A 144,179-nucleotide genomic window follows, 5' to 3' on the forward strand; every position below is an offset into this window, starting at 1 on the left:
ATAAATTTGATAAGTACTTATTAAATATAAAAATAAAATTTTGTTGAAGCACACTTCTTAATGCTATGGTTAAGACTATTTTTTCAATCAGTTTATGTTTCTAAGAATAAACATTCTATTCTGATTTTTTTTATGTTTATAGATGTAAATGCTGAGAAAACTTGTTTACACAAAAAAGCAGACAGAAATGAAAAAAAAAATAATAGCAATATACCCAATTCCTTGAATGTATTTCAGTTACATGCCCCAAGTCACATAATGATCTATCATCAATTTCTTTTAACTTAACTTGTATCAGCTAATAACTTGATTGGGCTTTCCTTCAATTTTTGTTGAAAGGACAGACTTGGAAACCACCTGAATTTTGAAAAGCATTTTTATCCAATCACTTGAAATCATTTACTTTCTCAGTTTCCAAAAGACCTTTACCCAGATACATTGAATTACTATTACTTATATCAGTTACTCTTATTTCAAGCCACTTTTGCCAATGCAATTTTTTTAAAAAGTAAAACTTCTACTGCTTGCTTTACATGTTTCCCCACACCTTGGAGAGCTGCAGGTTGTACTCACTCAGTTCATGGAAACAGCCCTGTCGGGAAATCCAGGCCTCAGCTGTTAATCAGCCAAATCAGAATGAACCCGGTTGGAAAAGTCTGGGGAGCTGTTTATAAACTACTTAGGAATAAAGAGTGCATCTCTAAGCTTGCGGCCGTGGGCCCACTCTGACCACCAGGGTAAAGGAACAGAGGTCCCCCTGGGCTAACCCCAGGCCTGTCCTCCACCTGGAGTCAGAACCTGGAGGAAGACTGTCCCCAGGAGTCCAGCATGAGACAACCCCTGGTGTCCTGAGGCTTTGGTGTTGCTGTGGGGACCCAGCTGTGGTGCAGGTGCCCTGGGCCTCCCTGGGCCCCCTGCCCTGTTCAAGCCAGTCACCACAGAAAGCCGCACCCCATCTCCCAGCCGCAGTCCCCACGAGGCCCTGTGCTAGCCCTTCCCCCACCCACCCCAATGTCCAAAATCCTTCCTCTGTGTCCTGAAACCCCAGTCCCTTGCCAGCAGAACGCTGTCCCCTCCTGCCCAGCTGCCCTCTGCAAGGATGTGGCCTCTCAGCTGTCTTCCCTCAGGCTGGAAATCGCTCAGGCTGGAAAAGTCCAGAGCAGATTCTGGACTAAGTGGCAGCCCAGGGAGGTGGAGGGTGGTCCTGCCTTCTTGGTACAGCATGGCCCATGGTCCAATGGCAAAATGACCTGAGCCACATCCTCAGCTGTGACCCCAGTCACCCCACTAGCAAAAGTGAAAACAAGCAGGTGAAGTGCCTCATGAAACCCATTAGATCAAAAATACTGTGATGTCAACAACATGAAAGCAGAGCCTTTTGGCGGGGGGAGGGAGGCATTCCTCCTGGTCTGTCAGGAAGCTTGTGGCAGTGAGGCCGGAGGGGTCCACTGGAGGCCTGGGGAGTGCGGCCATGTCCCCCGGAGGTCGGCACAGCCCCTACCCACCTCTCACCTGGCGCAGCCCCTCTGCCTCCCCTGCTTTCGGGGCAGCTCCGGCTCCCCTGCCACACACAGAGTCAGGCCCCCCTCTTCACTCTGAAGCCAGTGACCCCATCCTAGGCATCCACTCCCACCTCGGAACCCACAGCTCCCTGCACACTCAAGCCCGCCCCAGGCTCCGGGTGCCAAACGTGCGGCCCTTCTTCCCTCTTTCCATCTCCCCTCCCCACGCACACTCCCGGGGGGCTCTGTCTCCTGGGCGGAAGGCAGTAAACAAGGAGGTTCTGAAGCCACACACCAAAGGGGGCAGGTCAGGGCCAACCTGGAGGTGCGTGCAGAAACACGCCCTTCTTTCTGTGGTTTTATACTGTCCTGTCTGTCAGTAAAGTTTGAGCTTGGGAAACGTAGATGTGGATGTATTTGAACAAAATGAAAGAAAAAGCAGAGGTAACTGGAAACTTGAGGCCCACCTTTGCCCTACCCTGGGGACTTGGTCTCAGACTGAGGGACCCGAGGGAAACACCAGGGAAAGGGGAAAGGTGAAGATGGCCCCCCTCTGCAGGCACCACCGCTCCTAGCTGAACCTTCCATAAAGGATTTTGCACGCCCAGATGCCCTGATGACCTTGGGAAGATGATGAAAAAGGGGAGGTGTCCACCTTCGTCTTCCTCCCGGCTCCGGGCACAGGGCAGCTCCTCCCAGGGAGACCACCACAGAGCTGGGTGGGGGTCTCTCGCGTGGGTAACTCAGAGGAGATGGAGATAGATGACCCAGAGCAAAGCCTGCTCAGCCCCACTGCAAGGTGGAATTTAGTGAGCTGCTTATGAGAACACAAACCTATACCTGTGCAGATCAATCAAGGCAGGAGGCTGGGGGACGCAGTGGGCACTGGTGTTTTTAACTAGTGTCAGGGTCCCCAGGTGTTCCAGGGAGACTGATACTCGATCAGAATTCCGGCATGACACAGGCATTGGATGTGGTCCCGAATTCCCAGACGTGCCTCTCGCAGTACTGGATATTGCCTCTGCCTGACAGGAGTGGCGCCTGGCCTCAGGTCCACCACAATGAGTGCATGGGTTTTGGCTAAACCTGGGAGCCCCTTTTCTGCCCAGACAGCAGGCAGTTCTTCTAGCAGGATAGTTGGATTCGTTTGTTCTCTTTCTGGAGAATAAATATGCCATTCATCTTCCCTGGGCACGGTCACAGACATTATTAGAGCTGGATTGCTCCCCAGGGTGAGGCTTGCGGGCTTCCCAGGGACAAAGATGATCTGTGCCCCAAGCTTTGTCAGCAAGTCTCTGCCCAGCAAAGGAATGGGGTGCTCTGGAAAGCCCAGGAATTCATGAGTCACTAGTGGCCTGCCAGCTGACATGAGCGGGCCTTGCAGAATGAATGGGCAGTCCCGTCCCCTGTGGCCCCAGTGATAGTTGCTGTTCGACCTATGAGGGGAGCCACAGGTGTGGTCACCACAGAGTGTTCAGCTCCAGTATCCACCATAAAAGTCATTGATTGGCCCCCTACTTTCCTTGTGACCATAGGCTCCCGGGGGACCAGGATCAGTGTCCTCCCTATCCTGATGTTACTTCAGCCAGGCCAATAAGGTCTTGGACGGCTAGCTCAGATGGGCACCTTCCTCTGCTGGCTTGACTGAACTTCTTTGACCCTTCAGCTGTCTCTTTATGATGGGGACCTTCATTCTTCCAGTGGCTGGTTTCTTTGCAATAGGCGCGCTGGTCACGATGTAGTGGCAGTCTCCTCTTGGCTTCCCCTTTCCGAGGGGGAGCAGTCTGCTTTACCAAACCTGGGTTCCCCAGTGTGGCAGCCAGCAGGGACACCTTCTGCTTCATGCGCCTTTCGCCTACCTTTTGGTCTTCCTGGTCGTGGTTGACAAACACCTTGTTTGCGACTTCCGGCAGCTGAGTGGCATTCATTCTAGCAAAGACTTCAGGATTCTGAAGCTTACACTGGATGTCAGCATGAGACTAGGCCACAAACGCCACATTGACCATGCTTTGGTTTTCCTGTGTTTCAGGGTCAAAAAGGGTATCCACCAGGAATGCCTCACACAGTCTCTCATAGAACTCCATGGGTGGTTCATCTGGCTTTTGGTGCACTTCTGTTGTCTTGGACATATTGGTTGGTTTTCTGGCTCCTGCACTCAGTCCTTTCAGCAGGGCTTGTCCGTATTTATGAAGAGAGCCCTTCCCAGCTGGGGCATTGAAGTCCCAGTTGGGTTGATCGTCCGGTGCAGCCCTCAGGGCCCAGGCTGCAGGATCTACTGTACCAGCTGGTGCCTGCCCTAGGAGCCATTCCCATGCCTCTGACAGGATGTGGCAGCATTCCTCGGTGTTGAAGAGAGTCAGGAGGAGATGGTGGCAGTCGTCTCAGGTAGGTTGGTGGGTGTAAAAAATGGACTCAAGAAGGTCAGTCATTGCTGTGGCTTTTCTGAATAGGACTGGGTGTGCTGTTTCCAGTTGAGAAGGTCGGTGGTGCTGAAGGGCTGATAATAAAGGACTGGGTGTCCTGGCTAGACAGAGCCATCCTCATTGACCTGGGGTGGGCCGCAGGCCTCTCACAAGGTCATCTGCAGGGCTGTGGGCTTTTGAGCTGATTGGTTGGCCGAGCAAAGTTGCCGTGGGCTTGGAGGGCACTCTGGATTTGGAGGCAGTGGAGACACAGATGGCGGAGGGCTGTCTGGTAAAGGGTGAGGAGGCTGAATGGGAACTGGTGGAGCAGCTGTTAGATAGGGTGGAGGCACAGGGGGCTCTTCTTAGGGGTCTGCTTGGTGAATAAACTTTGCCAGCTTTTCTTTGCTTGTCCTCAGAGCTGGTTGGGCCACACAGATCCTACACTGTCCCTGCCTATTTGCACAGAACCGAACCCAAGGAGGCAGCTGATCAGTGATTTGCAACCAGTAATCTATGAATGGAAACTGGTCTGGGTGCCCAGGGGTCTCTGTCACCACTCGGTATACAGCTCTAACCATAGGAAGGTTTAGAGTACCCTCCACGGGCCATCCCACCCCAAAGGTGGGCCATTCTAACTCGCACAGGGTGTGGAGCTTTCCCGAAGTCATCTTAACCCCATAGCCTCCAGATAAACCTTTCTTAAAGTGTTTCATCATACAATCCAAGTCAGGTAGTGCTGATGTTGCTACTCCTGGAAAGCCTCCCCTGGAAGGGCTATCGCGAGGATTAAAGATGCGGCGAATCCACAGCCTGGCCCGCCGCAGCATGCTTTCATGGTCATCCCTCATCCCTGCCCGCATCCTTTCAGGGAAAACACTTTCCAAGAGTGGCCTTGGCATGTCTAAGCTGAGCACTCCGAGGCTCTCCTCCCTGGCAGCCACGTGTCAGGCGCAATGGCAGGCAGGCTGGCAGAGGTCAAAGCTGCAGAGACAACCAGCACCGTGCACAGAGACTCGCAGAGGGCCAGAGAACAAGGAGCTCTTCGCCACACTCTGTCTCCTGTATGGCCAGCAGGTGTAAACCACATCCATGGGAAATCTGTCAATACAACCCAACCAAACACACCGCCCTCAGACCCACAGTCACATGGAAAGCATCAAAAAATCACTATAAAACTCACTGCCAGTACCCCTGGCAGCTTCTCCCTCTTCAAGGCAGTATTTGCAAGTGTATTTGTGGAAGGGGACTAAAGCTGGCCAATGTCACGCAAAAGCCCATCCCTGCAGGCAGTGGCTAGGCTGCAGAGAGATTTGGCAGGCATGGGTGGCACCTGCTGTAAGTGCTTTGCCTCTGCTGTTGCTGCTGGGTGGAAAATTTTCACATGAAAGCTGGCAAGGAGCAGGTAAGAAAAAGGAGAGACCTCAATATAATCTAGCAGGTGTTTATGGCCTGAGTGGTGCCCCTGCCCAAGGTCACAGATTGTTAGGGCAACAAAGGGCCTCAGAGATGAACTGGTTCAAGCCTTTTCCCTTTACAGATGAGAAAGGAAGGCTCCTGGAGGTTACGGGGTTTGCCCGAGGTCGCACTGCCAATTATGTGGCTGAGCCAGCACCCAGCCTGTGTTCTTTCCCTCACAGGCCCTGGAGGAGGGAAGACATGGTCATGACCCTGACCTCTGTCATCTGTGAATTTCTACTTATGTTTTAGGGATACCTTCAATCTTCTTCTATGTCTACGGTGCCAATGAGTTCTGAGAATACCCCAATAGAAGTAAAAGAACCATAATTTTAAAATGAGCCAGAGTGGTTGAAAAAATGCACAAGACAATGAGGAGGTCAACGATTTAGGGAAGTTGCAAAATGGAGAGATAACAAGTCTGTAAAACGACATAAGTCACAGGGTCTTAAGTATAATCATTTCACACAGAAAGAATTTTTATTTAGCAAATAGCAAGCAAATTATGCTTAAACTGCCCCCCACCCCCCAACACACATGACTGTCCCCAAACTGGGGGAGTATAAATGAGCATAAATATAGTGGCTTTATTTTGTTTTGTTTTGTTTTTATAAAGCACTAAATGCTCAATAGATAGCCTTGAGGTAGGGACATGCATGGCAGGTTTGAGGAAGAGCGGGAAGGCCAACGTGGCTGGAGCAGAGGCAGGAGGAAAGGAGAGTGCGGTGGTCTAGAGGCCAAGTGATGAAAGTTGTTACAGGAAGAGGGAAGGATCATTTGTGTTAAGTGTTAAGGTGATAAGTCAAGGGAAAATGAGGACTGAGAACAGTCCATTGCATTTGGTATCATGAAGGTTTTGATGGCCTCGACAAAAACCGTTTGAGAGGAGGGATGATATGAAAGCTTGATGACAATGGTCTCAAGAGATAATTAGAGCAAATATAGGCAACTCTTTTAAAGAGTCTGAATGTACAAGAGAGAGGGAAAATGCAGTGGTGAATGAAGGGGCAAGCAGAATCAAGAGAAAGCTTTTATGATGGCAGAAATAACAGTATGTTTATGGGCTGATAGGAAAAGTCCAGTATGGAAAGAAGGGAGGGAGGGAGAAAGGGAGGAAGGATTCGAAGGACTTAGGGATTTGCAAGTGGGGATGGGATCTGGAACATACGTGGAAAGACTGGCCTTTGCTAGGGGAACAGTCAGGTGATTTACCCCTCATAACTGGACAGAAGTCAGAGTCCATGAACTAGATGCAGGTGGAAGATGTGGAAATTTTCTTCTCATCACTTCTATTGTCTCAAATAGGAATCTGTGAGTAGAAACATGGAAGAAATTGTGGGAGGTCTGATCAGAGAAAAGAAAGAAAATATTCATCTGAGGGAGTGAGAGAGTGGATGGACTTGGGAAGTGCAGTGTGACTGCTGAGCAACCCAAGGGCCCAGCAGAGGACAGTGGTCTTGAATTGAACGCAGTCACATTCACCTGCATGGGCGGGATTAACCTGAGTTAAGGTTTAGCCAAGAGAGTGCACTGAAGACAGAGAAGAAAGAAATCAAGGGTGTGGTTAAAATGACTGGCCAAGGCATTGCAGCTGGCCAGGGAGGGGAGTAGGGTGAGTGAGGTACAGGCAGGAGGTGGTGGGAATTAGGGCTTGTCGGCCCCAGTAGATTTGAAGAATGATGGAGCTGGGAATTCTAGAGGAAGCAAACTGTGAAAAATAGGAATGAAATTGAGAGAGTAAAATACCCAACACTGAGATTATGGGGGAATTACATTATTGTAAACACAAGCCTTCTAACCTATACAGGCTCCATAAACCTGGCCTGGACACCACACCTAGCTTGTCATTAGTTTCAGTGGCGACAGTGATAACGCCTTGTCCAGAGTCCCAAACAGAACGTGAAGCTCGCTATCAATGACACAGACCGCCAAGACCAAAGTCAGTCTCACTGCCGTGAAGGCCATTTTCACTGCGAATAATTTGATATTCTAACAACAAAAGAATAAAGAACAAGAGGATATTAAAACAGAAGTGACTTGAAGCAAACAGCCCCCCCCAAATGAAACAGAAGCAAATATCCTTGAAGTTAAGTGCTTCTAGTGAAGATGCAATGACTGTCCACAATAATATGCAGAAACTGTACACGGGTGTGGTGGGCTTGATAATGGCTCCCCAAGATAAGTCCCTGTCATGCTCCATGACTGGAGAAAGGGCCTCTGCAGATGGGATTAAATTAAGGATTTTGAGATGAGGAGATTATCCTGGATTATCCAGCTGAGCCTGGACTCCATCACGAGAGAGAGACAGAAAGGGGTTTGGACATACAGAGAGAAGGTGACAGGAGGACAGAGCAGAGACTGGAATGCTGCAGCCACAGCTAAGGACGACCAAGGGGTTGCTGGGAGCCCCCAGTGGCGAGAAGAGGCAAGGAACGGATTCTCCCCACAGTCTCTGAGGGGAGCATGGCCCTGCTGACACCTGTATGTTGGATTTCTGGTCTCTGTAACCATGAGAATACACTTCTCTCATTTTAAGCCATCTAGTTTGTGGCAGTTTATTACAGCAGTCAAAGGAGATGCCTGCAGTTTAATCTAAGGAGTGTCTACTAGGCATGGTGCTGGGCGGGGCACTTTGGGAGGACCCAAGATGTACAAGGCTTAGTCCTTTTCCTTAAAAGTTTTAACTATCTAGTTTAATTGCTCTGAAAGAAGGGATCAATCAAATCCAGAAAATAAGAAATCAAACTACTTGAAGAAATGTGGGGAAAAGATCATGTCACACTACAAGAGGAGTTCTCCAGATAGCAGATTCCTAAATAAATTCCAAAGAGCTTGCCCTTTACTCACATTTGCTTCAAAAAAAAAAAAAAAAAAAAAAAAAAGAATAAGCTGTTGTAATAACCTTATTCCTTAGATCACTGTATTCAAAATGAAAACATTTTCTGGGATAGCCCATACAAAAGGGAATATATTTATCCCCACCCAACATACAGAAAAGACATAAAATGAATGAAATAAATTTAGTGGAAGGGCTTCCTGTCATCTGTTCCAAAGTCTCAGCTTCAAAAATCACCCAAGAAATGAATGACTCTAAAGGAGGAGCCTTTACAATTCAGAGAACTCTCTACAGTACCTTCAACCCAAACTGCGTTCACCCCTCCAGCAGACTTCTATTTGAAACAAAAGCAACCAGGACACAAAAAGTGTAAGAGGTTGAAACTCACTGGCAAGTCACTCAATGTCAAATTCAATCATTTCCCAAGTTCCTTCAAAAAAAGCCTCAAAGAACCACACACCCAGCAATCAGCTTTATCTGTTCCACACCCTTGGACCCTCTTTGGAGCAATTGATGGAGAGGTAGCAGACTGCCCTGGAAGTGCCAACCCCGGCTCTCGGCAGATGCCGCTTTTGACTCATTACCAGTAGCAGCTAAACACATAATCGAGCACAGCTGCAAGGAAGAATGGCTTGAGCTCATGGTTGGCTGACTGGTTCCCGAATTCCCACTCAGTAAGCATCCCTCTGAACAGCCTTTTTCTACTTGGGGAAGACCTAGAATAAAATCCAACCGAAAACGGTATGTTGCCAAGTAGAGGGACACCTAAAGCTCTTCATAGGCAGATTCCAATTAAATGTGAGTCAAATACTCCTATTGCTGCAGGAATTCTGCAGAGCCATTTCCACCCAGGTCCTACTGGGGTGCCTTGCTCCAAATAAGACTCCCCTTTCTTTTTTGGTAATATGTTCTTTCATAATAGCAGGAGATGATGATTACCCCCCAACTTATTGTAAATCAGCACCACTGTGCAGTTCTGCTGAGCTGCAGATCCTGGGATTTGGGAGGTCCCCTGTCCAGCACTGGTCTTGGCTGGAACTTGAGCACAAACCTCTTTTCACATCCTACCAAAGCACTGAGAAGGATGCGAGCATGACCTCACCAACCTGCTTGTGGAGTTAAGTTCACAGCTGTCACAACTTTCTGATCACATCAGTCAAACTGTCTCAGCTTCATCAGGAGCATAGAAAGCAGCACAACACTGACCTGAAACTGCATCTTATGCAAAAGGACAAACCAAAGAGCTGAAAGGCACACGGGGTGGAAAATGTTGACATTTGTTGAAAAACATTCAATTGGCCAATCAACTTATTTGTAATTTTAGAATCTAAAATGTACAACTTTTTTCTATTTAGAGGTGAGAGGTGGTATCCAAATGCTGTTTTTTTTCTCCCAGATTTTCTAAAAGGACCACTAGGTTATAGAGTTAGATGGGTGGTAGGGGGGAAAGAAAAGGGCAAGTCTCAAAAGCTGGTCAATAACAATGAAACAGAAGTAACACAGCCACCCACCTAACCCGCCGAGCTCTGAATCCTCTTGTTCTTTCTTAAGGACAGGAGTTGAGAGAGGCTCACAAATGGCATAAAAGAAACACCCAGGTTCATATTTCTGCTCCCATCCCGCGGCATAGGGAAGAATGGCAAACCAGAAGGATGGACAGGTAAGTCCTGGCCCAGATAAAAGCACGGTAGCATGATTTCATAGATCAATTACAATTGCCTCATGATATTATGAACCAGACATGCTATAAGTCTTTTTTTTTTTTCCTTTTAACAAACAGACCCTATTTGATTAATAGCTCCATGGGAGGGAGAACTAGTTTTTATTTGTAGTGCCTCAAAAGAATAGGACCGATCAGGTGATCTGGGAACTGAAAACAGTTCTTTGGTTAAAAAAAGGCTCCATTTTATTAATGACAATGCTGCCAGCAGCCCAACCAGAACCCCACCTGGGCTTACATTCAGCTGACAAGATGCCAGTGTGCACTCTCACGAACACAGCTACATTAGAAGAGCCTGGGAAGGTGAGTTCTTGTGCAGTGATAAATTGTTTTGCACAGTTAGGTGTACATAGCGCCTCTCTAACCTTGAGCCCATTTCCCACGAACTTCAGTCCACCTTGCCTCTCCTTACAATTTTCAAAATGATGAAGCAGACAAAACCCTCTCCTAAAATAAAACTCACATACACCTGTTTTGATTCCCATTTTCTGCATCTTAGACTTGGCAAGGGCCCCTAAGTTCCGGAAAGGGATCTGTAAGTCCACATACATTCAGATATCAACTACACACTTGCACATATATGTGCAACTTTTCAAGTGTATTATGGAAGAGACCAGCACATGTCCTGAGTTCACAGCCATCTCCCCAGCCTCCCCAGCTAGGAGGTGCAGCCATGTGACCAGGTTCTTGTGGTGGGAGAATAGGCATTGGGACCCTACTGGAGATCTGCATCTGGTCAGGAACGCAAAATATGGATGTAGGCAGAGGTGATGCATTCCACTCCCAAGATGACCCCAAGAAAACCTTCCATGCGATTCTCAACATTCTCCCCCTAAGCCTACCCTGCCAGCCAGACACAGGCACCAGGTGCAAAATAACATATTAAGAATGATGTGGTATTACCTACTAACCATTCAAAACTACTTCCTCATTCATTTCACCTCATCAATCACACCTTAGAGAATAAATTGTAATACTACATAGGATATTTTAAGGCCAGATCTTTACATCATATTAACTCCAAGTTCTCCCATAAATCTGTTTCCAAATATGAACATCAAAATTTATAAAACAATAAACGATGTCTGTGCTGTATCTCTGAGCAAATAGGTTAGATTCTATTTATTTAAGCAAGGAATGGAATATACACCGTTATTGAAAGACTGAAAACTAAATTATAAAAACAAGGATGGAGAGAGTACCTATTATTATGTTTGGCAACTATCAGGCAGTCAGCATGGATTCCCTTCCCTGAAAAAAGTCCAACTCTCTAGCTGCAGAGACTGTCGGTAAATTAAGAACTAGAACCTAGGTCTTAGGACCTCACATCTAGTGTCTGTTTTGTAATAACGGATCAAAGTTTTACTTACATTGAGAAACAAAAATGTATGAGTCTCTGAAAAGTGTGCAAAATAACCAGAATGAGCTTTAATGGGATTTGGAAAAGGATCAAGACAGGAAAACAGAAATAATGAAAGAATAAACAGTGCTAACTTCCAGCTAAACATGGCAGGTTGAACACCACTTTTTTCCATTCTCTCCCAAATGTCCGCTAAAATAACAGTAAATAAATAACAATAACAAGAGAACTGGAAAGGAGACAAGAGCAGACAAAAGTTGCCAAGTGTTTGGAATATGGAAGCCAGTGGAGGAAGTGTACCTGACTCAACAGACTCGTGCTGATGAGGAAATTGAAACTTCCATACTTGTAATTGCTTACTCTCCTCTATCTTGCAAAGGCCTGCTCGCCACTCTCAGGTAAACAGTAAAATGAATGACTAAGAGTGATCAGATAAGGGAAGACTGTCTCGCTCTCAGGCACCCACCCCAAGCCTTTGTTTGAGACCCTTTGCACATAGACTTGTTAAGTGACCATTAACTTCAACCTGCAACCAATATGAGAATGCAAATTGTGACCTTAGTCCTGATAGGAATGGAATGTCCTGCTCCTACAGGTTCCTATTAGGACCCCCTACTATGTGTGTAACCCATGGCAACTCCCGAGCTCTGTAACTGCCTGTGACCTATAGTAATTTGTAGCCAATCAGTTTGTACCAATTATAGCTGTATGTTTTAACCTATATAAGGAGAAGACTCCCCTGAAATGAGGCCCCAGAATTTTGGAGCGTTAGCTCGTCTGGGTCCGCCTGCTCAATAAACCTGAGCTCTCCAACTCTCCGAGTGTTGTGCTTGGTTTCTCGTGGGATCAGTTTTTTTCCTGCAACAGTGCCTGCAACAGGATAGATCGGGAGCAAGACCATTTGACCTGTAGAAGCTCAGAGAGGTTTCAGACGTGGAGGCACCTGGTGCTGCAAAAGCTGGCAGTGGAGTTTTGTCTACAACTAGGAATAGTCATTGAAAATTATCAAAAGAAGACTCTGTTGAAAAGTAAAATTGAGAAAATCTTTCAGAAACTATACCAAAAAGGTAACAATAATGACAAAAGATTGTACGAGATAGACGGTCGATCCACGAGGCTTAATAACGGACTGAGAGGAGTTTCCAAAAAAACCAAACACACACAATGCTGGCAAGGAAACTATCAGAGACATATGAACATAAATATTCACCAAACTGAAGGATGCAGATCTATTGAAGGTCCATGAATCACGTAGCACACTGAATTTAAATAATCCACATCGAGAGACAGCATCATGAAACTGGTGCAGATGTTGGCAAATGTCAGCGTGTGGTCCAAATATGGCCCACCACTCATTTTTGTAAATAGTTTATTGGAACACAGCCAGGTTCATTCATTTCTATACTGTCTATCACTGCTTTCCTGCTATAGCGGCAGAGTTCAGTAGTTGAGACAGAGATCAGCATAGCCTACAAAGCCTAAAATATTTTTCCAAGAGAAATGAAATGTGTGTCCACACGAAAACTTCCACATGAATGCTTATAGCAGCATTACTCATAATAGCCAAAAGGTGGAAACAACCCAAATGTCCACCCACAGACAAATGGATAAACTAAATATCATATATACATTGGAAAAAAACAGAATGATAATACACTGCTTGACACGCTGTAGCCATTACAATAGATTAATACTGACCATTGGGTCTTTAAAATGTGATAAAACATCATTAAAAATGATGAAAGGAAGATGAGAAAGAGAATTAGGAAATCATATCATAATGACAATTTAATAAAATATAATAAATCATATTAAAGTTATACTGTAATAACTACAGAAGTACTATCATATAAAAAAATCACAAAAAATTAAAAATGGTTCTCCAGTATTAATATAGTCAAAGGCAAAGTTGGTTTTAGAGCATAGACTATTACCAGGTTAGATAAGATCATTTAATAATGATGAAGGAGTCAACTTACCAAAGACATGACAATTCTAAATATGTATACACCCAATAACAGAACTTCAAAACAAATAAAGAAAAACACTGATAGAACTTCAAGGAGAAGCAGGCAATTCCACAGTGGTAGATGGAGACTCATACATCTCTCAGCAATTGACAGAGTAAGTATGTCAGTAAAGGCATAGAATATTTCAATACTCTCAGGCAACTTGACCTAATTGATGTTTATAGAATATTCCACCCAACAACAGCTAGATTAAGCAGGAAAATTTAGAAGACACAGATTTGTGGGAAACCAGAGAGGACGCAGAGGACAGTAACTTGGAAACACCTGCGGAGGGCACAGGACAACTGAGTGACTGTAAACATGTTCTGAAAACAGAACCAGTCTCAAAGGAAAACCGACTGAGATAAGGCAGTCACGAAGCCCGATGGTGCCAGCTCCGGGTTGAAGCTCAGCTATACTCCCTAGTAGTGATAATATACACAAGGCGTTCTGTTTTGGCTCTTCTGAATTCTCGTGCCTTGTGTTTTTCATGATTTTGTTTTATAATTTGGTCTCTGCTAGAATGCTTTTGATCTTTCTCAATAAATATGCCATGGGAATCAGAGCTTGGGGCTCTTGACTGGCTTGGTCTTGAGTCCCCTGACCGCCTGCTTTCCTATACTCTCATGTGAATTGTCTTAATTCCACCGGGCCACTCACATTCAGGTTCGTTCGTGTGGACGTTACCTCCACAACGGGCGCCTGAACAGGGATCTGAGGTGAAAGGAGTTGCCTGAGCGACTGGTTAAAGATAAAAGACCGGTGGAACCTAAAAAGCAGAGGGACTTGCCAGAAGAAAGAGAGGTAAGTTCTCTTTTTGGGGATTTTCTTCAGGGTTACCTTATGGGTCAGCAATCTTCTACTCATGTTGATGATGACTATGTGCAGTTATTACGGACTCTGTTACAAGGCTCCGGAATAAAAGTGAAAAGGAGGAGCTTTGAAGAGCTATTTTCTTAGAGGACTGGAGCGGGGAGGGAGGGGGGAACTCGCGGGGGGGGGGGGGTGAGTCAAGGAAGGGAGGGAATACGGGGATATGTGTATAAAAACAGATGATTGAACTTGGTGTACCCCCCCAAAAAAATAATAAAAAAAAAAAAAAAAAGAAAGAAGAAGATGACAAAAAAAAAAAAGAGCTATTTTCTCTAGTTAGACAGCACTGTTATTGGTTTCCAGCGGATGGTACTTTACAAATGAAACAATGGAAACAGGTAGCACAGGAACTTAAGAGAGCTTATAGGAGTGGAGAGCATATTCCTCTTTCCATTTGGTCTCTCTGCAATCTTATTTCTTTAGTCTTGCAACCATTACAATCTCCATCTGGCTCAGATTCAGAGGAGGAAGAAGAAGATAGGGCCAGAGAAGTTAATCTTCTCACCTCTGACCCTGTCATAGAAGGTGAAGAACAAATCATTTATGAAAATGAAAAGGATGAAAGAGAAGAGAGTCCTTTATTGGCAATGCCAGCTTTAAATTATGGAACACAAATTAAGATGAAAAGGACCAAGAAAGGAAACGGTAATTTAGAGGGTGCTACAGCCCCCTTCTGGAACAATGGTCTATTTTTGGATTTGAATGACCCCCCTAAAAGGTCTATTGTCTCACCACTTAAGGGTTCAGGAATACAGAAAGGAATTGTCAAGCCCAATTAGAGGGAGATTTAGAGGCTTACTTACACCCCTGTGCTTTTCCGGGGACTGTTTCTCAAAGTACCTTCTAATCAGGAATTCCCTCAAGGGGCTTATCGATTTGATCATGCCCCTATTCCTTCTAAGACATTAAAAGAATTAAAACAGGCACGTATGGCTTATGGGACTCGCTCCCCTTACACTATGGGGCTAGTGCGAGGTTTATCTCAAGCAGAAAGACTCATACCGTGGGACTGGGACCAACTAGCCCGTCCTTGTTTAACATCAGCAGAATTTCTCCAGTTTAAAACTTGGTGGCTAGATGAAGTGTCTCAGCAAGGAGCAATGGCCGCTTACTGTAGAAAAACTGGACGCCCTTCAACAATTAGTTCAAGAACAACTTCAGGCCAGTCATGTTGAACCTTCCACCAGCCCTGGGAATTCTCCAGTTTTTGTAATAAAGAAAAAATCAGGAAAATGGAGAATGTTAATGGATTTGAGAAAAATTAATGCTGTCACTCAGCCAATGGGATCACTACCACCAGGGCTTCCTTCTCCTGCTATGATTCCTAAGGACTGGTCTCTGATTATTATTGATTTGAAGGATCGCTTTTTCACTGTCCCTTTACAGCCACAGGACTGTATTAAATTTGCCTTTCCTATTCCTTCAATTAAAAACCACAAACCTGCAGAATGATATCAGTGGAAAGTATTGCCCCAAGGAATGTTCAACAGTCCTGCTCTTTGCCAACGTTTTCTTAATCAGCCACTGCAGCTGCTAAGGCGGCAGTTTCCTAATGCTTATATAATTCATTATATGGGTGATTTATTATTTGCAACTCCCACCAAGGAGGAATTGACTCTTCTTTTTGCAGCAGCTCAGCAAGAACTATTAAAATATGGTTTGGAAATAGCCAAAGACAAAATTCAGACTGAATCTCCATTTCATTATTTGGGAGCTGTTATAAATCGTACGTAATATCATAACTCCACAAAAAGTTCAAACTCGTGTTGATTCTCTCAATATTTTAAATGATTTTCAGAAATTGTTAGGAGATGTTAATCGGCTACATTCAACATTGGGAAGTCTGACTTATGCTCTTTCTAATCTTTTTGATATTCTGAGAGGTGATCCTGCATTACACAGTCCCAGAAAACTCACTCCCACTGTGAAAAGGGAATTGGAATGGATACAACAGCGCATTCATCAAGCTCAGCTTGAACGCGTTGATTTAAATAAACCTATTCAACTTTTGATTTTTCCTTCTTTACGTTCTCCAACAGGTATATTAATTCAGGAAGAGGCCATTACTGAGTGGATCTTCCTCCTTAACAAGGTTAATAAAGAGCTACAGCTTTATCTGGACAAAATGGGACAATTAATTCATAAAGGAAGAATTCGTCTCCAGCAGTTAGCAGGCCGAGACCCGCGTGTTATTGTAGTTCCTTTAACAAACGCTCAAATTAACAAAACTTTGCAAACTAATATTGAATGGCATATTGGGCTCTCGGATTATGTAAATATTCTTGATAATCATTTTCCCCATAGCAAATTATTTCAGTTTTTGAAAGTCACTAATTGGATTTTACCTCATATTGTTGCCAAAAATCCTATTATAGAAGCCCCTACTTTTTTTTACTGATGGAAGCAATAATGGCAAAGCAGGATATTCAGGACCTTTCACTAAAGTATGGGACACTTTTCAAACATCTGCACAAAAGGCTGAATTAATGGCAGTAATATCATTATCGACAGATTTTGCTGACTCTCTTAATATAGTTTCTGATTCACAATATGTTGTTTATACAGTACAAACCATTGAAACTGCTGAATTTAATTCCTCTTCTTCTATCTTTCAATTATTAACTCAATTACAGGAGACTCTTCAACAATGAACTTTCCCATTGTTCATTTCTCATACGTGAGCTCATTCAGATTTGCCTGGACCATTATCCAAAGGTAATCATAATATTGATCAGTTACTTATTGCTAATGTTCAACTTAAAGAAGCAACAGAATTTCATCGATTGACTCATGTTAATGCCAAAGGTCTTAAAGAACGCTTTGGAATTTCCCATCGCCAGAGTCAAATGATTAGAAAACATTGCCTGTCCTGTCAAATCATCAGTGTTCCCTCTTGGCCTAGTGGTGCTAACCCCAGAGGGCAAGCCCCAAACCAATTATGGCAAATGGATGTTACTCGTATCCCTTCCTTTGGTCGTTTGGGATATGTGCATGTTACTATTGATACCTATTCTCATTTTATTATGGCCTCTGCTTTCCCTGGTGAAAAAACATCTCATGTTTGTTCTCATTTACTAGCCTGTTTTATGGTTATGGACCTTCCACACAAATAAAAACAGATAATGGTCCTGCTTATACCTCTAATTTATTCAAAAAATTTTGTAATGAATGGCATATATCACATTCTACTGGCATTCCATATAATCCAACAGGCCAGGCAATTGTTGAAAGAGCTCACTTAACATTAAAACAAATGCTGGATAAACAAAAAGGGGGAGATGGGTTTCCTATAACACCTAAAGATTGTTTGAATAAAGCTTTGCTTACACTTAATCACTTAAATTTGGGGGCTGAAGAGAATAAATCAGCAATAGAAAAACATTGGGAAAATGAAATACCTGAATCTCCTCCCATGCAGCCAATTTGGTGGCGTGATATAAGTACAGACATATGGAAAAGGGGTTAGGTTAAATCATGGGGTAGAGGTTTTGCTTGTGTCTCCACAGAAAGCAGAGAAATATTGTGGCTCCCTGCAAAATGACTGAAACCCAGAAATGAACCAGAAGAGGGTGAGATTCAACATAGATCCACCACTAGAGGAAAGAATGGCAAAGTTGAATATATGACCTTCAATAACTGTCACCAACACAACTCAGAAAACCCTTCCCATGATGTGGGGAGCGATAAAGAAGACCACGCATGGAGCTGACAAGATACTGGAGGGATTGTGCATGCCAAAGACGCCGGCTAACACGTTTCTAGCTATGCTTGCTCTCATTAACACTACGGTGGGAATAGTACATTGTGGAGCTGATTTCTCTTACTGGGCTTATGTTCCACATCCTCCACTAAACAAACTAATTACTTGGTATGATGGAGAGCCTTTTGTTTATATTAATGATTCAAATTGGCTTCCGGGGCCATATGATCCTCAGGGATCTCTGGTGCCAAATGAGGAGGGCTATACTATTTCTAATTATACTGTAGGAGCAGATAATCTTCCAATTTGTTTTGGACATGAGGATCACTGTCTTAAAGTGGAATATCAAGGCTGGCTATCTACCATTAAGACTAACAGTACTAATCCTATTCAGTTATTTTTATTGGCAAGTTTTAGCTTTAAAGACACTGGGATCATTAGCAACACCATGCCTCCAGACATACCCATTTGTCAGCAAAAAATGCTATCATCTATTTCAAATTGGATCAGTTGGGAGAGATGTAGGGGAAATGAAGGTCAAGTGCTTCTTAATATTTCCCAAGGAAATGTCATTTATCGGAGCCCTGAGGGTTCAGCTTGATGCCGCGTTCCCCGTATAATTTAAGACGGAAAAAATATAAGGATGGTACTGTTATCTCAACTGAGGTGTCTGGAGATATTATATACTGACATGGATCACTGATGACTCCTCCAAGTCCATATTTTACTCATGGCCCAGTTCATAATCAAATTTGGAAATGAATGGCCTCCCTTCGTAAAATACGTGCTTCAAAAGGAAATCATACTAGAAATTTGGTTAGTAATGATACTGCACTCTCCTTTACTATTAATGAAACACATTACATACAAGCTTGTATAAAATTCCCTTACCTACTAATGAAAGGACATACTAACTTTGATACTTATGAATTATTGCTAAATTGTGTTAACTGTACTTTTTTTTTTAATTTTAACTGTACTTTTTATACTTGCTTAAATTCTAGCATATTATTTAACCATAGTGCTGAATCAATTTATATACTTAAAGCTCACCCAGGAATTTGGCTGCCAGTTCAAATGAAAAGGCCTTGGCAAGAATCTCCTAATCTCTACTTCTTGCAGGAAATAATTAAAAAAATACTAAAGAGAACCAAACATTTCCTCGGAACTTTAATTACTATCATAATAGGTTTAATTGCAGTAACTGCTATGGCAGCAACTGCAGGTATAGCTCTACATCAGACTATTCAAACTACGGAGTTTGTGCAGCAATGGCATGTTGACTCTGAGCTGCTTTGGTCTGCTCAGAATCAAACTGACAATAAACTAGCTTCTGAAGTGGCTGATTTACAACAAGCCACAGTTATGATAGGAGATGAAGTTTCCAGTCTTCGGAAACAGTTACGTCTTCATTATGATTGGAATAGTAATCAATTTTGTGTTACTCCCTATCCTTATAATTCTTCAAAATTTAATTGGAACAAAGTACGTCAACGTTTATTAAATCAAGGAAATATGACTTATGAATTAACATTATTGCATAAAGAAACCCTTGACACTTTTGACAAAAAATTGGAATTACTAGCAGGATCAAATTATCTGGACAATATTGCTAATAAATTGGATAAATTGAACTTTATGCCCCATTGGCACATATTTGGGGGCTCTGCTTTGGCGATAATTGGGATAGTAATCTTAATGATTTTCTGTTTTGGCCTAGTCTGGCAACGTCTCCTCTGACAAAGTCGAAAGCAACAACGACTAGCTCCGTGTGCTGTGAAGCTCAGATACGTGGCCAAAAAACAAAAAGGGGGAGATGTGGGAAACCAGGGAGAACTCAGAGGACAGTAACTTGGAAACACCTGTGGAGGGCACATGACGGCTGAGTGACTGTAAACATGTTCTGAAAACAGAACCAATCTCAAAGGAAAACCCACTGAGATAAGGCAGTCACAAAGCCCGATGGTGCCAGCTCCAGGTTGAAGCTTAGCTACACTCCCTAGTAGTGATAATATACACAAGGTGTTCTGTTTTGGCTCTTCTGAATTCTCGTGCCTTGTGTTTTTCATGATTTTGTTTATAATTTGGTCTCTGCTAGAAAGCTTTTGATCTTTCTCAATAAATATGTCATGGGAATCAGAGCTTGGGGCTCTTGACTGGCTTGGTCTTGAGTCCCCTGACCCCATGCTTTCCTACACTCTTGTGTGAATTTTCTTAATTCTGCCATGCCACTCACATTCATGTTCGTTTGTGTGGAGGTTACCTCCACAACAGTTCACTGGGTAACAGTTCACAGCAAGGGCTGCCTGCAAAGGGCTGCACTCAGCTGGCTCTGGTACAATTACCCCCTTTTCTTTGATACTCTTCAATTCTGAGGAGAACATGTGGGTATGATTTGGATAGAGTGGTTAATCATAAACTCAGCAGAGGAACTCAGTTTTAGGGGACTTGCTTTCAACCTCCATTCCTGGTTCATCTTTTCCCAAGTCTTGCAGGGAATGGGGTGACGACCACTCTAGCTAAGTCCTGCTGGAGAAAAGCATAGTCCTACAATGCATTCCGAGTTAGAAACAATGCCATGTTCCAATTCCTTGATCCAACTCTTATATAAACTTGTATAAGGAATTCAGGAGAAGAAGCCTGAAAAGCAGTGTGAGTGTGGCACTCTGGGGGAGACATTTTGGCAAGTAAACCAGACACACAGAAGTAGAATTTAACAAATTGTTGTAAGTAGTTAGGATGTTGATGGGAAGGGCTTCCCTTTTCTGGAGAACACAGATCAAAATCAGTATTATTCCAAACCAAATCCATCAACTTTATAACCATATGCACCCGTTTACTCAGTTCGTCAAAAAATCATTGGTATGAACATTCTTGAAGATTAAGCAATTTAGCCACGCCTCAGCTTAACTCTCTGTTAGAGACTTAAACAGGCAAAGTTAAAGATGGGATCACAAGGTGTTGAGAAGGAAGCTTAATCAAGTTGCTCTCATGTAACCATCATTATGGCTGATACCTGCAACCCAAACATACCTGCATTTCAGAAACTTTGTATACTTTCCAGATGATCTATAGGTGTATCTTTTATCCATACTGTGTAATTTTAGAAGCTTATCCTCCCTTTGATAATGTTTTCTCTGTATTTCAACATACCAGATATACGACTTAAATATTCCACCTTGAGTTGCCTTAAGGGACCCCTAAAAAATCCCAAAGTTAACAAAAAGTTTCAAAACACTTGGTCCAATAAGATCATCAGTCACTCTAAGAGAAGACTTATTTCTTTTCCAAAGGGAGAAGAGATCCTAAAAGCAAATAGAGATCCTTTAAAGACAAGACAGTGGACATACCATGTTATTGAAAGCAGCATTCTAAGTAAATGTGTTCTCTTAGTAGTGGGGAACCAAATCCAGCCTTGAAAAAAACTTATTTTTAATAACAGTATCCATTTCCCTAAGTTTAGTTTAGTTTCATCCCAACCATGCATAAAATTTCATTTTTTTGCTCAACACATTTATCCCACCTTCCTACTCTATCTTGAAATGGTTTACTTTTAATGATTTTATTAGCTTTAATTACATATTTTGATTCCAATCCTCAACTGTTTAACACCGTCATTTTAATGAAAACCAAGAAGCAAGCAGTTGTGAGTTGGATGTTATACCAGCATTTCTGATTGGAAACGCATGCTTTCGTTACCTTCTCCTAACTAGGCAAAGGTAGGGAAACTTAGATGTGCCCAGCATGCAATGTTCCAATCCTCTATCCTCTTTGAAATGACCCAGATAGTCAACGAATTCTTGCCATTTAACTTGGTTAAGTTTCAAGGTACCAAAATCTAGAGAGGCAATTTAGAAAGACTTAAAGTGTCATCATTTGAACTTATGGTCCTTGCTGTCAAATTTGCAACAGATATAACGTCTTTTTTGATCTCTAATAAACCTAGGTACAGGAGAAGGTTTATACTTCAGAATCCAACAAGCTTAAGGCAGCTTCCATACCAGATATCAATTCAGTACTAGCTATTTGCCAGATCATGAGAACCTGAAATACATTTAGGCCAAATTTCTCAAGAGGAGGAAGTATTGAATTGGTAAGTGCTTCCTTTTCAGTTAAATAGAGCTCATTTACACATCAACTCATCACTTTATATCAATTTCCTTATACCTGAAAATGGTCCACATCTTGAGAATGCACCTGAAAGGGGTGCATTGGGGAAAGACATTTGAGTTTCCCATAGCCGGATCAATTTCACACAAAACAAATGGCCTCTTTTGAGGCCAATACTGGCCAGCAAAATATCAATGACCAGGACTGAGTGGGGACTAAATTTAAAAAGCTAAAACAGCAAAAGCAATTAAAATTTGGGAATGCCTCCCTAGAAAAACAGTGAGTGTAGGGATTTGTGCTTCATTTATACCAAAGTTGGAAAAGTAAGATTTAAGCCCAGGCCAGTTTTTACTTTATGGATATTAAGCAAACAAGTATATAGGTTCCTTAGTGGATTTAAGCACTTTGCTGGTGGAAAGAAGCCTGGTGTTAGAGTTTTCATAGACTTTCAAAAGCTGTTCACATTTGTAAAAATGCACTGCTCATCCTCTGAGTCAAAATTAAAATTTCAGTATATTCGACAAAACCTAGTACACAGAGCTACAGAATTTTTTGCACATCTAATTCCTCTAATTTATTCAGAAGCTTCTTAGAACCTTGAAATAGATCCCCTGCCTGAGGGCCAGTCCTCTCCTGTTTTTCAAATGACGACCTTTTGTGATCACCTTGACCTCTTCCCTCATTTAACATGTCTTCCCAGAAAGTACATCGATTATTCTGCTTTGGTCATTGTGCCTAATTTGGGTTGTTCCTGTTCCTTTGTTTGTTTGTTTGTTTTGTTGAGTGTTAAAATGATGCAGAATGTATCAAAGTTGTGGGATGATGTGGTCGAAGTGATTTAATTCTTCCTTTTAAAACAATTTTTCATTTTGTCAACATACCAAACCAAAAGAGAATAACCAATTTACTTAAAAAAGAAAAATAGACAGTTAAGACAAAGGATACTAAGCCAAGGAGAGGCAAAAGAAGTAATGCATTTAGAGGTGTAGCTCCAGACCAACTCTCAGAGCTGCCTCTGTTTTCAGTCTCTGTTCTCATCCCTGCTCTCCCTCTCCCTTCCCTCAAAGATTAAGCCCACCTGCTTCCCTGAAGTCTTACATCAACCACTCTTCCCCCGACCCAGGGCAGAGAAACCCATCTACTTTACGGTCACCCTCTATTTCCATCCCATATGCTATTTTCTCCTCATTTTTATTTTTATTAGGCAAACAATCCATACTCATGAAAATAATTATAAAATGAAAAGTTGTGGGTGGTTGAGCAACTTCTTCACAGCCAGCTCTGTGATTTTCGTGAGGATTTAAGGCCCAGTTTCGTCTCACATGTACAGCTTTTGGGCTGTCCCTTTCACAGTTCAATTTCAAGCAGTGTCTCCTGTCATAGATTAGGGGGGAAAGATTTAGAAGGAACTAACATGTGACCTCTCAGTGAATCCGTTGACAAGACTTAGGAAGTCTTTTAAATTTACATTATTAACCTCACATTTTGAAGGTGTCTAAATTGGCGGAAAATAAGTTTTCTTGGTGCCTTATTGGTTTATCCTTGCAAGCGTCTGTCGTGTTTTCTCGTGGTCATTTCCAGGGATGGGCCTGTGTGTGTGTGTGGTGTGTCATTGTGCGCATGTACAAGCTGAAATAATGTGCCGACAACACTGTTTCCAAGTTGGTCTTCATGAGGCCGTTTCCTCCTGGGCTAGGGCTGCGCTAATCCTGACACTGGCTGCCAGGAGAAAACCTCGTGGATTCCACACGGAACCGTGATACCAGCATCCGTGACCTGCCGTCTCAAGCACAGAATGGGAACCCCAGAGCTAGGAAGTGTCGTGGTATATTTTAATGAACTGCTACCCCTGCTAAAGAGGCTTCTTTCACTTTTGTGCTCTACAGAAAGACCAAGCAGGTAGGAGGGACAAAGCTTTGACTAACTGCTTTCTAACACCGAAGGTGGCCAACAGGACAGAGACCGTCACAGATCTAGGCAGGTGTGAGGGACAGTGGCTGAGAACTGCCCGCTCCCCCCGTGGGTCCTTTCTTGCCTCCAAAGGCCAATCAAGGGATCCTGGGAAAGAAATACGCCTGGGCTGAGGAGGCTGTTTCTAAAAGAAAAAGCTACGAAGACGCTAAAGCAGGGTGAAGGGTAGGCAGGATGAAAGTAACTAAGGAACCTGACTCAGAACCTTCCAAAGCTTCTAGCAGCTTGATGACCATTACAGGATTTATTTCAGCCAGGATAATATCTGTGGTACATCATTTGAAGACAATACTACTTCATGTTGCTACAAATTGTATGTATAGTGTGTATGTGTTGTGGGTGTGTCTATAAATAATATATGATATATATGAGAGATTTAGTGACTTTTGATACAGGTTTGGTGCAGGTGAATGTATTGCTGAGCCAAATGAGGCACATATCGAGTGAGTCGTTTGAGTCCAGGGCATTCAATACTCTTGCTGATTTCTGTATACGTATAGTGCCTGTCCCACGTGGTCTTGTCGGTGTCATGTCAAATCCAGAACTCACAAAGCAGAGCCAGCGATGTTTTATTTGTAGACAATCAACTTAAACCTATAAATTATTACTGGCAGACGATTATAATTCTGAATCCCTAACACTAACAAAAGGAAACCCAGAGCATCTTGAGAAGAAGTTTTTTGTTTTTGTTTTGTTCCTGGAAGTCAATCGAACAACAGTTGTCTGGTTACATTAGTTTCAAGATACTTAATTTGGTGACCTTATTATTTCAGAAAAAAATTTGTATGTATTATATTTGTGGGAAGCTAAAATAATGGTTTGAGATTTTTATCAAATATGGAGAGTAGCTATTTGTGAAACACCAAGAAATGTCTATATTTGTTCCTTTGTTCCCAATTAATGTAGATAAATGTTAACGTACATTAGAGCAATGGTAAAGCAAATAGAAAGATGCTGTACAAGTATTTTTCTCCTCATGCTTTTATGGAGAGACACACTGCTTTCTCAAGAGTATCTAAAGGAGATACGTGGATTCTAACTTCATGATCAGACTCCTCAGGTTTACTTAAAATATAAGCAGCAATGTTTTTATTGATAATAAAGTCAAGCAGATTTCAATCGCCAGAAGCAGAACTCATGAAAACATATTTTACTTGACTATACTTCATAGGTCCTCCTGCTGATCCTGTGATTGATTCACTTGAAGAAATGAAGGGAAATACACATAAGAACAGATGTTGCCTGAGATGGTGGTCTAGTTTATCAACCCTCCATCTATACTCTATACTGAAGCAACTTGGATAGAATTATGCTGTTCTGGGTGTCTGGCTGGCAGTCAGGAACTCCCCAGACTTTATCATTCAGCAGTTAGATCCACAACATGGTATGAAGGTCTAAATACAAATCAGGGAGCCTAGGTAAGAGGATATATAGCTCTCCCTCTATATTTGTGGGGAATTGGTTCCAGGAGTCTCCCTCTCCCCACCCCCCACCCAATACCAAAATCCATGGATGCTCAAGTCCCTTATATAAAATGGTATCTAAGAGCACTATGTGCATATAACCTATGCACAATCCTCCCATCTTCCCCCGCATCCTCCCGTATACTTTAAATCATGTCTAGATCACTTATAACACCTAACACAAATCCTAAGTAAGTAGGTGTAAATATAATGCAAATGGTTGGTGGTGTGTAGCAAATTCAAGGTTTGCTTTTTGGAACTTTCTAACATGTTTTTCCCTAAATATTTTCAATCCACAGTTGGTTGAATCTACTGACACAGAACCTGAGAATACACAGGACCTAATCAACAGGAAGTTGATTTAGAGTTGGCACTTCCCTGACAAGCTGGTGGACAGATGCTTAGTAAACCAGAAATAATTACTTTAGTGTCAAAGTGAGTACTATGAGCATTATTAGATTCGTACCTATTAGAGCATTTGGGAGAATGGAAAACACAGCAGTTGAGCTGCATCCTGGGGGAAGATCCACAGTGCCTTATCTGAACAGGTCTCTGTAGTTGGCACATCTTCCCAATGCTTTCTCATTGCTCGTTTCCTCCCAGTGGAATAGGGGGGGCACCGTTGGACTTAGGAGGTTGGAGAAATAGATAATGCTTCTTTTAGTGATTTAGTTACAGAGCTCTTTCATTTGTCATGCCCAACAGAATGAGAGGCAGTAGAATGGTTCTGTGCATAGAATTGAGAGCTATACTGACTAGGGATTCAAATCCCAGCTCCATCATTTATGGGCTGTGTGATCCTCGACAAATTACTTAACTTCTTAGTACTTCATTTGTGTACTTCATCTTAAGACTGTCTCATCTGTGAAAGGGGGATAATGATAGGACTTATATTTTAGGGTTGAGAGGACCTAAAAGATTCAATCAGGCTAAGGTAAGTAAAACAAGGAGGAAGCAGCCATTCAGGAATAGAATGGAAAGAGAACTGAGAGACTAGTTTTCAAATTTGTATCTGCATAAGAATCATTTGGGGTTCCTATTCGAAAGCTAGCTTTCCAGCCTTCAGCTCCAGAAATTCATTCCAAGAAGTGGGCCTTTTTGTTTGCTTGTTTCAGTACATTTTTAGAATTATTTTAGGTTTACAGAAAAGTTGCAAAGATAGATCCATTTTATCCTAATATTAACATGTTATCATAGCACATTTGTTAAACTAAGAAGTCAACATTAATACCTTACTGTTAACTCCGGACTTCATTTGGATTTCACCAGATTTTCCACTAATGTTCTTTATCTGTTCCAGGATTCCACACTGCATTTAGAGAAGCTTCATTTCTTACAGGCACTTTCAGCCCATGAGAGGCAGGTGGTCTGGGGGCCACATCTTGCGAAACACTAGGACATGTAAAGGACTGAGGAAGGTCAAATTGCCCCATCCTCATGTTGGGAAGATGAATGCAGTTTTGAAGCAGAAGGGAATAAACTGGGGGTGGGGGGTTGGATGTAGAAGTTTGATTTTAAGAGTTGGGATGGAATCTCCTCCATTAGATGAGAGGGGTTACCTTAAGAAGTGAGGCATTGGACTTCCCTGGTGGTCCATTGGTTTCCATGCTTCCACTACAGGGGACACGGGTTCGATCCCTGCTCAGGGAACTAAGGATCCCACATGCTGCATGGCACGGCCAAAAGAAAAAAGAAAACGAAGGTGTCTGTTCCTAATGCTTGGAAGGTGGGGCTGCTGCCTAGCCTGAGACACATCTAGGGTTGTGGGCAGGTCAGGGGAGTGCAGCAAATTGGGAACTATTGATACTTTGGGGGAACACAGGAGGGCCCAAGTCATTGATTAAAGGCGATTCTTATTATATTTCCTGGAACCTGGGGATAATGTTTTGGAACTGGGTCATAGTAGTAACTGACATCAAGCATTGCCACACTGGACACTAGCAGAAAGGCAAAAGGTGAAGGTGATGTGACCTTGTTGAGAGAGGGCAGTGGGAGGTGGACAAAACATGGAAGCTCTGCCTTTGGACGCGTCAGTTCTCACAGTGAGGAGATACAGGGCCACCATCTGGGGAGCTAGAAGTAAAGGTTAGTAGAATTGAGAATGGTAAGATGAAGGAATAGATGTTTTAAGAAAAAGCTAGCAGAATAATTGGAGGTCTTGAAGTAGATAATCTACACATTCTGGAGGACCTTAGGTTCTGAGGCTGTCACTGAATTTGTCTAATCACATTCAACTTACTTAGCTCCCTTCACAGCAGTTACAACAATCACCTAACTTGTTCCTCTTTTTAAAGAACAGGAACCGCTTTTCCTTTAACTCTGGATTCCTCTTAATTTCTGTAGTTTCACTTTTCCTAGTTCTTTCTGCACCCTAGAGATCCTAAACCATAAACTGGTATACTGAAAATCTGTTTCACATTAAGCACATGTAATCTGTCAAATCCATTTAAAATAGACTAGTGGAAATTGCCTCAGAAACCAAACAGACTGCACCTGCGTACAAAGGACCAGGCTTCGCTGAAGCACTCCTTGTATTCTTGCTGGCACAGAGTCAGGCTGGCCAGGTTGGTAAGTGGCAAACAGCTAAGATTTTAGGTGGTCTACTCTTTAACTTGAGAGTTGCTGGGTATAATCTACAGATTCTGCATAGAAACCAGCCCTTACCTGGGAGAGCCTCTGCCAGCTGTCGAGTGCTTTACCAAGTAGCTCTCTACTCAGGAATGTGGCTTCTGGGTGAGGGAACAGTGTAGTCATTTTACATGTGCTTAGAGAGGAGGCCTGGGTGATGAAAGATTTTAGCTAACCTACATGCTGTAGGGAAACACTTCCAAAAACACCACATAACCTGAATACAGAGTGAATTGTTTTCCAGTAAATACTGGCTTCAGCATGTTTTCCCCCAAATCAAGGAATGGTACATTTTATAGAATGGGAAAACGAAACTGAGAAATGAAACTTGAACTGTTCTAAAACTAGGAATTAGAGCTGTTGGATTTCAATAATGAGCATACAGGGTACACGAAGAGTAAATGTGAAAGAACTGTGCCATGATGGAATCTGATACAGGAGGGAAAACATTCCTTAGCCATAAACACCGGGCCCTAGTAAGCAGCTGTCTTAGGGTGAACCATGTGAATTTAACGTACAAAAATGGCAATTTCATTTGGTTCAAACATACATTTCAAACCTTTGTCTTTTCCTTGTAAAGAACAAAGTTCAGTTCACAGTATACCAGAGTTAAAGTTGCACTGATGTCAATATTCCAACAGAAAAAAACAAAACAGAACAAAATCTGAGTTGAGGTAGTCAGATATTCTTTTATTATAGTCTTACTACTTTAGGGAACAAACCCTTCCTAGGTATAAAATCATGAAAAAACTGCCGTAGTTGCCACCCAACTAGTAACTAGTTTCCATGCCCCATCATAATTTTCAGAGAACCTACTTTCAGCGATGTTTAAATTTCTACCTTAAGTTGACTCAATTTCCCATTTATCAAAATGGCTGTATTGCCTCAGAATTAAAGCTGAAAGAGAAGAGCAATTTCTTAGTGATTCTCCTTATTCTAGCAACTTATTCTTGAAGCTACCCTTGTGTCCAATGTTCCTACCCATTTTTTTTTCACCTTCCACCACTCAAGATATGTCAGCATTTCTGCTTAGTAACTGGCGTATTACATGATGCGAACTATCAGTGACTTGTGATAGATTTTTTTTCCCTTCTGTACTAAATCAGACCATTTCTCCCAATCAACAACTGACCCACAGGGCAAGGATAAGGATGCAGACGCAGAGAATGGACTGGAGGACACGGGGTTGGGGGGGTGGGGGGGCGAAAGGGAAGCTGGGACGAAGTGAGAGAGTAGCAGAGACATATATGCACTACCAACTGGAAAAGAGGTAAATAGTGGGAAGTTGCTGTATAACAAAGGGAGATCAACTCGATGATGGGTGATGCCTTAGAGGGCCAGGACAGGGAGAGCAGGAGGGAGTTGCAGGAGGGAGGGGATATATGTATAAATACAGCTTATTCACTTTGGTGTACCTCAAAAGCTGGTACAAGAGTGTAAAGCAATTATATTCCAATAAAGAGCTTAAAGAAAAAAAAACTTATCAAGAACAAAGGTAAAGATCTGACCGTAGGTAGTGAATTCAGGTGGATGAAAACACAGCAGTACTATCAGGACTAATGGAATACTGCTCAAGCGCAGGGGCTAGAGCCTTAAAGAACCTTAAAGAGAGTTGGTATATTTCTAATGGAAAGGTAAGTGGAGATAGCATTTAAAAGTAATATTATGTGGCTTATTTAAAAGTCACCCTCTTTACAGCAACCACAATTCTAGTACTTCCTGTTCTTCCATTTTCTTTTGTTCCATTGCTTGAAATCCTCAAATAACTCATGTTCTGATTCTACAGTATTCCTGTAATTCCTTTTTCTCTGTATTCTGCCTACTTTTCCTTCTACCTGCTTTTCCCTCTTGGCACAAAAACAATTGCAAATGCCATCTAGTGCACTCTGCCACTGAGCACTGTAGCCAGTGATTTTCGGTGTTCTAAATTATCTTCAGATTGAAAACAGCATAAGCCAAAGAAATAAATGACTACACCTGAACTAAAGGCAAGGGTCAAAACAACTTATGAATGGTTAGTCTGAAAGTGCTTTAAAGTCAACTATCAGAGCTGACTGAAGACATCTGAGTTAGGCAGAGTCGTAATGTTATGTGAATAGTGAGAAGTGTTACAAACACAGTAGCCAATATATTTTAATTAAAATAGAGCTTATTAGCTTTTCTTTTAATATAAACATGAGGAAGAAAAACCACATAAGTTGTAGCATTCTTTTCAAAATAAAACTGCAATCAATACTTGAGTTTCCAAGCTCCAAACTGCATAAGCAATATTTTTTGAGGTGGTAGATTGTAATATTTTATATACCATTATTTATCATTTAGGTCTCTGTCCTTTAAAAACGATGGAACCTGCAGCACTCAATATAATGTGAAGCCTTGCTGTAAAAAGAGAAGGTATTTCTGGCCCAGAAATGCTTTGTTTACAGGCAAAATTCCTAGGACTGTATTTGAGAAGATAGGCGGAAAAAGATTTCACATAGTTGAGAACACTAATCTTTCTTTCTTTCTTTCTTTCTTTTTTGTTTTTTAATATTTCAAGTTTAGGTGACATCATTACCAATCTCCTAAAAGAGAGATACTAAGCTCTTAATTTTAATTTTTTGTTTCGGCCCATTGTTTGCTATCTTCAAGAGGGGCTGAAACAAAAAATTAAAATTAAAAGCTTAATGTTTAAAATTTACAAAACTAAATAAGTTCAGAAGACATCCAAGTAGACTTTCAAATGATGTTCTGCCAGTCTGTAGCATTTATACTTCTGCAACAGTGTCCTGCAGTGTCAAGCACACTTATATTAAAGCTTAAAATTGCACTAAGACTTTTGGGACACCTTCTACTTTATTACCTGCTTGCTAATTACTGGACCGCCATGTTGGCTGGAATTAGGAAAATAGCCTTTCACACAAGTATTTAACAAAGAGGAAAATCATCAGAAAATGAGAAGCACCATTAGAGTCAAAAAGAAATGCAGCACGGACTCAACAGAAGCAGATGATAACATACTTTCTCTGCTTTTGATCCCAAACACGCTAATAATGCTAAGAAGTAGTGCTTGCAAAGAATTTGAATGACAAGTGTTATTCAGCAGCTTTTTGGTTTAAATCGATTGCCAATAATGACAAGCAGCTTCAATGATGTAGTAGGGAGGAAGAAGCCTTCAAACTGAACAATGCTACAACAGTCTGTTCCTAAGTGGCTTTATGAGTTGTTAGGAGGCCCATGTTTTAATGGTAATACTGCATTGATTCTAAAGGAATATGCAGCAACATGGGGGAGTGGGGCAAGAAAAGCAGGGAAAACGTAAATGTTCTATAGTTAGTGTCTTTAAAGTCTAAAAACTTAAACTGCTAATTGAAAAACCTCACATCGTTCAGAGCTATTGGCCTACAGAGTAAGCAAACAACTGTGTGTGGGTTGGGAGCTTTTAGCTTTGGAGTGGTTTTTGTAACTCTGTTTACATTAAAAAGGACAGAAGAGTGTGTTGCATTGACAAGGTTCCGTTCTTTCCTATGAGCATATATAATCCTCGCTGTCCATGAGTCTCTTGAATTCAATGTCTTTCTTTTAGGTGAAAATACTAACTTTGCTGGTTTCTGAACAGGAGAGGTGATATTTCTCCAGTCCTCGTTGCGAGGGGTTTCTGATGTTACAAACCCTCACTTCTTCCTTAAGAGAGGATGGCACTGGAGTGCTGAATACCGATGAAATGATCAGCACTGAAGGACCTTCTTACAGCACTTCTGCACAAGTCTTTGTATTTGTCGTCACACAATCTGGAAATGGCCTAGGAAAGTCACACAGAACACAGGTACGATTAGGGGAAAAAAAAGTTCCAACCTTTAAAAAAAAAAGGCATCATTGATAAGCCACACATCGACATTCTTTTAGATAGTTCATAGTTACTGCTACTTCGGAGAGCTGATATCTACACTAACGGCCAATTCCCTAAGGTTATATCCTTTAAGGGCTATGATTAGATTGCTGGGGTAAAGGGGAACTGAAGAGTTATTGAAAAATTGGGTTCCCAAAGATAGGCTCCTAATAGCAGTATCATCTGTTATCTATACACTTGATCCTTAAACATAATGAACATACACTTGGGCTGAATCAGTGTTTACTCAGTTATTCAACTTCTATTCAATCTTCATCAGTAATTACATACTCTGAGAAAATTTTAATGAGGTAGGTGTGTGCTGAAGGCAGGAGAGGTCTCATGATTGAAGCACTGAAAGGTGCTATTTCACTTGCATGTAAATTACGGTAGAAAAACATCTTACTCTAAAGTACCACCGAGGTACCACAGAGAGTGTCAATTTTAAATGTGTTCATTTCAGCTGTGAATTTTGCTGTATGCCCACCAAAAATCATAAACCATAAATTACTTTGTCCCATGTACATTACCATTTCCATTAAAAACTTAAGTACTTTCTACATCCATATCTGAACCCACATTATACCTTCCAAGTATAGGTCTCTCAGGTTAGCCACTGATGCTTTGTCTAATAAACTCATGGGACTGAACAGTGATACACACACACACACACAAACTGCAAGCTGAGTAAAAGACAGTTAAGAGTGCTAAGTAGATTATGTATATACCTATGATGAGGGATAAAACTGTAAGAAATTATTCACGTATGGTTATATGTAAGTGTAGAGGTTCAGATGGAAAACCACTAAGAACAGATTAAATCTAATTGAAAATATTCTGAATTATGGTTAAAGAAGAGAGAATATCTACTTTTTTTTTTTTTTAATAATGTGAGATCCCTGTATAAACCATAGGAAATATGATGCCAGGGTTAATAAGCTCTTCAAACTGTTAATTTAACAGCTTTCCATTTTCCGAATCACTGCTCAAGACAATTTGGCCACAGACGCTGGCTCTGGTGGCTGACAGAAAACCCCAGTGAGCGCTCCTCACCTCTAGGTTCTGCGCCTGCTCTTTGCTGAGAGGAGCGAACAGAAAGCTCAGGTTGTTGTCATCTGCTAAGGAGCGGAGGTCAAAGTAGTATTTGACATAAACACTGGCAGGAACATTAATATTAAACTGAAGCAGCTCCAGAAAGTGCCTTTCCAGCTCAGTCCTGGGGGAGGAGAAGACAAAACCAACACAGGACAATTTTAGTCAACTGGGCTATTTTCAAAAATATCATTCTGAGCTATGAGGATGGCTCTAAATACTGTTTTGAAACAAATAATGGCTACCCAGCTGGATTAATACACTAACGTTCAAACAAGGCACAGCTATCTGTGGTCCCTTCTGCATCCCAGCACTTTGAGTTTGGGACAAGGGGGAAGAGGTTACGGCCCTCTTATGCTCTCGTGCTGCTGACTAGGGGGCTTATTCTTCGGAGTTCCATTAGTGCAGCTGTATGATTCATGCTCCACGCTCACTCACAAGGCCCCGCTACAGTGATCAGATGAAAGGAAGGAGGTATGCTGTTTATTAGCTCTGAAGAACTTGCAGACATTTTCACCGGGCCGCTAACAGGAAGGGGCTTACTGAAGTAGATACGCGCCAACAAAAGGAATGGGCACGTCACCACGGCAATAAATGGATCCATCGAGAGCCACCGCTATTATCTCTGAGGGGGGGAAACTCTTGAAGCAACAAGGATTCATCGCAAATAAATCAATAAATAAGCTACATTCCATGAGAAAGGGAATCCCTTCCCCCTGCTCCAGTGCATGGGGCTGTGTCAAAGGGCCTAATGCAAGTTTCTGTTCACCTTAACCTTCCTAGGGTGAGAAGCTGTCACTATGACAGGACAGGATGTACTTTCTAAGCTTTAGAAGGCAGTAAGCTTAAAGATAGCTGTCTTGGCTGGACTAAACCCACTTTATGATATGACCTCTGACAGGGCAGACCCGGATGCTCAGCCCCGCAGCCCCCTGCCTGGACAGAACGCGCACATGCACGCGGAGAGCAAATTCAGTGAAGTGGGAAAGTAGAGTGCTGGCAGCAAGCCTTTGCTACATAACCATATATAGCCATTTGCTTGCCAAATGTTTAAGTAAATAAACATAAAACTAGAGTAAATCTTACCATTTTCACAGCAATCACTAAAATTAGAGAGTTAATTATATAAGAATGGTAAATACAAACATGAGAGTGGCTTATTTTACAATATATTTGGTCTCTGGGTTTTAAACTGTTAATATTTTATCTATTGGATAAGTCAGTAAATGCTTGATGTTCTCCTGTATGGAGAGCAGAATGTGAGCAGAAATGAGGCTTCTCATTTGCTGAACTTTAAACCTAACTGAACTTACTTCCAAAATTAATCTCCTGTTCTTATGGCCATAAGTCTATAGAAATGTAAATCAGATAATGTTTTGATAATCAGCTAATCAGGACTTCATTTTCTACAGGAATAAATGCACTTCACTATCCCTTCTATATTTTCTCCACAAATACATTTTAATTGTCTGGAAATACAGTACTTCATAGGCTTAACATGTCTATTAATAGAGCCTTAATCACTGAAGAAAAGCATTATGCCTACAGAATATGCACCTTCTGTGTTTTTTGTTGTTTTTTAAATGGCTAGATGGCTGAAGAGCAGACCATTTAGAGGCACAGCAAATTTTTCTGAACAGCAGCTGCTCACTTTAACGTAGTCTTTTGAAGGGAAATATATTTTAATAAGACATAAATGTTAGAAAGTTTTAAAGAAAAGCTGTTAGACACCAATTTTTCAATTTAGACTCAAAGTGAGACCATTACAAATAGTAGTCAACAGCAGAGGGATGAAACAAATGTGTATTCAACACTTTGTGGTAATGCTTTCCAATTTCCAAAGATCATCAACAAAAGCAGCCTATTATACACATAACTCCGGGTGATTCTCCATTCTACACAGAAAAGCGCTGCTTCAAATGTTTCTTCCTGCAGCTAGACACTGCCACCAAGGCTGCTGGGCTCACATCTATGAACACCCACACATTGCCCTGCATGTTCTCTGATGTTATAACTGGAACCTGAGCGCCGGTCAGCTTAGTGGCAGGCTCTCAGAAAATTCCCGCTGCCATCATGCCAGGGTTGGTGTTTACGATTACAAATTTTCCTTCCTTCAAGGGACCAGTTTAAAGACTGATGATACTGATGGTCAAAGTCACTTTAGTTTTTGCAACTTCCAAAATTACCTCTATTCATTTCAAAGCCATTATCCGCCATCACACTGTTTACTACAATGGCTACCAACAATATCCCCATGACTACTTAGTTTCCATTATCACCAGAGTGGACATTTTCACCAAAAGCCACTTTGACAGCTACCATCCCAACAAGCACTGGTCCCTTCACTTCGTCACAAGTTTCCTCGCTTCAGTTTTAAATATGCACTTCGGCAATTCTGAATTATCTAGAGTAAGGTGCAAAGGAACAAAAGCAAACTCTGGCCACTGCCTGCCATGATCTTGATCGGCCTCTTCTGTTCAATATAATGCAGACGTGTCCTTTCACACTTTCCTAAATGCCACCCACAAAGACATTTTCACTGTCAAGTGAGCACTTCAAGAGTCTGCTAGAAATACCTCTCTGGCTCATCCTGCATCCCACCCTTGGGGCCCTTCACCGCAGCCAGATTGGAAGCCTGGTGTTTCATGCCCATGTCAGCATGCCATCAGTGAGGAGCACCTGCCTAGTTAACTCAAGGTCCCACAAAGTGCTGCTGGGGTTGCTGAGTGCCCTGGGTGAGGCCCGGGTGATGCTTCCCAGTCTGAGAGATCAGAGTTTCCTAACTCAGCAGACCTATTTCTAAACATGGGGAATACTCCTAAATAGGGGAGGAGATAGGAACACAAGGATCTGAAACCTTTATATGTGGCTATCTGTACATCACGGTTTCTATAACAACAAAACCTCAGATAAAAAGGAGGAAAAAGACCAGCAAAAGCAAATATACAATGTGTGACTCAGGCTGAAGTTATAACCTCGCAGTAGTCTAGAGCCCTGAGACCTTAACGGTGGCCGCTTACTTCAGAGGCCAGACGTGTGCCCCTTAAAAATGGTCTGAACCTGGTAGACAACTTTAAGAAAGCCGTGAAGTTATTCACTATACCGTGTTATTCTATAGTGAGCTTGTAAAATGTCTGGCAAAAACCACTGGAAAAATCATGTCAATTTATCAAGCAGAATATTACAGCAATAACACATCAAGACCTACCAATTAATGATGGGAAATACGAATTGTTATACTACAGCCAGAAAGGAAGAAGTCTGTAGTTTTATGCCTATTTCAGCTCTTTGCACAATATAACCTTTCTTAAAATGTAATATTTCTTAAAATGTAAACTGTATGGGAACAAATGAGGTATTGGAAAACAGAAAGTTCACCAGAACCTTACAAACTCACATGTCCTCAACTATAATGTCCTTGAGGATCAGGCAGTAGTCCACATTCCATAGAGGCTGATGGTCCCCAACCTTGGAGGCAAGAAGAATGGCTCCCAAAACAATTCTTCTCCAGTTAGTGGGGCAAAGATCGATCTCAGCGTAAGTTAAAAGCCTTTCTAAGTAAACCTGCAAAAAGTAGAGCACTGATCGTTGATTTTAGTTCAGTTGAAGTGCTGTGATAAGAACTGTTAGGAATGACAGATTTCATCTGTTTCTGATGTGCCTTTTATTCTGAGGTTCTACAGACTTTGCTTGGCCAGCCAAGGCCAGAAGCCAAGTCACAGTTGTAAGTCAGGTATTTCTGTTGCTCTGATATTTCTACTCTGCCCATGTGAATTTCCAACCCAATTCTGGTCACAGGAATGAAAGGACAAAGGGCATTCGAAAGACAGGCCTTGTGTTATTACCTTCCCACCTGTAAAGGGCAGCACATACAGCCCAGCATGGATTTCAACTGCTCAGTAAATGCCTGAGCGCCTGCACGTGCAATGTACCTACCATACCTGGTGGTGGTTACATGGCAATTTTACATAACGCTTGAGTATGTAAAACTCTGGTAAGACTGAGCACATCTTTATCTCCTCTTCAGAGTAACTAGTCCTTTTATGGCATGAACTTGAAGATAAAAACTGGTGGTCAAGAGAGCCTCCCAGTGGCTGCTGTGTGGCACAGCAGGACAGGCAGTACAGAGGGGCTTTCTAACTGTCGAGCATTCCCATCTTTAATACCTTTCTAAGGAACGCACATGCATACAGAGGATAGTCTTTTTCATATCCCCTATTTTTCACATCTCCATTATCATTTAATAATTCACTTCTGTCTTACATAATCTGCAGCTTATTCAATTCGTTGGTTTTAAGGCGGAAAGAGCTGCCCGTGTTTGTATCCCTGAGGCCCCTCTAAACCTGCCAGGCAGTTTGCGAGTGAATGTCACGATTTCTTTTCCATGTATCAAATGTCTATTCTACAAAGAAATGGACAAAGTTAACAGTTGAGTAAAGATGAAAGAGGTAAGCTGTGATTTGTGGTTACCTCTGCAGAAGAGTGCATATGCCATCTGACAAAAAGGAAAAATCCAATTTTAAAGCGTATGTTTAACTAACTGAAGGTTATCAGATTGACAGCTCAGACTTGCCAGTGCTCTCCAAACTCAACTGTGTTTTCAAACATGGATATTGAGATTCTATGTGTATGTTCTGAGTGAATTTCTGCTCCCATTCCCCAGAGAACTCAGCACTCTCCAGTGCCCTAAGAATGAATCTCCCTAACAAGGTTCAATTCTCTACGGGACTAATTAGAGGCACTTAAAAGGACATTGGCAATCTCTCAATCTCCTCTCACCTGTACTGGCAAACCTGGTATGTGCCCACACTCATTTATACCACTTGCCCTCCTGTCTCAGTGGGAGTGAGTTTCTTTCTTTTCACTAAAGCCAACTCTTCTATGAATGAAGTGGATCCCATCTCACTTCTGCAGAATACTGTTCCCACGATTAACCTCTTTTTGAACACTTTCTTCCTCTCTGTCAGAGATTTCCTCCACTGTGAACACTTACCTGTTCCCAGCCTATGGCCCACGACCCCTACCATCTGTCCTCAGGAAACGCCCTGACACTGGCTCCTCATCGCCTCCTCTCCTTAGCCCACTGTCGTCTATCCCCTGCCGCCGTGGCTCTACTGAAACTACTCTTGCCACGGTCACTGGTGTCTTCACAGGACTCTTCATCCCAACGCTTCCCAGCCCAGGCCTTCCCTCACAACTGAAAGACACTGCCACACGCCTAGTTGCTGGGACCAAAAACCTCCATTTGAGTTCTCTTGCTCCAATCTGTTGGAGATTCTTGTTGTCTCTACCTTCCCTGGTAACCAGACCACTTTTCTCTTCTCCTGGGTTGGCCAAGAAGTTCATTTGGGTTTTTCCCTAAGATGTTATGGAAAAACCCAAATCAACTTTTTGGCCAACCCAACATCTGTCACTTCTGACTCATGTTACTGCCACTGCCTCCGGACCTCTCTGCCTCCACTCTGACTCGCAACAGACTACAGTCTCTTCTCCCCAAAGCAGGCAGGAGAGCCTCTTAAATTAAGTGTACTTCATGTGCCTGCTCAAGATCTGCCAGAGTTTTCCCATCAAACAGATAACTTCTTGGCACGGCCTCTAAGTTACAAGGCCCTGTGCGGTATGGCATTGTCCTGCGACCTCATCACCTATGCTCTTTCCCTCATTCCCCACTCTGATCACAACGGCCACCTTGCTCTTCCTTGAACACACAGGACATATTCCTGTCTCAGAGCCTTGCACTTGTCCCCTCTGCCTGTAATGCCGGCGCTCCTGCTCTTCCTCGGTTCGGCCAGGTCCCAGGTTCAAATGTTACCTCTTTAAAGAGGCTCTTCCTGATCGTTCCAGTAAGTCCCTCTAATCACTTTATTCCTTTACCTTGCTTTCTCTTCCTGATTTTTACAACTACTTGAAATATTCCTTTTTAAAAATACTCATTACAAAAGATACTTATACTTTGCTGTATACCTGAAACGAACACTACATTGTAAATCAACTATACTCCAATAAAAATTAAAACAACAACAACAACCAAACTCAAAAAACCTGAGCAGGACTTCCCTGGTGACGTAGTGGTCAAGAATCCACCTGCCAATGCAGGAGACATGGGTTTGATCCCTGGTCTGGGAGGATCCCACATGCTGCAGGGCAACTAAGCCCGTGAGCCACAACTACTAAGCCTGAGCTCTAGAGCCCACAAGCCACAACTACTGAGCCCACATGCTGCAACCACTGAAGCCTGTGCACCTAGAGCCCCTGCTCCTGCAACAAGAGAAGCCACTGCAATGAGAAGCCTGCGCACCACAACAAAGAGGAGCCCCGTGGCTCGCCACAATGAGAGAAAGCCCACGCACAGCAACAAAGACCCAACGCAGCCAAAAAAATAAATAAAATGTAAAAAGTAAAAACAAACACAGAAACTTACGTCTTCCACACTTGCTCCATAAAGGCAAGAATTTTATTCAACCTGTTCTCTCCTCCATCCCCAGCACTTAGAATAGGGACAGAGTAGGTATTAGGGGGGATTTATGGCATGAGCAGCTCCTTGGCAGCAACCAGCACTTGGACCACACTCTCCTTCCTGAACCTCTCCTGGCACCTCTTAGGATTCCCTCCTGGGTTTCCTACCACTCTAGCCACCCCTCTGGGGACTCGCCCTTAAGTGCTAACAGTCCCTATACATCTTCTACCCACTTTCTATTTTACATTCTTTCTCTGCATTTGAACAGCTATACGTAATGCCCTCCCTCTAGCTCAGATTCATGATCCTGTCCCATACACTCGAATGATTACTAGACATCGCCACTCTGCCGTCTCACAGGTACGTCACACTCAACATGTCTACAAAGAAATGCCCCTCTTCCAGCCCCAGATGCTCTCCTCCCTGCATTTCCTGGTTCTCCACATGCAAGCGCCACTGCTGCCTCTCTCAAGCATGTGCTAAGCACTCCAAGTGGCCTGGAGCTCCAAGGAAAGGCCTGTGTCTGATCCAGTGTCCACAGAGGGGTCTCTTTTCAAAAGGACAAGCCTCCTCCGCTAGATTCTGCCTGGACAGAAGCGGGCAGCGGCCTAACTATTCCCTCCCTCCGGACCACGCAGCTGACTTTCCCATACAGGTGTGCTATAGGGAGGAGTAAGTAAAACGATCCCAACTACCTCTCACTTGAATATGATTTATTATTCAAATGATCAGCTCTTACCGTAGGAATTCAGTATGGATGACACAAAGGTCCTCACGCAACTGCAGTTTAGCAGGCTAACTAGAGTAAAGCCTTTCCAAGTACTGCTGGCACCCTAATCCTGGGCAACTCCACATGCAGGCACAAGAGGATAGCGGGGATGGTTAACACCATCATCCAAGAACAGAGAACTGAGGGCAGCAGTTCTCAGTCAGTTATACATCAGAACTGTCTGGGTAATACAGCCTGGGACTCAGCTTAGAACTACATGGAGTCCGTTTCTGCCTGTGGACCAGATGAGTCATCGCCCCCATCCTACCACCACTGCACACCTTGTCTGTGTGTACGTGTGTACACTGTATGTGCATGTGTGCCCTGAGGTGTGCAAGGAGAAACCAGAACTCTCTCCTGCTGCCTTGAATAGCAACTGTTTTCTGATAAGAAGAGCAATGGCAACATTTTAAATCATAATGACTATTAAGCTCAAATGTGTATATTTTACTTTCTTTTCATAGGTTTCTCTTAGTAAAGTTCTGACGATCCTTTCAGGAACCTACTTTCATTTTAAAAACAGGACCGCACCTTGTGTACAAGACAGAAATTTCTACAGGTGCTTTATGAAAGAAAACGTAGCTTACCAAAGTTACTATGGCACACTCAGCAGGTAGTTGTGCAGCACTAAACAGAACGCAAACAAATCTGTAAATGAATTTATGTTCAGGATCACGCTTAAAGTATTCCTCTGGAAGCTTTTCTTGCTAAAAGAAGAAAGAAGGCAATATAAGCATCCACTGAAGAAAACTACTTAAAAGTACCCTCAAGGCAGCAGTCTTCACATTTGGGCCCACGTGCCCCTTAAAGTAATTTTGGTTGGGTGACATGTCTTGGAGTCTTTTAAATATAAACAATGGGATCCTAAAACACTACAGTGATTTAATACTCACCACCACCCACTAAAGAAAAACACAGATGCAACCTCAGAAAATGTACATATTTCCACCTTTCTCCCCACAGAATTCTAACCAAATGTCAACTCTTTTTAGGTTCAAAAGTCTTGCTGATCACCATGTGTCATCATACTTTTCTGCCATCAACTTTGAAAAAAACACTTCCAGGGTCCTGTCACCATAAGGCTCTAAGAATGCTCTGTCCTATACAGTAGTCACCAGCCACATGTGGCCACAGAGCACCTGAAGACGTGAATCTTAAAACTTTGTCATTTTAATTGGTTTAAAATTTAAGCAGCTTTCTAATTTTCTTCTTAGAGGTCTTACCACATTTGTTAGGTTTATTTACAAATATTTACATTCTTTGATGTTATGGAAAATCATCCTTCAAAAAGATACACCTTCTGTTACTTGGGTATGTGTACTTACCTGCTCACTAATCATACAAAGCACAACTCAGTTCTTATCCATCACACCCCTTATACAACATGCCTTTGGTAAAATGACTAGACACAACATGGGGTGGGGAAGAAGACTTCAGAGGAAGATGATTTAGACCTTGAGCTGGAGGGAGTAATTTTCTTCTAGTAACTAATTTCAAAGCAAATCAGCATGAAATAAACAACTATAAGAGAAAAATACTTCAGTAAAACTGACACTTACTGTGAGTGAATGTGATCTCTCATCAAAAATATCCAGGGATCTATTTGCATCTCTATAAAATAAGAATATGCATGTAGAAAGTTAATTCAGGAGTTACTATCTTAGTAACATCTGCTAGGAGTAGAGAGAGGAGCAGAGGAAGCTTAACCTTTGACAAAGCAAACAGTTTTTTACAAATTCTTGTCCTGGATTCTGCCCTTAGAGAGGTTTCCTGACCTATTTTTATTCAGCACATCAAACTCTGAAATCTTTTCTACAACAACCAGCCAGAGTTGCCTTCACAAGCACTAACCCTCCCTAACAGGCAATGCTAGCAAACCAATATATTTCCATTCCTCTAACCTCACACGGAAATATATCAATACAAGAACGTTTTATAAAGCAGTGGTGGTGGGCAATGAAGTCTTCTCACTTCAATGAATGTGAATGAGAGATTCAGTTTTTTCCCCTGTTTCTTTCTCTTTATTTCTTTACATTATAGTCTTACCGTGTATTTCTTCTTGTCTCTCTTAAACAGTTTGAGTTAAAAATGTAATTGTCTTTTTATTTTAAAAGAGACCAGGCTTTTTATTTAAAATTTCACCACACTAATACACGGTGCTCATAATTTACACAGCAGTTCTCCAAATGTGGTCTGCAGGGCTCTGGGATCCTCCCCTATCCCCTCTTCAGGAGGCCCAAGATGTCAAAACTGTTTGTATAAGAATACTAAGACATTACCTGCCTTTACATTGTTTGACATTTGCTGTGTCTGCATAAGAGCAAAAGTGGGTAAAACTGCTGGTTTCTGAGCAGTGGTACCAAACTCAATTAGAAGTCATTCAATTATTCACAGCTACTTGCAGTTTAAAACAAATCTGCTTTACTTAAGAACATCCCTGATAAAATCATAACAATTAATACTGTTCTTAACCCTTGATCCTTCTTTTTAATATTCTGAGTAAGTGGAAAGTATGCATTAAGCACTTGTACATACTGAAATACGGTTGGGTTAAGGACAAGAATTTCTGACTTAGTGCTAAGTCACTTTTCTCATAGAACACCATCTTGATTTGAACCATTTTTTTCATAGAACACCACCTTTATTTGAATGTACAAGTGACAGTCATTCTTCCAAAAATGAACAAAGTGAGCCTGTTACTTCAAGGAAAATAACTGTAACGTATCTGTTGCTAATGATAAAATTCAAGCCATCAAGCTAAAAATATCAGGATTTTTGGAAAACTTGTAAGTCCTATTGTGAGCTTGATCTACTGTGAGCTTGACAACTTCTCAATATTTAAAGACTTTTCTGGTAAGACTGGTGGTGATACTAACAAAAGTGAGTTTTTGACACTGTCTAAAGAAATGTGAACCAATACTTTCCAAATGACCGACGTATAGTAATGTAAAATCAGGTACAGGTAAAAAGATCCACTTCAGTATGCATGACAGTTCAATGGGTATTAATTAACACAGTATTTACTACAAGTTCATGGATATGATTTAGAATTCCATTTTAAATAATTTAAGAAACTAGCACATGTGGACTTTTAGTACAGTATCAAAGAATATACCAAATTATCTGAAGGCTTTAAAAATACACCTTTTTCCAACTATATATCTGCATGAGGCTGGATCGTCTTCATATTGTTTCTTCAAAACAGATGACTGAAGACAGAGCAGATATAAGAATCAGCTGTCTTCGATGAACAATGAGATACTCTTCTCTCAACTTTTTTGTTGTGGAAAACAGTTTAAAAAATGACCTATGTTAAACACTGGGGTTCCCAAGCAGGAGTGATTTCATCCCCCAGGGGACTTCTGCCCATGGCTGCAGAGTTCTGGTTGTCGTCATGTGGAGGAAAGAAGAAGGCGCTCCTGGCATCTAGTGAGCAGAGGCCAGGTGTGCTGCTAAATACCCTACAATGCACAGGACGACCCCCCACCCCCCCAACAAAGCATTATCTAGCTCAAAATTTCCATAGTGCTAAGGAAAACGCTGTTTTCACATACAATGGATTTAAGGTTTTAATTCTCAATTTCAATTTCTAATATAGTAAATATCAATATAACCCACATGAACAAATACTCTGAGAGACCCAGTAACTGAAGAATTAAGTCTTGAGATAAAAATAAAAGACTCATTTCAATATTATAATAAAAGCATTCTAATAAAAGCTTACTCCAATAATGTCTATAGTTATCACCTAACACTAAACATGATACCTTGTAAATTAATTAGCTGGAATAACAAGATAGGTTTTAAAAGAGCTCACCTGTTCTTTATGTGGTAATAGATTGCTAAGGTCACACTGTGGAGGGAAAAAAATATATTGTAATAATTGATTTTTATCATGTTAGACCTGAAGACATTTTGGAAAGGGGTTGGCGGGGAGGGAAGACCTTCCAGATGTCCAGTGGCCCTGACATCCTCTAATTCAGAACAGTACTCCATGGGTGCGTTCCCTCTGGTTTAAGGTTCTTCGGCTTTTAGCAAAATTAGGAGACCCAAACTGCCAGATATGCTGTGAGAAGACGTGTTTTGGTTATTATAATATATAAATTATTACATATTTCCCCAGTCATTTGTCCTTCTACCTACAGAAACTTTCGTCCTGTACAAGCTATATTTATCTATACACATGCTTAGATTCAAGCCATACAGTAGGTGGTGTGTGCGTGTGTGGCTTTTTTGTTAGGCCCTGCATCTCAGTTGATTGAGTTCACTATCCACCTACCCATCCATTTTCCATTATTTCCCTAAAAGTAAATAATAAAAATGCTCTATACCAAATAAAATGATTTAAAATCACTTTTACCTAAGTATTAGAAATTTTAATAGCAAAATTTTACAGCCACAAAATTGAGGATAGGTCTGGCTACCCTGGAATAAGCAGTGCTAATAATGCAGCATACTACAACACAGTATACGACCACTGACAGGTATTTCCAAATTACTTAAAATAAAGTATTAATGAACAGACAGATACAAGTCCTCAGATACTCTTTAAGTTCCTATATTTCTAAGTTATTCACAGATGTTGTGTATGAGGCAACAAAGGGTTTTCTGGTTAAGTTATATGTTTCTCTTTGTTCTCAGTGTCTAAAATGAAACTCAAAATAAGTGAGGGAAGGCAAATCTGAATTTTATAAGTAGGTCTATAGAATCTTAGCACTTGTATAAAGGCCTGTAACACTGTCAGCATCAAAGATGGAAACTTCTCTAGTGCTTCAAAGTTTCATCTTCCAATTGATTTTAAAAATCACAGAATTAGAAGTTATATGATGAAAGGACCACTGAACCTTAGATGACAACTCATTAAAACAACTCATTTTACAGATAAGGGAACCATGGCTTAAAACTGGCTTACCCAAGGTCCCACCAATTATCAGAAGCAGTTCTCTTTCTCCTACCCTCAAACCAGACAGTGGCTCCCAAGCTCGGCTGCACACTGGGATCACCTGAGAAGCTTTAAAAACTGCCTGGCTTCTGCTTCAAAATGTTCTGATTTCACTGGCATTGGGTATGACTTGTGTATCAGGATTGTTTTTAAAGATCCCCAGGTGACTGCAATGTGCAGCACAGTTTAGCATGAATGAGGTAGGGTTAAGATCAGAATCACTCGGGATGCTTTTGTCCATAGAATCATGCCTCGCAACATTCCCCCGCTTGGCAAAAAGTGCGTGTGAGAGAGAGGGACAGACACACAGACACTGTGTCTTGGGGGCCGGGGGGAGGTGGAATTCATGTGTTTAGAGACATATATCTTGAAAAAGTTTCATAAGTGATTCTAATAAGGCTCACCTACCCCACTGAGAACAACTACCCCATTGAAAACTAATCTCATGATAAAACACTTTTCAAAATCATTCCTAAAAGCCAATTGGCCCTACTAATTAGCTCAGTAAACCGTTATTTCACCAATAATGAATGTGCGGAATGATCATTTCTAAAACTTAATGAGAGCTAATTAAAATTTATTGTACTTCCAAAAATTACATTAGATTGGGGAAAAAAAGCATGAAACCTACTTGTCTGAGCAAGGTTAATCCTTAAAACTACGTTTGAAGTATAGACTAGAACATCAGGCTCTTTTGAATTCAAAAGAAGCTGTGACTCTAGCCAAAGCAGTGATTTTTTTACCCACAGATTTAGTGTCTTGGCTAAATAAAAACATTCAGTGCCAAAACTCAGGGCTTTAGAGACAGACAGGGCTCCGCGTTTGCTGAAACATGATTTGACCACAACTATTATCACAAGTAAGACGGGAAAGTTGCATTACTATGATTGGGAACTTGCTGTTTTTAACGAGAAGTTATTGATAATTTACATAGCTAAAAAAAGGCTGGCACATTAGCAACAAATTACTTATCTTTTTAAGACGGAAAATAAAATGAAGGAGATTAATATTTTCAAAAAGCATTTCCCAAACTGTGCTCTGCAAAGTCAACATTCATATCCTAAGGAGACATTAATGTTCCGGGAACAACACCAAGGGAGTCAGAAAGCTCTGCATCCTGTTTGGTTTTACCTTCTCTCTCTTAAATAAACTCGAAAGGTTCATCATTAGGGGGTTTTGAAAGTGCATCTCCAATTGTGGACCATGAGGTGCTCCCAGAAGCTAATGAACAGTTTTCATCCTCATGACACTGTTCACGTCTTAAGTATAAACCTAACCACAGCCATGTTTCCAAAATTTCACCTCTTTTATTGTTCTTCTGCCGTGATTGATACGGTGTGTTGGAGATGTATTTATAGATATATGAACAAAAATTAAATGTATCTCAAATTAAAACTTCAGTCAAACAAACTGCATCTACAAAGAAATTAAGCTTGAGAGTGTGTTCCTTAAGACTGCTTTGATGTATTTTCCCCCTCTTTCGGGTTCAGGAAGGAGAAGTGAAATTTCACCCAGAAATAGTGCAGGAAAAAAAAATGCACAGTGGGATAAATCTGACAAAATCCAATGAAATTTAAATGCAGATTCACTATGGTGCCAGTAGGGGACAAGCTGTTCCTTCTTCTAAGAGTAGCTTCCAAAGTAGTATACATTGTTTTAGGACTACAACTCATAAAGAAATCATTTTGTCTAGAACTATCCAATACAAAGGCCCGCTCCTTCTCATTATGTTCATCAAGGTCTTAACAACAAAAATGGGGGGGGGGGGGGCGGGGGGGCGGAGTCAAGATGGTGGCATGGGAAGACGTGGAGATTGTGTCCCCCCACAAATAGAAGAGCTACCAGAGGCCAGCGGGGGACCTGAGGCCCAAGCAGACCTCAGGAACCCCGCAGCAACCGGGTAGGACCTGGGGGAAGTCAGGGGGGCGGGGAAGGGAAAGCCTGACCGGACCAGCACCCCTGGGGGGTGGCTGCGGGAGGGGAGACGTTCCTGCCTGGAGGGACTGCTGGGGGCTGGGGAGATCGGGGAAACCGCGATTGGGTTTCTCCCACCCAGGAGGCCGGGGGGCCTGCTGGCCTCCTCAGTGGGGTCCTCCACCCTCCAAGGCCCCCTCCAGGCTGCCTGGGTCCTGGGGGGTGTGGAAGGAGGGAGGAGGGGCGAGGAGGTGGAGAGGCAGACAGGAGGGGGTGGGAGCTTTGAGACTGGGGGACAGGGGAGGCTGGAGGGCATTTCGCCTGCTCTCTTGGCCAGGGAGGCCAACTGCGCTCCCCGACCTGGTCCTTCATTCTCCAGGCCCCCTCCAGCTGCTTAGAACCTAGGAGAGTGGGGGGCGGGGGAGAGGAAGAGAGGCAGACAGGGACCCTACCAGACTGGGAAACCTGGGGAAGTGCGGCAGGCATTACCCAAGCCCCGTTGGCCCTGGGAAGCCTGTTGGGCATCAGAGTGTGGTCTCCCGCCTTTCAGTGCCCCCTGCAGCTGTAAGGGTTCTAGGGGAATAGGAGAGAGGGGGTGGGAAATAAGAGAAGCCAAGGGGGAGGGGCCCTCCAAGACTGGAGGACTAGGGGAGGGACTAGGGGAGGTGCTTGCATCTCTCCCACCAACTTGGGCCCAGGGAGCCTGCTGGGTACCTTGACCTGGTCCTCTGCTCCCAGGACCAGAGGCATTTCCAGGCCCCTCTACCTCACTGGACCTATGCCCCATTCCCCACCACCCCCAGGGCCTTCTCTAAGCGTAGGCTCGGCCCATTGCCTAACATCCGCCCCCACCACTGCCCTTGTCTAAGCCCCGTCCCCACAGCCAAGGCCTTTTCTGGCTTTTTTTTTTCTTTCTTTTCTCTTGCCACCCCCTCACCTAGGATATTGCAGTTGTTTTACGATCCAGTTGTTGCTCCATCATTTTTTTAAAAATTTTTTCTAACACATCTGTTAGTTTCCTACTATTGTAGTTTTTAGCTTGCTATTGTCCTCCTGTTCTCCTACCTTTTTTTTTTCTTCGTTTTCCCTGCTTCACACAGCTTGTGGGATCTTGATACACAAGCCCAGTGTCAGGCCTGCGCTCCTGAGGTGGGAGCTCTGAGTCCAAAACATTGGACTGACAGGGAAACCCACTTCCCAGGAACCTCCCAGAGGTTCTCAACTTAACACCAAGACCCAGCAGGAACACAATTCCACCCATCCAAAGTGGGGGGGAAATGAGACGACAAAAAAATATGCCACAGATGAAGGAACAAGGTAAAAATACACAAGAACAAATAAATGAAGAGGAAATAGGAAAATTGCCTGCAAAAGAATTCAGAGTTATGATAGTAAAGATGATCCAAAATCTCAATCACAAAATAGAGAAAATACAAGAAACAGTTAAAAAGGAATCAGAAGAATTAAAGAGCAAACAAACACAGTACTAGATAACAACTGAAATTAAAAATACTCTAGATGGTATAAACAGCAGAATAACTGAGGCAGAAGAACGAATAAGGGGATTAGAAGATAGAATGGGGGAAATAACTGCCACAGAGCACGAAAAAGAAAAAAGAATAAAAAGAAAGGAAGACAGTCTCAGAGACCTTGGTGACAACATTAAGCGCACCAACATTCGAATCATAGGCATCCCAGAAGAAGAAGAAAAAAAGAAAGGGTCTGAGAAAATATTTGAAGAGGTTAGAGTGGAAAACTTCCCCAGCATGGGAAAGGAAATAATTAATCAAGTCCAAGAAGCGCAGAGAGTCCCATACAGAATAAACCCAAGGAGAAATACACCAAGACACATATTAATCAAACTAACAAAAATTAAACACAAAGAAAAAACATTAAAAGCAGCGAATAACATATCAGGGGAAACCCATAAGGATAACAGCTGATCCTTCTACAGAAACTCTGCAGGCCAGGAGGGAGTGGCAGAATATATTGAAAGTCCTGAGAGAGAAAAACCTACAGTCAAGAATACTCTGCCCAGCAAGAATCTCATTCAGATTCGAGGGAGAAATCAAAAGCTTTCCAGACAAGCAAAAGTTAAGAGAATTCAGCACCACCAAACCAGCCTTACAACAAGTGCTAAAGGAACTTTTCTAAACAGGAAACAAAAGAGAATGAAATGACCTACAAAAACAAACCCAAAACAATTAAGAAAATGGTCATTGGAACACACATGTCAATAATCACCTTAAATGTAAATGGATTCAATGCTCCAACCAAAAGACACAGACTGGTTGAATGGATACAAAAACAAGACCCTTCTATATGCTGCCTACAAGAAACCCACTTCAGACCAAGGGACACATACAGACTGAAAGTAAGGGGATGGAAAAAGATACTCCATGCAAATGGAAGCGAAAAGAAAGCTGGAGGAGCAATACTCATATCAGACAAATTAGACTTTAGAGTAAAGGCTATTACAAGAGACAAGGAAGGACACTACATAATGATCAGGGGATCCAACCAAGAAGAACATATCACAATGGTAAATATCTATGCAACCAACATAGGAGCAACTCAATACAGAAGGCAAATGCTAACAGCCATAATAGGGGAAATTGACAGTAACACAATAATAGTAGGAGACTTGAACACCCCACTTACATCAATGGACAGATCATCCAAACAGAAAATCAATAAGGACACACAAGCTTTAAATGACACATTAGATCATCTCAACATAATTGATATTTATAGGACATTCCATCCAAAAACAACAGAATACACTTTCTTCTCAAGTGCACATGGAACATTCTCTAGGATAGATCACATCTTGGGTCACAAATCAAGCCTTGGTAAATTCAAAAAAATTGAAATCGTATCAAGCATACTCTCTGACCACAATGCCATGAGACTAGATATCAATTACAGGAAACAAACTGCAAAAAATACAACCACATGGAGATGAAACAATACGCTATTAAACAACCGAGAAATCACTAAAGAAATCAAAGAGGAAATAAAAAAATACCTAGAAACAAATGACAATGAAGACACAACGACCCAAAACTTATGGGATGCAGCAAAAACAGTTCTGAGAGGGAAGTTTATAGCAATACAGTCCTCCCTCAAGAAACAAGAAAATGATCGAATAAACAACCTAACCTTACACCTAAAACAACTAGAGAAAGAAGAACAAAAAAACCCCAAAGTGAGCAGAAGGAAAGAAATCATAAAGATCAGAGCAGAAATAAATGAAAAAGAAATGAAGGAAGCAATAGCAAAGATCAATAAAACTAAAAGCTGGTTCTTTGCGAAGGTAAACAAAATTGATAAACCATTAGCCAAACTTATCAGGAAAAACAGGGAGAAGATGCAAATCAACAGAATTAGAAATGAAAAAGGAGAAGTAACAGCGGACACCTCAGAAATACAAAACATCATGAGAGACTACTACAAGCAACTATATGCCAATCAATTGGATAACCTGGAAGAAATGGATACATTCTTAGAAAAGTACAATCTTCCAAAACTGAACCAGGAAGAAATAGAAACAATGAACAGACCAATCGTAAGTACGGAAATTGAGACTGTGATTGAAAATCTCCCAACAAACAAAAGCCCAGGGCCAGATGGATTCACAGGCGAGTTCTATCAAACATTTAGAGAAGACCTAACACCCATCCTTCTCAAACTCTTCCAAATTATAGCAGGAGGAGGAACACTCCCAAACTCATTCTACGAGGCCACCATCACCCTGATACCAAAACCAGGCAAAGAGGTCACAAAAAAAGAACATTACAGGCCAATATCACAGATGAATATAGATGCAAAAATCCTCAACAAAATACTAGCTAACAGACTCCAACGGCACATTGAAAAGATCATACATCATGATCAAGTGGGGTTTATCCCTGGAATGCAAGGATTCTTCAACATATGCAAATCAATCAATGTGATACACCATATTAACAAATTGAAGGATCAAAACCATATGATCATCTCAATAGACGCAGAAAAAGCTTTTGACAAAATCCAACATCCATTTATGATAAAAACTCTCCAGAAAATGGGCATAGAAGGACATTACCTCAACATAATAAAAGCCATATATGACAAACCAAGAGCCAACATCGTCCTAAATGGCGATAAAGTGAAAGTATACCCTCTAAGGACAGGAACAAGACAGGGATGTCCACACTCACCATTAGTATTCAACATAGTTTTGGAAGTGTTAGCCACAGCAATCAGGGAAGAAAATGAAATAAAAGGAATCCAAATTGGAAAAGAAGTAAAATTGTCACTCTTCACAGATGACATGATACTATACACAGAAAACCCTAAAGACTCTACCACAAAACTGCTAGCACTAATCGATGAATTTAGTAAAGTAGCAGGATACAACATTAATGTGCAGAAATCTCTTGCATTCCTATACACTAACAATGAAAGAACAGAAAGAGAAATTAAGGAAACTCTTCCATTTACCACTGCAACAAAAAGAATAAAATACCTAGGAATAAACCTGCTTAAGGAGGCAAAAGACCTGTATGCAGAAAACTAGAAGACACTGATGAAAGAAATCAGAGACGACACAAACAGATGGAGGGACATACCATGTTCCTAGATTGGAAGAATCAACACTGTGAAAATGACTATCTTACCCAAAGCAATTTATAGATTCAACGCAATGCCTATCAAATTACCAATGGCATTTTTCACAGAACTACAACAACAAATCTTGCGCTTTGTATGGAAACGCAAAAGACCCCAAAGAGCCTAAGCAATCTTGAGAAGGAAAGACGGAGTTGGTGGAATTAGGTTTCCTGACTTCAAACCCTACTATAAGGCCATAGTGATCAAGACAGTACGGTACTGGCACAAAAATAGAAAGGAAGATCAATGGAAAAGAATAGAGAACTCGGAGATAAACCCAAGCACATATGGGCAGCTTATCTTTGACAAAGGAGGTAAGAAAATACAATGGAAAAAAGACAGCCTCCTCAGTAAGTGCTGCTGGGAAATTTGGACAGCGACATGTAAAAGAATGACATTAGAACACTTCCTAACACCATACACAAAAAGAAACTCCAAATGGATTAAAGACCTACATGTAAGGCCAGACAGCATAAAACTCTTAGAGGAAAACATAGGCAGAACACTCTATGACATCCATCAAAGCAAGATCTTTTTTGACCCCCCTCCTAGAATCAATCATGGAAATAAAATCAAGAATCAACAAATGGGACCTCATGAAACTTAAAAGCTTTTGCACAGCAAAAGAAACCATAAACAAGACAAGAAGACAACCCTCAGAATGCGAGAAAATACTTGCCAACCAAGCAATGGACAAAGGATTAATCTCCAAAATATACAAGCAGCTCATGCAGCTGAATACCAAAAAAGCAAATAACCCAATCCACAAATGGGCGGAAGACCTAAATAGACATTTCACCAAAGAAGACATACAGAAGGCCAACAAACACATGAAAAGATGCTCAACATCACTAATCATTCGAGAAATGCAGGTGAAAGCCACAATGAGGTATCACCTCACACCGGTCAGAATGGCCATCATCACAAAATCTAGAGACAATAAATGTTGGAGAGGGTGTGGAAAAAACGGAACTCTCCTGCACTGTTGGTGGGAATGTAAGCTGGTACAGCCACTCTGGAAAACAGTTTGGAAGTTCCTTAAAAAACTAAAAATAGAACTACTATATGGCCCAGTAATCCCACTCCTGGGCATATACCCCAGAGAAAACCATGATCCATAAAGAAACATGTCCCATAATGTTCATTGCAGCACTATTTACAATAGCCAGGACATGGAAACAACCTAAATGCCCATCAACAGATGAATGGATAAAGAAGTGTGGCACATATATACAATGGAATATTACTCAGCCATAAAAAGGAATGAAATGGAACTATATGTCATGAGGTGGATAGACCTAGAGTCTGTCATACAGAGTGAAGTAAGCCAGAAAGAGAAAAACAAATACTGTATGCGAACACATATATATGGAATCTGAAGAAATGGTACTGATGAACCCAGTGACAGGCAAGAGTGGACATACAGAAGTAGAGAATGGACTTGAGGACACGGGGGTGGGGTAAGGGGTGAAGGGGAAGCTGGGACGAGGTGAGAGAGTAGCATAGATATATTTACACTACCAGCTGTAAAATAGATAGCTAGTGGGAAGTTGCTGTATAACAAAAGGAGATCAACTTGATGGGAGATGCCTTGGAAGGCCGGGATGGGGAGGGTGGGGGGGAGTTGCGGGAGGGAGGGGATGTGGGGATATATGTGTAGATGCAGCTGATTCACTTTGGTGTACCTCAAAGACGGGTACAAGAGTGTAAAGCAAATATATTCCAATAAAGAGTCTGAAAAAAAAAACCAAAACAACAGAAATGCATCAAATAAAGATTTATACTTTTCCTGGGATTTCGTATTTGCTCTCTGGCTTTTCCTTCTATCATGCACTCTAAGATTAAAATGGAAACTGAAAATCCATAGTTAGGTCCCTGAAATCAATATATAGTTGACACCAGTTTCTTAACCTGATCACTGAAAAGGACAATTCAAATGAATGAAATTGCGTATGGCTCCGGTGCTTTTAGCAATGAGGGGGTCTCTGTCACTCAGCCCTTGGCAACCTAGTTGTACTCACCATTTTATTGTGGTTGTAAGATTAGGCTGGCTGACTGTGCTGTCATCTAGAAATATTGTTGAGCATGAGCTATACTTTTTAGTAAGCTGCCCTGGAGATACCTGAAGGGGAAGGGAAGTAGAAGAAAATGTCACAGTAAGTTAAACCTATAAAAGGGTGTTTTTTCCTCGCTTAAAATGTCAAACGATAAAGCATTAAGATTTTTCTTACACTCCATGAACTGTGTGAGTGTGATATCCTGTGAAGCTCTATGGGAAACCTCTACACTCTAACTTCCACAGATGAGATTGGAGAAATGGTTTATAAAATGCTGCCCTTGGTATAGTACCTACAATCCAACCTGGCAAGCACCTATTATAAATTACCTTTATAATAATGTAAAAAGTTTAGAATAAGATTTCAGTGTTTTTTCCTTAAGCAAAGAAATGCAGCTGAGATTTTCTATTTCTACTCCTTTACTACAATAAAATGTAATGCTTTATGTAGTATCAATGCAAGAGCATTTCACGGCAGTAAATGAATGCCAATAATGAGACAGTGACGAAACAAACGTTTGTGAATCAGAGGCTGGGCATGCCAGGGGTGCTCTATCTCTAACAAGCTCAGGGCGGGAAGTCTCTCTGGGCCTCAATTTCCTTATCTGGAGGACAAAAAGGTACTGCTTGAAGATTCTCTCACATCCAAAAAACAGATAAAACAACTCTGAGAGTTTAACTTCTCACTTCATGTTTAAGTAAGACTGCCACCACATTACTCAATTGAGAACCTCAGAGAATACTTTCCATTCATTTCAAAATTTCATCAATTCTTTTCTACATATTTGACACTCCTCATGACACTTTCCTGCCTCACGCATTCTGCTCTCTGCCTGCAACGCCTTTTTTTCCCTCCTTGTCCCAGCAAGCCTGACCCCATCTACCTCCAGCATGTATCTGCCAGCAGCCACACCACAAAACTTCTCCCATTCTGTACACTCAACACATCTAATTTACCAACTGTTACATGGGCTCAACTGCTTGCATGGTATCGCCCTCATAAGTAAGCAAGCTGCTCCAGGTTAGGGAAGATTCTTCTCCTACCTCCAGCTGCTGAGCACAGAATGTGGGACAAATTAGGATTCCACAAGTGCTTGAGAAATTTTTTAAGATCACTTACAACTAGAAGGTAAATCTTACTAAAGATACAAATTCGTGAGAATTTATCTGCAGTGGTATTGAATAGGTGACAAGGAACTTTCTGAGACCCTCTAGAGAATAAACTATCTTTCAAACACTTTAGAAGTATCCATTTATTTGTGAAGAGCCCAAGAATGCAGCAATAGTCAAATACTAAAATAGCCTCAATGATGTTAGGACAATGCTCTTTCTTAAAGTAAGGCCACTAACCAAATCCTGCTCACTATCAGCAGTTGAAAGTAATAGCAGCATTCTTTAACATCACAGAATACAAACAATTGTAATGCTTGGTTTTGTTTTTGGTTTCTGTTTGTTTACTCATTCAGATAAGCCTTCCTGCCTCCTATTAATATAAAATAGTTTTCATCATGCTGTCTCGCTCTCCCATCAGTGTATTCCACAAATACACGAAAGGTGAGGAAGGGAGAAAATCTACTTGATGCTTTTTAAAATACACAGCATTTAAATAAACATTGCCAGCAGCCAATAATCAGAAATATACAAATGGTATAGAAAACACCATTTTGCTTGTTTCAGATGTTTTATGGCAAAGCCACTTATTCCTTATTAACAAAAAGTTCTAGATGGAACCTATTTGAAAAGTATCACTATTTGGAGGACTAATTTATCCTTCAAACGAGAAATGTTTCAAACTCAAACTCTGATATGGTCCTTAAGCTATTTGGTTAATGTGTAATTTTAGAACCTCAAAAAACAGATACAGCATGAAAAATGAAAATTCATTCATTCAAATACTTTTCTTCTAAATGAAGCAGGTTATCTCTTAAGGTCATTGCTATTAGGGTAGAATATGACATACACTCACATAGTAAAAGTCAATTCTGACCAAAACTCTGTATATGAGGAGAATAAAAATAGTAAGGAAATGCTATTTCCTTACTAGAGACTAGTTGGTAGAGCTTTGGGTGATAGTTACCCTGTTTTCCTCTATTAAAATTTTCTTTTTTCTGTTGTGGTCTTACGGCCCTATGGGGGCTCCTTTAACGTATCAGCAACTTACAGTCTACTGGCTCGATCCTACCAAAGAAACACTTCCGCAGGCCTACTCCCAAAGCTATTCCAACTTTTTAGCATCGAGTATTCACTGAAGAATGGCAGAATTAAAGCCTCTGAGCAAAGCCTGGATATATTACCTGCCAGCAGGTTACTTTCCTCTCATCTTGCTTGAAAATTTAAGATAACTGTCCTTTATGATTAGAGCCTTACCACTGCTGGCTCAAAACCTCAATAAACTACACGGACACACATAAGGATATAAAATTCAAATCCAAAAAAAAAAAAAAATCCAACAGCTACTGACAGTTTAATGTTCATAGGTATTATTTCAACTGGTTGCTGAAGAACAGTATTTATCTTCACTCAGGACAGAATACATGGAGTTTTACAATCTTTACAAGGGGAAAGGGTTGCTTAGTAGACTTCAGGTTTAATGGCAAAGACGAAAAAATAATCATACCTAGAAGGCTAGTGACAACCCCCAAAACTGCTGAAATCCTGCCCCCACCCAGAGACTCTTCTCACTGTGCCTAATGCCTCTGACTTCAACCCATTAAAAAAATAAAGCTAAAGGTCACTTTTGTCCTCCCCCTTTTCACAAGTTTTGGATATGTTTACTAAGAATCAATGACTTTAACTTAAAAATTTGTAATACTTCACACATAATATTCCATCTATGTTGCACATTAATGAACAATACGGTATGGTGAGTGATTTGAATTAAATTCTTCATAAAGGCCTTAGCAGAAAAGTACAATATTTTAATTAAGGTATAATCAAACATATTGTCTGAATTAATATCATTATATTGAATTAAAACTGTAAACGTAGAACCTATATTCAAAGTATAAATCTAAGTTTGAGTGGACTGACCACAAATCTATTTCCTCTTCCCCTTCCTTCAGAGATATCATCTCATTAGAATTAAAGGCATTTTTAAAAAATGCTATAAAGGCTATACATAAGACAGGATAAAGACAGCAGATGATTTTTAACATTTGAAAGATGAAAAGGCTACATAAAGCAGTGGTAACTGACATGGCAGGAGAGAGGAAGCACAACCTTGGTACCTACAGAGAATGACTGCGACAGGAACAAGAAAGTCAATCTGCCTTCCAGAAACCAAAGCAGGCTCACAATTCAGAGGCGTGGTCCCCCAAATCCTTCCAGTGATGCTTCCAATTAGGTCTTAACAGACAGTCAGGGCCCACCACACGTTTGAGGGAAGGCCCCAACAAGGAAGAGATCAAAACAGGGAGAAGGAATTGATGAGAGTGATAAAATTCAGAAGTAAGTGAAAACTTTAAAAAAATATCTTAAACATCCACAGAAAGACGAGAAATTGCATCAGTGAAAAAAAAAAGAATGACAGGATGTAAGAACTCTATAAAAATAAGGTAGACAAAACAATATATTCAATAGGATTAGAGTATAGTCAAGGAAATCTCCAGTAAGTGGGACAAAAAGACAAAATGCAAAACAGAAGGGGAAAGAAATTAATTAGAGATCTGTACAGGAATACTGCTCTAGGACTTCCAACATCTGAATAATAGGAATCCAGGAAAAAAAAAAAAACCCAGAAAATATCAAAGAAACACACAAAAAAGGTCTATACCAAACCATATTATGAAATTTCAAAATCCCAGGGAGAGAAGGTACTAAAAGGTTCCAGAGAAGGAAGGGATGGGGGAAAATGACTAAAACCGGTAATGTACAATGTATCATATGTTGACAGACTTAAGAGCAACACTGTCAATGAGAAGAAGAGGGAAATGTCTTTAGAACTGCAAAAATTAGTTTCAACCTAGAATTCTATACTTTATCAAACAGGAGTTTCAGAGAGGCTAGATCTCTATAAAATTTCTGCTCATGTGCCCTTTCCCCAGAAAAATGTGTCCAGTAAACAAGGGAGTATAACAAGACAGAGGGAAACATAGAATCTAGGACATCAGGCACCCAACACAAGAGAGCAGTTATGTAAGATCCCAGATGACTTCTCACAGATATCCCAGGAAAAGAGACACAGAGCCGGGGAAAACTAGTCTATGTGGGAGTAGGAAGACAAAAGGTTGGAGAAGAGCGTCTCCAAGGAAAAAATGGAACAGATGTGGCTTAGCAGATGGCATGTGACAAATGTTACAACATTTGGGGAAAAAAACAGCTGTTAGAAAACAGGCAAGTGAATATAGTCAGGAAATTAATTCCACGGAAGAAATGAAGGATGTCAAAGCAGGGAGACTGGCCAGGGAGCTGTATGAGATCACATTGGCTAGGAAGAGGGGGATTGGAGTATCCTGGAGAAGTGCAGAAGTGCTCAAATGTCATTAATACTTAAGAAAAAGAATGGTGTACAAGGAAGAGGCACAGTCATAGAACTATATGGTTCAGCAATACATAATATTCACAGTCTTAATAATGTAAACATTGATTCTGATTTCATAAAAACTGATACATGTTGAAGGAACAGAGGGAGGGAAATAAGGTCATGGTGGAGTGAGGAAGCTAAGCGTTCACCTGCTATGACAAGAGGTTAATGGACAGTGCTAAAAATTAACTTACCTATTACACGTTTATTACTTTGGTTAAAAAAATAAGATCAAAAGATTAAGGCAAAAGAATTTAAGGCAGATCTTTATACCACAACCATATTACTGAAATTTAACTTGAATGTCAGAATCCTTAAAAAATAGGCACTACTAAGTCAAAGACTTTCCTGCATACATTGGATAATTAGGAAAAGAGAGCTAGAAAATCTACAAAAAAGAGGTCCACGCTAATAGTATTGGATCCATCATATTTTTCAGGATTCGTGGCAGACATTTTTAATTCAAACCATTAATTTCGTCACTTTGCAACTGTTTACTTACATGGTTTAGATGGTTGCTCTTCCCCTTTTCTCGCACTAAGAATAAAAAAAATTAACTGATGAATTCTGATACAAACGCCACAGAAAAATAAAAGCTGTCACTATCTGACGGATTACCAATAACATAATGAGATAAAATTCCATTTTATTTTCTAAAATAATTTCCAACAGAATATATAATTTAAATCACCCAGCAAGATGAGTGCTATAAATAAAATCTAAAAACTCAAGTTTTACTTTTTGACCTAACAGATATTCTGTATTAGGGACAAACCAAAGACTCTCCATTTACAAAGGAAAAGAACAAAGCAAATTAGGCCAGGTGAGAAATGTAGCTAATGCAAAAATTTACTCTGCTGCACAGCTGGACTACTATTCAGTAGTATATTCTAATTCTACATTTACACACAGCTTACTTTAATTACCAGCATCTAACAGATGACAACTCGAAGAACCAGCTGGCCAGGCACTCATCTCTAAATGCACTAGTATCCCTGGAAGCATCCTGAATCACTTATTGGTAACCTACTCAAATACCTTACTGAAAAAATACATGGGTCTTTACACAACTGGAAAGTAACCTATCTTAAATTTAAATTTTAAAATGAGTGTGCTAACCTAACTGAACATTATCTACAGCACACAAAACTGTTTTGCTCCAACAAAGGCCAGGAGAATAAAAGGTCAAAGAGGGTCTTGGGCCACACTCTTTCCCACACCACCCCCTTTAACTCAGGATGGGCATTACAGGCACAAATTCTTTAAGACTGAAGAGAGAGATGGGCACGGGGCCACTTTTCTTTTACTGTCTCCACAGTCTCTCTACATGTGAGCAGCTCATGGCTCTGGAAGAAACTGAGAAATAGAGCAATCCTAACCAGAAATGATTGTCTCAAGACAAAGTACACACACTGGAAAAATGCCAAGTTAAAAACCCTAGGAGCTTCCAAGCTGGTGAACATGTGGTGCCCTCAGAGACGGCATGAAAGCTCTGCGCCCTGTCCCTGTGCCTGGCCCTCTGCATCTCTTCCACCTGGCTGTTCCTGAGTTATACCCTTTCCTAAAAACCAGCCATCTAATGGGGAAACAAAGAAAACGCCATTTTTTACGGTGCTGCATCACTTCAAATGTTATGGAAGGTTCACTTGTATTTCTGCTCTGGTCATCAACTGAAAAAGTTGGTCATGGATGGCTTTTTGGCAAATAAACTAGGATTTAACATAACATTAAGGAAGGCAAGCAGGAGTGCCAAAAATTCTACAGTTCTGATTCTCCTCTTAAAACAAGCACGACACAGGAAATTTACATGAGTTTCACATGCTGAGGATAATCTTCTGTGAAACCCCATAAGGCATGTTGCTCTGATTACCCTGGCACAGCACTACATTAGGATGAGAAAGTTTTGAATAGCTTCAAAGTTCTGCGTAGCATAAATCTGGATGTGAGATACGCTCATCTGGGTGAGCACTCTGTAAAACAGAGCCAGAATCACAAGACTCAATTCCCATGTATAACAACTGATGTTCTGGATTTGATCAAATGAAAACCTAACTCTGACCTAAACCCTATCACTCATCTTTAACACGTGTGCTCTTTGGAGCAAGGGGGAAAGAACAAAGTATCATGGAGAAACAGACCACATCTAAATCATGGGGCCAGTTGGCGATGTTGATAAAGAAGTGGCAAAATGTATCGACAGATGGTTTAAGTGTTCTCCTCACTAAAACAGTGACAACTAAAGGACACTGAATCATCATATATTAAAATAAGATGAGTGAATACATGAAAAAAAATGAAACATTTAAACCATTGTAAGAGTTCTTCTAAATCCTTCCCATAATACAAAACAAAAACCGTTTTCAATCTTTTGCTCAGGGACAAAAAACCAGTGTCTTACCATCCGTTTGAGATTTGCTCTGGAAAATTGTGCTTGCCCTTGGCTGGTCAGAAGGGTTTGTTTCCAAAGCAAAATCTGTGTAGGAAGAGAAAAAGGTGTGATAATTCAGTTGAGTAGAAAAATACATGATTTTTAAAATAGCTACACACTGATTTCAATCACTTTTAATAGTCTTGAGAAGAGCTTTTAGTAATGACAAAAAGGCACTTTTAGTTAAAGCCAACAATATAAAAATTCTATTGGGAAACAGAAAAATTGTAGAAACTCTCCATACAGGTGGAATAAAACCATGGCTATGACTTACACTTTTCTTAACTTGCACCTAAATAATCGATGCTACTTTTAGATGAATCATATATGTGACTCCCCTCCTACTTATCAATTAAAAATTCAGTCACCCTCCTTTAAGATGATATTACTAGCACATTCCAGGAACAGTCTCAAGAAGCAAACTATGCTGTGGCCAACTATTGTCAGATACCAGCTCAACATATCAAGCATGCCAAAAAATAGCGAGTTGCTTTTGGCAAATGGTCTTCAGACAATCAAATGGCTAATTCTAACACCATTCAACAAATGAACTCATTTAGGTGGCTGTGGTTTACGTGGGGGCTATTCATCATGGCAGACTGAAGAGGACTACATAAAAGTTCAATGTTCTAATCTACAGGAACACTTCCGTGATAGTGATTTTTAACTTTGCCCTCTATTTCCAAAGCTAAACTCTCACTTCTTCATTCCATGCCGCATGATTAATTTGGGGCTTCAAGAAGAGTACTTTCTGGAGCAGATCATAAGGCTACTTGGAAAAAATTTCAGCCATACCTACGTAAAAAGGTGGGTCTGCCTGCAGTCCACCTTGCACCAAGGCGGGATAGTCTTCTATTTAGGCAGAAATACAAAACAAGTGCCAGCCACCACACAGGATCGTAAGCTTATGGTTTCAAACAAACAAATAAATATAAAAGCCCTACGACATTTCCTCAGCAAAGTCCATCTCAAACCACTTAACCCATCTTTTAAGAAACTGGACCAAGATTCAGAGAAAGAGTAATGGTTAAGGCAATATTTCCCAAACCACGTAATAACTTTTATTTTTTACAGAGGGATTTGGTGGTCACAGTGAAATACACTATATCCCCGACTCTCAGAGAATCAAAAGAATACACACTGATATATTAAAAACTAAGCAGTCTAGTAGTGAATTCTGTCTAACCCCAGTATTTCACAAATTTGTTTACCTAGAATCCCATTTCCCCCAAAAAAGAACTTGGCACGAACAGAAATTTGGGACTTCCCAGTTTAGCAGGAATCTGAGCCATCCATTTTAATGTTACTGCCAGCATTAGAAATTTACAGCTAAACCAATTGCTTTGTTCTTCAGGAAAAATTCCTTCACTGAATTTGAAGTTTAGTAAGCTGCTTTTCGAGAAAATAATTCATTCAACATTTTTATGTAAAAGACCCATTAAATTATTTTAAAGTTTTTTCCCCTACATATTTGAAAACTGAGACAATGGGAAAATAAATTTCAGTTGTCCACAAAGTGACAGGCAGAGACTTTCACAGCTGCCTCTAACCTAAGGCTTCTGAAAGGATTCATGACTACTTACCTGTACCAAAAAGAAAGTAAATAGACTACATTTGAATCTAAAACATGAGCAGAAATGTTTGCAAAGTAGCCAAATTATTTTATCAGTGTCTATGGCATGGTAAAACTTAACAATTTTCAATGGTAGACCAAGAAAAGTAAGGGCCAGAATCAAACAGAAGCAAGTTTTAGCAACACCCCCACCCCCTGCCCCCTCCCCCCCAAGATGTGCTACGATGGATCTAAATACAGAAATCAAGAAGGCTGGGATAAAAGAAATGACAACATGCAGAACAAAGCAAACTTAGCCCAAGTGACCAGAAGAAAGCTGGCACGCCCCTAATCTATCCTAGGGGGTTCAAACATGGGCACATGACCAAGGACTGGCGGATCACAGCTGTCCTGGGACTTCCCAAGAAAACAGACAAAGGCAGAGCTGTGCTCCAGGATCCTCAGCGAGTCTGGAGCTGCCAGACACTCCTCTTGCTATCACGAGGGGAAAGCCTTTTCAGGAGACATCAAGAGAGGAAAGCAGAATGGAGACAGGCTCTAAGGAGATCACTTTCACTCCTGGTCAAGCAGTGCTTAACTTACTCTGTGAACTCTGGTTTTACAAGTCAGTACTTTTTTTAAAAATGTAAGCTGTTCTGAGATCGATTTTCTTTAACCTGCAATTGAAGGAGACCTGGTTCATCAGCAGTACAGATGATCACAATAAAGGTGGGGAAAGCTAAAAGTCACTTGCTCGTTCCTTTAACAAATATCATGAACAAAAATCTGAGCCAAAACGATGCTGTTTAAAACTTAACCCATAAATTCACAACCATTACTTCTAGTTGCTTTTCTTACACATTAAAAAAAAAGCTCTAATTAGTGTACAATTTAGGTCTTCCTGTTCTAACAAGTGCTCTCCACCCCACGGTTGCATCTTTACTGTGTAACATAAGCCATTAGACAGTAAACTCATACTTACACTATTTCTGCACTCTCATTAACTGTCTTCCCAAGAACCTAAGGAGACTATGATGAAACCTACTACTCTTCACTATCACAGGGTAAGACTGCCAACGTAGTAAGCAAAGCATTACCACCCACCATCCTGCTCATCCCCGCCCCCCAACCACCACCACACACACCCACACACAAGTTTAGAGAGATTTCAGGAAATTACTGTGCATTTTATATGTGAATTCTTCCTAAAATTATTTCTTTAGACACCTCTAAGAATAGTTTAATCCAGAAGAAATATGCCTGAGCTAATGATTGGGGTTGTGATTTAAATTGCATTTTAAGACCCATCACTCTTGTATTATCAATTTGAAGTGTAACTTATTTGACAGCATGATAGGTCGATGTAGAAAAAGTATTAAAAAAAATTAAACTCGGGTCTTAATGTAAACATTCCTCAGAGGAAACCTGCAAAACACCATTGACACTGAATACTGCTTCTCCTCCAATCTAAGATTCTATCCGTTTTCAGATCCATCTCAACTGCAGATATTAAACATGTGAAAATATAGGCAATTTAAAACAAATGATATGCATTCCTGAAGGCTAAAAGTGTTTAAATTATGCTATCAAACTCTCAATAAGTAATTTTTCCTTTGTCAAAATATTAGAGGGAGAGGGACGTGACCAAGAAATCATCTGACAGAAGCACCATATTTCAGAAAAAGACTACTTTCAACATATTGATTTCAATATATTCCAATTAAACAGTTTCTGGGCCAACTGCTGGGCACCAGGTTCCTTAAAGATTTACTGTGTTTACTCAACTGCCCTAGCATCCCTATACTGCACAGTGTATTAGTTTTATGGCTCATAATACAAACATTACAACTCTTACAATTACCATGTAAACTGATGATTTCATCCCTTTGAGTCCACACTGTCCACCCCAGTCAGGGAGTTCCTGCCAGCCAGCCCTGAGCTGGGCTGCCTCACCAGAGGGCACACAGCAGGCTCCTGCACCTGCCAGTCTACTGCTCGCCCAAGCCTTGCTCCTGCTTTTCCAGCTTCTAACAATCCTGGCTTCCAAACTTCCCAACTCTGGTTTCCAACTGCTTCTGTATCTGCCTCTACCTTGGTTCTCACTCTCGCCTTATTTTAATCCTCAATCAGTGTGTTAGTGATCATGACTGAGAGGTGACATATAGGTAAGTATACCTGGCTTTGCATATTTCCAAAGAGCATTTTACTCAGTTGCTTGGACTTTTAAGAACCTTTCTGGGTTGTAAGGTACCTTCATTTCATTTCACATTATGCAATGTAACTGTTTCAACTCTAAAGTTTTATTACTTTAACACACTAAAACAAACAGAAAAAGGGGGGTGAGAAAAAAGGCAGTATTCCAAAGAAGCTCACATAATGGCATCAAATAAATTCTGTTCCTCTAGGCTGTACATTTGGAATTTACAGTCCTGATCTCTCAAGACTCATTTTTATCACCTTAGACAACTCAATGTATACCTCAGAGAAGAATTCCTACACTCCCTAACTCAGAGCATGGTAAGAACGTTTCAAATGAAATGCAAGAGCAATCCATATACTACATAAAGCACAATAAATGACAAAACAAAGCTTTCACAAATTAACTCAAAAGCAAAAAGCGAACATTTAGCATTCCACAGGAAAGTGTATGTCCACTCATCATGCCCACCCAAATACCGTCTTAAGCAAACAGTGCTTTGACTACCAACTAAAGGAAAAGGGGTGAACAGTCACACAACCAGCAGGAATTACTCCTCGGGTTTTTTTGTTCTTAAATAAGCAAATACATATTATTTCTCCTGCTGCTGTCATGGAAATTACTGTATATGCTTTCCTTGCTTTTTTCCTATAACATCTCCTGGAGATCAAGTCACAGCAGGAGAACCCCCTAATTCTTCACGGTGTGCATGTGCCAGTTTATTTTACCAGTCCTTTACTGGACATTTGAATTATCTCCAATATTGTGCTATTGAAGAAATGCAACCAAAGTTTGTGAATATGTGGTTTCATATTTGTGAGATATAGCTTCATTATAAATTCCTTTTGTGGGATCTCTGGATTCAATGAGATTGTGTCAACTTCCCCTTCATGAGGTTGAACCATTTCACACTTCCACTAGCAATACATGAATGTAACTTTCTTCAGTCTCACCAAAGAAGGCAGTGCCAAGTTTTTACATTTTCTCCCAACAGGAGAGAAACTATAGTAATTGTATTTTGCATTTCTCTTATGTGTGAGGATATGTTTAAAGGTCATATGTATTTCTTTTTCTGTGACTTGTCCCATTCACACCGTTGTTAACCGACTTTTAGATTCACTCAATTTCTTCAACTCAGCCTATTTTAGGCCATTATTAGTATCAAGTTTTTGTTCAAGCCACTCTTGGCTCTCTCACCTGAACACAGGCAGTAGCACCAGCCTAACCGGTCTCCTTGCTTCCTTCCACTCTTGCCTGCATTACCATCTATCTTCACACAGACGCTGGTCTGATCTCCCTCCACCCTCCCCAACCTCCCTCCCTTGTTTTAGGAATTAACATCATTCCCCTGCATATAATCCTTCAATGGTTTCCCATTACAATTAGACTAAAATCCATCTTTTTTCCTCAAGGCCCACTAGGCATACAAGGTCTCAATCCCCTACATTCCTCCCACATTCTTTCACTTAGCTGCAGTCACTCGTGTTTTTCGGTCCTTTGCGTGCACCAAGCGTATTCCCTTCTGCGGAGCTGCAGAGAAGCCCCTTCTCCCGCATCCTCACATGGCTCCCTCCCTTAGGACTGCTCACAGGTCACGTAAGGAGAGCAGCTGTCTTTAACCACCCCATGTAAAACGGTCCTCCTCCCCCATCCATGACCCTCATTTTCTTTCTTCTCAGGGTCTCACTACCTGATATTATGCTTGTGTTGTCAGCCCCTACACACCGCTAGAAAGGAAGGGCCTGAGTTAGAATACAGGTTTCGTCTTGTTTAACCACTGTTTGCCCTGCCTCTGGAATGGTGCCGGTACTCATCTGTTTCAGTGTACCCAAAACCACTGACATTTCCCAATTTTCCCACATCATCTAAGATTTCTTCTAATGCAAAATGTCTTTTGATGGGTCTGTCACCTAAGACCAGCATTAATTTTAGATCTCTTAGAGTAGTAGTTGAGTTACTCAGAATCAAAGACATGAGAGAGGTTACCAAGAACCACAAAAACCTAAAAGAGGAAATCTAATGTTTAGTGAAAAATCAATGGTAACTTTAATCTGGGAGAAGCACACTTAAGGTTAAAATACCTTAACTACAAAATGACCCTATGAATTTAATGAAGTCATAAGACAATGTGTATCATCAGAATTCTATAGGGAAGTATAATACAACGCATCAGTTTTTCTCGGTGTCCCCAGAATAAAGCATTATAATGGGATGATAAAAGATGCCCAACCATAAAGGGTGGATAAATGAATGATGCCCCAACCATTCGATGGCACAGGAAACAGCTGGTAAAAGGCAGGCAGTAGAGCTACTTGCAATTGCATGCAAATGCATCCTGGAGCTCTCTCTAGATGCCAGCACACCTCTAGGAGCTTCACATCATTACTTTCCTTTATAACAAAAAGTTACAAAGTGGCACATAAAGAACAATCTCATTTCTGTAAAATAAACACAATGTTATGTGTACATGCATACAAAAGGTTCAGGAAGAATCAACACCAAAATATTAATAAAAATTCTGGATATTCTAGTATGAGTGAATGACTTTTCCTTATTTTCTAAATCTTTTACATCAAATGTTTATTAATATTGTCAACAAAAAAAGTAAAAAAAAATAAAGTGTTTAAAACAGCTACTGGAAAGAGGAAAGATCTGTTGCTCAGAGGTTTTTCCACATCATATTGCCAATTCCTTCCCTACCCACTCCTCTGGAGGATGGGAGGAGGGGGTCACTTGAGACAGCACCTTTCACCAGAAAACTAGCAAAGATCCTAAGGTCAGAACATAAAGGCTCTATGAAAAGTTGATGAATAAGAATAAATTAGATAATAAGACCGTAGCATCTTATTTTCTATTACTGACACTACCATCAGTTATATTAGATACACTGTTAAAAGACAAGGCAGTAAAAAAATTCTTTTGAGTCTATCTGAAATCTATCCTAGGTTCTTAGGAGTTATTGCTTTGAAACGGCTTGAACAAATCATGTTCTTCTCAAACGTTTCTGAAAAACAAGACAAGGGCATCATTTATGTATGATTCTGTCTTAAGTAACCAAGTAACTCTTCATTGCAGAAAAGCCAAAATGTTTTATAGCCAAGTAGGTATTTCTCAGTTTCCAGCACTCTTTCCATATCTTAGTCGTATGCTAAATGCTTAGTACCTTCCTTACCTGCCTGCTTACCAGCTTCTTCTAATGCCCCTCTGTCCAGGGCATTCTCGGCTTCCACTGGCGGTCACCAGAACAAACTCTTTAAAATATATCAACGTGTTTACCTGACTGGTAAATTTAGGCTATTTCCTGACTTCTACTTTTCGTCATATCCACTGTAATGAATGTACAGACACAGGATGGAGAGGTAAATGTTGCTTCTGAGTTGCATACAATAAACTTGAAAGGAAAGAATCAAAACTGGAGAAAGTTGAGATAGGCCTACCTTGTGGATAAATTATCAAGTATAAGGTGCACTCTAAACAGTTTTTTAAGCACCCCAAGAACTGAATTTGGTGTATCTATCACCTCCCAAGTCTGTCTCTTCTGTTGAGTAGCTGTGTTACACAGTCATTTCAGATCTCTAGGTCTTGGCTTCTTCATCGGCAACACAGGGAAAATATACACAGGCCTTATTTGTAGATGGAAGCGCCAAGTGAAATACACATGAAAAGATGTTGTAAATCTTAAAAGAATTAAATTTTGGCCTCTCATCCCATGCTACTTTTTTAAAATCACTTAGAGGCTTACCTCACAGTAATAAGCAGAGCAGTTTTCACAAGGACTTATATGATTTGTGTTTAAAGCTACAATTAATTCACATCATTTGTTCATTATTTCACAATATCTGACTATTCGGAAAAGGGAGTACCTTCCACTTACAAAGCCACGTCCATCATATGGATGAATCCACAGGCTTCATTAGTCTAACTTTTAAAGAAATTACGTAAAGACAACTAAAATTTAAACACAAGAGCTATGACACATTTCCTTTATGAAATAATCTCTGGCATTTAAATGAAACAAATGGGCCAGTGGGGCTTTAACATTGCCACTGTGTTACCCAGAATTTTTTCTTTTAACCTACAGCCACCCCTTTCCAAAATTCTGGAGGCAAAAATCAAACTTTTCCTCTCTTCTCTCTCTCCTCTCCTCCCTGACAATCCGCCCACCCCCCCAGCCATTTAGTCTTCAAAACTTTTACCTGAAATAGTTCAAGTTGAATACGATTCTACTGGGGGGAGGGGGGGTTGCCATGGAAACACTTTCCTGCAGGAAAAGGCATCTTAACTCCCAAATCTTTATATTACAAATTACAATCGGGTTTGTTTTCTCTCCTTTGAAACTTTTGACCAACAGTCTCAGGAACCACTCTACCCCTCCCTTAGAACAGGCAACATGTACATGAAGTCAGTTAATTAAGGCTGTGGGGCTGAAGACATATTTGTGTCAAAGTGGGAATTTTAAAGTAATCAGAACTCCCCTGGGGGTCTCCTTTGGGTAAAAAAACCCCCATTCTCTGCAGTCATGGAAGTAACATTTCACACCATTCCCAGTTATTTTAAGCCCCCCTCCCACCATTTTCTTTCCTATGGAGTTCAAGAAGGGCTGCAGATGGGAGGGTCTCAGGCCCAGCTGGGAAATGGGAATGCGGGAAAGAATTGGGCATTCGGGTAGCGAAGAGGGAAGAAGACTGGCCAGACGCGACGGGGAAAGAATATGTGGTGGAGACGCCAGACAGAGCCAGCCCTCGTCCCCGGTGCCCAGCCCTGGGAGAGCCAACTCGGGGTACGAAGAAGCCTTAGGCGGCGGCTCCCTCCCGGGGGACCCTGCGAGCGGCGGGCGCCAGAGGGAAGCCCGAGAGGCGACAGCGCCGGCCCCGCGAGGAGCAAGGCGCGCCCTCCGCTTCTTACCTTTGGGCATCTCCCGGTCACTGCTGTGCTGCAGGTGGTGGCCTTCGCCGGCTCCCAAGTCCAACTCGGCGAGTTCCACAGCAGCTGGCGCCAGCGCTACAGCCACCGCGTCCCCGGCCGCCGCCTCGTAGACCTCAGGCTCATCGTCCGGCTCCGCTGACCCCTTGCGCCAGCCCAACTTGGGGCTGGCATTGGGGCACACGCAACAGCTCAGCGTGTTCCCCATGGGCCCCTCCGCTCCTCACCGCAGCCGCCTCGGCTCCTCGGCTCCTCCCCCGACTCCGCAGCGCTCAGCAGCCGCCCCCCTACCCCAACAATGGCGAGGCGGGCACCGGCAGCGCCGCACATGTAGACGAGGCCTCGCCCGCCGCTTGCCTGCCTGCCCCGGCTAGGGCTCTGGCCCCGGCTGCACCCCCGCCGCCTCCCCGGAGCCAACTAGTCTGTGAGGGCAGCGACCAGACCGGCTTATTTAAAAGGGGTGGGGACTGGACAAGCGCTGAGACTCGCAGCCACTGAGCGGAGAGAGCTCGGCCGGAGCTCCTCCTCCTTCCACCACCCCTTCCGGACTGAAAGCCTCTCGCCTGGCCGGGCCTTGGCAACCGGAATGCATCCTTCGGGCACCTGGTTACGGTGGGCCAATCACAACCAGAGTTCGCGGCAAGCGCCCAGCGGAGCACAGGCACATGACTCACAATGCCCCGCCCCTGCCCCGCGGCTGCTCTTCCCCCCCTCCCCCCCCCCCAGCAGCGCACTGGGGACTCTGGTGTCCATTCACCGTGCGCCTCTGGGAGCTTTCTGATCCTGCGGGAAGCGCCACAGGGGTTTGTTAATGGAACCTGTCCTGAGTCAGTGGGCTCTACAAAAAGCCCCGTTTGTAAACATGCCGGTTCCCTTAGCAACTCGGTTTCTCCAGGTCTGACAGCTGCCTCATTTGATGTATTGCTCCACGAACTTAGTTACACCCGAATTGTTGACCGTTGTTTGTAACTAAATGCTCCTCCCCTCTTGCCTTCCAAAGAGTGTTAGTTTCCGCATGCAGTTTAACCACAGCAACCCCTGGGGCCCTGGTCCTACTCTCAATAAAGAGCTGTGGCTGTGTCTTGAATGAGACTCTAGGACACGTCACCCCTCCACTTCCTCATCGGTAAATTAGCAGCCGAACTCCTCCCTCCCACCTCTGAAACGCTGGGATTCAGCCGCTCGCTTTTTCTCGCCTGTTTCCTTCTTCCATGGCAGGAGTTTCCAGCTTTTCCTACTTTCGCCAACAGCAACGCATAAATCACGATTCTCTCATATTGACTTGAGAGTCACAAAGTGGACTTGATTTGATGAAGATGAAAACGATAGTTAACATTTGGCAAACACTGTGCGCCCGACCCCGTTCCAAGTGGGGTGCTCGTTCAACCCTTGGGAACAAAATTCTCAGAAACCCTCATCGTACAGATTTCACAGAAAGGAAGTTACGGTCCCAAGGTCACAAGATTGCTCAGGGGTGTGGCCAGGATTTGATCCCTGATTGTGTGGATCCCTAAAGGCACCTTATTGTGATCATCAGAGCATAAAAGAAGTCAGATGTGGTTGGGAGTGGCAGAGGGTATCAGGATTTTCTCTTTTTAAGGAGGAACAATTTTTGGATGTGGATTTTAAAATACTTTCCCTTCATTCAACATGGATTAGTCCCTCCTATGTGCCAGGCACTGTGTGCCTGAAATAATCCTGCATTCAATGAGCTCGGGCAGGTGAGAACAAAGGCTTAGAAAGTCCAATTGCCTGGGGTCACAGTGCTGCAAAGTACTTGAACCTGAAGTTCAAACCTAGATCTGTCTAACCCCAAGTAGATGCTGGAGTAAAGAGCTTGAATTTTTTCCCAGAAACACTAGAGGCATTGAATGTTGTGAAGTTACAGAGCCACTATCAGGTGGTTTGTGGTGAGGTCACTCTGGACAATAAGGAGAATTGATGGACCCAACAAGACCCATTAAGAGACTTCATATTCATCTGAGACTGGAGTGAGGGTTCAAACTGAAGGCAGTGGCAGAGGCTGGAGAGGAGGGAAAGGATTTGAGGTCATTTGGGAGGTAGGATAGAAGTGCTTGGTGACTAGATATGGAATGAGAAGGGAAAAGAGAGGCAAAAATGGCTGCTGGGGTTCTGGCTTAGGGAACCAGGTAGAGCACAGTGATTTTTTTCCTAGATAGAGAGTGCAGGAAGAGGAAGAGGTTTGGGGAGGAAGATCTTCTTGGGTTCTGTTAACTGGAACAGGGAAATGGAGCTCTCTGGTTGAAAGTTGGATGTAAACCTCTCTAGGCTAAGTCCATTTTGCCATATTCCAACCTATGTTTTCAGAAATAACACGTACTGAGGAGTAGAATCAAGATGGTGGAGTAGGAGGTGGTGCGCTCACTCCCTCTTGCAAGAGCATCGGAATGACAACTAACTGCTGAACAGCCATCGACAGAAAGACACTGGAACTCACCAAAAAAAAGCACCCCACATCCAGAGACAAAGGAGAAGCCGCAATGAGACGGTAGGAGGGGCACAATCGCATTAAAATCAAATCTCATAAATGCTGGGTGGGTGACTGACAAGCTGGAGAACAGTTATGCTGCAGAAGTCCTGGGGGTTCTGAGCCCCACATCAGGCTTCCTAACCTGGGGGTCCAGCAATGAGGAGGAATGCCCAGAGCATCAGACTTTGAAAGCCAGTGGGATTTGATTGCAGGACCTCCACAGGACTGGGGAAAACGGAGACTCCACTTTTGGAGGGCACACAAAAAAGTGTGCTCACCAGGACCCAGGGGGAAGGAGCACTGACCTCATAGGAGACTGAACCAGACCTATCTGTTGTGTTGGAGGGTTGCCTGCAGAGGTGGGGGGCAGCTGTGGCTCACAGAGGAGACAGGGGCACTGGCAGCAGGGGTTCTGGGGAGTGCTCATTGGCGTGAGCCCTCCCAGAGTCTGCCATTAGCCCCATCTAAGAGCCTGTAAGCTCCAGTGCTGCCTAGCCTCAGGCCAAACATCAAATAAGGTGGGAACACAGCCCCACCCATTAGCAGACAAGCAGATTAAAGTGTCACTGAGCTCCACCTACCAAATCAGATTAAAGTTTTACTGAGCTCTGCCCACCCATCCCAACCCACCATCAGTCCCTCCCATCAGGAAGCACCCACGAGCCTCCTAGACAGCTTCCTCCACAAGAGGGCAGACAGCAGAATCAAGCAGCATCAGCACTATTTCATCTTGTGGGAATTGAAAATCACAGAAACAGAAAGACAGAAAATGAAAAGGCAAAAGACTTTGTACCAGATGAAGGGACAAGATAAAACCCCAGAAAAACAACTAAATGAAGAGGAGATAGGCACTCTTCCAGAAAAAGAATTCAGAATAACGATGGTGAAGATGATCCAGGACTTTGAAAAAAGACTGGATGCAAAGATCAAAAAGTTGCAAGAAAAGTTTACCAAAGACCTGGAAGAATTAAAGAACAAACAGACAGAGATATGCAATACAATAACGGAAATGAAAAATACACTAGAAGGAACCAATAGCAGATTAACGGAGGCAGAAGGAAGAATAAGTGACCTGGAAGACAGAATGGTGATCATCACTGATGCAGAAAAGAATAAAGAAGAAAGAATGAAAAGAACTGAAGACAGCCTAAGAGACCTCTGAGACAATGTTAAATGTGCCAACATTCGCATTATAGGGGTCCCAGAAGGAGAAGAGAGAGAGAAAGGACCTGAGAAAATACTGGAAGAGACTATAGTTGAAAACTTCCCTAACATGGGAAAGGAAATAGCTCCCCAAGTCCAGGAAGCGCAGAGAGCCCCAGGCAGGATAAACCCAAGGAGAAACATGCGAAGACATTTAGTAGTCAAACTGACAAAAATTAAAGACAGAGAAATGTTATTCAAAGCAACAAGGGAAAAACGACCAATAACATACAAGGGAACTCCCATAAGGGTAACAGCTGATTTCTCAGCAGAAACTCTGCAAGCCAGAAGGGAGTGGCACAATATATTTAAAGTGATGACAGGGAGGAACCTACAACCAAGAATACTCTACCCAGCAAGGATCTCATTCAGATTCGATGGAGAAATCAAAAGCTTTACAGACAAGCAACAGCTAAGAGCATTCACCGCCAAACCAGCCTTACAACAGATGCTAAAGGAACTTCTCTAAGCGGGAAACATAAGAGAAGAAAAGGACCTACAAAAACAAAAACAAAACAATTAAGAAAACGGTAATAGGAACATACATATCGATAATCACCTTGAATGTAAATGGACTAAATGCACTAACCAAAAGACACAGACTGGCTGAATGGATACAAAAACAAGACCCATATATATGCTGTCTACAAGAGACCCACTTCAGACCTAGCGACACATTCAGACTGAAAGAGAGGGGATAGAAAAATATATTTCATGCAAATGGAAATCTAAAGAAAGCTGGAGTAGTGATACTCATATCAGATAAGAAAGACTTTAAAATAACAAATGTTACAAGAGACAAGAAAGGACACTACATAAAGATCAAGGGATCAATCCAATAAGAAGAGATAACAATTATAAATATATATGCACCCAATAGAGGAGCACATCAATACACAAGGCAAATGCTAACAACCATGCAAGAGGAAATCGAAAGTAATACAATCATAGTGGGGGACTTTAACACCCCACTTACACCAATGGACAGATCATCCACACGGAAAATTAATAAGGAAACACAAGCTTTAAATGACACAATAATTCAGCTGGATTTAATAGATAGCTATAGGACATTACATCCAAAAACAGATTACAGTTTCTTCTTCAGTGCACATGGAACATTCTCCAGGATAGATCACATTTTGGGTCATAAATCAAGCCTTAGTAAATTCAAGAAAATTGAAATTGTATCAAGCATCTTTTCTGACCACAACGCTATGAGATTAGAAATCAATTACAGGAAAAAAAAACTGTAAAAACACAAACACATGGATGCTAAACAATATGCTACTAAATAACCAACCGATCACTGAAGAAATCAAAGAGGAAATCAAAAAATACCTAGAGACAAATGACAATGAAAACACAACGATCCAAAACCTAGGGCATGCAGCAAAAGCGGTTCTAAGAGGGAAGTTTAGAGCAATACAATCCTACCTCAAGAAACAAGAAAGATCCCAAATAAAGAATCTAACCTTACACCTAAAGAAACTAGAGAAAGAAGAGCAAACAAAACCCAAAGTGAGTAGACGGAGAGAAATCATAAAGATCAGAGCAGAAATAAATGAAATAGAGACAAAGAAAACAACAGCAAAAATCAATAAAACGAAAAGCTGCTTCTTTGAGAAGATAAATAAAATTGATAAACCTCTAGCAAGACTCATCAAGAAAAAGAGGGAGGAGAGAAAAGATGGCGGCGAAGTAGAGAGACGTGGAGTGCATCCCTCTCCACAGATGCATTGGGAATGCACGGAAGGACGCAGTGATTCCCACAGAGAACCAGCTGAACACCAGCAGACGGCCTCGGACACCAGAGAGGGCTGCGGGGAGCCCGACACAGCCGACTTAATATTCGTTTAATCCAATACTTGGACATTAGTCTGAGGCTTGGACAGTCTTCTATAAACACCTCTATCGCCAGGACAAGCAACCCCAAAAGTTTGGACAACCATGAGGAAACAAAGAAACACCATGCAGGCAAAGGAGCAGGAAAAAAACCCACAAGACCAAATAAATGAAGAGGAAATAGGAAAAATGCCTGAAAAAGAATTTAGAGTCATGATAGTAAAAATGATACAAAGTCTCGATAACAAAATAGAGAAAGTACAAGAAACAGTTCATAAGAACTCAGAAAAACAGACAGCAATGGATAACAAAAGAACTGAAATTAAAAACACTCTAGGTGGCATAACCAGCAGAATAACTGAGGCAGAAGAACGAATAAGTGAGTTGGAAGATAGAGGGGGAAATAACTGCCACAGAGCAGGAAAATGAAAAAAGAATTAAAAGAATAGAAGACAGTCACAGAGACCTCAGTGATAACATTAAGTGTACCAACATTCGAATCATAGGCATCCCAGAAGAAGAAGAAAACAAGAAAGGGTCTGAGAAAATATTTGAAGAGGTTCGAGTAGAAAACTTCCCCAACATGGGAAAGGAAGTAATTAGCCAAGTCCAAGAAGCACAGAGAGTCCCATACAGAATAAACCCAAGGAGAAATACACCAAGGCACACATTAAACAAACCAACAACAATTCAACACAAAGAAAAAATATTAAAAGCAGCAAGAGGAAAGCAACAAATAACATATAAGGGAAAACTCAGAAGGGTAACAGCTGACCTTTCTACAGAAACTCTGCAGGCCAGAAGGGAATGGCAGGATATACTCAAAGTCCTGAAAGAGAAAAAACCTACAGCCAAGAATACTCTACCCAGCATGAATCTCATTCACATTCGATGGAGAAATCAAAAGCTTTCCAGACAAGCAAAAGTTAAGAGAATTCAGCACCACCAAACCAGCCTTACAACAAGTGCTAAAGGAACTTCTCTAAGTAGGAAACACAAGAAAAGGAAAACACCTACAAATACAAACCTAAAACAATTAACAAAATGGTAACAGGAACACACATGTCAATAATCACCTTAAATGTAAATGGATTCAATGCTCCAACCAAAAGACACAGACTGGCTGGATGGATACAAAAACAAGACCCTTCTATATGCTGCCTACAAGAAACCCATTTCAGACCAAGGGATACATACAGACTCAAAGTAAAGGGATGGAAAAAGATATTCCATGCAAATGGAAGTCAAAAGAAAGCTGGAGTAGCAATACTCATATCAGACAAATTAGACTTTAAAATAAAAACTACTAAAAGAGACAAGGAAGGACACTACATAATGATCAAGGGATCCATCCAAGAAGAACATATCACAATGGTAAATATCTATGCCCCCAACATAGGAGCACCTCAATACATAAGGCAAATGCTAACGGCCATAAAAGGGGACATCGACAGTAACACAATAATAGTGGGAGACTTGAACACCCCACTTACACCAATGGACAGATCATACAAACAGAAAATCAATAAAGACACACAAGCTTTAAATGACACATTAGACCATCTCGACTTAATTGATATTTAAAGGACCTTCCATCCAAAAACGACAGAATACACTTTCTTCTCAAGTGCACATGGAACATTTTCCAGGATAGATCACATCTTGGGTCACAAATCAAGCCTCGGTAAATTCAATAAAATTGAAATCACATCAAGCATCTTCTCAGACCACAATGCCATGAGACTAGATATCAATTACAGGAAAAACAGTGCAAAAAATACAAACACATGGAGGCTAAACAATACACTATTAAACAACCAAGAAGTCATTAAAGAAATCAAAGAGGAAATCAAAAAGTATCTAGAAACAAACGACAATGAAAAGACAACAACCCAAAACCTATGGGATGCAGCAAAAGCTGTGCTAAGAGGGAAGTTTATAGCGATACAGTCCTCCCTCAAGAAACAAGAAAAATATCAAATAAACAACCTAACCTTATACCTAAAACAATTAGAAAAAGAAGAACAAAGAAACCCCAAGGTGAGCAGAAGGAAAGAAATCATAAAGATCAGGGCAGAAACAAATGAAAACGAAAGGAAGGAAGCAATAGCAAAAATTACTGAAACTAAAAGCTGGTTCTGTGAGAAGATAAACAAAATTGATAAACCTTTGGCCAGACTCATCAAGAAAAAAGGCAGAAGATGCAAATCAACAGAATTAGAAATAAAAAAGGAGAAGTAACAACAGACACCACAGAAATACAAAAGATCATGAGAGACTACTTCAAACAACTATATGCCAATAAAGTGGATAACCTGGAAGAAATGGATACATTCTTAGAAAAATACGATCTTCCAAGACTGAACCAGGAAGAAACAGAAACCATGAACAGACCAATCACAAGTACGGAAATTGAGGCAGTGATTAAAAATCTCCCAACACACAAAAGCCCAGGGCCAGATGGCTTCACAGGCAAATTCTATCAAACATTTAGAGAAGAGCTAACGCCTATCCTTCTCAAACTCTTCCAAAATAGAGCAGAAGGAGGAACACCCCCAAACTCATTCTACGAGGCCACCATCACCCTGATACCAAAACCAGGCAAAGATGTCACAAAAAAAGAAAATTACAGGCCAGTATCACTGATGAATATAGATGCAAAAATCCTCAACAAAATACTAGCTAACAGAATCCAACAGCACATTAAAAAGATCATACACCATGACCAAGTGGGGTTTATCCCTGGGATGCGAGGATTCTTCAATATATGCAAGTCAATCACCGTGATACATCATATCAACAAATTGAAGGATCAAAACCATATGATCATCTCAATAGATGCAGAAAAAGCTTCTGACAAAATTCAACATCCATTTATGATAAAAGCTCCCCAGACAATGGGCATAGAAGGAAATTACCTCAACATAATAAAAGCCATATATGAGAAACCAAAAGCCATCATTCTACATGGTGAAAAACTGAAAGAATTCCCTCTAAGAACAGGAACAAGACAAGGGTGTTCACTCTCACCATTATTATTCAACATAGGTTTGGACATTTTAGCCACAGCAATCAGAGAAGAAAAAGAAAGAAAAGGAATCCAAATTGGAAAAGAAGTAAAACTGTCACTCTTTGCCAATGACATGATATTATACATAGAAAACCCTAAAGGTTCCAGCAGAAAACTGCTAGCACTAATTGATGAATTTAGTAAAGTAGCAGGATACAAAATTAATGCACAGAAATCTCTTGCATTCCTATACACTAACAACGGAAGAGCAGAAAGAGAAATTAAGGAAACTCTCCCATTTACCATTGCAACAAAAGGAATGAAATACCTAGGAATAAACCTGCCCAAGGAGGCAAAAGATCTGTATGCAGAAAACTTTGAGACACTGATGAAAGAAATCAAAGACGACACAAACAGATGGAGGGATATACCATGTTCTTGGATTGGAAGAATCAACATAGTGAAAATGACTGTACTACCCAAAGCAATTTACAGATTCAATGCAATCCCGATCAAATTACCAACGGCATTTTTCACAGAACTAGAGCAAGAAATCTTACGATTTGTATGGAAACACAAAAGACCCCGAATAGCCAAAGCAATCTTGAGAAGGAATAACGGAGTTGGTGGAATTTCAGGCTTCCTGACTTCAAACTATACTACAAGGCCAAAGTGATCAAGGCAGTATGGTACTGGCACAAAAACAGAAAGGAAGATCAATGAACATAAATGGACTAAATGCACCAACCAAAAGACACAGACTGGCTGAATGGATACAATAACAAGACTCATATATATCCTGTCTACAAGAGACCCACTTCAGACCTAGCGACACATTCAGACTGAAAGTGAGGGGATGGAAAAACATATTCCATGCAAATGGAAATCAAAAGAAAGCTGGAGTAGTGATACTCATATCAGATAATATAGACTTTCAAATAACAAATGTTACAAGAGACAAGAGAGGACATTACATAACGATCAAGGAATCAATCCAATAAGAAGAGATAACAATTATAAATATATATGCACCCAATAGAGGAGCACATCAATACATAAGGCAAATGTTAACAACTATGAAAGAGGAAATCGACAGTAAACACAATAATAGTGGGGGACTTTAACACCGCATTTACACCAATGGAGAGATCATCCACACAGAAAATTAATAAGGAAACACAAGCATTAAATGACACAATAAACCAGCTAGACTTAACAGATATCTATAGGACATGACATCCAAAAACAGCAGGTTACAGTTTCTTCTCAAGTGCACATGAAACAGTCTCCAGGATAGATCACATTTTGGGTCACAAATCAACCCTTGGTAAATTGAAAGAAATTGAAAGAGTATCAAGCGTCTTTTCTGACCACAATACTAGGAGATTAGAAATCAATTACAGGAAAGAAACTGTAAAAAACACAAACACATGGAGGCTAAACACTATGCCACTAAATTACCAAGAGATTACTGAAGAAATCAAAGAGGAAATCAAAAAATACCTAGAGACAAATGACAATGAAAACACAATGATCCAAAACCTAGGGGATGCAGCAAAAACAGTTCTAAGATGGAACTTTAGAGCAATACAATCCTACCTCAAGAAGCAAGAAAACTCCCAAATAAACAATCTAACCTTACGCCTAAAGAAACTAGAGAAAGAAGAGCAAACAAAACCCAAAGTGAGTAGACGGAGAGAAATCATAAAGATCAGAGCAGAAATAAATGAAATAGGAACAAAGAAAGCAATAGCAAAAATCAATAAAATGAAAAGCTGCTTCTTTGAGAAGATAAATAAAATTGATAAACCTCTAGCAAGACTCATCAAGAAAAAGAGAGGACTCAAATCAATAAAATCAGCAATGAAACAGAAGTTACAGAGACACTGCAGAAATAAAAAGCACCATAAGAGACTACTACAAGCAACTATATACCAACAGAATGGACAACCTGGGTGAAATGGACAGATTCTTAGAAAGGTATAACCCTCCAAGACTGAATCAGGAAGACATAGCAAATATGAACAGACCACTCACAAGGAATGAAATTGAAACTGTGATTAAAAACCTTCCAAGAAACAAAAGTCCAGGACCAAATGGATTCATAGTTGAATTTTCTCAAACATTTAGAGAAGAGTTAACACCCATCCTTCTCAAACTCTTCCAAAAAATTGCAGAGGAAGGAACACTCCCAAACTCATTCGATGAGGCCACCATCACCCTGATACCAAAACCAGACAAAGATACTACAAAAAGAGAAAACTACAGACCAATATCACTGATGAATTTAGATGCAAAAATCCTCAACAAAATACTAGTCAACAGAACCCAAAACCATACTAAAAAGGATCATCCACCATGATCAAGTGGGGTTTATCCCTGCAATGCAAGGATTCTTCAATATACACAAATCAATGTGATACACCATATTCACAAATTAAAGGATAAAAACCACATGATCATCTCAATAGATGCAGAAAACGCTTTTGACAAAATTCAACACCCATTGATGTTAAAAACTCTCCAGAAGGTGGGCATAGAGGGAACCTACCTCAACATAATAAGGGCCATATATGACAAACCCACAGCAAACGTCATTCTCAAAGGTGAAAAACAGAAAACATTCTCCCTAAGATCAGCAACAAGACAAGGATGTCCACTCTCGCCACTACTACTCAACATAGTTTTGGGAGTCTTTGCCACAGCAGTCAGAGAAGAAAAAGAAATAAAAGGAATCCAAATTGGAAAAGAAGAAGTAACACTGTCACTGTTCACAGATGACATGACACTATACATAGAAAATCCTAAAGATGCCGCCAGAAAACTACCTGAGGTAATCAATGAATTTGGTAACGTTGCATGATACAAAATTAACACATAGAAATCTCTTGCATTTCTATACACTAACAATGAAAGATCAGAAAGAAAAATTAAGGAAACAATGCCATTCACCACTGCAACAAAAAGAATAAAATGCCTAGGAGTAAACCTAACTAAGGAGGTTAGAGACCTGGACTCAGAAAACCGTAAGACACTCATGAAAGAAATCAAAGACGACACAACCAAATGGAGAGAGATACCATGTTCCTGGATTGGAAAAATCAACATTGTGAAAATGACTATACTACCCAAAGCAATCTACAGATTCAATGCAATCCCTATCAAGTTACCAATGCATTTTTCACAGAACTAGCACAAAAAATCCTAAAATTTATATGGAGACACAAAAGCCCCCGAATAGCCAAAGCAATCTTGAGGGGAAAAAATGCAGCTGGTGGAATCAAGCTTCCTGACTTCAGACGATACTACAAAGCTACAGGAATCAAGACAATATGGTACTGGCAAAACAACAGAAATATAGATCAATGGAACAGGATAGAATGCCCAGAGATCAACTATGGTCAACTAATTTATGACAAAGGAGCAAGGATATACAGTGGAGAAAAGGCAGCCTCTTCAGTAAGTTGTGCTGGGAAAACTGGACAGCTACATGTAAGAGAATGAAATTAGACCACTCCCTAACACCATACACAAAAATAAACTCAAAATGGATTAAAGACTTAAATGTAAGGCCAGACACTATAAAACTCCTAGAGGAAAACATAGGAAGAACACTCTTTGACATGATTCACAGCAAGATCTTTTTTGACTCACCTCCTAGTGTAATGGAAATACAAACAAAAAGAAATATGTGGGACCTAATGAAACTTCAAAGCTTTTGCACAGCAAAGGAAACTATAAGCAAGGCCAAACAACAGTCCTCAGAATGGGAGAAAATACTTGCAAATGAATCAACAGACAAAGGACTAATCTCCAAAATATAGAAACAGTTCATCCAGCTCAATATCCAAAAAGCAAACAACCCAATCCAAAAATGGGCAGAAGACCTAAAGAGGCATTTCTCCAAAGAAGATATACAGATGGCCAAGAGGCACATGAAAAGCTGCTCAACATCACTAATTCTTAGAGAAATGCAAATCAAAACGACAATGAGGTATCACCTCACACTGGTGAGAATGGGCATCATCAGAAAATCTACAAACAATAAATGTTGCCAAGGGTGTGGAGAAAAGGGAATGCTGTTGCATTGTGGTTGGGAATGTAAATTGATACAGCCACTATGGAGAACAGGATGGAGGTTCCTTGAAAAACTAAAAACAGAGTTACCATATGACCCAGCAATCCCTCTCCTGGGCATATACCCAGAGAACACCAACATGCAAAAAGACACATGCATCCCAATGTGCACTGCAGCACTGTTTACAAAGCCAGGACATGGAAGCAACCTAAATGTTCATCAACAGATGAATGGATAAAGAAGATGTGGTACATACATACAATGAAATACTACTCAGCTGTAAAAAGCAATGAACCTGGGTCATTGTAGAGTCACGGATGGACCTAGAGACTGTCATACAGAGTGAAGTGAGTCAGAAAGAGAAAAAATAAATATCGTAAATTAACACATATATGCGGAATATAGAAAAATGGTACAAATCAACTGGTTTGCAAGGCGGAAACAGAGACCCAGATGGAGAGAAGAAACATATGAACACCAAGTGGGGAAAGTGGGAGGTTTGGGGTGGGATGAATTGGGAGATTGGGATTGCCATTGATACATTACTAATAAGAAAAAAAAATCACACTGTATGCTTTAAATATATGTAGTGTATTGTATGTCAATTGTATCTCAACAAAAGTTCTTGAAGAAAAAGAAAAAGAAAGAAAAAAAACCAGACTCCATGCTCCCAATGCAGGGGGCCTGGGTTCGATCCCTGGTTGGGAACTAGATGCTAGCTAGCCACAACTAAAGAGCCCATCTGCCTCATCTAAAACCGAGCACAACCAAAAGAAAAAAATATACACATAGTCAGCTCTCTTATGCGTGGTTCCTCTGTATCCGAGCTTCTGCACCCGGGGATTCACCTAACTGAGGATCATGCAGTGCCATAGTATTTACTCTTGAAAACAATCCATGTGGAAGTGGACCTGTGCAGTTCAAACCCATGTTATTTAAGAGTCAACTGTAAATGAGATAATTACTTCTTGCAATAAAGGCTAAGAAGAAAAGAGAAAAGAGAAGGGCTGACATCAGGTAGATTGGTCAATGAGAACCTCTCTGAGGAGCTGACACTTGACCTCAAGGTTGAGAAAGAGGCGACCCAGCTCAGAGCTGGGAGAAGCGAGCTCCAGGCTCAGGGATTGGTTGGTGCAGAAGCCATGGAGGAAGAGGGCACTCAGCAGTCTAAACTCTTCCAGAAACAGTATGACTGGAGACTAGTGAATGAGGGGCAAAAATGGCACACATGACATAACATAAGAGCCAGATACACAAGACTTTGAAAGTCATGGGAAGGGATATGGATTTTATTAGAAGTGTAAAAATAAAGGCAATTCACAAAGAGGTATTACGCTGGGGAGTTCCTGCTCAATCTGGTTACTCTGTGAAAAACAGGCTCCATAACATTCCTTCTCAACAGAACCTGCATGTCATTCTCCTCGTTTTTCTTCATGCAGACGACAAAGAAGACACACAAAAACACGTGAAAGAGGAAGGCACGGGCGAAAGCCCAGGGCTCTAGATTTTCCGTCTTGGGATCTTCTTCCACGCCATGCTCCCTCTTGTGAATTAAATGGGGGAAATATCCCATTAAAATGAACAGGGTCTGGGACTTCCCTGGTGCTCCAGTGGTTACCACTCTGTGCTTCCACTGCAGGGGATGCAGCTTCAGTCCCTGGTCAGGGAACTAAGATTCCGCGAGCCATGCAGCACAGCCAAGAAATTTAAAATAAAGAAATAAATCAAATAAAATAAGAAAAAAAAAGAAATAAATCAAATGAATAGGGTCTTTGGTTTCAATATTCTTTTGCCACACACAGTTCTGGCATAAGAGTTTATCAATCAGAATCTTGCCCTAGAAAGACAAACAGGGAGGCAGAAAGAAATGAGGTAAGAAGGCAGGAGGAAGGGAGCCCTATCTATTTAGCATGTCAGTAAGCCCGCTGTAGCCAATACAGTCTTCTCTGTCATGGAATAAGTGAAATGTACAGATTATTTTTGGAAAGGAGCAGTGAGGCGCGTACAAAGAGAAAGTGCTGTGAGAACCCGCCTGGGAGGCAGCCCCACAGTCGCCTCGCCCAGGATGCTGTCTTTGTCAGGAGGACCCAGGGATGCTTTGTGAGAAGGTGTGGTTATCTCCACAATGCCCAAAGTTAAGTGTGATATGCTGGGGTTCCTGCTCAGCCTCAGGCATCACTGTTATCAACAGGCTTATTTCCACCAGTGAAAAATGTACAGTTGACCCTTGAACAAGGGGGTTAGGAACAACAACCACCTCCAGGCAAAAATCCGAATACAGGGAGTTCCCTGGTGGTCCAGTGGTTAAGACTCTGTGCTCTCAATGCAGGGGGCACAGGTCCGATCCCTGGTTGGGGAACTAAGATCCCACATGCCACATGGCTCGGCGCCCCCCTGCCCCCAAAAAATTCGAGTATAACTTACAGTTGGCCCCCTTTATACACAGTTCTTCCATATCTGAGGTTCTGAGTGGGTGGGTCCGACCCACCACAGATGGTTTAGTCATGTAGTAATTACTAATGAAGAAAATCTAAAACCATGCAGTTCAAACCCATGTTGTTCAAAAGTCAACTCTACAAACAGCTCAGACCAGACAAGCTGAGCTTATTTATTTATTTGTCTCACAGGTACGAGCCCTTGTGTGGACAAGACCAAAATAACGGGCACGTCTGGAAATACAAGTGAGTCCCTAAGTACCAAAATCGAGATGCTCCAAATCAGGGTCTTTGCTTCCCTGTTGCTGTTTTTAGAGTCTTCTCTCTTTAGAAACTGAGTGGCCTCCAGTTCCCTGTTCCAACAGCCAAAGCTACTGATGCCAGTTGTGAGTTCAGTCTCTCTCCTTCTTCCTCTGAACAGGAAATGTGCGTGCTGTATGTGGATTCATTTCTGATATTTCTCATTGCGAAGCTTTTGGCTCCAGGCTCTGACACCTTGAATCTGCCTCCCTGCAGGATGGAAACGAGGGCCCGGAACAACCTTGTGCACTTTCTCCAGAGCAGGGCTGTGCCAATAGTATCTCCTGGCCATGGCCTCCTTCAGCCTGAGTCCTGGGGAAGATGGGAATGATTGCTCCACGAGGTGAGGACGGAGGAGCCTGGTGGACTCCGCAGGCCCAGTGAGGCACACGTCAGGATTGAAGAGGCTTCGTTTCCCACATTCTGTTCCCACAAAGCACGATTATAGGGAAGGGCTTCCATATAGCCCGTGGAAAACCCCAGCCAAAAACAGCTTCAGCTGTCCAGATTCAGAGCAGAAACAGACATGAAGGGGCCGTAAGGAAAAGCAAGGATGAGCAGCACTGAGTTTTCACGCAGGCAGGCATCTGTGCTAACTTTAGCCTCACCCCCAGCACAGGCATGTAGGGCCTGAGGACTTGCCAGCGGCTGGCGGGATGCTCCCAGGTCTCACCGCCTAGCTCTCCTCACTGCATTCAAGGATCTGTCTGTGAGCTCCAGTTGCCCTTCCTTTGCAGAATTTCATCAAAAATATTCGAGATGAGGGGCCCTTCACCTGGATTGTCCTGAACTGGCATCAGGGGTCTGAGACCCCTTCAAAACAATCAGAATGGCAAATTTGGGCACATGCGTTTTCCTGCAGCGAAAATGCATCATTAGCAATAGATTCTTGAAAGGATGTATAATCCCGAAGCTGAAAATTAACGCGCGCTCAAGAGAGAGGATATGGAGTACCTTACCAAGAGGGAGGACCGATGAAGTGCAAGCAGGTACCCCCATCTCACCCCCTCCCATCCCAGGGCCTCCTCTGCACACTTCTCCAAAAAAGGCTGGTTTCTTGACCCACTTTCACTCCGTTTCTACTCTGGTTCAATTAGGATTTTCTCAATTTCTAATCTCTCTCAGACCCTGACAAGATGACATCTTTTCTGATGAGATTTCCACACTTTTTTAGAGCCAACGCTAACTGTAGGCACCTCCCCAAGGCCTGAGCTGCTGACGATTCCTCCCATCAGTCCTCTCATACCAAAGCCGTCCCAGTGAACCCTTCACAGCACTGCTTGGCTCTTCACTGTCTTCCTCTAGATCTGATTCCTCGATCTTTGGTTTCTCCTACAATTCACTGTGTTTTGACACCTTCAAACAAGGTTTTCCTGCACACCCATCAGTAGCTCTTTTAAAAACAATGTCTGGGTGGACCAAGTGTTGATTTCAAAATCTGTTTACATTTAACGTTATGTTAGAGGTGTGATATGCTCTGGTACGCATATGAGCAATATTTCTAATAAAACTTTTGCTAGCATTTGCTGCGCTCTCTCTAGGTGCCAGGCACTATTTGCAATGCTTGGCGTGACTGACATTTAATCCTGACAACTCTACAAAGGTGGTACAAGTGCTATTCCCAGCTCAAAATGAGAAAGTCAAGATGCACAGCAAAGTTCAAAAACTTGCTCTGTTTACACAGCTAGTAAACAACAGACTCAGAATTTCAACCCAAGCAGTTATGGCCCCAGAGCCCAATTTCTTTTTCTTTTTTTTTTTAACTTACCACGCCTTTTATTTTCTTTAATTTTTCCTAACTAGACATCAGTAGGTGTATCAAAGTTTTAATAGAAATGATAATCCTTAGGAAAAAACTTTACATGACCACAATCAGATAGACAATTAAAGTTCATATAATGAATTATATAAAGCAATTAAAATCATAATTTGACCCAAAAAGTGAGAAAAAAGAAGACATTCGCTGATTTGCAGTTCATCTCAAAATGATTCCCCCAAAAGGAAAGTATATGCACATTTAACCAGCATACTTTGTATATTCAAAGCTCTGGGAAGGATGACCTCCCCAAGGACAATAGCTCTGTGTTAAGCCACCACTAGATACCCTAGGCTTCCTGCACAATTTCATGAGACCTTTAGTTAGAGCTCATCTCTGCTAGGGAACCACTTTTTAAAAACTTTCTCTGGGGTGGTGTCTGAATAAAGACTTTGCTATAATTAAAAAGGACTTACAGGGGAAAGAGGATGTAGGAATGCTAATGAGGTTTTTGAAGAAATGCTCTCAGACCCCCATTTCTTAGCCATATTCCTTAACGTCTCTGTTCCGTAGTTTCCTCATCTGTAAAATGGGTTGCACAGTATCAGAACTACAGTGTAAGGGGCTGGTGGAATTAAATGATATGCCTCAAGAGAACGCTGGGAATGAGCAATATAAAGCATTAGATCAATATTAGCCATAACAGAATGGATGGAATGTAATATACTTGGTTTCCCAGCTCCTTAGAAGCCAGTGTGTCACATGCCACAGTTCCGGTGAACGAGGCAAAATTCTCCAGGGCGGACATCCCTTCCCGACTAAAGGGCACAGTATTAAAAGAATGCCTTTTGCGCTACCGTCTTCCTCACCGTCTGATGTGCGGCTGTGTGGTGTGAATATTTCATAGTGACTTAGCAACCCCAGATGAAAGCCATACTCTAAGCTGATGAAGGAGAGACAGGAGCCTGGTGCCTCAAAAACTTAGTAAAACAGTTTCCCCAAGCTTGACTGCCTACTCCAGACTTCTTGTTAGAAGAGACATGGAAACTCCTGTATCTATAAGTTGGGTTTTCTGTGGTTTGCCATAGAATGTATCCCTCCCCGGTACCCCACCACTCAAAGCCAGGTCCTTCAGGAAGCCCATGGAAGCTCCATGAACTCATGGTTTCCAGTCTCACCTAGGCCTCCTTGCAGCTACTCCTCTACCTCTTTAGGATTTTGGGGGGTTTATTTTTGGCCATGCTGTGTGCCTTGTGGGATCCAAGCTCCCCGACCAGGGATCGAACCCAGGCCCCAGCAGTGAAAGCACAGAGTCCTAACCCCTGGACAGCCATGGAAGCCCCTCCTTACTTTCTTTGATGAGCTTCTTATCCTCCTTTCCTCGATGGGAACACTCTCGAGTCCCTGATAGGCCTCACTCTTTTTTTTTTTTTCATTGAAGTGTAGTCAATTTACAGTATTGTGTTCATTTCAGATGTAGAGCAGCATGATTCAGCATTTTTGCAGATTATATCCCATTACAGGTTATTGCAACATATGGGGTATAACTCCCTGTGCTATACGGTATATCCTTGTGGCTTATCTAGTTCACATGTAGTAGTTTCTGTTAACACCACTCCCCTAATTTGTCCCTCCCCCACTCCCTCTCCCTTTTGGTAACCGCAAGTGTGTTTTCTATATCTGTCAATTTGTTTGAGAGCCCTCACTCTCTTAAGCAGCTGACTCTACCTCCCGATGAACAGAGTTAAAAAAAAAATTGTATTGGAACAGTTAATTTCTCACCATGTGCTCCACCGGTGCCCGCAGTTATCCAGTTCTTGACATGGTGTAGGTGTGTTCCCCTCCTTTAGTGCTCGGAAAATCCTTCCCTTGATACATTCTCTCAGCTTCTGTTCACTCCTAAACCCATTGCAATCAGCCTTTGGTTTCAGCCAGAAATTCACTGAAACCGCACTTGCTAAGGTCACAAATTTGGCCTCACATTGCCAAAGAGAAATTTTGGGACCTTAATTCAAGTTGACCTCAAAACAGCATTTAACATGGCCAACTATCACCTCCCTTTTTGGTATTACTTCTTCCTACAGCGTCCATACTGCTTTCACTAAATTCTGAGTTTACCTACTCTACCCATTATCTTTTCACTTGAATCCCTTACACTTTGTCCCTGGCTAAATCCCCCTGGCTTCCTGATATATTCTATATACTCTCTTTGGATGAACTCAGCTAATTTGTAACCGAAGACCCACCAACATACGGGTATTTTGCCACTAGCAACAATGGACTGTCACCTTGCAGATCAGCCCTTCAACCCCAAACAAAATATCATTCAACATCCGTTTGAAGGTATCAGAAAGGGACCAAGGCACTGAATACGCATGGGGCCACATTTCTGGAAAGAAGAAAAACCCAAGGAGGGGAACCCTTATCTTTGACATGCCTCTCCTCTCCATGCACTCCTTACTCAGATGAACAACAAAGAAATCCACCCAGCTGCTCAAGCTGGATAATCTGCATCATTCTAGCTTCCTTTTCTCTCTTACACTCTTCATTCTAAGAATTATCAAACTCTGCTGACTCTCTCTCCTAAATCTCTCTCCTATCTCTTCCTTCCTCTACCTCTCTCACCACACTACCCCAGACGAAGGCCTCATTATTTCAAACACCCTGGAGTATTTAAAAATAGCATCCTATTTGGACTCCTTGCTTCCAGGCTCACCTCCACATGCCGCCAGAATTATTTCATTAAAATACAAATCTAACCATGTCACTCCACTGCCTAAACTGCTTTAGTGACTCCACTTCACCTGAAATGGGAAGCACAACATGAAGGCCTTTACTTTGGCCTTCTGAATGCCACTCTGTCTTACCTCCCATCCTATCCAATGTGCAATCCTAGTAGTTCCTCAAGGAAGTCCAGGCTTCCCTCTAGAGTCATGCCATAAACTTTGTGTTTCCTCTGCCTGGAAAATCCTCCCCACCCTCCACCGCTCCTGTAAAGTTCTCCCCATTTGGGGAGAATAAGTAAAATCCCTATTTCATAAACTCCACCCAAGTAAATTCAAAGGAATGAAAGATTTCAGAGCAGGAACACATAAAAAAAAGCACTGGCAGAAGGCGCACATGTGTACTTTTTTCCCTTTAAGGCAAGGGTCAGCAAACTACAACCTGAGAGTCAAATTCAGCCTGCAGGCTAGTTTTTGTAAATCAAGTTGTATTGGAACACAGCTCTGCCCACTGGTTCACAGGTTGTCTGTGGCTGCTTTTGCCCTGCAACAGCACAGTGTTGAGCAGTTGAGGCAGAAACCATGTGGGCTGAAAAGCCCTAAAATATTTACTATCTGGCCCTTTACAGAAAAAGGTGACTGACCCCTGCAACTTTAAAAAAAAATTTGAGCAGATATTATTGAACTTAAAAGATGGAAAATTCTGAATATGTAAAACTTAGAAACTACTGATTCCACAAGTGCAAACAATATTGAAAGTCAAATGACCAAATGGGAAGAACATTGCAAATACGTACAGCAGACAAACAAATAGAATATATTCATCATACAAGTGAGGAAAAGATCATTCAAACAGGAAAATGAGTAAATGACTTCAACAGCTAATTGAAAGATGAAGAAGTATCAACGGACAATAAATGCATGACGATATTTTCTACCTTGTTAGCAATCAAAAAGGGGGAAAAGAAAGAAAGAAAGAAAGAAAGGAAGGAAGGAAGGAAGGAAGACAAGACTCATAGTTTACCTTAAAAAATAAGCAAATAAAAATAAACAGTCGCACTCTGTACTGGCAAATGTTCAAAAAGCAGGTAGTCTTAGAAGAGGTAATGGGAGTAAAACTTTGACATACTACACTTTGGGGAAGACATTTGTCTGTTAGAACACGGGTCAAACGTTCTTTCCAACTAAAAAGCTTAGCAGTAGGAAAATGTTATTCTAGTATCGGCCAGTTTACAGCACATTGTTTTAGGGTGACGAATCGGGTTTAAAACCTACTGTTTTCAGGAGAAGCCTGTGACTGTGAGTGTCCCCGCCCCAGCCTGCAGGTGGCGCCATCACCAGCACAGACACCACAGCTGTCTTCCTTGGCATTGCTCCCCAGGTGCCGGTCGCAGCCCACTGCCTGCAAACAGAAGCATGGCAGTCAGGGGTGGGGAGAGATACAGGGATGTCCTTCTGTATGTCAGAAACCATATTCATGGTGTGATCCTTCCTAAAAGCATGAAGAGGCTCTCTTTAGGAGAATCTAGTCTTTAAAATATACAACAATATATAAAGCTTGACAGTACCATGTTATTTACATGATTTTCATCCAAAGCCTAAATAATTCAAAAAGGAAGACTTGAGGCTGCCCCTTGAGGCTCCCACTCTTAGTTTTGTATTTATATTTTTATTCAGGTATTTGATGTACATAAAATAAATGACCATTACAGATATATTTCCTCTCTCCTCTTTCCCAACCCCTTCCCTCTCTTTCTATCCCTACCCTAGTCCTAGGCTCTCATTTCTTCCCCTAAATGACCACTATTTTGAAATTGATGTATACCCTTCTGGTCCATAGTTTTATTTTAATTTCTTTTTTTCTGTTTTTAATCTCAGGCTATACCTGTATCTTAACATCAATGATGTATCCACATTTCTCTGTATTCTGTTATCTGCATTTGTATCTTTGTATCTCTGTCTGTTTATTATTATCTATACCCAGACCTACATATCTCTACCTTTGTGTCATTATATATGCGTACATATGTAATATGTATATATATAATCTTCAAAAAAACTTTTATAAACAATTTTTAAAACATAAGAAACAAATTAATGAGAGTGAATTCATAGGATATGCTTATACTGATATCCTTCAGTCTCTTTTGAATTATTACTTTTGTGAGTTGTGTTTGGCTATTTGCTGGACTGTGACCTTCCTTATATGAGAGAAAGTGCTATGTCTTGTATTTCTTTTCATTTTACAAGTATGTCTTTTACATGATATGCGCCCAATAATATTAACTGATGAGCTGGTGTATCCCTACCTCCCCATACACATTCAACTTTATTTGTATGTATACGCCTGGTGTGGAAGTGCAGAGACCTTGGAGGCAAACAGCTCACTTACACAACCTGCCCTGTCCTACCACCCCTTCCAAGCTGCAAGACGTGGAACAACGCCAACTCTAGGAGACTCATCTTCCGCAAGAGTAGGATAGAGGCAATCGTACATACATCACATTGGGTCTATTAAGAGTGAAATGAGAAAACACATGCGAAACTCTTAGTACAATGATTAGAACACTCAAAGGGCTCAACGAAAGAGCCCCTTTAATCATCTCTCTCTCTTTCTCATTTTGTTTTGACTCCCAGCCTGACCCCCTGTGCTGCTTTCGTTTGGGAAATTACCGGATCAGATTTCGTATCCAAGGTGTTGAAGGGAATATAAGCCTTTTTTTTTTTTGGCACACGGGCTTACTTGCTCCGCAGCATGTGGGATCTTCCTGGAGCTGGGATCGAACCCATGACCTCTGCATGGGTAGGCGGATTCTTAACCGCTGCGCCACCTAGGAAGCCCTGAAGGGAATATAAAACTGGAGGAAGCTGAAACCACATCTAGAGACCAATCTTTCCAAAATGGTGGTGCTGAAGGGAAGGAAAAAGATCAAATGAAAGTTTCAGGGAGAGGTAGGAAAAGTTCCAAGGAAGTTGAAGGAAAAGCCTATGATCAGAGATATTTTCAAATTCACAAAGTGCTGTGATGAAGAAAGGGCTCTGTGTATTTTCAAATGGCAAAAGCTACAGGTTTAGGCATCGTTTAGCTCAATGTGAGAAAGTTTTTAAAGTCAGAGTTATCCAACAAGAAAAGTTCAACCATGGGCTAGGTAGGAGAACTTGTGGCAGGAACTGGAGAGGGGAATAAATTATCTGATGAGCAGCAGAATCCTCTGAGATCCTTTCATGCTGATTATATGCTTTTTATAAAGTTAATAGTGAACTATTCATAATAGTTGATATTTATTGAATGCTTACCACGTACCTGACATTATGCCAAGCATGTTATACACATTATTTCATTTAATCTTCACAGCAAACCTTTTGATAGCTTTTATCTCTAGTTTACAAATGAGGTATCTGAGTGTTACTGAGGGTATACGACTTTCCAACATTACACAACTAGTATATTGCTTTAAAACCCAGGGCAAAAAAACTAAACTGAACTTGTTACCTTCCCCCCAAATTTTATGCCTTTTTCTGTTTTCTGTCTCCATGAAATGAGGTCAGAATTGTCTGCTTCCCCAAACTTAAAGCTTCAACCTCATCCTCAAACATGATCTCTCCCATTTCTCCCTAAGACAATCAATGGATTTTATCAAATCTGAGGTGGCTTTGGTACATCCGGGTCCTTTAAAATATGGCTCTCAGCATGAAGGAGAAAGAGGGGATAGAAATACAGATTTTGCAGTTATCAAGAATGTACTTTGGAAAATAGTATAACTCGGGATGAGACTGACACTTTTATATGTTATCGTAGGACTGTAAATGGACTCAACAGTGTTCTCAAAGAAACTAAATAGCATGAAAAATGTTCCTCTTAGAATCAGTAGCGGGGAAATATCCTAAGCTGAATAAGTAATATGTATTCAACAATTGTCTTTTAGTTCATTGATTCAGAGGCTGCATCTTGTCTTTCTCCTCCTTGCTGACTCCTTTTGAGCTAAATCATGTATACTGGGACAATGTGGATAATGAAAATGTGCTTGTATGACTCAACTGTGCAAACCCTTTACGCCTACTTTTCCAGTTGCTCTTTATATTAAACAAAATGTAGATTTATAAAGATCTAACGAAGATGTAACGACAGGCTTTTTCATTACGAGTATCAAAGTAAGCACTGAACGAAAAAATTAGCTTTTGATTCCTTCTTTTTGTAACTAGACATTTGATGATCAATTCAAGGATTAGTATTAAGAGACCTGGAAACCATCTGCAGAAAAATTGTAAGGAGTGCTTTCTCAAGAATGTCAGTATAATAGCCCAGAGTGTTTATACCAGAGGGCAGAAGACCTTCCCTCATATTCCACCTAATAACTACCTCAAAGCCACATTTTTACTATAACACCAGGACCAAAGCTCAGGATGGAGACCACAAGGCTAGGATTCATTAATAACATGTATATTAAGAGAATTTAAAATAAATAGAATGAGTAATAAAGATGAAATTATAAATGCTTTCAAAAATACATTTTATATAAGATAGAAATATTTCAGGGCTTCCTAGGTGGTGCAGTGGTTAAGAATCCGCCTGCCAATGCAGAGGTCACGGGTTCGATCCTAACTCCAGGAAGATCCCACATGCCATGGAGCAACTAAGCCCGTGTGCCAAAAAAAAAAAAAAAAAACATAAGATAGAAATATTTCAACAGAGCTAAAGAAATGTAACATGTACACTTTTAATGTTTTTATTAATCCAGCACATTTTTATCATTATATGAGTATACTAGCATTTTTTGCTGGAAACTCTGAAATTACAGAAAAGCATAAAAAGTGAAATTAGTCACTCATCATCCCAATATTAAAAGGAAAGCTCTACAAATATTTAGGTATCTAAACTACAGCTATATATATTACTCTATGTAGTATAATAATTGTGTGTGTGTATATACATTATTTTTTACATTTTATGACAAAAACCAATGAACTATGACCATTTTCCTCTATTACTAAATAATCCATTTATCTTCATAGAAGTCCATTTTATGGCTTCATCACAATTTATTTCTTAATCTTGAGAAAGTATAATTTAAAATTATTCGATGACAGGCAGTGATACAGTAGTGTATGGAGCAGTTATCAAAGAAATCATCTGCAGAACCAAACAAAGATACTGAAAGCAAAATAAGCATAAAATGGCCACAGAATGTTTGCATGTAACAGTGATTAGCTAAAGATGGTGGGAGGAGGGGGCCTATCAGGAGGGAGGGGAGAGTTAGATAAAGAAGGATTTTGAAAGCCACGCTTAAAGAGTTCACAGTTTACCCTGAGGGCATGTTTGTGTACGGAGGCATACTTTAATAAAATCAATGTTTTTGAAAGTTTAATCAAGTGGCCATATGTTATGGGAGTGGAGTGAGAAGAGACTGAAGACAAGCAGACCTGTAAAGTGGTTACTGTATTAATTCCAGCAAGAGATGAAAGGGATGGCACAGGGAATGGAAAGAAAGAGGCATCTAGATGAAGAGAAACCTTTTGAGTAACAATGTCATATAACTGAGTCTCTCTGATTGGAGAGGAGAAACAAACATTACATTGGTTTTGAACAGGAAAGCTGAAGCTATGGCAAACCCCCAACTCAAAATTGTGGTAGCTATTTGGAGTATAATAAAAGAGTCTGTTGCAGTTCTGAATAAGTAACTGTACAAAAGTTACCTGCAATGTTGGAGACTTGAGCAAAAATAAGCTAAGGATAAAAGGAGTAAATAGCAAAAGTTTGAGAAGTACATGGAGGGAATGTCCAGAGTAAAGAAGGCAAGAGAAGGAAAATAACCAGGAAGAGAGGAAAAAGAAAGCAAAAGCAGCTAGAACTGGGCAAATTACAGAAAGGAATAAAACAGTAAGAACTGGAAAGACTACTGGATTTGACAAAGAGTTCCTGGGGTGATTTCAAGAAGGCAGTTTCACGCAACATATGGGAAAAATAAAACAAAAATAAAATAAAACCCAGGGCATCTGACAGCAGAGTCTGAACACTGTGCTATACCTTCCTCACCTTTAGTCTCAGCAGATGGACAACCGTGAACCCAGTTACACAGGCCATTATGTTAATATTTACAAGTACATGTGGAATAACTTGAGAGTGACTGATTTTGGAAACACATTTGCATGGTTGAGATTCAATCAATGAGTAACTTGTGTTCATGCAACTTTCTACAAGGGGAGTAATTCTACCATTAAATTATAGAAGCACTGTTCCTGGGCCAAGCTCTGTCCTCACACATTTGTGTCCCTAAGCACTTTGCATGTCATGAGAATGAGAAGCACCCTTTATCTGGTCATCCAGGAAGGGTGTGGGTTTACAAGCTAGGATGGGCTTGTTTTGAAGCGGGTTTAGAGCCTTGCAAGATCTTGGGCAATCCAATACCTCCCTGAGCACTGACATTTATTTCATAATTTTTTTAAAATTTACTTATGTATTTATGTATTTACTTATTGGCTGCGTTGGGTCTTTGTTGCTGCACATGGGCTTTGTCTAGTTGCGGTGAGCAGGGGCTACTATTTGTTGCGGTGTGTCAGCTCTACGCACGTGGGCTTCACTAGCTGCGGCACGTGGGCTCCACTAGCTGCAGCACATGGGCTCAACAGTTGCGGCTCATGGGCTCTAAAGCACAGGCTCAACAGTTGTGGCACATGGGCTTAGTTGCTCCGCGGCATGTGGGATCATCCTGCAGCAGGGATGGAACCCGTGTCCCCTGCAATGGCGGCTGGATTCTTAGCCACTGCGCCACCTAGAAAGTTCCTACTTCAGAATTTTTTTTTTAATTTATTATTTTTTGGGAGGTACACCAAGTTCAATCATCTGTTTTTATACACATATCCCCGTATTCCCTCCCTCCTTTGACTCCCCCCCCCACCCTCCCCGTCCCAGTCCTCTAAGGCATCTTCCATCCTCGAGTTGGACTCCCTTTGTTATACAACAACTTCCCACTGACTATCTATTTTACAGTTGGTAGTATGTCTGTGCTACTCTCTCGCTTCGTCTCAGCTTCCCCTTCACCGCCCGCCCCCCCAAACCTCGAGTTCTCCAGTCCATTCTCTGCATCTGTGTCCTTGTTCTTGTCTTGTCACTGAGTTCATCAGTACCATTTTTAGATTCCGTATATGTGAGTTAGCATACAATATTTGTCTTTCTCTTTCTGACTTACTTCACTCTGTATGACAGACTCTAGGTCTATCCACCTCATTACATATAGCTCCATCTCATCCCTTTTTTATTGCTGAGTAATATTCCATTGCATATATATGCCACATCTTCTGTATCCATTCATTTGTTGATGGGCATTTAGGTTGCTTCCATATCCTGGCTATTGTAAACAGTGCTGCAATAAACATTATGGTACATGTTTCTTTGGGGATTATGGTTTTCTTTGGGTATATGCCCAGTAGCGGGGTTACTGGATCATATGGTAGTTCTATTTGTAGTTTTTTAAGGAACCTCCAAATTGTTTTCCATAGTGGCTGTACCAACTTACAGTCCCACCAACAGTGCAGGAGAGTTCCCTTTTCTCCACACCCTCTCCAACATTTGTGGTTTCCAGATTTTGTGATGATGGCCATTCTGATTGGTGTGAGGTGATACCTCATTGTGGCTTTGACTTGCATTTCTCTGATGATTAGTGATGTTGAGCATCTTTTCATGTGTTTGTTGGCCATCTGTATGTCTTCTTTGGAGAAATGTCTATTTAGGTCTCCTGCCCATTTCTGGATTGGTTATTTGCTTTTTTGGTATTAAGCTGCATGAGCTGCTTGTATATTTTGGAGTGTCAATCCTTTGTCCGTTGTTTCGTAGGCAACTATTTTTTCCCATTCTGAGGGTTGCCTTCTAGTCTTGTTCATGGTTTCTTTCGCTGTGCAAAAGCTTCTAAGTTTCATGAGGTCCCATTTGTTTATTCTTGATTTTATTTCCCTGATTCTAGGAGGTGGGTCAAAAAGGATCTTGCTTTGATGGATGTCATGGAGTGTTCTGCCTATGTTTTCCTCTAGGAGTTTTATGCTGTCTGGCCTTACATGTAGGTCTTTAATCCATTTGGAGTTTATTTTTGTGTATGGTGTTAGGAAGTGTACTAATTTCATTCTTTTACATGTAGCTGTCCAATTTTCCCAGCACCACTTATTGAAGAGGCTGTCTTTTTTCCATTGTACATTCGTGCCTCCTTTGTCAAAGAGAAGGTGCCCATATGTCTTTGGGCTTACTTCTGAGTTCTCTATTCTATTCCATTGATCTTCCTTTCTATTTTTGTGCCAGTACCATACTGTCTTGATCACTATGGCCTTGTAGTATAGTTTGAAGTCAGGAAGCCTGATTCCTCCAACTCCATTTTTCCTTCTCAAGATTGCTTTGGCTATTCGGGGTCTTTTGCGTTTCCATACAAATCGTAAGGTTTCTTGCTCTAGTTCAGTGAAAAATGACATTGGTAATTTGATTGGGATTGCAATGAATCTGTAAATTGCTTTGGGTAGTACAGTCATTTTCACTATGTTGATTCTTCCAATCCAAGAACATGGTATATCCCTCCATCTGTTTGTGTCGTCTTTGATTTCTTTCATCAGTGTCTTAAAGTTTTCTGCATACAGATCTTTTGCCTCCTTAGGCAGCTTTATTCCTAGGTATTTCATTCTTTTTGTTGCAATGGTAAATGGAAGAGTTTCCTTAATTTCTCTTTCTGCTCTTCTGTTGTTAGTGTATAGGAATGCAAGAGATTTCTGTGCATTAATTTTGTATCCTGCTACTTTACTAAACTCATCAATTAGTGCTAGCAGTTTTCTGGTAGAGTCTTTAGGGTTTTCTATATATAATATCATGTCATTGGCAAAGAGTGACAGTTTTACTTCTTTTCCAATTTGGATTCCTTTTCTTTCTTTTTCTTCTCTGACTGCTGTGGCTAAAACGTCCAAAACTATGTTGAATAATAATGGTGAGAGTGGACACCCTTGTCTTGTTCCTGTTCTTAGAGGGAATTCTTTCAGTTTTTCACCATTGAGAACGATGTTGGCTTTTGGTTTCTCATATATGGCTTTTATTATGTTGAGGTAATTTCCTTCTATGCCCATTTTCTGCAGAGCTTTTATCATAAATGGATGTTGAACTTTGTCTGAAGCTTCTTCTGCATCTATTGAGATGATCATATGGTTTTGATCCTTCAATTTGTTGATATGATGTATCACATTGACTGATTTGCGTATATTGAAGAATCCTTGCATCCCAGGGATAAACCCCACTTGATCGTGGTGTATGATTTTTTTAATGTGCTGTTGGATTCTGTTAGCTAGCATTTTGTTGAGGATTTTTGCATCTATATTCATCAGTGATATTGGTCTGTAGTTTTCTTTTTTTGTGACATCTTTGCCTGGTTTTGGTATCAGGGTGATGGTGGCCTCATAGAATGAGTTTGGGAGTGTTCCGCCTTCTGCAATATTTTGGAAGAGTTTGAGAAGGATAGGTGTTAGCTCTTCTCTAAATGTTTGATAGAATTTGCCCGTGAATCCGTCTGGTCCTGGGCTTTTGTGTGTTGGGAGATTTTTAATCACTGTCTCAATTTCCGTACTTGTGATTGGTCTGTTCATAGTTTCTATTTCTTCCTGGTTCAGTCTTGGAAGATTGTATTTTTCTAAGAATGTATCCATTTCTTCCAGGTTATCCAATTTACTGGCATATAGTTGCTTGTAGTAGTCTCTCATGATCTTTTGTATTTCTGTGGTGTCCGTTGTTACTTCTCCTTTTTCATTTCTAATTCTGTTGATTTGCATCTGCTCCCTTTTTTTCTTGATGAGTCTGGCTAATGGTTTATCAATTTTGTTAATCTTCTTAAAGAACCAGCTGGGAAACTGGTTTCAGGGAATGTTTGTTAGGATACCAATCCCATAGGGTGTGAAGTCATATAGGTAGATGGGTATAAGCTTGAGAACCCTCCAGGGATGACCACCACACACACTTCCTTCCCTCCAACCACTTGCTCTGGGACCCTGCCTCCACTCATCTTCCAGGCAAACTTTCCTTTCCGATGTTTGCAATTCCATCTGGCAGGTCCTTTCCTCTGTGCTGTGCTTGCTGCTCTACATTTTACATTAACTCCTTAAAGTTAACTCCTCTGTAAATGGCATCTTTCCCAATTTTCCTATGGAGCTATGTGTTTACCCTTTATGCATCCCCCGCCACTTCAATGGCAGATTTGGAGCAACAAAGCTAAACACAGGTGTAACTCGTCATCTTGAATTAAAAGTCAATCATGACTATGCCATTTGTTTTAGAATAGTTAGTCCTGGAAGAACAGACCTTGTAGAAAGTGGATCCAGAGAGATCATCTTTTGCTGGTGTGATTTAAATATGAGACTATATGAAATGATTGAACAAGTCTTTTGAATAATATACAACTCACTGCACATACTGTCTGACGATTCTATTTTTATTAACTGCAAAAAGAGTACGTGAAAACTAATAATGTGCCAAGAAGTATAAAAGAGGAAAAGCAATCATTAAAAATCCCATCATCAATAATTAGTCATGGTGAGCATCTTTTCATGTGCCTCTTGGCAACCTATATGTCCATCGACAGACGAATGGATAAAGAAGATGTGGTACACATATACAATGGCATATTACTCAGCCATAAAAAGGAACACAATTGGGTCCTACGTAGAGACATGGATGGACCTAGAGCTTGTCATACAGAGTGAAGTAAGTCAGAAAGAGAAAAAGAAATATCACATACTAACGCATATACATGGAATCTAGAAAAATGGTACAGATTAAGTGGTTTTCAAGGCAGAAACAGAGACACAAATGTAGGGAACAAATGTATGGACACCAAGGGGGGAAGTGGGGTGGTGGGATGATTCAGGAGATTGAGGCTGACATATATTCACTAATACGTATAAACTAGAAAAGTAATGAGAACCTGCTGTACAGCACAAGGAACTCCACTTCGCTGTACAGCAGAAACTAACACAACATTGTAAAACAACTATACCCCAGTAAAAAAACAGTCCCATCATCAGACCTTTACCCTTAACATTCTGGCATTTCATCTTCAGTGTTTCTGCCCTGCTTTATTTACAGATGTGAAATCATACAGTCAATTCAACTGTGTATTCATTTGAATCTAATAAGCATTTTCCCATTTTATTAATAATTCCTTGGAAAAAATTGTTTAATGACTACATAACAGCCCATGATACAGACATTATGTTTCTTGTAGTTTTGACTTTGAATGTTTTAAATTATGGTAAAATACACATCACATAAAATTTACCACCCTAACCATTTTTAAGTACACTATTCAGGATCATGAGTGTATTCACATTGTTGTGCAGACATTACCTTTTGTGGGTACTTACGCTGCCTCTTCTTTTTCCCTCCTTTTAAAACTTACACACAGTAAAATTCACTTTGGGGGGGGTGTACGATTTCATGGGCTTTGACAAACCCATACAGTTGTGTAAGCATGACCTCACTCAACATGTGACACAGCTCCATCGCCCAGTAAATGCCCTCAGATTGCTCCCCTGCAGCCCACTTCTCTCCACCAGCAGTCCCTGGCAACCACGGAGCTGTTTTCTGCCCCTTTAATTTCACCTTTTGCAAAACGTCATGTAAATGGGATCATACACTGTGTAGTTTTTTGAGACTGACTCTTTTCATTTTTGTTCATGTTTAGGATAAATACCGAGAAATGGATAAAAAATGCCATTCCTTTTATCTCATGACTTCTTCATGGATGCGTTTTTAACTCTTGGTTGGCTAAGTATTATTCGATTGGTTGTTTTTTCAACACGGGTAAATGTCTCCCATATTACTGAACATCATACCTCAAATAGGAAAGGCAATGAAGAAGACATATAATTTTTTTCAGGACCCTTTTTCCTCAAAACTGTAGACAAGCTTCACACTTAGACTCGCAGAAGTCTGATTTTTATTCTTTTGTACATGTCTTTATTTTTTCTGCCTGGAAGCTTATCTTGTTTTGTTTTCAGTATTGGAAATAAAAATTGTAGCCAGGGTGTACCTAGTTGTGTGTTTAGTTTCACTGATTTTGACTGAAAAAAATAGTTGGCCTTTTGACTGCAAGATTCACGGTCTTTACTTGCAGTGCTGCATATTATTCTCATGTTATAATTTTAATCACTGCTCTTGTTGCAAGAATATCTATAATTCTTAAACTAGAGTTCCCTTTCTCTGCTCCTATTATTTCCTTATTGATCTATGACTTTCTCTAACATACATCTCATTTATTTGACCTTCTCTTATACTTCCAAGAAATCTCCTACAGATATCCCTCCAACACGACTGATCTTCTTTTTCCTGCAGTGACTATTTTGTATTTTATTATCTGATAGACTTTTTTTTTTTTTTTTTGGCAGTGCCTTGAGGCTTGTGGGATCTCGGTTGCCTGACCAGGGATTGAACCCAGGCTCTGGCAGTGAAAGTGAAAGCCTGGAATCCTAACCACTAGGCAACCAGGGAACTCCCTGATACACTTTTCCATACTGCTCTTTCTTTCTTGGCAATCCTTCTTAAACTCCCCATTCTTCAGCCACATCTCACACCACCCTCACCTTACTTTCTGTTCCAACTGCAGCACGTACCTCATTCTCGTCATATCTATTTTCTGTGAGGTGCCATCCCCGATGGTATTTAGAAAGCACACTGGAGAAAGACATTTTGGAGTGAAAAGAACAGCACTATGGCTGCCTCCAAAAGCATTAGCTAAATGATAATGACATTTTTGAACCGGAATACAGACCAAGTGTCCAAATACTTGCCTCTTTTTAATATATTTCTCTTGACCTGGCATGCAGAACATCTTCGTAGATTATCGCAAGAGGTTGACCCAGTCAGTATTTTCTAACACTGTATGTTTCCATCTTTGTGACTCATCAGAGGGACAGCACTTTGAAATTTATTAAACTCTCAGCCAGGCTACATTAAATTTTAAGCATTCCAGAAGCATCAAACTGGGAATCTGGCAAGAAAAATTTATGAGGGTAAAGAACTCTCTCTTGGTCCAAAGGATAGGACTCCATTCTCCTGGGAAACAACAGCTATGCCAGTAGACAAGGTCAGTTACATACACAACTTATTTCATTGTGCTTATTACATGTGCATAAAAGAAGAAAATAAAGTACAGAAAAAGTGAAAGGGTGATTTGAAGTACTCTGCTTTTTTTTTTGGAAAAGCGCCAACTAAGGAAAGCAGCTAATAGGGTAGGGAAGTGATAACCAAAATCTTCTTGTATCATGCTGACTTATAACCCTAAAAAGCTTTTCATTCTAATTTCAAGGGGGCAGGCAACTTAAAAACACATGGCTGAAGAGAGTATTGGAATTGACCTAAATACCGGAATAGGAAAACTGTGGACACTTAGAAAGAATGACATTTGCTTTAAGAGAGTATTAGAGGGAGGGCCCCAGCCCTCAAACTCCCGGGGAGAACTTTTCTTTCCACGGGGAATGTGCAGAAATGGGTTGGCAGCCGGCGCGCACACTGGAAGGCGGTGGTGCCCTGGAAACCGGGACCCGCGCCGCCCCCACCGCCCTTAGAAAAAGCCGCAGAAGGTGCAGCCCCCTCCCCGCCCTCCGGCGGACGCCGCCCGCCGCCGACACGCAGCCGCGGCAGATGCGGAGCCCGTCCCGCGGGGAAGGCGGGCGAGGAGCCGGGCGGGATTCGGTGTCTGGGACCGGCAGGCCCCGCGAGCCCCCGAGGCGGCAGCGCGGCGGAGGAGCTCGCCCCCCTCCCCCCCACCCCCCGCCCCCGGCTGGACCCGCACCCCGGACTCTGCGGGCCTCGGGAGGGAGAGGGGGAGGGGACCGCGGCGGGGGCGCCGGGGGTGGGAGGTGGCGGGGAGAACCTAGGGCCGATCCCCCGAAGGAGGGGGAGCGGCGGCGGGGCGAGTCGACCTGGGGGAGGGGGCCCCGGAGGGGGATCGGGAGCACCAGGGGTGGGAGCAGGGCTCGGGCCACCTTAGGGGTGGGGACCCCGAAGGAGGAGCCTCCCCACCCCAGCCGGAGGCCGCGGGAGCCGAGCGGGAATCAGGGCGCGGCCTGCGGGGATTAGGGGGGAAGCCGGGGGCGTGCAGAGCAGAGTCCCCGTCCGAGGGGGCACGAGCCCCTACGGGAGGGGATGGGGGGTTCCTCCGAGAAGCGGGGGTGCGGGGCGGAGGCGGCGCGGACCAGGTCCCGGGAAGGGGTAGCCAGGCCGGCGGGGAGGGGCCGGGGCCGCAGACAGAACCCCGGGCTACGCGACGTAGGGGAGGGTGGGTGCGGCGACCTGGGGGCAGGGGCGCCGGGAGGACGCGGACACCCACGGGAGGGACCTGGAGTGGAGAGCGGGCGGGGAGGACCCGGCGCGGGCCGAGCGGCGGCGTGGCTGGACGCCAGGGGGCGACGAGGCACAGCGGGGGGACAGGGCGGTGCTCGGCTGGCGGGGCTCCGGCTCCGGAGGCGCAGGGTCGGTGTGGGGCCGTCGGGGGCTATGGGGCGCAGCTCTCACTCACCTCCGGGTGGAAAGCGGCGGAGGAGGCGGAGTCCGTGTTCAGGGTGGGGGGCGGCCACCGCGGGAGTGCAGGAGCCGGGATGCGGGCGCCGACCGTTGGGGGCCCAGGGCGGCTCAGGACGAGGGCTGACCCGGGAGGGGTCGCCCGGACCGGGGGTGACGGGGGCTCGGTGTGTCGCGCACCGCAGTCGAGCCAGTGATCCATGCAGCTCCTGCCTCCAGCGCGAGTGCAGAGGTGCGAAAGTCGCTGCTTGGCGGGGCGGCGCCAGGCGGACACCCGAAGCCCTCCGCGAGCTGACGCCCAGTTCGGCAGTGGTCTCGGGAGGGAGGGCGGGAGAGCAAGAGAGCCGCCAGGGCCGCCTGGAAATGTAGTCTGGGGCGGTTGGGAACCCACCAGTGAGGGGGCGGGGCTTGGGGCGGGGCAGGCGCGGGGCATTGTGGGAGTCGTAGTCCCGGCTCCACCGCTGCAGCACATAATGGCCCCCTAAAGGACTCCAAGCCCCAGAGAGCTGCGGCTGCCTGGTATACGGAGGCGGTGGCTCGGGGACCTCAGACCTCCAGAGCGGGGGAGATGCGGGGGCTTCCACCTGCTCCGCGATAGGGGAAAGGCAGCTCCAGCGGTAGCGCCTCGGTCTCCGCGGGGGCGAGGGAGGTCAGGGGTCGCCCCTGCGGGTGGGGGCGGGGCTGACGGCCTTGGTCGCGCTGGGCGGTGGCAGCTGGCGCCTCCTCTGTCACCTTTGGGGCTTGGGGGTCTGTAGCCCTTTGCGGGGCTGGGATCCTCACCTCCCAGGAAGGGCAGTGGGCGCTGATGGCGCATCCGCCCCACGGCTGACTCCTCCCTCCCTAGACCCGGCGGAGCGAAGTTGTTTTCCCGGCTGTGGCTTTTCTGGCCGGTTCCAAGGAGTTGACTGATTCAACATAGGAAAGAGACATTCAGCCAACATGATGGGAGAAGATCCAGAAATTTTTACCCAAGAGGATATTGATGAAAGTACAGTCACTCCTTGGAAAAGTAATTGCTATAGAGTTTTAAATACTGAAAGCACTCTTCTTCAGCCTGAGCTCCGTAAGTTCTCATTAGACTGTGTCAGAATAAGGAAGACTGCCACTGTACTGCTTTGCAAGGTGGAACTGTGGTTTCAGAGGGAGATACTACTCTATATTTGAAGCATCATAAAGTACAGTGTTTTAGATTTTAACCAGCAATGGAGACTTTTCCTTGATTCCAGGTCACAGGAGCCACTATGAATCTTTATACACGATTTAGAAACACTGATCCTGGTGTGTAGTCTGTAACTCAGCTTTTTTACAAAGTGATAAAGCAAATGGTAACTTTATATGAAAAATCCCACGAGTAAACCCAAGCCCAGAGTTTTTATTTGCCCTAACTATATATTTGAGTTTTCAGACTGAGGACATGTTCTGAGTGGTTTGAGAGTAGGATTAGAACTCTGGTCCTGCTCTACCTAGTACTCTTACTTTGTTCCTCATTTTCCAGGTCATTTTGTCTATTCTCTGCCCCTTGAATTTCCATATGAATTTTAGAAGGAGCTTGTTAGTTTCTTCAGAGAGCCAACTAGGATTTTGATAGGGATTGTGTTGAGTCTGTAGATCATTTTGGGAGTATTGCCATCTTAATATTAAGTCTTCTGATCTGTGATTATGGGATGTCTTTCTGTTAATTTAATTTCTTACAGTGATGTTTTCCAGCTTTCGGAGTTTATTTGGCATTTCTCTTAAGTTTCTTTCTGAGCATTAATTGCTTTTTAAAGTTATTCTAAAATATTGTAAATAGGATTGTTTTGTAGTTTTTTGGTGGATCTCTTAGGATTTTCTATATACAAAATGTTGTCACTGTCAAATAGAAGTAGTTTCACTTCTTTCTTTCCAATCTGAATGCCTTTTATTTCTTTTTCTTGCCTAATCGCCCTGGCTGGGACCTCTAGCAATGCTGAGTAGAAACGGTGAGAGTGGACATTCTCATCTTGTTCCTGATCTTAGGGAAAAGCATTCAGATTGCGTGAAGGGAAGCACGTGTGAGTGTGTGTGTACGTGTGTGCGTGGGCTCGCAAGCCCCCATGAGTCAGTGTTGTGACCACAGAGCGCCCATCACAGCGCCCACTCGCCAGGCGGACCTTCCTGGTGGTCACTTCCCGCCAGCATCCCGCTGGGAAGTTCAGTTCCCTGGAGTCCCCAGACTTTCCAAGTCCCCGGGACGTCTTTCCTACGCAGGCGAAACAAGGTCGTCCATGCAGCACTGCGTCCAGCTCTGCACCAGACGGCCACCCTCCCGGCGCCCCAGCACCTGACTGTCACCCGCTGCTCGCACTAGGGCACCCAGCACCCTGCAACCGCAGGGCGACACCCGCAGACAGGGCCCAGGTCCAGGCAGAGGGGCTCGGGACCTACGCGAACCTCAGGGGCGGGGCTGACAGGCATCTCCACCCCCGCTCACCCCCTACCACGAGCCCCGAGGACACTCGCGAGCGCGGAAGAGGTCAACAGTTGGTGCAGAAGGCGGAGCCGTGGGGGCAGGCCCGGGCGCGGGGCAGGGCGAGCACCAGGCGGGCCGCGTCCCGCGTGGGCCCCTCGGCTCTGGGCGGTGCATCCTCGTCGGCGAGGCGGGGTCTCCGGGGCGCGGTCACAGCGAGCTCAGGTGCGGCTGCACGTCCAGGGGCCCCGCGGTGCACCGGCGCACCGGGCCCTGGTCGGCCGCCGCGGCCTCCTCCTCATACTGCACGTCGTCGTACTTGCGCCGCTCGTTGAGAAACGACAGCTTCAGCAGCGGGCGCGGGTCGGCGGGCCGCGGTCAGGGCGCTGCAGGCCACCGGGCAGGGGCGGGCGGCGGCCGGGGGCCGCCCGACCGGGCCGCGCCTGCAGCTGTTTCTCCAGGTGGCGCAGCTGGATGACCAGGACGACCACGGGCATGAGGCTCAGGGAGAAGCGCAGGGCGGCGTCGACCCGGCCCCGAGCCCTACGCGGTCCCCGCGGTGCCGTCTGCGGAGTCGGCCGGCCGGGGTGCGGGCGGGGCACCCGGGGAGGCCGGGCCAGCGGCCACTTCAGGGTGGCGGAGGGCCAGGAGCTGGACAGCAGCCCGAGGGGTGGCTCTGGGGGGGCCACCTCTTCTTCTCCGCAGCCGCGGCGGTGAGGTGGGGGCCGCCGCCTTGCGGGGGGCGCCGGGCTTGCGGGGCGCCGGGCGCGGGCGGGAAGGGCATGATGCGGCCGGGCCAGCGGCTCGTCAGCGCCCTCTGTCCGGCCGCGGCATCTCAGGCTTCCTCACGTCCTGGCGCCCGTCCCCCGGGCTTCACGCCAAGGCACCCCTCCTTCCTCTTTGCTTCCTCCCTCCCTCCCTCCCTTCCGGGGCCCTGGGCTCTGCCCGGACTCGCGGCTCCGCGCCCACCTCGGCGGGGCAGCACCGGCCGCCGGGTCCACGCCGAACCAGACGCGCCGGCGGGAGGAGGAGCCGCGCGCGGAGGCCCAGGATGCGGCGGGGCGAGGAGCCTAGGCGCCCGGCGCGTGTCACGACCCACTGGGCCTCCCCACCGTTTCATATTCTTTATCAGCTATCAAAGAACATTCACATACACAGCCTCAATTTATTCTTTAACAACCTCCCAGTTGTTATATTTTTAATACAAATGCAAAGTTAATATTTTACTTTGAAAATATGATCTCACGAATTCCCATAACAATGAAAGGCATAAATGTGTTAATATTTGTACACTCCTGTGCCTTCCTGAATGGTCCTGAGGGTGGAAGAGGGAAGGATAGAAACTAGGTTGACTTAGGATTTTTTAAAAGTTTCTATTTGGCTCATGTTCCCTAAAAACATCCAAAAGCAATTGCCACACACCCACCTCCAACACACGCTGAATGATAAGGATGCATATGTCAACTTTCAGGAGGTTTAAAAAAGAAACTCCTCCCATTATAACAGTTTCACGACTATCATTGTAACAACCCATAATCCATAAGAGTATCACCAAGAACCACAGGAAGCACGCGGCCACCCACATAGCATTTGTCCTGTAGGCCTGTGTCATGTGTGGGATACAACAACAGCCCATACACAGTAAAAACTATTTAGAGAAATTCAAGTCTCTCAACAACACGTTGGCACACAGTTACCATTTGGATCCATCCATGTCAGCTTTTTTGTTGTTGCTGTTAAGCTTTTTATTGGAATATAAGTGCTTTACACTCTTGTACCAGTTTTTGCGGTACACCAAAGTGAATCAGCTGTATTTATACATATATCCCCATATCCCCTCCCTCCCATGACTCCCTCCTGCCTTCCCTGTCCTGGCCCTCTAAAGCATCACCCATCATGGAGTTGATCTCCCTTTGTTATACAGCAACTTCCCACTAGCTGTCTATTTTTTACAGTTGGTAGTGTATCTATGTCTATGCTACTCTCTGACTTCGTCCTAGCTTCCCCTTCGCTGCCCCAGCCAACCCCGTGTCCTCAAGTCCATTCTTAGTTTTTATGGTTAGCTTTTACAAGCACAGGCTTTGACGTCAAAAAGAGACGGGTTCAACTCTACCTGCCCCTTACTAGTCATGACTTTGAACACACTGTTTAACTTTCCTAAGCTTCAGTTTCCAAAAGAGACATAATTATATGATTATTATGAGGGATAATAAGACAACAGGTATAAATCAGATAAATATCACACGTTATGGCATATTTTCAGGACTCAATAACTATTAAGTACTATTATCACTGTCATATAAATCCTATATGTGAGCAAACCAAAAGTTCTCAACCTTCACTTCCTCCCAGCATCCTTGAGGGCTACGACACATTCCCATATCAACAGATGACCTTTGGGGGCATTGCTGTTGTGAGGGGAAGCGTGTGTACTCATGTGCAGGCATGTTCTCATGTACGTATACTGCACCATCCTGAGAAGACACGCCAAAGATTTAAGATAGAAGTAGAGGGAAATACAGGTTGACAGAAAGCTTGGTACCTGATTCTGATAAATAACTCCTCTCCCCAGAAAGAATCACTGAACCAGGCTAAAACTGAAGATTAAATAGTCTAAGTAGGAAAGGAATATGGTTTTTAAGGTGTGACTGGAAGTAATAGAGAAAGAAGATCAAATGAGAAGACAGTCAAAATTATGTTTACTTTAGGGGAAAAAAAGAGAACAGAAACTCCGTAAATAAGTTAAAAACACATAAGAAAATTAGTATATGAGATAATATCTCAAGTCAGGGGAGAAAGGACCTATTAATGTGATGGTGGAATAATTGGATAGCCATATGGGAAAGATATATTGCATCTATTCCTCCTGCCATGTTCCAGGACAATTTCTACATAAATTAAAGAATAAATAATTTTTAAACTATACAACTATTATAAGAAAACATAAGTTAATATCTTCACAATCTATGAATATGATACATACTGTTAATATTAACTACATAAAATTAATATTTAAATGCATGATAAAACTGTGAGAAAAGTAAAAAAGATACGTGAGATTCTAGAGGAAAGTATTTACAACTCACATCACAAAAAACAGAGCTATAGTTTTAAAAGAACTTCCTTTGAGGACACGGGAAGAGGGATAGGAGAAGCTGGGACAAAGTGAGAGAGTAGCAGTGACATTTATACACTACCAAATGTAAAACAGCTAGTGGGAAGCAACTGCATAACACAGGGAGATCAAGGCTCTGATTGGTGAAGACCTAGAGGGGTGCGATAGGTAGGGTGGGAGGGTGGCTCAAGAAGGAGGGGATATGGGGATATATGTATAAATACAGCTGACTCGCTTTGTTGTACAGCAGAAGCTGGCACAACGGTGTAAAGGTATTATACTCCAATAAAGATCGAAAGAAAAAAAATTTTTTTTTTAATAAATGAAAGAACTTCTTAAGAAAACACATAGAAAAATTGGCAAAATATATGAATTTACAGTTCATATATAAGGAGATAAAAATAAACCTCAAATACATGAAAAAAGTTGTCTTCCACGTTAAGATATATGCAGAGTAATAACACAGGGAGATCAACTCCGTGGTGGGTGATGGTTTGGAGGGCTGGAATAGGGAGGGAGGGAGCTGTGGGAGGGAAGGGATTTGGGGATATATGTATGGATACAGCTGGTTCACGTTGGTGTAACTCAAAAACTGGCAAAACAGTGTAAAGCAATTATATTCCAATAAAGAGCTTAAAAAATACATATATGCAGAGTAAAACCAAGCTGAAATATCACTTTTGGCCTATATGACATCAAATATCTGACATCAATATTTAATATTACAGCCTATTGGTTAAACTATACAGAAAAGGGACACTCGTATGCATCATTGATGAGGATACAAAATAGTGTAACATCTTGGCAAGATAACATCTCCAAATATTGACATGCTACTAACTTTTGACCCAGCAACCCTAATTCTACCCTAACAATACATGGAAGAAAATACAGAATAACCAATGCACCAGGTTACTTGTTGAAGTATTGCTTTTAACAGAAAAAGAATAGAAAATACCCAAATGACAATCAGTAAGGATTGCATCAATTATATGCGATGAAATATTAAGCAACTATAAAAATGTGGGAAATATCTCTGAATACTGTTCTGGTGGAATCTATATGGCATGTTAAGTGAAAACAGTAAGGTGAAGAAGAATGTCTCTGGTATGCTAATTTTTGTGTTAAAATAGAGATGCACATATTGGCTTTATATGTAATATATAATTATAAATATATATGTTATAAACACATGTATTTTAAATGATAAAATATTAAAATGTTTTCTTGAGGAAGAAGGAAACTGGGTAAGAGACAGGAATAAAAGCTAGACATTTCTGAATATTTTGTAGTTTTGACTTTGAAATCATGTAAATGATTTTACATAATTTAAAATTAAATTAACTTAAAATAGCAATCTCTAAAAATGCAATTCAAACTGAAACAATTGTTTTCATGGTATTTGTGTGTGTAAGTATGAATTGTCTACAGCATGGAAATAAGGAGATCTTTTCTAACCACAGCCTCAAAATTCAATTTTTGACTCAGTTAATTGTGATGGTTAATTTGCAGCTTGGCTAGGCCACAGGACCTAGATACGTGCTCAAACACCAGTCTAGATCTTGCTGTGAAAGTAGTTTTTAGATGAGAGTAACATTTAAATCAACAGATTTTGAGCAAAGCAGGCTACCCTATATAACGTGGGTTGCCTTATCCAGTCAGTTGAAGGCCTTAACAGAAAAATACTGACACCTCCTGAGGAACACAGAATTCTGACACCAGACTACTTTGGACTCAAAGTGCAACATCAGCCCTTCCTTGGGTCTCCAGTCTGCTGGATTTTGCATTTGCCACGATTATATGAGCCAGTTCCTTAAAATAAATACAGCACACACACACACATCCCTATTGGTCTGTTTCTCTAAAGAACCCAGACTAATACATGAATTTAATGTATTTTGTGTATTTTCTATTTCATTGATTTATCTATAATGTTTCTTGTTTCTTTTCTAATCACAACACTAAATTAAATTTCTAAGTAATGCTTTAGTTGCATAACAAAATTTTACTTTGTAATTTTATTATAATTAAGTTCAAAATACTTTCCACTCGCCCTTGTAAGTTCTTCCCGGAAAATATTCAGAAATATGATGCTTAATTTTAATATACTTGGGCTTTTCTCTACATATATTATGGTTGTTGGTTTCTGATTTAATTACGTCGTGATCAGGGAACATACTGTGTTAAGATGCAAATCTTGAAGGGGTTTTTAGATGCACTTTATGACCTTAGTGAACATTACCTGTGCTCTCACAGGAGTGTTCTGCTCCTGTTGAGTATAGTATGATTGCCAACTAGGTCAAGGTGATAAATGTCAGTGTTCAAATCATCTGTGTTTTTCTGAATGTTGTTTACATATCAATTACTGACAGATGCCTGTTAAAATACCCAATTATAATAGTAGTTCTGTCACATTTATTACATCTACATACATTATAAACCCCACAATAGGCTGTTATGACTTTCGCTTTAAATACTGAGATATCTTTTAAAGAAATTAACCAGTCACATATTTACCATTTCTGATGTGCTTCATTCCCTTCTAAAGACATAGTTTCCATTTCATATCCTTGCCTTTTAACCTTAACAACTTTCCTTTAGGGACCTCCCTGGTGGTCCAGTGGTTAAGACTATGTGCTTCCAGTGCGGGGTGGCGGGGTGGGGTGCCTGGATTTCATCCCTGGTCAGGGAACTAAGATCCCACATGGCACAGCCAAAACATTTTTTTTTTAAATTTCTTTAGTATCTATTATAGAGAAATCTTTGCTGGCAGTGAAATTTTCTCGTATCTGAGAACAACCAACTTCACCTTTATTTATAAAAGATATTATTGGAAGACATGAAATTATGGTGACAGCTTTTTTTTTTTTTTTCCACCATTTTGAAGTTGCCATTCTATTACCTTTTGGCCTATTTTTTTTTTTTTTGAGGTCACGATGTCTATGTATTCCCCACACGTCACGTTACGCTTGTCACCAAGGCCAGCACGCAGGAGTTAGGACACGGGTCCCCAGACGTGTGCCAGACCGCGGGGGACTGGCGGCGACCCCCTCCTAGTCAGCTGCACACGCGGCGCGGGGTCCCCTGGCAGCGGCCCCACAGCCCAGGGCGCCTCCAGCTGCCCCACCGCCCACCGGCCTCTCCTCCCCGCCCCTCCCCGCCCCGGGCCGCCGGGACGCCCACGGGGGCTGTCCGGCGATCTCAGGCCCAGGCGGGGGGCCCTCCTGCAGCAGCCGCCCCCTGGGGAGGAGGGCCCGCCGAGGCCACAGAGGCGCCGTGCCGGCGGGACGCCCTGGGGGCGGGAGGGCGGCGGCCGGGACCCGCAGCCGGGCTGGGCCGGGCCGGAGGCGGTGCGGGCGCCCCTCGCGGGCGATCGCGAGCCCTGGGAAGGGGGCGTGGAGAGCAGCCCCGCGTCCAGCCACATGCGCGCCCCGAAGAGAGGCCGGGACACGGCCCCGCCGCCCAGGCCGCCCGCTTCGCCCCGCCGGGCGCAGGGAGACGGGGCGCCGGGAGAGACCGGCCCCGGGAACCTGCAGCCGCAGCTCCTCATGCGAGAACCCGGGTCCGAGGGCCGGGCCGGCTGGCGGGGAGCTGGTCCAAGCGGGGGGCGGCCGGGGCGGCCAAGGCGGGCTCAGAAAGCGGCTTCCGGGGGCTGGGCGGCCCCTGAACAGATGGCGAGGGCGGGGCTGCGGGCGGGGCTGGGGGCCCGGCATCCGCAGGAGAGCTTCTCACCAGAGTACCCCGCCCACCCCGCGGTCCTCTAGGAAACACTGTAGTGAGTGGGGTTTCAGCGGCTGGGGGGAGGTGGTGCTGGTCTGCGCTCACAGCTTGGGGCTCTGTTTCCAGAAGGGTCTGAGGGCCGTGACAGAGCACAAAAAGGGAAGGGAGGGTGGAGGCAAAAACATGAAACTAATAAAATCCCTCTTAACATGCAGGTCCAATTTCTTTTTCTCTCGTGGGCGGGCCAATGGGAGGAGACGGAAAAGTGCGAGAAGGCTTCCAGTGGGCCAGGGAGGACCTGATGGCACTGGAGAGCGGGGCGGTCATTCCTGCTGGTCGTCCTTGCTGGCACTGGGGGTCCGACTCCGGATCTGACTTCGGAGCTGTTCTGTCAACTCTGGGCTCTGCTGCTGCATCTGCTGAGCGAACTGCCGCCCCCCCTGGATGAGGCTGGCCAGATCATTCTGAGAGGGGCTGGTGCCGGGAGTCCCCAAGAGGTTGTGGCCGCTGGAAATCATGCCAGACGTGAGCTGTTGAACTTGGGGGTTGTTCATGAGGCTTGATGCCCCACTCATAAAGCTGGGGTTGTTGAGCAGGCCCGCGATGTCGAAGCTGCCAACGCCTCCCCTCGGGCTGGGCGCCTCTCTCAGCCGCAGCTCCACCACCTTGAGGCTGGAAGTGTAGGTCTCCTGTTGGGGTCCAGCTCCAGGGCCTTCCTGTAGCAGGCCATGGGCCACCGTGTGCTTGTTCAGGCTGGACAGCGCCAGGCGCATCCTGCCGAAAGCCTCGCTGTAGGACCTGTCTATGCAGATGGCCCGCTGGCAGTCCTGCAGCACCCCCGCATATTTCCCCAGTTTGCTGTGGGCCCCGGCTCTGTGACAGACGCAGACGGAGTTGGTGGGGTTCAGCTCCATGGCTTTCCAGTAGGAGTGCATGGCGGCCTCAAAGTTTCCTATCTTCATCTGTGCGTTTCCTTCGGTTTTGAGACATTCTGCCTCCGCCGAGTCCCCCTCCGAAGGCAGGGTTCGCTGGGGACTTCTCAGATCCGTCAGCATCTCCTTGCCCGCACAGCCGCTTCAAATATTTCCAGAGGAGCCTGGGGGAGCATGAGGTCGCTGTCCTCCACCATCACCCCAAAAACGGTCTCCAGGCACCGGATGGTGACTTCCAAGCTCTCCTGGGTGTCGGTTGAGAGGCCCCCCCCCCCCCCCCCCCCCGCCCGGAGCTGGTCGTGCAGGAACCAGATGATGGCATAGGCCAGGCGCTTCTTGTCATCCATCCTGAGACAGGAGGAGACAGGCCTGGGGCTTCAGGATCTTTTAGGCAGCCGAACCCCCCAATATTTTTCTAATGAGATATCAATCATCATTCTTATGATTTGTGTGACACAAGTAATGAGTTATTTTTCTCTTGCTCCTTTTCAGAATTCTCTTTATCTTTGATCGTCAGTAGTTTGACTATTAGATGCTTAGATGTTGTTTTCTTTATATATGTATATCCCCACTTGGATTTCACTGAGTTGTTTGGATATGCAAGTCATTTGATTTGTACCAAATTTGGGAGATTTTAATGCATTAACTGAGCAATTTTTTTTCTCCATTCTCCTTCCTTTTATTCAGAGACTCTATTTACACTTATGTTAGACTGCTTGATATTGTTCCAAAGTCCACTTAGGCTCACTTCATAGCTTTTAATCTTCTTCACTTTTTCAGACAAGATAATTTCCATTGCTCTATCTTGATTTTAACTTACTTTTACCATTATTCAATTGGCCATGTAGCCAGTCTAGAATTTCCATTAGGTTCTTTCTTATGTTTTTCACTTCTCTGCTATTTCTCATCTTTTTATTCATTTTGACTCTATTGTTCTTTAAGTCTTTGAATATATTTATAACAGCATTGTACAGAGTATAGATTCCATTATCTTCCTCTGGAGGGAACTGATTCTTGTTCTAGCATGCACTCAGTGTGGCTGGGCTTATGTTCCAAATTCTGTCTGCCTTGCTCAAACTGCTCAACATCTCAGCCTATCAGCTTTTACCTTTCACTAGTAATCTCAACTGCACATTTATGTGCAGTTTATGGGAGAGCCAAAGAGTTGAGAGGTTATAAACAAAATTTGAGACTACCATTACTGAGGGTCCCTCATTTATTGAATTTCTCTTCTCATCTTTTGGTCCCTCTTGCAGTCCCCAAACTCCATCCTCTGGTTCTACACGCCTTTAAGAATTCAATTTTCTCCTTGACTTTTAGTTACTATATGCTGTATAAATAAGGGGTTTCCCTAAGACAAAAACTATATAAACCCTTTTCTCAGGGGCTGACTCCTATCTAGTTTCTGCCAGATTTGAGTTACTTTCCAGTGTCTTCAAATAGTTGCTTTTTATATTTTGTCCAAACTTAATAGTTGATATCAGTGGAAATTATCATTTAATACAAACTCCAGTTTCATTACTCATAATTAAAATCTTAGACATTGATTTTGAGACATGCTATGCTGGTTAAGCATAACTCTTACTATAAGTCACTTAACAAACTAATATAAAACTCTTCTTAAGGTAAGTCGTTGCTGCAAAAGAGTAAAGTTGGACCCTTTCCCCTATACAATACACAAAATTAACTCCCCGTGGATCATAGGCATAAATATAAGAACTAAAACTATGAGACACTGGTAAAAAAAAAAAAAGGAAAAAATCTTTATGACCTTGGATTACGCAAGGCCTTCTTAAGTGTGATACCAAAAGCACAAGGTACAAAGAAATAATCATAAAGTTGGACTTCATCACAATTAAATGCTTTGCCTTATCTTTTCTAGAAGAGAGAATATCACAAATCTAAGTCATCTGTGAGTAGACAAAAAACAAATTTCAATTGAGATATGAGTGATACATCCATCATCACTGCAAGTTATGGGTGAAGAGAGAAAGAAGAGAAAATGAAGAGAATCCAAGTAAAAGATGCCAAAGGTGTGGAAGACATATCATCTCTCTAAAGAGAGGAAGTATTAAAAAATGGAAGATTGGAATGGCTATGAAGCAACGAAACATGGGATGTTAAGTAAACCCATTTTGAAATCTTTTAAATCCTGTTTTATACTAATGAATTTGTAAACATAATGAATTTTTCTGGTTAACTTATATAAAAATGTTTTCATGTAAACATTTTGTCATTCTTGTGTACTATCCTCCTGGACAAAAGGTCTGGATAAAAAAAGGAGAAGGCTGATATTAGTAGTGCATCAGATTTTGGTTACTAAATGAGACACACCACAACCAACAGAAAAAAGAACAAAAAGAGCACCTGGGAAGGCGTGGTGGAGAGGAGAGAATAGCAATGCTTTTTGTCTTTCAAAACTGCTCCAGAAAATCTTTCCTCTCCTCCTAAAAACAAACAAACAGAAACAGACAGAAAAAACATCCAAAAAACAAAATAAAACAAATTGTGCTGCTTTTCTTAGATTCTGTGCTACAGTGAATCTTTTGGATTCAGACTGACTTACTGCGAAGCCTATAATCACAACTGACAAGATGTTCTTTGTTTTTGGGGGCTGAATAACATTCCATTTAAGTTCATACTTCATTTTCTTGATCCATTCATTCATTGATAGACATTCAGATTGTTTATGTGTCTTGGCTACTGTGAATAATGCTGCAGTGAAAATAAAAGTGCAGTTACCTCTTAAAGATCCTGATTTTAATTCCTATGGATAAATATCCAGAAGAATTGCAGGGTCACATGGTAGGTAAAGTTTTAATTTGGGGGAAACTTCCATCCTATTTTCTATACTCTCTATGCCAACTTACATACCCACCAGCAGTGTAACAGGATCCCCTTTTCCTCACATCCTTCACCCTTTCTTCACTATCATGTACTTGCTGGCCATTTGTAGGTCTGCTTTGGAGAAATGTCTATTCAGGTCCTTTGCCCAATTTTAATCAGTTTTTTAAAAATTTGTCTTGTTTTGTTTTTAGCTATTGAGTTGAATGAATTTTGTTTGTATTTTGGATTTTAACCCCTTATCAGACTTATGCTATGAAAATATTTTCCCCTGTTCTATAGACACCTTTCAATCTTTGACTGTTTCCTTTGTTATGCATAAGCTTTTCAGTTTCATGTGCTGTTGATTTCAGTCAGTTAATATTTTGTTGAGAGTTTTTTGCATCTATATTCTTCAATAATATTGGCCTGTAGTATTATTTTTTTGTAGTGTCCTTATCTGGCTTTGGTATCAGGGTAATTCTGGCTTTATAAAATAAGTTTGGGAGTATTCATTCCCTCTTCTTCAATTTCTTGGGAAGAGTTTTAGAAAGATTGGCATTAATTCTTTAAATTCTGGGTAGAATTTACACTGAAAATATTCTAGTGCTGGGGTCTTTACAACAATGCAGTGGCTAGAAGTTGAAAATAAAACTGAGAAACAAAAGATGAATAATCTTGAAGTTTAAAAACTTGCACTTAATACTAGGATGAAAGTGGAAATACAGAGAAAAAACAAATTAATTTCCTAAATACTGATGATAAAGCAGTACATACCAAGATAAATGAGATATAGTTAAAGCGGTGATCAGAGAAAACTCCAGAGCCATATACACATACATTGATTAAAAACAAAAGAATTAAAGAAGGGAATTAAATTGCCATCTCAAATTTTAAAAAAAGAGTAAACAAGGAAACAACAAAGTAAAAGTAAAAATTAATAAATTAAAGAAAAAGGTACATCAAATCAGTAAATCAAAAATCTTGTTTTTTTAAAAAAAGCTGCAAATTAGACAATCCATTAGATAATTTCATAAAGGATAACAAGAAATAAAGCACAAAAGTAGATAAATAACAAGTGAAAATAATGATTAATAATCAACAAAAAAGCGCTAAAAACAATGTTCACATCTGTGTAAACAAACTCGAAAGCTATATGAAATGGATAATATTCTAGGAAAATTCATTTAACTACTACTGACTGCAGTAGAAATATGACACTTAAAAAACACTAACTTCCACAGAAATAATGCAGATATTTATCAAGGAATTATAAAATACACACACACACACATGCACACACACACCAGGTTTAAATGGTTTCATAGATAACTGTACAAAACATTTTCAAATCAGATAGTATCACTAAAAACAAATTGTTCCAAAGAATTGAAAAATGAACATTACTTCCAATTTGTTTTTCATGAAACAGTGTAAAATTGTACCCTAATGAAATAAAAATAGTACCAGAACAAACGTTACAGGCCAATATTACTCATGAATATTATGCTTAAAATTCTGTAGGTAATATTAGTGAATTTGACCTCCTTTCTGGTATGACACATGAGAAGTAACTACCAATAGATCTGAGATACAAATGTGAAACATGAGGATACACAAATATAGGTACAAAATAGGAGTGAATTCCTAAAAATCCTGAGTGTAAGGGAAATTTTTCTAACTATGACACTAAAAACAGATGAGATATTTTTAGTGATAAATTAAAATAATAACAAACTCGATAACCCAAAATATTTTTAAAAAAGAAATGTAAATTCAAAATACAAATTGGGAGTAAATATTTACAATATATATCAGATAATGAACTCATATTATGAAATACGCAAAGAACTGTTAAAATTGAAGGAGGAAGATGAGACATAAACAGCGGTGACATCAGAGTAAATGGCAGAATAGGCAGCTCCATGGACCTATTACTCTGCAGAAACACTGAAAAGTCAAGCAAAAACTATCAGAATCAACTTTTTCAGAGGTCTGGAAAATAGTCAGAAGCTTATAGCAAACAAGTAAACACTGAATCAAGAAAAAGGTAACTTAAAAGTGACAGGGTAGCTTTGTGGCATTTGTACTTGCCCTTTCATCATACCCCATTTCTAGCTCAGCATCAGTTGTGAAGATGATGGCCCTTTCCTGTGTGAGATCCCAGTCCTTGTGTTTCTTTGGCTCTAACCTGTCTGAGGGCCACCTGAAAGAACTATGTAAGGCTTTGGACTTTGTTTCCCCTAACTCAGAGATCACTCAAGGTGGAAGAGGGGCAAGCATTGTTCAAAAACATTGTAAGGCAAATGAAAAACCCACAGCCATCTGGGACAACTGAATCCATCCCTGAAAACCTGGGAGGAGAAACTAGGAGCTGGGATTTTTTTGGAAATGAGGGTACACAAAACCGCACATTGATATTGGGGAATTTAGAAACCCACACATCAATACATGTCAAGGCAAAACACACACTCAGAAAATGCTTGAGAAGACCCTAAGCTTTCAGCTCTGACTGCTTTCTCATGCAAACAGAAAGTGAAGGGTAAGGCAGAGCTAAATGTGGAAAGAGTGCCTCAGCATACAATCAACCAGTAAAGACTGGAAGCATTTGTTTGTTTGTTTTATCTTTCTTCCTTTGCTTATTTTCCTTTGTCTTTCTAATTTTTTCTTGGCTCTTAGTGGTGAAAATATCATTAGCTGAACACATGGTAAAGGTATAGAGACTTGAGAGAACAAATGTAACAAATAAAGAAGTTACGAAAATCGTCTAGCAGTCCCTAAACAACAACAAAAAAACCCAAACAACCCCAGCTGCATCCCACCGAAATTAACAAAAATAAACCTTGAGGAGGGGAAAGAATGTGATTTCCAGAGATACTAAATTATAATATCCAAAAGGTCTAGTTTAAAAAAATTAAGAAGGCTACAAATAAAAAAGAAAGAATGTCACATGCATGAAGAAATAAACAGAAACTATCCCTGAGAAAGCATAGACATTAGGCTTACTAGATTGACTTTAAACAAACTGTTTTAAATCAACTCAAAGAAAACCAAGAGAGCAATAGATGAATAAATCAAGAATATCAATAAAGATATAAAAATTAGAAAAAGGAGCTAAAATGTACAATAACTGAAACAAAATGTGCTGGGAAAACTGGATATTCAATTGCAAAAAAAAAAAAAAAAAAAAAGATGAAGTTGAACCCCTACCTCATACCATATAAAAATTTAATTCAAATTGTATCAATGACTTAAACTTAAGAGATAAAACCATAAAACTCTTAGAATAAAATATAGGAATAAATCATAGTCTCGTTCAGGCTATGATTTCTTAGATATGACACCAAAAGCAAAAAAAAAAAAAAAAAAAAAAAAAGCAAAGAAATTTGACTTCATCAAAATTATAAACTTTTGTGTAACAAAGAACATTATCCAATAACTAGATAACCTAGAAAGGAGGAGAAATACTTAAAATTATATTGCTGATAAGGCTCTGGTATCCAAAATATATAAAGAATTATTACAATGCATCAACAAAAAGACAAATAAATAACTAGAAAATTGACAAAGAACTTGAATAGGCATTTCTCCAGAGAAGATATACAATGGCCAAGAAACACATGAAACGAAGCTTCACATCATTATTCATTAGGAAAATGCACATCAAAACAACAAGATATCACTTTGTACCCACCATGAGGCCATAACCCAAAAAAAAAAGGGGGAGGTATGAAGAGCTGGAAAACATGAAGGATGTGGAGAAACTGGAACCCTCATACACTACATGAGGATAAAGTGGTGAAACTACTTTGGAAAACATTTTTACAGTTTCTCAAATGTTAAAAATAGAGTTAGCATATGACCCAGCAATTCCACTCTAAGATATATGCCCGCAAGAATTGAAAACAGATACTCAAACAAAAATTCACACAGACACACAGACACACAGACACACACACACACACACACACACACATACGCAAACATACACATGTTCATAACAGCCATAACAGCACTCTTAGCAATAGCCAGAAGATAGAAATGATCCAAATATCCATTAGCAGATGAACAGATAAACAAATTGTGATATACCTATATAATAAATATTAATCAACCATAAAAATGGAATAAAGTAGTGATAAGTCCTACATGTGGATGAACCTCAAAAATATGCTGAGTGAAAGAAGCCAGATATGAAAGACTACATACTGACGGAAGATGGCCAAGATGGCAGAGTGGGAAGGCCCTGAGTTCACCTCTTCCCACAGGCATACCAACATTACAACAATTTCCAGAATAGCTATTGATGAGAATGATCTGAAGACTAGCAGAAAAGATTTTTTCCCACATCTCAATAAAGATTAAAACACAACAAGAAAGGTAGGAGGGGCAGAGATGCAGTAGAATTAAGACCTACAACCCCAGGTAGGTAACCCACAATGGAAGGATAATCAGAATTGCAGAGGTTCTACCGAGGAATGATTGATCTGGGCCACATATCAAACTCCCCAGTTGGGAGTGGAGGGTCCTACACCACAAAGATGAAACTCCAGAACATCCAGCTTTGAAAGCTAGTAGGGTTTATATATGCAAAAGCCAGAGGGCTGTGGGAAACTGGGACTGCATTCTTAAAGGGCACATGCAAAATCTCACATGCTCTGAGCAGAAGCAATAAATGAAAAGTAGCCTGAGTTAGACCCAGTTGCTGATCTTAGAGAAACCTTCCAGAGAGGGAGGAAACCAGTGGGACTCCTCCTAGAAACACAGTTGCTGGTGACAGTCATTTAAGGGCACTTGATTTATCACAAGGACACTGGTGCTAAGAAGCATCATTTTGGAGTCCTCCATCTAGACTGGTAGCATCAGGACCAGGGCCAGTCCAATAGCATGCCAGCACCAGCCCCAGGACACCCTAGGACAGGCAACAAATTGTGCCGGGACACAACCTTGTCTATCAGCAGCCAACAGTCCCTTCACAAGGCAGGGTCTGGTCACCAACCAGGCCAGGGGCCAGCCCTACCTACAAGTGCACCCACAGTAGTCAGCCCCACCACAACAGTAGGGCCTACTCAGCACATACAGCTGAGATCATATGGCTCTGGTGACCACACGGTAGTGTGCTGTGGGCACCACAGGACATCTCCTACACATGGTCACTTCTCCAAGATGCTACCTAACATATACAAATAAACACAGAACTAGGCAAAATGAGATGACAAAGAATATGTTTCAAATGAAGGAATAAGATAAAGCCACAGAGGAAAACGAAGTGAAGTAGAGATAAGCAATCTCCCAATAAAGATTACAAGGTAATGATCATAAGAGGCTCAAAGAAAATGGAAGAAGAATGGATAAACACAGTGAAAAGGTAAACAAAGAATTAGAATATATAAAGAACCCAAAAGAGCTGAAGAATAGAATAACTGAAATAGAAAATACACTAGAAGACATCAAGAGTAGATTAGATAAAAGAGGAATGGATCATGGAACTGGATAACAGACAAGTGAAAAAAAACTCAATCTAAACAGGAATTTTTTTTTTAAACTGAGGAGACTTTAAAAGACCTCTGGGACAACATCAGGCATACTAACGTTTGCATTAAAAAGGTCCCAGAAGGAGAAGAGAGAGAGAGAAAGGGGCAGGGAACTTATTTGATATTAGCTGAAAACTTCTCTAACCTGGGAAAGCAAACAGAAATCCAAATCCAGAGAGTCCCAAACAAGAGCAACCCAAGGAGAACCACACCAAGACACATTATAATTAAAATGATAAACCTTAAAGTAAAAAGGAGAATATTAAAAACAAAGAGCAACTATTTATATATTCAATATAAGAGAACTTCCATAAGATTGTCAGCTTACTTTTCAGCAGAAACTTTGCAGTTTGGGAGGGAGTGGCAGAATATATTTAAAGTGATGAAAGGAAAAAACCTGCAACCTATATTCTACACAGCAAGGCTATCATTCATATTTGAAGGAAAGACAGTTTTACAGACAGGCCAAAGCCAAAAGAGCTCAACACCACTAAACCAGCTTTACAAGGTTAAAGGGACTTCTCTAAGTGGAAAAGAACACGATTGAAAATATGCAAATTACAAAAGAAAAAATCTCATTGGTAAACTCAAATGTACAAAAAGGTAGTAGATCGACCACTTATAAAGGCAGTATGAAGGTTAAAAAAAATGGTAAAATCATTTTTATCCATAACAAGAAGTTAAAGAACACATCAAACAAAAAGATGTAAAATATGATATCAAAAACATTAAATGTCAGAAAAGGGAGTAAAATTGCCAGGTTGTTACAATGCATTTGAACTTAAGAGGTCAGGAACTCTAATATATATTTACATTAAAGCTATATATAACCTTTTTATAAACAAGCTAAAAATCTGTAATAGATATACACATAAAAAAAAAAAAGAAGGGAATCCAAATATGAGATTAAAGGTAGTCACCAAAGCACAAGGGAAGAGAGCAAAAGAAAGGAACATAAAAGAACTGCAAAAACAATCTGAACAATTAACATCGTCAATAAGTATATACTTATCAATAATTACAATAAATGTTTATACACTAGATGCTCCAACCAAAAGATAGTGGCTGAATGGATAAAAAATCAAGACACATATATATTGCCTATAAAGGATTTACTTCAAATCTCAAAGCACACACAAACTGAAAGTGGGGTGATGGAAAAAGTATTCCATGCAAATGGAAATGAAAAGAAATATGGAACAGCAACACTTAATCAGACGAAATACTTGAAAACAAGAAACTAAGAAGGACATTACATAAAAATGGGGATTAATCTGACCAGCTAAAGAACAATGATAAATATATATATGCACCCAATAAAGGGGCACCTAATTGCATAAAGCAAATATTAAAAAACATGAAGGTAGAAATTGACACTAACAAAATAATAATGAGAGCCTTTAATGCCCCTTTTACATCAATGGACAGGTTATCCAGACAGAAAATCAATAAAGAAACACTAACCTTAAAAGACAAGTTTGATCAGGTGAACTTAATAAATATGAAGAGAATATTCCTATATATGTATATAGGAATATATATATATATATATATATATATATATATATATATGTGTGTGTGTGTTTATATACATATATATAAAATCAATTGAATATATATTCTTTTCAGTGGCACGTGTAACACTCTCCAGAATAGATCACGAGAGGCCACAAAACACGTTTCAGTAAATTTAAAATTAAAATCATATCAAGCATCTTTCTGATCACAGTGCTATGGGCTAGAAATCATGAACAAGAGAAAAACTGCAAAAAACACAATCACAGGAACGCTAAAAAATATGCTACTAAGTGACCAATGGGTCACTGAAGATACCAAAGATGAAATCAGAAAACATCTAGAAAATTAAAAATGGAAAAACAACAATCCAAAATCTATGGGACAGAGCAAAAGCCTTTCTGCAAGGGAAATTTATAGAAATACAAGCCTACTTCAGGAGGCAAGAAATACATCAAGTCATCAAACAAACTTAAACCTAAAAGACCTAAAACCTAAAAACCAAACCAAACAAAAACAAACAAAACAAAACAAAACAAAACATTTGTAGAAGGAAGGAAATGATAAAGATCAGAGTGGAAATAAGTGAAAAAAAGACTAAAAAAAAAAATAGAGAAGATCAATGAGGCTAAGAGTAAGTTTTTTTGAAAAACTAAAACTGGAAACCTTACTGGGAAAGTTAATCAAAGTAGTCTTGTTCAGGCTTCAGAGGCAATAATAGGCCTTTGACTGAAGAGAGACCCTGAAAAGAGTTACATGTCAAATGCTGATCAGCAGAAGCCACGAAAGTAGGTCTGGAGAACCAGTAAAGGGAGTAAGTCCAGTAAGTCTTGAGAACAACAGATAAGGAAGACAATAAATCCAGCAGCTCTTGAGAACCAACAACAGGAGTAAGTCATGAAGCTCCCTGGGCCCTGGGAACCTGGCTGGTTCCCAGGAATCAAACATTCTGAGACTTACAATTGGAAATACAAGCATTTAACATAAGAACCAGAGCTGCCCATTTGCAGGTACACTGATGATCGTCACCTTGGGGCGTGGTGCGTGTTAAAACCTGGGCTTTTTGAGCAGTAATCTGAAATCTCATCCAAGGGGTGGACACACTGCCCGAGACCTTCCCACTTGGGACTCCAGACTGCTGTTCCAGGGACTTCTCAGTATTGCTTGGATCTGAATGAAGTTCTCCCAAATTGGTGATGTATGCACGTCTCTCTCTTTATATGTTGCTTGTCCTCTCAATGTGGTGATAAATGTTCTCTCGAACTAGTAACCTACATGGTGATGTAACTGCTCCCAAATTGATGATGATGATGATGATGATGATGATGATGATGTGTGTGTGTGTGTGTGTGTGTGTGTGTGTGTGTAGCTTGTCCTCGTACTGTAACTTACTAATAATATAAAAAATTTTCTTATTTCTTGCTTATTAAAGTGTGAACTGGTTATTTTGCCAACGAATCCTCTGAACCTGAAGCTGAAAGCAGGTCTTTCAGCAAAACAAAACTTTAGCTAGACTAATCAAGAAAAAAAAAAGAGAAAGAAAAGAGGAGAATTTACAACTGATACCACAAAATACAAAGGGTCATAAGAGGTTACTATGAACAACTATAACCAATAAAATGGACAGCCTAGAAGAAACTGAAAACTTCCAGAAATGTACAATTTTCCAATACTGAATTAGACAGAAATACACAACATGAATAGACCAATTACCAGTAATGAAATTGATTCAATAATAAAAAACTCTCAACTAACAAAAGACCAGGGCCAGAAGGCTTCACAGGTGAATTCTATGAAACATTTAAAGAAGAAATCATGCCTCTCCTTCTCTAGCCATTCCTAAATATTGAATATGGAGTGCTTCGGAACTCATCCTGTGAGGCCAGCATCATTCTGATACTAAAACAAAAGACAACATAAAGAAGAAAATACAAGCCAATATCTCTTATGAGAATAGATGCAAAAATCCTCAGCAAAATATTACCAAGCTAAATTCTACAAAAATTAAAATACTCATATACCATATGGCTTTATCCCATGGATGCAAGAATGAATCATTTGCAAATTAGTGTGATGCACTGCATTAAGAAACTGAAGAATAAAAATCATGATTATCCCAATAGAATCAGAAAGATCTTTTGACAAAATTCAATATCGATTTATAATAAAAATCTCTCAACAAAGTGTCCAGAGAGGGAACACACCTCAACATAATAAAGGCCATATATGACAAAGCTACAGCCAACATCATACTCAATGATGAAGAACTGAAAATATTTTCTCTAAGATCAGGAGCAAGGCAAGTATACCCATTCTTACCACTTTTATTCAATATAATATTGGAAGTCCTAGCCACAGCAATCAGAAAGTAAAAGAAATAAGAGGTATCCAAATTGGATGGGAAGAAGTCAAACTGTCACTCTTTGCAGATAACATGATACTATATACAGAAAACTCAAAGTCTCCACTGAAAAGTTGTTAGATCTAATAAGTAAATTCAGTAAATTTGCAGGATGCAAGATTAATATACAGAAATCTCCTGCTTTCCTATACACTAATAATGAACTCTCAGAAAGAGGAGCAGTGGTTAAGAATTTGCCTGCCAATGCAGGGGACACAGTTTCGAGCCCTAGTCCAGGAAGATCCAACATGCTGTGGAGCAATTAAGCCTGTGTGCAACAACTACTGAGTCTGCACTCTAGAGCCCATGAACCACAACTGCTGAGACTGTGTGCCACAACTACTGAAGCCCATGCACCTACACTCCATGCTGTACAACAAGAGAAGCCACAGCAATGAGAAGCCTGCATGCTACAACAAAAGTAGCCCCTACTAGCCACAACTAGAGACAGCCCAGATACAGCAATGAAGACCCAATGCAGCCAGAAATAAATTAAAATAATTTAAAAATTTTTGAAATAGATAAATTGGGTTCAAGATGGCAGAGTAGGAGGAAGTGTGCTCAATCCCTCTTGCAAGAGTACCGGAATTACAACTAACTGCTGAACAATCATCAACAGAAAGACACTGGAACTCACCAAAACACACACCCCACATCCAGAGACAAAGGCAAGCTGCAATGAGACAGTAGGAGGGGTCCAATCATGATAAAATCAAAGCCCATAACTGCTGGGTTGGCCACTCACAAACTGGAGAAAAGTTATACCACAGAAGACCACCCACTAAAGTGAGGGTTCTGAGCCCCACATCAGGCTTCCCAACCTGGGGGTCTGGCAACAGGAGGAGGAATCCCCAGATGATCATACTTTGAAAGCCAATGAGATTTGATTGTAGGACCTCCATGGGACCGAGGGAAACAAAGACTCTGCTTTTGGATGGCACTTAAAATGTAGTGTGCACACCAGGACCTAGGGGGAAGGAGCAGTGACCCCATAGAAGACTGAACCACACATACCTGCTGCTGTTGGAGGGTTGCCTGCAGAGTTGGGGGGCAGATGTGGCTAACCATGGGAAAAGGGACACTGGCAGCAGGGGTTCTGGAAAGTGCTCATTGGCATGAGCCCTCCCAGAGTCTGTCCCCATTAGCCCCAGCAAAGAGCCTCTAAGCCCCAGTGCAGGGTAGCCTCAGGCCAAACAAGCAACACGGTGGGAACACAGCCCCACCCATTGGCAGACAAGTGGATTAAAGTTTTACTGAGCTCTGCCCACCCAGCCCTACCGAACATCATTCCCTTCCATGAGGAAGCATGCAGGAGCCTCTTAGAGCGCTTCCTCCACAAGAGGACAGAGACCAGTACCAAGCAGTATCAGAAGTATTTCATTCTGTGGAACTGAAAACCATAGGCACAGAAAGATAGAGAAAATGAAAAGGCAGAGGACTTTGGACCAGATGAAGGGACAAGATAAAACACCAGAGAAACAAATAAATGAAGTCGACATAGGCATCCTTTCAGAAGAAGAATTCAGAATAATGATGGTGAAGATGATCCAGGACTTGGAAAAAATACTGGATGCAAAAATCAAAGAGATGCAAGAAAAGTTTACCAAAGACCTAGAAGAATTAAAAACAAACAAACAGAGATATGCAACACAATAACGGAAATGAAAATTACACTAGAAGGAACCAATAGCAGATTAACTGAGGCAGAATGGCGAATAAGGGTCCTGGAAGACAGAATGGTGAAAATCATTGATGTGAAAAAGAATAAAGAAAAAAGAATGAAAAGAACTGAAGACAGCCTGAGAGACCTCTGGGGCAATGATAAATGCACCAACGTTCACATTTTAGGGGTCCCACAAGGAGAAGAAAGAGAGAAAAGACCTGAGAAAATCTTGGAAGAGATTATAGTCGAAAATTTCCCTTACATGGGAAAGGAAATAGCCACCCAAGTGCAGGAAGCGCAGAGAGTCCCAGGCAGGATAAACCCAAGGAGAAACATGTCAAGACACATACTAGTCAAATTGACAAAAATTGAAGACAGAGAAAAATTAAAAAGATATAAGGGAAGAAAATGAAACACAACAAACAAAAAAATAAAAACAACAAGGCAAAAACAGCAAATAACACACAAGGGGACTCCCATAAGGTTAACAGCTGATATCTCAACAGAAGCTGTGCAAGCCAGAAGGGAGTGGCACTATATATGTAAAGTGATGAAAGGCAAGAACCTACAACCAAGAATACTCTATCCAGCAAGGATCTCATTCAGATTCAATGGATAAATCAAAAGCTTTACAGACAAGCATCAGCTAAGAGAATTCAGCACCACCAAACCAGGCTTACAACAAATGCTAAAGGAACTTCTCTAAGTGGGAAACATAAAAGAAGAAAAGGACCTACAAAAACACAAACAAAACAATTAAGAAAATGGTAATAGGAACACACATTTCAATAATTACCTTGAAGAAAAATGACTAAATGCTCCAACCAAAAGACACAGACTGGCTGAATGGATACAAAAACAAGACTCACATATATGCTGCCTACAAGAGACCCACTACAAACTTAGGGACACATACAAACTGGAGGTGAGGGGATGGACAAAGATATTCCATGCAAATGGAAGTCAAAAGAAAGCTGGAGTAGTGATACTCATATCAGGAAAAATAGACTTTAAAATAACAAATATTATAAGAGACAGGAAAGGACACTACATAAAGATCAAGGGATTAATCCAAGAAGAGGAAATAACAATTATAAATATATATGCACCCAATATAGGAGCACCTCAATACAAAAAAACAAACAACAATCCAATCAAAAAATGGGCAGAAGACCTAAATAGTCATTTCTCCAAAGCAGACATATGGATGGCCAAGAGGCACATGAAAGGCTGCTCACCATCGCTAATTATTAGAGAAGTGCAAGTCAAAACTACAATGAGGTACCACAAAACACTGGTAAGAATGGGCATCATCAGAAAATCTACAAACAGTAAATGCTGGAGAGGGTGTGGAGAAAAGGGAACCCTCTTGCACAGTTGGTGGGAATGTAAATTGATACAACCACTATGGAGAACACTATGGAGGTTCCTTGCAAAACTAAAAATAGAGTTTCCTTATGACCCAGCAATCCCACTGCTGGGCATGTACCCAGAGAACACCATAATTCAAAAAGACACATGCTCTCCAAAGTTCATTGCAGCACTTTTTACAATAACCAGGTAATGGAAGCAACCTAAATGTCCGTCAACAGATGAGTGGATAAAGAAGATGTGGTACATATATACAATGGAATATTAGCTGTAAAAAGATTCGAAATTGGGACATTTGTAGCGACGTGGATGGACGACCTAGAGACTGTCATACAGAGTGAAGTGAGTCAGAAAAAGAGAAACAAATATCGTATATTAACACACACATGTGTAATATAGAAAAATGGTATGGATTAACCAGTTTGCAAGGAAGAAATAGAGACAGAGATGTAGAGAACAAACATATGGACACCAAGTGGGGAAAGTGCAGAGGGTTGGGAGGGAATGAATTGAGAGATTGGGATTGCCATATATACATTACTAATAAGAAAAAAAAATTAAATTGTACACTTTAAATATATGCAGTGTATTGTATGTTAATTGTATCGTGATAAAATTTCTTAAAGAAAAAAATAGATAAATAAATAACATGCCTGGAATATATTGAACCAAGGAGGAGAAAGACCCATAGTCTGAAAGCTAGAAAACACTGGTGAAGAATATTGAAGATGATACAAAGAAATGGGAAGAGATCCCATGCTCTTGGACTGGAAGAATAAAGATTGTTAAAAGGTCCATCCTACCAAAAGAAATCTACAGATTTAATGCAATCCCTATCAAATTAGAAAAGATATTTTTTCACAGAATTAGACCAAATAATTCTTAAATTTATATGGAACCACAAAAGACCTCAATTGCCAAAGCAATCTTGAGGAAATCAAACAAGCAAACAACAACAACAAAAAAACTAGAGGTATCACACTCTCTGAGTTCAGAATACACTACAAAGGTACAGTAATCTAAACTACATGGTACTGGCACTAAAGCAGACACACAGACACAGATCAATGATACCGAATAGAGAGCTCAGAAATAAACCCATGTGCCTATGGTTAATTAATCTATAACAAACGAGGAAGAATATACAATGGAGAAAAGACAGTCTCTTCAATATGTAGTGCTCTGAAAACTGGACAGCTACATGTAAAAGAATGAGATTAGAGCATTTTCTCACACCATATACAAAAATAAACTCAAAATAGATTAAAGACCTAAATGTAAGGCCTGAAACCATAAAACTCTTAGAAGAGAACATAGGCAGAATGCTCTTTGACATAAATCATAGCAATGTTTTTTGGATCTACCTCCTAAAGCTAAGAAATAAAAATAAAAACAAACAAATGGAAGCTCACTAAACTTAAAAGCTCATGCATAGCAAAGGAAACCACTGGCAAAATGAAAAGACAACCTACTGAATGGGAGAGAATATTTGCAAACATAATCAGTAAGGAGTTACTATCCAAAATATATAAACAGAAGCAGAGTCATAGATACAGAGAACAAAGAGGCAGTTTCCAGAGGGGAGGTGGTACAGAAGGATAAGTGAAATAGGTGAGTGAAATTAAGAGATACAACTGTCATAAACTAAATGTCATGGGAATGAAATGTACAACATGAAGAATATAGCCAATACCTATGTAGCATCTTTGGTGGCATATCATAACTAGACTTGTCATGGTCATTTTGTCATGTATAGAAATATCAAAGCACTATGTTGTGCACCAGAAGCTAGCATAATGTTGTAGGTCAATTATACTTCAAAAAACAGACAAACTCATAGGAAAAAAGATTAGATTTGTCGGTGCCAGAGGCGAAGGTGGGGGATGGGTAATTGGATGAAGGTAGTCAAAAGGTACAGATTTGCACTTATGAGATAAGTACTAGGGATGTAACATACAGCATGATTAATATAGTTCACACAGCTGTATGTTATATACAAAAGTTGTTGAGAGTAAATCTTCAGAGTTCTAAGTATACAGAAAAATATTTTTTTTTTCCTTTTCTTTTCTTTTTCACCTGCATGAGATGAAGAATGTTCACTAAAGGTATTGTGGTAATCATTTTGTGATGCATGTAAGTCAAATCAGTATGCTGTACACCTTAAATTATACAGTGCTGTATGTCAGTTTTATCTCAATAAAATGGGAAGAAAAAGATTGTATATTGTATGATTCCATTTATATAAAAGATCCCGAATAGGTAAATCCATAGACACAGAAAGCATATTGGTAGTTACCAGGGCCTGGGGAGAAAGAGAGAATGGGGAGCAACTGCTAAACGGTATGTGTTTTTGGGGGAAAGATGAAAATATTTTGAAACTAGAGAGCGGATGCTTGTAAAACATTGTGAATGTATGAAATGCCACTGAATAGTTCACTTTAAAATGAAGGATTTTACACTATGTAAATTAACCTCAATTGAAAAAGAAAAGCAAAAGATATAAACTCTGAAAATGTATCCCTTAAACACATAAAAAGTATTCAACTTCACCCAGAATAAGATACTAGCAAAGTAATATCACAGTGAGATATCATTTCTCACACATCAGGTTGGCAAAAATGCCAAGGCTCTCGTCAAGAAACAGTAAGGTGCATGTGGAACTGCAAAATAGTTCCACCCCTGTGGCAGAGAATTTGGCAAAGTCTAATAAAACTATGTATGTGTTTAACACAATAATCCCACTGTTTGGATTTACCCTGGAGACACAACACCAAAGATACAGGAATACACATACAGTATTAATGTGATTGCAAAATATTGGAAATACACAAATGTGCAAGTATTGGAGACGTAGGTTTACGATCTGTGAAACACATACACGATGGAGTACTATGCAACTAGAAAAAATTGAGAAGAGCTCTATGAACCAAAAGGGAAAGATTTCAGAAGTGAAAATACAAACTGCCAAAGAGTATGCATAGTTCTCAGTTTGTGTAAGAAAGTGAAAAATAAGAAACTATGTTAATTTGTTCAAAAAAGAAATGCAGCAAACATGTACCAGAATCAGATAACTGATGTTATGTATGAATGGTGGGTGGACACATGGTGGAAGGCATGTAAGAGAATGAGACATTTCTCTAAGAAACCACGACTTTGAATTTGTCTTGTTTGTCTTTTACATATTTAAAAATTAAAATTAATGTGACAAAGATAAATTGTTAAAAGACTATGAAACAGTGCAAAAAGAAACAAATGAACCCAAATATATTTCAAATAAATGGCACAGCCAATCTGAAGGAGAAAAATGAGAACTAATCTAATTAACTTATTTTCAAACTGCTCCTTTCTTTTGTTTCCAGTTAACTTTTGAAGATAATAATTTGATTACATAGCATTCATTAATGAAATAACTGCAAGAAAATTTGTCTCCTTAACAATTATTTTTCTTTTATATTGTAGTATGAATATAGTAATTCTGAAACAATTTCGTGTGCATTGTAGGATTAAGCAAATGAATAAATTTATTTCTTTTGATAGGAACCAGGGTTCTCACAGGGAGAATGAAAGGAGAAAGAAGGAAAAGGAAAAGGAAAAAGAATAGGAAAAGGAAAAAGAATAGGAAAAGGAAAAAGAAGCCCACTGGGTTACAAAGAATTAGTATTATCAACATAATCTCCCTCTCCCTCTCTCAAACTGTCAATATATACAGTGTGTATATCTTTCCATAAATTACCATTTCCTTCCCTAAGATTCTTTTTCTTCTGGTCATGAAGCCAAAAGACAGCCCTTGCATAACAAGGAAAGCAAATAATAATTGAATAAAAATAATAGGGAAGGAAAATCACATCAACAATTACAGCATTGTAATCTCCCTAAGCCTTTGGGTACCTTCATCTACAGTAAGCTGAGGAAGTTTTGGCAGATCAGTCTCATTTTGCTAGCTTCAAGTCTAAGTTTGTAGTCAACCAAATAAAGCAAATTGTTACACTGGCTCCCAACCACCAGAGTTAACACTTTGAATACATAATTATTATGTAGGGCAATAATATCATTAAATGTAGTCTGATTCAAAGTTATATTCCTTTCATCCTGTTCCAACACCCTTAGGATTCATTCCTGGGCACATGATCCAGGTTTCTATTGATATAAATATGTAAAATCTTGCAATTCGTTTAGTGTATATTGCATCATTTCATGAATCCCACTTCATCTGTGGCTCACTGGGGCTTTCTAGAATATGAGGACTAGGAGTAAAAGAGGTTGGGGCAGGTATGTATGTAGTTCCCTTTATGGCAACCAGCTTAGAAGAGGTCATTACAATTTCTTCAGATAAACAGCAACAAATCCCTGCAGATTGAGTAAATAAAAACACTTCTGCTGGTAGAGAAAGGTTGGGAGAACTTAGGGATTCCTTTTTTGTAGTTGTATTGGGATCTATCAATATTCCCCATCTTGATTTCCAAGATTTTACTGCTTCCCAGTCAGCCCCATAACTTTAATTAGAGGCAGGATGAGGTTGTGAATCCAATTTTCCTTGTAATTCAGCAACACACATATTAGAGTTTTTTTCCCTTAGATGACATGACTATGCGGTAACAAAAAATAAGTTTATTTTAGAGCAGTCATGGAGGCTTTCTGGTTCTTTACTTGGTCTTGAGATGGGAATTTAAAGCCTTAAACTCAGCATTTTCTGTCCCCAAGATACTCAGTGCACCTATAAATTCATTACACACCTGATTTTTACTAAACAATTCTGTGAGGGCAATTACTTGGTCATCCAAAGCCTTGTGTTCTATGCACACCTGACTGCAAGCATCTACAGGTGATAACTGATGTAAACTGTTTTGCCACTGTATGCTAAGGACAATCAGTATCCCCTTTATTGCTGATAGCAGGATCACTAATACTCTTAAATCTAATCTAATCAGAAAACTAATCCAAGATAACACAAATTCAACTTAGAGAACACATTTTTTTTCAACTATAAAGTCCATCCAAGTTGTCACAAATGGCAAGACTTCCTTGTTATGGCTGGATAATACTTCATTGCGTGTGTATGTGTATGCCGTGTTTTCTTTATCCATTCATCTCTCAGTGGATACTTAGGTTGCTTTAATATCCTGGGTGTCAAAAATAATGCTGCAATAAACATAGGGGTGCATATATCTTTTCAAATTATTTTAAAGTATTTTTAATTTCTTTTGGGTAAATACACCGGAGTAGAATTGCTGGATCATATGATAGTTCTAGTTTTAAGTTTTTGAGGAACCTCCACTCTGCTTCCCACAGTGGCTGGACCAATTTACATTCCCACCAACTATACACACGTTTTCCCTCTTCTCCACATTCTCACCAACACTTGTTATTTCTTCTCTTTTTGATGATAGCTATTCTAACAGATGTGTAGTAATATCTCATTGTGGTGTTGATTTGCTTTCTCCTGATTAGTGATGTTGAGCACATTTTTATGTATTTATTGGCCATCTGTGTATCTTCTTTGGAAAATGTCTGTTCAGATCCTTGCCCATTTTTAATCAGATTGTTTTTGCTACGAGTTCTGTGAACTCCTTATATATTTCAGACATTAATCTCTTAGGATATATAAATCACAAGTACTTTCTCCCATTCCATAGCTTACCTTTTAGTCTTATTTTTCTTTCTTTTGCTGTAAAGAAGCTTTTTAGTTTGATGCAGTCCCATTTATTTAATTTTGCTTTTGTTGCTTGTACTTTTGGCGTCATATCCGGGAAGCTGCTGCTAAGACCAATGTCAAGAATCTTCTTTTATATGTTCTCTTCTGGAAATTGTATAATTTAAGTCTTCAATGCACTTTGAGTTAATTTTGGTAAGTGGTATAAGACAGGAGTACAATATCATATTTCTACATGTGGTTCTCCAGTTTTTCCGGTACCATTTATTAAAGAAACTGCAACAGTTTGCTTTGTTTAGTTGACCCAAAGCTAGTATATATATGATGAGGCTTATCTGCCAGGACCTTCTTACTTTACAATAGAAGAAGGTATTCCAAGGCTGACAGAGATTACAATGCTGCTCACTCATCTCCAACCCTGTTCCTTGTACAAATCCAGAGGACACTCCCTTTATCAAGGTTGTAAGACATAAATTTGTGAAAAGAGTCCTAGCATTCTGGAAAAGCTCTATGATTGCTATCTGCTCTAGGCTCAGATGGGTAGTGCAGCCTTTGAACTTCAGTCCCTGAATTCAGTGGGGATGATGAGATCCTGTGGTGGCTGTGGCCAAGTGGCACCACTTACAAATGCCAGGCATAAAGTGAGTGTGGGGGCTGTAAAGGGCAACAGAACCAAAGCAGCAAGTAAAATCGTGTGACCTGACACCACCTTTGGCATTGGATAATTAGCTGTGGTGTCTCTAGAGCTGAAATAGGTAAGCAGCCTATTCAAGTCTTACTTGATTTGTATGAGCAAACAATCTCTAGGTCTGATGGACATAAATGTGACTTCAATGAGTACAATAGGGATTCACAGCATCTCACAAAATTTCCAGACTTGAGCCAGCTGCAAAAACAACACCCATTGAATAAAAAGGAGCCTGGGTCTCCTTGAAGAAGAATCTTGGTATGGGGGGGGGGGAACTATACTGTAAATATTTCTTATAGCTTTCTTTACATTTATGATCATTTACAAAAATGATTGTACATTGGGGAAGGAAAACCAGACTTTTAGAGAGTTACTAGACTGTCGATCTGGATTTACACTAGTCCCTGAAGACTTGAAATGCTACTACGGTCCACCAGTCAGAGAAGGGCCTGATGGAGATCAAGTGGTGAACAAAATTTTGCTGGATCTGTCTCAGTTGGCCCAGTGGTTCCCACCCCACTCTGTGGTTACTTCAGGAGCTCTAGAATTCATCACTAAGGGAGACATGCTCAACAAATGGAAGACTCTCTGTGCTCTCTGATAGCACAGGGGATATGAGCTATTATTGTACCGGTGGCCTAACATAAGCCACTAGAATTATCTCTATACACCAACAGAGTCAACTAGAAACATTACCAAATTCCTGCAGCAAATTGAGAGATGACACCATCACAGACTTGAAAGATGCAGAGTTGGTTATTTCTACCATATCCTGATTCAAGTCACCTATTTGCCTATGAAGAAGACAAATGTGTCTTGGAGAAAGACTGTTAGTCAAGTGATGACTTAACTGCAGCTTCTTTTCCAGATGCATTTCATTGCCTTGATGCCGAGTATGCAGCCATTAATCTGGTCATTTTTTTTCTCTATACCTGTTAGCAAAGATCATCATAAGCTATTTGCTTTTAATAGGCAGAGCCAAAATAACCCTTCCCTGTCCTAGTTCCAGGTACACCAGCATTCCAAGTCCTATGTCATGATCTAACCCACACAGAACTTCATTGCTTCTCTATTTCAATGAACATCATGGCAATTCATTATATTGTTAAGATGCCAATTGGACTTGCTAAGCAGGAACGAGTAACTACTCTAGATACTTTGGTAAGATATACATGTAAGTCGTAGGGTGGAAAAGAAATCTCAAAAATATTCAAGGAGCTGATACTTCAGTAAATTTTCTAAATGTATAGTAGTCTGGGGCAGGTCGAGGTACCTTATACAAAGTGGACAACTTGCCACTTTTGTACCATTGCATCTACCACTAAGAAATAGGCACAATTTTCTGTGTCACTTAATATTGGATGCTAACTCACATGTACGGAATCTAAAAATGGTACTGATGAACTCAGTGACAAGAACAAGGACGCAGGTGCAGAGAATGGACTGGAGAACTCGAGGTTTGGGAGGGGGCTTGGGGAGAAGGGGAAGCTGAGACGAAACCAGAGAGTAGTTCTAGTGTTAAAATAAGCAAGCACCCATAAATCACCACCTGGGGGCAGCCTACACGTCTCAAAGTTTCCCAGTCATGTATAATTTGCTTAAGGGTAACAAGTAAAAGAAAATTAAAAAAATTAAAAATATGTATATATATGTACTTATATTTACATTATATACATATATATTTTTATATATTTAAGTACTCCTCCAAATAAATATTATTTCTAGTGACTTATGGCTAAATTTTGGGCCATCTCATTTTGAAAGCTACACCAGAAAGTTCTTTGCCTTGGTTACTTGTAGAATAAGAACAAAACAAGACCCAGTTTTGGTCATGCTTCAATTGCCACTGTGGTGTGGTGAGAACACTTCAGTTCTACTTACTCTCTTAGCAAATTTCACTTGTACTATACAGAATGTAACTTAGTCATTAACTATAGTCACCCTGCTGCACATAACATCTCCAGAACTTACTCTTCCTACATAACTTGAACTTTGCACCCTTTGACCAATATCTGCCCATTTACCCTACCCACCAGATGCTGGCAACCACCACTTTGCTCTCAGCTTCCGTGCATTCAAAATTTTTAGATCCCATATATAAGTGAAATATTACCGTATTTGTCTTTCTGTGCCTGGCTTATTTCACTTAGCATAATATCCTCCTGGTTAATCAACATTGGCACAAATAACATGATTTCCTTCTTTGTTAGAGCTGAATAACATTCCTTTGTGTGTGTGTGTGTGTGTGTGTGTGTGTAGCACATTGCTGTTATCCATTCACCCATCAACAAACACAGAAGTTGTTTCTATATCTTGATTACTATGCATAATGCTGCAATGAACAGGGAGAGCTGAAATCTCTGCGATTCTGATATGGTAGTTCTACTTGCAATTTCTAGAGGAATCTTTATACTGCTTTCCATGGTGGCAGACCAAGTTTCATTCTGCCAATAGTGTACAAGGGCTCCCTTTTCTTCACATTTTCATAAACATTTGTTGTCCTTTGTCTTTCTGGTAGCTCTTCTAATAAGGATGAAATGATATCTCACTGTAGTTTTGATTTGCATTCTGCTAATGAATAGTGATGTGGAGCACATTTTCATATACCTATTGACCATTTCTAAGTTTTCTTTTGAGAAATGTGTATTCAAGTCTTTGCCCTTTTTAAAATAGGTTATTCATTTTCTTTCTGTTCAGTTGTAGGTGTTCCTTATATATTTGGGTGGATATTAAGCCTTTATCAGACTTAGGATTTGCAAATATTATTTTCCCATTCCATGAGTTATCTCTTCAATCTCTTGATTGTTTTCTTCACTGTGCAGAAATTTTTAGTGTGATACAATCTCATTTGTCTATGTTTTGCTTTTCCTGCTTGTGGTTTTGATATCATATTTAAAAAAATATTTCCCAAACCAATGTCAAGAATTTTTTTCTCATGTTTTCTTCTATTAACTACTATAAGTCAGTAGTTACTAGTTTCTAAGAGTGTTAGAGTTTATGTTTAAGCCTTTAATTCATTTTGAGTTTATTTTTGTATGTGGTGTGTGACAAGAATCCAATTTCATTCTTCTGCATGTGATATCCAATTTTCCTAGCACCATTTATTGAAGAGGCCATCCTTTCCCCATTGTATATTCTTGGTGTCCCTGTCAAAGATTAGTTGAGCATATACGTATGGATTTATTTCTGGGCTCTCTATTCTATTCAGTTGGACTATTTTTCTTTTTTTATGTCAGTACCATACTGTTTTGATTATTACAGCTTTGTAATATAGTTTGATATCAGGCAGTATAATGCCTCCAGTTTTGTTCTTTATGCTCAAGAGTTTTTGTCTATTCAGGAACTTTTGGGTTTGTTCTATTTTGGTGGAAAATGCTATTGGGATTTTGATATGGGTGGTAGTGAATCTGTAGATCACTTTGGGTTGTATGGAAATTGTAAGCAATATTAAGTTTTCTGATCCATTAACATAGAATATCTTTCCATTTATTTGTGTCTTTTTCAATTTCTTTTATCATTGTCTTCTAGCTTTCAGTGTACAGATCTTTCATCTCCTTGGTTAAATTTGTCCCTAAATATTTTATATTTTTGATGCTATCGTAAATGGATTGTTTTCTTAATTTATTTTTGAATGGTTCATTGTATAAAAAATGCAGCTGATTTTTGTATGTTGATTTTCTGTCCCATAACTTTACTGAACTCGTTTATTATTTGTAAAAGCTTTTTGGTGAAGTCTTCAGGGTTTTCTCATATAATATGTCACCTGCAAATAGAGATACTTTTATTTCTTCCTTTCTGATTTGGATGCACTTTATTTATTTTTTCTTGCCTAATTTCTCTGGCTAATACATCTAATACTATGCTGAAGAGTTGAGCGTGGGCATCCTTGTCTTGTTTCTGATCTCAGAGAAAAAGCTTTCAACTCTTCACTGTTGAGTATGTTAGCTGTGGGTATGTCATATATGGCCTGTATTACGTTCAGATACATTCCTTCTATGCTTAACTTGTTGAGAGTTTTTATCATGAAAGGATATTATATCAAATGCTTTTTTGTAAGGTTAAGGTTATCATATGATTTTTATCCTCATTCTCTCAATATGCTCTATGACATTTATTAACTTGTTTGTGTTGAACCATCCTTCTATTACCCGGGTAATGCTCCCCTCATAATTCTGGGAATGTTTACCCCTCTTCAATTTTTTGGAAGAGCCTGAGAAGGATTAATATTAATCCTTCTCTTGTTTATGTTTCTAGCTACTAGTACCTTCATTTCTCCCACATTTTTTAATCATCTGCTTGTGATGCCCTTCTTTCTTTTCTTGTTTCTTTTTTATATTAATCCTTCTTTAAATGTTCAGTATAATTGACTGGTGAAGCCATCCAGCCCTGGGGTTTTCTGCTGAAATATCCACTGACAATCGTATGGGGGCTTCCTTGTATGAGAGAAGTCATGTTTCTACTTCTGCTTTCAAAATTCTCTCTTTATCTTTGAGATTTAACAATCTGCTTGTAATGTAAACCTTAGTGTAAATCTTTTTGCTTTTAACATATTTATATTCCTTTCAGTCCCATGATTCTCGATGTCCATTTTCTCCTGCAGATTTGGGAAGTTTTCAGCCATTATTTCTTGAAATACTCTTTCTGCCCCTTTTTTGTGCTACTCCTTCTGGGCAGCCCATGATGCTTCTTCTGGTGAAGTCTCCTATTCCATTAGGCTTTCTTCACTCCTTTTATTCTTTTTAGTTTTTGCTTCTCTGTCCGAATAAGTTGCAATGACCTATTTTCAAATTGACTGATTCTTTCTTCTGCTTGATCAAATCTGTGCTTAAACCCCTCAAGGAGTTTTTCAGTTTAGTTACTGTATTCTTCAGCTCCAGTGTTTCTGTTTGGTTCTTTTTTCTATCACATCTATCTCTGTGTTGATATTCTCATTTTGTTTATGCATTGCTTTCCCGATTTCATTTAGTTGTCTATCATGTTCTCTTGCAATTCACTGAGTTTATTTAGGATGACTATTCTGAATTATTTGTCAGGTAATTCACAGATATCCATTTCTTTTAAATGAGTTGCTAGAGGTTTGTTTTCTTCCTTGGACTGTATCATGTTTCATGATTCTTTATGTTCCTTGTAGGTTTGCTTTGCTATTTATTCATTTGTTTTGATGGGCACATAAAGCCAGCAGTACTCAGTATGAGGCCAGATAGAGACCAGTCCCTTGGAGTGTGTGCTTTACACTTGGGGACAACATTCCCATTATTTCCTGCCTGGTCTCCTGAAGGAAAAGTCTCAGTCTTGTGATTTTTCCCAATATCACAGAACAGTGCCATTTGATGGAGCACAATCACCCCTTTTCTTTATTACTAGCTGGGCCAGAAGACTGAGTTCTTCCACTCTTTTAGTACTTGGTATGAGTGGGATAGAAATTGGCTCCACAAAAGGCACTCTGAATTTCTAAGAATTAGGCCCCCTTTTCTTCCTATCCTCCTTCCTGTAGTAAAAAATCTCAGTTCTGGGTTTATCGCCAATCTCACAGAGAAGCACCAGCTGTAAGTGAATGTCCCCCCCCCTTCGCTATACTCTGAGATGTCCCAAAAGACCATGCTCTGCAAGTTGTTCATCATTCAGTATGAGGAAAGATAGGAACCTGCGTAAGACAAGTCTCCATAAATTTAAAAGCATTCAAATCACGCAAACTAGATTATTGACTGAAAGGAAAATAAATTAAAACTAATAACAGAATGATATCTGGAAATTTTCCTAGGAAATTATAACTCGTGTTTAGAAAATTAGAAAGTATTTTGAACTGAATGACAGGAAACAAGATATATAAAATTTTATGTGAAACAGTTAAAGCAGTGCTTAGAGGGAAATTAATACAATTAAATTCCTGTATTAGAAAAAATGAAAGGTCTCAAATGAATGACTATAGTTTCCACCTAAATAAACTAGAAAAATAAAGCAAATTAAAAATAAAGGAGAATAGAAATATGGAAAATAAAAGTAGAAATTAATAAAACAGAAAACAAAACAATAGAGAAAATCAATGAAATGAATACGTAGGAAAACCAAGAAAGTTGAAAAATCTCTGGCCATGCTAACACAAAAAGAGGAAAGACAAATTAGAAGACATAAAAAAGAGGAAGGACACAAACTAACACTATCCAGAGTGAGGGATAAAAATATTTCAGGTCTTATGCATATTTTAATTAGAACATATGGGAATATTAGGAACAATTTATCCCCCGAAATCTGACAACACAAATGAATGTACAAATTTCTCAAAAGACACAAACCACCAAGAAATTGAATTTATAGTTAAGAACCTTCTCAGATAGAAAACTCCTGGCCCAGGTGAGTTCACTGGTAAATGTTATGCAACATTTAAGAAAAAAATGATATCAATTCTACAAAATTCTTGCAGGAGTAGGAATTGTAGGATATAGATTCTAAAAAGGCCAGCATTACCCAAATACTAAATTCCTGATCTTTAAAACATTCAGAAAACTGAATAGAAAGAAACTTCCTCAGGGCATCTATGAAAAACCTACAACTAGCATCATATGTAATGATGAAAGACTGAATGTTTTTTGCATAAGAGTCAGAACATGAGAAAGATGTCCACTGTAAACACTTCTACTCCACACTGCACAGTTTGACCGAGCTAAGTGCAATAAATAAGGCAACAAAAATGAATAAAATAAATCCATACCAGAATAAAAGAGGCAAATGGCTTTATTTGCTGACAAAATGATCATATGCGACACTCCAGAAATAATTTCTAAATTTTCATCTCTATCTTCTCCAACCCTAAAAATACAAAAATTCATGGATTTTCTTTCATACCTTACAGTAGAATGGTTAATAGCTTGGGCTTTCATGTCAACCAGGCTTCTTTTATTTCTTTTATCAAGGCTCAGCCACTCACTTGCTGTGTGAGCATGACAAAGTTACTTGACATCTCTGAGCTTCAGTTTTCTCATTATTAACATGGAGATAATAATACCTCCCTTGCAGGTGTTGTGAGAAATAAATGACGTGTGTGAACACGCCCACCTCAGTACCTAGCACATAGTGTGGCACAATAAATAGTACCTGTTATCTATAGTAAGGACTATTTACATAAGTGGCTTTCAAGTACAGAAAATTACTTGTGACATTTGAATCCTTCATCATTCTAAAGTATTAAAACTAGACCTTGTTTAGGTAAAGTTTTTATGTCTACATGTGCACCCAATCACATAAGTATATTTCCCAAATAATTTTACTCCTCAGGGGAAACATTAATCAAAGACTGCCTGAGGGGTGCAGGAAGAAGCTTTGTGCCCTGATCAGGCAGTGCGCTTTCACTCCTGCCATCCCCATAACCCAAAGCCATACATTTCATTTCCCCACATTAAAAACATTAAGTTTTTTTCTGACCAGCTCAGACAACACAGGATATGTCCCTTGTCTTTAAGGGTAAGAGGGAGGCAAGAAGGAAGAAAAGGCAAGGGCAGGTGCTTCGAGGGATTTCTGAGAGCTTTGCCTATCCAGGAGCAAATATGTATTGATCTGCCCAGGCAAGGTAGCCAAACTATACAATACCAGATGTTCAGGGAAATAAAATTTTCTCCAAACTCCTTTTTTCACATGGCATATTCCATTATTTACTTTGACCTCTACTTTAACTGTGCAAATGGAGAAAACAGAGGTAGTTGAGGCACATTATAAAGTCATATGGTTGTTCAAGAACAAAATCTTAATTATGTCCTAGTCCCATCTGTAATTTTTCACTTATTCATTTTATTAATTTTAAAGAGATTTCCTTTTATGTGCCAGATCTCATGAAAGACCAATATTGTACACATTCACCCCTTATCTAAGACATATAGAAATATACATCATTTGTGATGCAGGTCACAGAAGTGGAACAGCCTCTTTAGTGTATGAGAAGAGTGGGAAAACGTAAGTACAGTGATGAGAAAAGGCAGCACTGCAAGTGAGACGCTTGTGTGTAGCTTCAAGAGATGGTAAATATTACAATACACAGACATAGGGTCTAAAATGTCAGCTAAGCAGTTATTGAGGAAGATACTCCACCCATAACTGTGATAGGTCAATTGGAGGAGAAAAGCAGTGGAGGTAGGGGTTCCTCTTCAGAGAATGATGAAATAAAGCAGAACTGGGAAGCCATGCAGATGCACAAACACTACTCAGTTTTGTCTGCAAGAGTACAGGTTCAGAAGATAGACATGTTGAGAAGTAAAAACCCAAGAGATCTGGTGATGGATTAAAGTTGGTGTGAACATGAAAGAGAATGAAGTTAAAGATGACACCAAGACTGGTGCAAGAATAGGACAATGGTAGATTCTTTGTGTGTGTGTGTGTGTGTGTGTGTTTTGGAACTGCTTTATTAAGTGATAATTTACGTACCGTACAATACACCCTTTTAATTCATACAATTCAATGTTTTTTGTATTGACATATTCACAGGCCTGTATAACCATCACAAGTTTAGAATCTCTTCTTCAGTTCAAAAGCAGCTTGTGGCTGTCAACCCCCCACCCCCCATTTCCTTCCT

General features: G+C 41.1%; 1 protein-coding gene, 1 long non-coding RNA gene and 2 pseudogenes across 5 annotated transcripts; all 4 read right to left on the reverse strand.

Moving 5' to 3' along the window:
• Positions 1-25,100: 25,100 nt before the first annotated feature.
• LOC130830078 (uncharacterized) lies at positions 25,101-27,011 on the reverse strand. Its single transcript, XR_009047715.1, has 3 exons — positions 26,964-27,011; positions 26,636-26,796; positions 25,101-25,141 (listed from the first exon to the last, which is right to left on the reverse strand). It is a non-coding gene; the product is annotated as an uncharacterized LOC130830078 (long non-coding RNA).
• A 1,698-nt stretch (positions 27,012-28,709) lies between these two features.
• LOC130830077 (cyclin-Y-like protein 1) lies at positions 28,710-104,109 on the reverse strand. Of its 4 annotated transcripts, XM_057696988.1 has the most exons (12): positions 103,778-103,912; positions 102,044-102,247; positions 90,522-90,644; positions 60,704-60,778; positions 58,808-58,842; positions 53,749-53,849; positions 44,036-44,071; positions 41,778-41,829; positions 40,806-40,925; positions 36,390-36,556; positions 32,954-33,116; positions 28,710-31,813 (listed from the first exon to the last, which is right to left on the reverse strand). In XM_057696988.1, coding segments are annotated over exons 2-12 (990 nt in total). In that variant the 5' UTR covers positions 102,045-102,247; positions 103,778-103,912; the 3' UTR covers positions 28,710-31,696. The 4 variants fall into 4 exon arrangements, with proteins under 4 accessions (XP_057552971.1, XP_057552969.1, XP_057552970.1 ...); XM_057696986.1 differs by lacking the exon at positions 102,044-102,247 and having other exon boundaries at positions 90,522-90,648; positions 103,778-104,109; XM_057696987.1 differs by lacking the exons at positions 90,522-90,644; positions 102,044-102,247; positions 103,778-103,912 and adding an exon at positions 69,388-69,891.
• Positions 104,110-104,632: 523 nt separating this feature from the next.
• LOC130829816 (proline-rich protein 18-like) lies at positions 104,633-107,327 on the reverse strand (annotated as a pseudogene).
• Positions 107,328-113,365: 6,038 nt separating this feature from the next.
• Positions 113,366-114,321, reverse strand: LOC130830590 (small glutamine-rich tetratricopeptide repeat-containing protein alpha-like; annotated as a pseudogene).
• Positions 114,322-144,179: the final 29,858 nt, after the last annotated feature.

Source organism: Hippopotamus amphibius, chromosome 10, assembly GCF_030028045.1.
Source record: "Hippopotamus amphibius kiboko isolate mHipAmp2 chromosome 10, mHipAmp2.hap2, whole genome shotgun sequence".
In the NCBI taxonomy this organism is placed as follows: Eukaryota; Metazoa; Chordata; class Mammalia; order Artiodactyla; family Hippopotamidae; genus Hippopotamus; species Hippopotamus amphibius.

Coding starts and splice junctions, on each gene's coding strand:
- LOC130830077 (XM_057696986.1), bottom strand. CDS start 103,981: ATGGATCACTGGCTCGACTGCGGTGCGCGACACACCGAGCCCCCGTCA. Junction 58,843..60,703: donor GAGCAAATCTCAAACGGATG/GTAAGACACTGG, acceptor TTTTATTCTTAG/TGCGAGAAAAGGGGAAGAGC. Junction 33,117..36,389: donor GACATTATAGTTGAGGACAT/GTGAGTTTGTAA, acceptor CTCCTCCCCCAG/GACTGAGCTGGAAAGGCACT.